Raw genomic sequence first — 136,401 nt, forward strand, 5'->3', positions numbered from 1 at the left:
TTCATGAGTTAATGGAGTATGCACGGCATGCAGAGAAACATGCAAAAACAAAGGGAGATGCACAAATCTTCTGGGCAGATTCCACCTCTGACCCAGAGGAAGTGTTTTCATTTCAAAGCACCCGACCCCCTCAAGGAAATAGAGGTGGTTTTCAAGGAAATAGAGGTGGCCCTCGGTCTAGGGGGTTGTCTCAGTTAAGAAATAGAATACCACAAACAGAGGAGGGGTGTTGGATTTGTGGGTCACTAGATCACTGGTCAAAAGAATGTCCTAATCAGAGACAGGCGCCACACCAAAGGGGGAGGAGGAGAGGTCGCAGGGGCAATTCACGACCTTATCAGGCGTGACTAGATGAATCAACTGTTAAAAACGAAGTTCAGACTCACGTTGTTAATGTGTATGGGACAATGGAACTATTAAATGCATTAAAAGAAAAGCCGTATATTGTTCTGACTGTCCATGGTCAGCCTGTGACTTTCTTATGTGACTCTGGAGCTTGTAAAACTTGCGTTAAAGACAGTGTAGGACTCAAATCCTCCAATACTCCTATATTTGTAAAATCAGCAAATGGTCAAACTTCACAGGAGTGGATGTCACGCTGTATTGACATCTGTGATCCTCAGACAGGAAAAAGGCTGCACGCCCCTGTTGTAATTTCACCTAGCTGCCCAATTAATCTCTTAGGGCGCGATTTGATGGGAAAATTAGGCATTGCAATTTTCCCTACAAAGGGAGGAATGAAAGCTGTAAGAGTTGAAAACGTTATGGCCACAGTAACTGAAAAACCAATGTATTATGCTCTGCAGCTGCCATTTCTTAAACAGATAAGTGAAAAAAGTGAACTCTTAATCAAAGCAAAAGAGTCTCTGTCTGTCCCTGTTGATGAAACACCGTTAGCAGAACTAGAAGTTATCATGAATGTGTGTTTAACAACAGATGACAGATATGCAAAAAAATTCTTAAAGCAGGAACCAATGTTGGTGACTACTCAGTATTTATATACTGACGGAAACTCATTTGCAGCAGCTTCTGTGCTTCTGCCCACACAACAGCTATCTCTTTATTGCCTACCAGGGGTCCCACATCTGTCTTTGTTTAAAGCTGATGACACACAAAGCAGAGACACAGGTCCCCGTTTAAAAGCAGCAGAAATGGCATCTGATTTTCTGCCTTGTTCTCAAAAATTAGGCTGGACGTACAGTCCGAGTACACAGCTTTGGAGAATGTCGTACAGAGTTCTCTTCGATACAGAACCAAAAGTTACAGATTCTCCTTGACTTAATCTAGATTCTACAGTCCTACTATCGCAGTCTGATGAGGATGACCTACAGACTTTGCCTGCTTCATTATGGTCCACAGGTCCAACAGATGTAGGATTAATTACTATAGTGGAACCAGTCACTATTACTCCAAAATCACAGTGTAGGCCCAGAATAAAACAATACCCGTTAAAACCGGATGCACAGGAAGGAATAAAACCTGTTGTACAGGACCTTTTGGATGCTGGAATAATTAGACCATGTTTTGATTCACCATGTAACACTCCAATTTTTCCAGTACAAAAGGCTGATGGAAAAAATTGGCGGATGATCCAAGATCTCCGAGCTGTAAATGCAGCAGTCCAAACTCGAGCCCCAAACGTTCCAGATCCACACACGTTGCTTAATTCCCTAGACCCAGAAAGCAAATTTTTCACCGTGATCGATTTAAGTAATGCTTTTTTCTCAATACCAGTACATCCTGACTCACAATACTGGTTTGCTTTCACTTTTGAAGGAAAAAAGTATACTTATACGCGTTTGCCACAGGGTTTTGCTGATAGTCCAACTATTTTCACACAAGCAGTTATGACTTGTCTGGAAAGTTTTACTCCGCAAAATGGTAGTCAAATCCTGGTATATGTAGATGATCTTCTCATAGCATCTAAAAGTAAAGCAGCATGTAAAGCAGATTCTCTGCAACTTTTACATCACCTTGCATCTACTGGAAATAAAGTTAGCAAATCAAAATTACAGTGGGTTCAACAACAAGTTCGCTATTTGGGACATCAGATTTCTGAAAATGGGAAGGAAATACATGATGAGCGTAAATCTGCAATAGCGAATGCTCCAAAACCTGTAACAAAAAAACAGATGATGGCTTTTCTAGGCCTCTGTAATTATTGCAGAGCCTGGATCCCACAGTTTGCAGAAAAAACACAACTGCTACTTAATCTCATTTATGAGACTCCTATGGCCATGTCTGAGGTGATAACATGGACACCTGAAGCTGAAAAACAGTTCACAGATTTGAAAACAGAGCTTATCTCATCCACAGTTCTTGCGCTACCTGATTACAGGAAGCCATTCGTTCAAACTGTTGATTGTAAAAATGGGTTTATGTGTTCAGTCCTGTTACAGTCTCATGGAGGAAAATTAAAACCTATCGCATATTATTCCAAACGGCTAGACTCAGTCGCATCTGCACTTCCTTTATGTCTACAAGCTGTATGCTCAGCTGCTCTAGCGGTAGAAAGTTCAGCAGAAGTGGTCTTATATCACCCACTAAATTTATTAGTTCCTCATGCTGTAGATGTGCTGTTGTTGCAGGCAAAAATGTCTTTTCTGTCACCTGCTCGACAGCTCTCCTACACAGCACTTTTGCTTTCTCAGCCTCATTTAACAATTCAGAGATGTACTGTTCTTAATCCTGCTACTCTTGTTCCAACTGCTACAGATGGTGTTCCACATGACTGTGTGTTTGAAACTGAAAAATTACAATTACCTCGTCCAGATTTGTCTGATGTGCCATTAAAAACTGGCAATGTATGGTTTGTGGATGGATCTTGTTCCAAAAATTACAAAGGGGAGACTCAAACAGGTTACGCAGTGGTGACCTCTGCTGGTGAAGTAGTTGAAGCCAAACAGATCAAAGCACATCATTCAGCCCAGGCTGCTGAACTAGTTGCTTTGACCAGGGCTTGCGAGTTGGCTAAAGGTCAAGATGTCACTATTTATACTGATAGTCAATATGCATTTTCTACAGTTTTCTTTTTTGCTAAACAATGGGAACGCAGGGGTATGACTACTAGTACTGGCAAATCTGTTACACATGCTAAGCTTCTGTTATCGCTGCTTCAGGCCATACTCTTACCATCTAAGTTGGCCCTTCTCAAATGTGTTGCTCACACTAAAGGGACTGATTTTGTGTCTACTGGTAATCGTTATGCAGATAACACGGCTAAGCTAGCTGCTACAGGCGCTTTTGGTGTGTCAGAAATATATCATGCGACATCACAGGAACTTCTTATTGATCTAGAAATTCTCCTGTCACACCAACAAGCTGCTCACCGTGCTGAACAACGCTCATGGTTCAGTAAGGGTGCTGTTAGGAACACAACAGGCCTTTATATGCTTAACAATAAACCTATTCTTCCTAAAAGTCTTTTTAATGCTGCAGCAATTCTGACTCATAGTTGTTGCCATGTGTCCACAGGTGGGATGGTTCACATAATTCAGCAGCATTTTTCAGTGTTTGGGTTTAATGTATATGCTAAAACTTTCTGTAGAGCATGTACAATCTGTGTAAGACATAATCCACAAGGAAATGTTCGACCAAAGAGGGGTCAATTTCCTAAGCCACAATACCCATTTGAGACTATGCATATGGATTTCATTGAACTTTCTCAAAGTGGTCCCTATAAATTTTGCTTAGTGATGATTGATGCTTTTTCTAAATGGGTTGAAATTGTCCCGGCAAAATATGCGGATGCACTAACTGTAGCTAAAGCAATATGCAGAACTATCATTCCAACTCATGGCATCCCACAGAAAATCTACAGTGACAATGGTCCACATTTTGTGAATCAAGTCATTCGGTTAATGGCAGACAGATTGCAGATAACATTAAAAAATCACTGTTCATACCATCCCCAAAGCGCTGGGTTAATTGAAAGAGCAAATTCTACTGTTAAATCCAGACTTAAAAAATGTATGGAAGAAACCAAAAGGCCATGGCCAGAGTGTCTGGATTTAGTGAAAATGTACATGAGAATTGTGCCCACTGGGAATGGTTTAACTCCTTTTGAAATAGTACACGGCAGAGCTTTTAAGCTTCCGTTATTTAAAGACACCACACCACCACCAGATGACAGTGAAAAAACTTTAGCTGATTACATGAAAGAAATGTTACAGTCTAAAGAAGTGTCAAATGCAAATTCACTGCCAGAAGAACCTTTGTCTTCACAGGACCTCCAGGTGGTGAAACCAGGCGATTGGGTTTTCATCAAGGCCATTAAGAGACAGAACTGGGCCTGCCCACGGTGGGAGGGACCGTTTCAAGTGCTTTTGACCACTCCCACTGCAGTAAAGATCGCTGAGAGACCATCCTGGATTCACCTCAGCCACTGTAAGTTGCAGAGAGTGTTGGAGACCTAGGTGGGGGCAGTGGGGAAGATCTGACTACAAAGGGGCGTGGCTATATAGGGTCACACATCTCAACGTCAGCAGAAGAACTCATCACATCCCTGTTCCATAGAGTCCTAGGTAAACTCTAACATCTCTGTAACTGAGCAAAGATGGGGTCCTCATGGAGATGGGGCCTCTTTTGTGCTGTGGCTGCTGTGTGCGTGTCCTGTTTTTTCAGTCCAACCTCACTAATCCATCTGGGGAGAAGATTTGTCCATACCACTGCTATGAAGATCTGGCTAGGACACCTTCCAGACCATCACCATGACAACATATGGCAGACTTATGTGGAGATGTTGGCCAAAGAACGGAATATGACCAACTGCTACGTCTGCTCGGTGATGCCAAAGTCTACCAGAAAACCTACTCTGTATGTCAGTCCCATGAACAGGTCCCAAGCTGTCTGTTTTGCCTCTTGTGCTTTACGTTTCATGCCAGCGACTCCAGTCAACACTTCAGATGGTGACATCCTGATGAAAAGAGTGTGCACTGGCGTGACGCCCATCTTCACCTACAGTAATGTTACTGGATACCCATCACGGATGAAAGCTGTCACGATGTCAGGGACAAAACATCCGGTCTGTATCCATTCTCCACCAGGAAACTGGACTGTTCGGGTAGGCCACGTACCTGGATGCCAGCAAAATATCACTGATTTATTTCCTAGTTCCGTTTGTCCAAGTGCTGATGGGACTCTAATCCCATGTCCCATGTGGACACCTCGAGGAAATTATCCCACTGAGGGTGGTTGGTTTCTGTGTGGAGGAAGTAATATCTATGCATCGCTACCCATGAACTGGTCAGGTACTTGTGCTCCTGTGTTTGTCTCTGATCATACCATCATTGTATCTACTGCAGCAGTACACTCTCATCACCTGCGACGGCGGAGAAATTCAGAAATTGTTTTCCAGCCACATGATCCTATCTGGGGTTCAAATGTTCCCAAAGAACACAAACATTGGAGTACTGCTGGGAAATGGGGACTGTCAATTTTTCCATGGGTTGGAGTAGCAAAATCTATGCTGATGATTGAAACTTTGGATTACAGAATGAAGACCCTGGTAAATATTACCATGGACATTGAGAGAGGTCAGAATCAACAACTTAGTGAAATGCGACTGATGGTTCTCCAAAACAGGATGGTGTTAGACATACTTACAGCTAGTCAGGGTGGTGTGTGTGTAATGATAGGAACATCTTGTTGTACTTATATTTCTGATGCTAATGAAACTCATATTGCTGAAGCCATGTCTGCCTTAAAGAATCTGCAACAAGCCATGTTACAGGATGCTGTTCCCTCACAAGGAGATTTCCTTTCTTGGTTCATATCTGGACCATGGTGGCACCTGCTGTTGAAATTAATGATGCCTCTTCTTATTATTCTTTTCTTGTTTTGTATTTTTACTGCCTGCATAATCCCATGTCTAAAATCTCTGATAGCCAAAACTGTTGGACATGTTCTATATCAATATCAACTTGTTGCCTCTATCACTGAGGGGCACCCTGATGTCTAACGTTATGATGGATGCATTGAAAATGTGCCAGCAAGTGATGTATTCCTGATGTCTGTGTTAGACTTTTCATGCTTAATATGAAAAACAGGTGGGAAATGTTAGGAAAGTTATCCTCCTGTTCATTTACTCATGAGTTTATTTTACAAGTTATGTTTTCATATTATTCTTTTCATATTATTCTTTTATATTATTACTCTCATATTATTCTTCTTTTTATATTTACTTAACTTCTCTTTCTTTTGTAGTATGTTATTAACTTTGTTTAGGATGTTTGCTTAGAAGCTAAAAACGTTAAACATTCATGTGTTATTAGTTCCATCTGTAACTGATTAGTTGTGGTCAGCCACATGCCCTTATAAGGGCATGTCCATGAGAGGTTCCAGAATGTAAAGACGGTTGGTCAATTCTCTGTGTGACTGTGTGAAGAGAAGCCCAACCTCCTTTTTCTATACAATAAAGAGAAATGCAAAGAAAGAACTGGTAGAATTGAGTCCAGACAGTGTTTGACAGCGATTCGTCGCGTCTGTTCTCAATTCTCCTATTCTGCAGAAAAGAAATCAAAAGAAACCTAATCTCTGTCTCTGGCTGGTTCTTTGCAGGTTGTGACAAAATAAACCTATCACTCTCCCTCAGTCAGTGTCATGTCTCATTACTTCTGTCCTCCAGGCCGGATAGTCTGGCTTTATCTGGGATACATTTAAAATGTCAGGTAACCTGGCGCTCCAAGAACTCCAGGTTTAGAGCAGAGTGATATGTCTGCACTGTGCCTGAGAGGCTTTTATTCAGTAAGCGCACATGTAAACTTGCCCCAAAGCTGGCACTGATGGCCGATAAGCCCTCATTTGTTTAAGTGAAATGAATCCCGCCATCTCTGGGAGGAGGGCAAGGCTAGCACGTATTTGGTCTCTTATTCTGATTATCTTGTGACTAAATAGTTACATTTTTAGGTGAACAAATATGCACCCATATGCGTCTGATTGTGCATTTGTGAATAGAAAAGGAGATAATGAAGGCAAAGCAGGAAACTGTGGGAAGCAGAGCAGGCCTCAAAAAAGGGAACAGTTATTTTTTCCAACAGTAAACTACAGAGTTTTAATAAAATAAACAAAGACATCGAAATGTTGTGGGAGAGGCACCTGAAAATATCCATAGATTAGAAAGATAAAAAAGGTTTCATGTTTTCATAATTAAAACTTAATCCATTTTTGACATTTCTTGAGTGTTACCTGTTTTCTACGACAAGAAAAAAATTGAAAAATGTTCTGCAAAAACAGCTGGATATTAACTTCTTATATATAAAAAACATATTTAGCAAGGTATAAGAATAAGCTGGAAATTTGAGCTCCACATTACTTTGGTATTAAAATTACCAAAATTACGGTTAATAAAACATGAGCATTTTGTGTTTGATACATTTTATATTAAAAATAAACGTTTAAGGTTTTTTCTTTGTCCTTTTTGAAAGGGGATCGGAGTCGAAGCAAAGCCAGCGCTCATCATCAGTCATCGGAGACGTTGCCGTCTAAAGTTTTTAATAAAAAAACTTTAATTTTTAGAAATTGCTTTGTCTCCATTGATTGAATTTATTTTCGTAATTCCATTTTGCACAATTCTATGGTCAATTTTAAATGCAGCTACTGACACTGGAAATTAGCTAATAGACTATTCTTCCTTCAGATAAAGTTTCTACTCCAAAAGTTGTTTTCGTTTGTTCAACCTCCTAACACTTCAAGTGATGCATTCACGATCAGAGAGACTTTTTTTTGGTTTATGTTCAGCCAGCCACTGGGAAGGCCATTTCTCTGGTTCTCTTAGTGTTTCAAATAAAAATAACTCATAAAATTAGTTATTTTTATTTGAACTCATTTTTATGAGAACAAATTCTGACTTCACATTCTCAGATCTTCCTTTTTTTTTTCTTTAACTTTTATGATATTTGTGACATTTATTACAAATACACAGCTCAGTTGTGGCAACACAAAGACTCGGCTTGTTAACAAGCTGTTCACTTTGTAAGAAGAAGAGAAAAAAAAGCGGTTTTTGTGAACCAAGTAGCGTAACAACTCGTAAATCCTTCCAGTTAAGTGGCTGATGAACAGAAACCACAGACGTTAAGTGACATAGACGGCCTTTATTGTCTATTTTTGTATTAATGATGCCCCGGTGCGAAAACTTTCACCTCGTTTTGGCCCAAAGGTTCATAGAACAAATTCTTTCAATCAGTTTGGGTCACTGACTCTTTGTTTTCTCATCCGTCCAGTGAGCCACACAGAGGAGCCTGGGTCTCTACATTGCAAGTTGGCTGACCTCTCGCTCTCATCCTTCCCCTCCTTTTCTCTTAAAAAATAAATAAATAAAAAAGTACGCCCCCATCTCACCGCCTGCTCATCTCACCCTCCAGCTGGTTCCCTCCCCTCCCTCTGTCCAGAAGCTGCCAAGCTCCCCGAGCCTTAGTATGGCTAATCTAGGTGGTGGGAGGCCTCCCTCCTGCTAGCATACACAAGAGAGGGCAACCCTAATTGCTTATGTCACAAAGATCTCTGACCCAGATAAGCCTTCACTCCCCAAAGCTGCTGGGATAAACCCCACTTTACCTCACCAAACCTGCCTCTCCTGATCCACCGCCCCCTCCTAACATTTCTGCACCTTCTGCCACATTATTAGCCCCCCGAGCGGGGGCGGCGGGGACGAGACGAATGAACTACATTTACTGATAAAACCTGATCTCATACATGGAAGAGGTAAAAAAAAGAAAAGAAGTTACTGCTATACTTTTACACTTTCCAAGTAAAACGGCTTCTTGTATACTAGCTTCATTGAAATGTAAACTTAAGCTAGAGAACCGAAGGGAAATCTTCAGGCCCGTGAATACTCTCCCTTATTGTGTTGGGAACAGCATAGACTTCCCTTACAGACCGAGTAATAACCGATTTTAGAAGGCGAGGGTGAGATAAATTAATCAGAAGTTAAAACAACACAGGACTTTATAAGATTGACGATGATTAGATGTGCCCAGCAAAGCCGATCCAGAGCTGAGGCACAGCGTTGCGTGCTTGTGGCTCTCGTGTGCCCAGGCTCATTATCCAGCCCGGTAATGCAGGCTTAGCCACAAAACGCCACAGCGCCTCGGACGGTCGTTGTCAGGATCTGTGTTTTTCTGTGTTTATTTAGTTTTCTGTGTCCTTAGTCTCTTCGTTGTCCTGTCCTCCCCTTGATTGTTCCCAGGTGTGTCTCGTCTCTGTGATTACCCTCCCGTGTATTTAACTCCACCTGTGTTCTTTGTTCTTCGTCGGGTCCTCGTCAACGTCAACGTCAATGTTAGCTTCTGTTCGTCGTCGGTGTGTCTCTGTGCGAGCTGCCGTGTACTGGACTTATTTATTATTAAAACACCATAATTCATCTTACCTGGGTCCGCTGCGTCTGCCTCACCACCAACACCTCATGACAGAAGGACCCGACCAGACCGATGGTGAGACAGCAGCTCATGGCCCAGCACGACCCGGAGGTATGGTTCCAGCAGCAGTTGGAGTTGGCTCAGCGGGATCTCTACAGGGACGTTGAGATCCTGCCATCTCCGCTGCTGCTGGAAGAGATGGGACTGGTGTCGGACTACACCCTGGCGATTAGCCAACGCCAGATCCTACCAGTCCCCACCCCAAAGCCCTCCGGATTCGGCCCCCGCCGTTACTCACGCCGGGGGAGACAGCGACGTGAGCCGCCGGTGAACCCGGCCCCTCGTCGCTTTCCGGAGCCGCCACCTCCGCTGCCCGCTCGGAGACAGCGACGTGAGCCGCCGGCAGACCCGGCCCCTCGTCGCTTTCCGGAGCCGCCACCTCCACGGTCAGCCCGGAGACAGCGACGTGAGCCGCCGGTGGACCCGGCCCCTCGTCGCCTTCCGGAGCTGTCACCTCCGCAGCCGTTTCCAAGGCTTCGCTGCGGCTCGCCCCCGCGGCCGGTTCCAAGGCTTCGCTGCGGCTCGCCCCCGCGGCCGGTTCCAAGGCTTCGCTGCGGCTCGCCCCCGCGGCCGGTTCCAAGGCTTCGCTGCGGCTCGCCCCCGCGGCCGCTTCCAAGGCTTCGCTGCGGCTCGCCCCCGCGGCCGCTTCCAAGGCTTCGCTGCGGCTCGCCCCCGCGGCCGCTTCCAAGGCTTCGCTGCGGCTCGCCCCCGCAGCCGGCCCCGAGGCTCCGCTCCGGCTCACCTCCAGCCGGCGCATCCGAGGCCGAATCAGCCGGCGTTCCAGCCGGCGCACCTTCCGAGACTCCCAGTGTTCCTTCCGAGACTCCCAGTGTTCCTTCCGAGACTCCCAGTGTTCCTTCCGAGACCGAGACTCCCAGCGTTCCTTCCGAGACTCAGACTCCCAGTGTTCCTTCCGAGACCCCCTGCGTTCCTCCTGAGACCCTGACCTTCTGCGTTCCTCCTGAGACCCTGACCTCCTGCGTTCCTCCTGAGACCCTGACCTCCTGCGTTCCTCCTGAGACCCTGACCTCCTGCGTTCCTCCTGAGACCCTGACCTCCTGCGTTCCTCCTGAGACCCTGACCTCCTGCGTTCCTCCTGAGACCCTGACCTCCTGCATTCCACCCGAGACCGAGACTCCCTGCGTTCCACCCGAGACCGAGACTCCCTGCGTTCCACCCGAGACCGAGACTCCCTGCGTTCCACCCGAGACCGAGACTCCCTGCGTTCCACCCGAGACCGAGACTCCCTGCGTTCCACCCGAGACCGAGACTCCCTGCGTTCCACCCGAGACCGAGACTCCCTGCGTTCCACCCGAGACCGAGACCCCCTGTGCTCCACCAGAGACCCTGCCTCGGGGGGCTCGTCGTCGCCGTCTGTGGGCGGCCCCCGGGACTCATCGCCACCTCCAGCGCCGTGGACGGCCGCCGGACCGCCTCCGTGGTTCCCGCCTCCAGCGCCGCGGACGGCCGCCGGACCGCCTCCGTGGTTCCCGCCTCCGTGGTTCCCGCCTCCAGCGCCGCGGACGGCCGCCGGACCGCCTCCGTGGTTCCCGCCTCCAGCGCCGCGGACGGCCGCCGGACCGCCTCCGTGGTTCCCGCCTCCAGCGCCGCGGACGGCCGCCGGACCGCCTCCGTGGTTCCCGCCTCCGGCGCCGCGGACGTCCGCCGGACCGCCTCCGTGGTTCCCGCCGCCGCGGACGACCGCCAGACCACTTCCGTGGTTCCCGCCTCCTTTGCCTCCGCCCACCCTGTGGGTAGTTTTTTGTTTGTTTATGGACTCTTGGCCCTCCCTGTGTTTCCGCCCACAACGGTGGGTTGTTTTTTGTTTTTTTCTGAACTCTGGCCCCCCGTCCAGCGCCCCTCCGCCCACCCTTGTTGTGTTTTTGTTTTTTGGGCGTCTGGTAGCCGCCCTTGAGGGGGGGGTACTGTCAGGATCTGTGTTTTTCTGTGTTTATTTAGTTTTCTGTGTCCTTAGTCTCTTCGTTGTCCTGTCCTCCCCTTGATTGTTCCCAGGTGTGTCTCGTCTCTGTGATTACCCTCCCGTGTATTTAACTCCACCTGTGTTCTTTGTTCTTCGTCGGGTCCTCGTCAACGTCAACGTCAATGTTAGCTTCTGTTCGTCGTCGGTGTGTCTCTGTGCGAGCTGCCGTGTACTGGACTTATTTATTATTAAAACACCATAATTCATCTTACCTGGGTCCGCTGCGTCTGCCTCACCACCAACACCTCATGACAGTCGTCAAGTGCCGAATGTCACACGTGCTCTACTTTACCAGCAGATGGCCCCGTCGCCGCTAGAGCCGCGGCACTCCATCGGGTCTTATTTGGTCACTGGAGGAGTGGAAACTTCAACTGCGTCTCCAGAAATAATTCAGTCCCTATCAAAGCCGGCCTTTACTGAGAACTTACTGGACTCTGCTTTAAAACAGATCTTAATCACTAAGTAGGGCCTTTTAATTGGATGCTGGCCCTGCTTACCATGTAATCGTCCATCACCTGATGCAGAGATGCCTTTAAACTTCAGCTCTAAGTCTAGTTACAGCACAGCATCAATGAATAGTAGCACCAGTTATCCTTGGGTGCGGTAACACTGGAAAGATCTCGTTCTTGTGTAACCCGTGGTACCGTTTGAGTCTAAAAGCTGCATTATGTTTCTCTGAGTTAAAGTGTTCCTTATCCTCGCCTTAGGTTCTTGCCCTCCTATTTAAGTGATACTTCCAGAAACACCCTTGGCATTACTTGCCAATACAAATCCCTCTGGTGAAGTTAATTGATTGGATTTGTCCATTTCCAAGCGCTCGCAGGGCTTTCCGATGAGCGGACCTGTCACGACCAACTCTTCCTTGCATAACAGCTAAAACGAGAATGAATCAAACTCGTAGGAGTCAAGTTAACAAACGTTGTCCAAGAGGGATTTAATAGCAAGTTCAACACAAATCAGGCATTTTATCTGATAAAGAAAAGCAAGGAGAAAAAAAATACAGCATCATTTTTTTAAATAAGTGAACAAATGAGAAAAATACCTAGATAATACATAACCACAGTAGATAATGATTTCATATAAATTTCCCCATCTGTAAATATCTGATAAATTAATTTTTAGAGATGAAAAAAAAAATCTAAGTCTAACGCAAATTCATGCTACAGTGTTCTTGCTTTGGGTTTTAAAAAAAGGTTCAAACAATTTTTATATTAGGAAAAGATCACAATAAATATACCAAACTGCACTACAAGTAAGAAGGGGGGGAAAACAATCCCTTCAAAAATAAGTATTACAGAACATATTCAACATTATCAGTAATCAAACAGCACCTTTATTTATCCACACACTAAAAATAAAGGTGTGTTTAATACCGTAGATCATAACAACACAATGATTAAGCCTGGTTTACACCTTGATAATGCATTACACAATGCATTTTCAAGGGTTAAAGCGATAAATTAATAAATAAAACAAAGTAAAAAGTAAACATTTCGGTTTCTAATCCTTGGTGTTAGAATACAGCAGTTTTAAAGTTTTTGTACAACGTCAGTGTTGCGTATATTGTAAAGTTTTCAGTGCTTATTGTTAAAAGTCATTTCTATTTATAGTAGAGATTAAACTGTCACAAAGAGGTGTACACGGTCGAGGTGTGGAGTGAATCATCATGCTTCAGAGCATCAAACTTGTGCGTATATTTACCGCTCTCACTAAATAAAACAGCTTACAGTGGAGATGCAATGACTACTGCCCTCTAGTGGCCAGAGAACAAGTTGATGGCTTGATCTGTTGATTTTTAATCAGGCTTGTGTGGATATCCTACATAGATATTAAAGCCATGTACAAGCATTTCAGAAATTCTTATTTAAATAGGAAATATAGCTTTTCTTTCCTTGTTTTGGCCCACACCTTAGCCAAGACAAACCAAGTTAATAGTTTTCAGTTTCAGTCTATCAGTTTCAGTCTACCTTCACCAGCAGATTATATTAAAAAATATTATTAATAATAATAATAGCTTATTCAGTTTAGATGTAAGAATTTATTCTGTTTTTGCTCATTTGTCACATTTAAAAGTTTCAGAGTCTGAAACAAATTTTAATAAGAAAGAAAAAACCTGCTTTGGATTGTAATCCTGCTACTTTATATTGTCAGACAATTTCTATTTAGTAAAACTGAACCAAAAAAGTTTCATAATCACAGTTAATTCTCAATTTAAAATTGGTGCAGCTTTATTTTCACCTAGTAGGCTTGAATGGCTAACAAAATCATTATTTAAAACAATATTTTGTATTTAATCAGGTTGTTGTTACCTGATATTAAACCTTAATAATCATTTAAGTGTGACAAAATTCAAAAGCAGATAAAAGCTGTAAGGGACAAATGTCTTTTTATAGCATTGCGTTGCCAAGCAACAGTCTGTAATGGCTATAAAAATATAAAAAGTTAAAAAAGAAAAAAAAACGAAGGAAGGACTACAAATTTCCCGTCGTACCGTCTCTACTGTTTAAAATGCTTTTAAGAAGATACTAAAGAAACATTTTTGAATAATTACTCTATTGTAATCATAGAGTAGGCACAGTGCCACTTCTCTAACTGTTGCAGTGCACTGCATGTCAGCTGGCTGAAATTAGGTTACGACATAATTCTGCTCCTTACAAAAACAAAGTTGGCTTTTTCAAAACATTTTCGGTCATAAAAAAAGAGAAACCCCCCCAGAAAGTCAAGATATAGAAACTGACTCTCATTACGAAAACACTTTTCTAAAACTAAACTAAGCAAGCTAAGAGCAGTGTGTCTGCTGAGCAGCCGATGCAGACTCGACCCAACTAATAACCGTCTTGATGCTATAAAGAGAAGAACGTCAAGAAGTTTTAATATTCTGAAGACATTATGCACAATAAAAACTAAAACCAAATTTAGCATGTGCTTATTGTATTTTTTTTACTATGTTTAAGTCTATGTATGATTAAAAAATGAATAAATAAATGATACAAGTAACATTTTAAGGTAACACTTTATTTGATGGTTGTGAATAAGACCGTCATGACACCATCATAAATATAACACCTGTCATGAACATGAGTGAGTCTCCATGAATATTTATGACTGTTGTCATAAAGTGTCATTTGGTAAATTATGACACTTTTAATACAAAATTGACATTATTCAAAATGTCTTTGTTATGACAACTTGACATTAACAAAGAAATCATGATCTAAATTTGACCTAAAATTATGACTGATTAAACTTTAGCTTTATGTTATTAAAGCTAAAGTTTAATCAGTCATACTTTTATAACAAATTTATGTCAGATCATGATTTCTTGGTTCACAACCCGTCAAATAAAGTGTTACCCATTTCAAATATAAAAAACTGATATAAAGAGGGAATCGTTGTTGCTTTTCTGTTTTAGGGGAACGTAATGAGATCATGTTATGCTTCTTTTAATTTTGGTGTAAATACTGGGACTCTGTCACATTTTTATGACAGGTAATACTGCGAGAATTTCATACATGGCTGTTGCTTTTTGTGTTTAAACTCTTTGGGCCAAGGCTTCTAAAGTAGATATTTGACTAGAAATGTCCTTTCAATGTGATTTAAGGCAATTCTTTTCTACTTTTGTATCTGGATATCAACATAACGTATAAAGTAAGACCTCATATGTTTAGATTTTACCTAATAAAATTCAATCTGTAGTCGTGTTTGAACCAGAATGCAATAAACTGAAGGATTATTGACCCATTTTCTGAAATCCCATCATAAACCTTCTGTGCAGTCTATCTTTGAGATAGACTTTAAATATTATATATATGAAGTAAGAGAACCAGCTGAAACTCCTCTCCCATACATCTATGTTATAACTTTAAAAGTTGGCTTAGGTCAGTCATCTTTTTTTCCCCCCCTCAGCATCGTCGGGTAGAGGACGGGTATTTGGTTTTCAGGCCCTCTTTGAAGCTGCGAAACAAAACCCGGTTCTGTTTGTTCTCCTCCTCTTTCTTAGCGTGGAACTCCCCCTGGATCTTGAAGCCGCGGTGCACGACGAAGGCCGAGCTCAGCACAGAGAACCTGAATCCGGCCACATGCAGCTCGCACGCCTGGACAACAAAACAGAAACAGAAACACCAGAAGGCAGGTGTTGATGTGTGTTTCTGTCAAATCTACAGGTGCACCTTAAAAAAAATTAGACTATGATTCAAAATGTTTATTTATGTCAGTAATTCAGTTCAAAAAGTGAAACTCAAGAATTAAACTTACGGTAGTTTCTAGTTTATACCTGTAATGTTCACTGCATTGCATAAACATGTCGCTCGGCTTCTGAGGAGGCACCATAGCAACCTGGGCCTGCTTATCATGATTAGCTCCATGCTACACTGCATTCATGTAGTAATTCATGCAAAAGGAGGCCAAAACAGGTGTTGAGCACATTTACTGCACAATACATGGACATGCCTTTCAGTCTGTCCACATTTTTATAAGAAACATCCTTTTTATTGGCTTTGTGTTGTATTCTTACTTTCTGAAAAAGTACATTTGGGGGTTTTGTTAGCTTTAAAGTAATCGAAATGTACAGAAACACTCTAAATATGCCAGTAGTAATAATCATACACGAGTTTCCCTTTTTTAATTTATCAAAATAAATTAGCATTTTTATTATACTCCAAAATAGTAAGATGAACCTAAGGGTTTAAACCTAGAGTATACAATTTTTATTTTAAAAAATATTGTTTGTTACACATTTGTTAAAACTTTCATGTCCCAACAGTAATATGTGAAACAGATAATCTGTGAAAAAACAAACAAAAAATATAAATAAAATAAAAATAAAAATCCAGCTCCTCCACCAAATCCGTTCCCAGTCAGAAACCACCAACCGGAGCCAGGAGGAAGGTCTTAGTGCTGTCAATCAACCTCGTGTATGCTGCTCCATGGGCTCATGGTGGAGAAACAATTACCCATCTAGGAAAACTTTTCATCCGCCGTCATTGGTGGTTATGCTAACTAGGCTTAGCATTTATGGCAGGCTCTGCTAGCAGGGAGAAACTGTAGCATAGCAGAGAACAACGGGTAGAGCATGAACAGCACTTACACCAGAGTTATTGACAGCGCTAAGACCCTCCTCCTGGCTCTGACTGGTTGTTTCTGACCAAGCTGTGTGTTTCAGTAGTAAGCGCTGGAACCACTGGGAAAAGGCAGAGGAGCTTGATTTTTTTTATACATTAACTGTCTTGTACTACTCTGTCACAACATAGTGACAGTTTTAACAAACTTATTAAAACCTTTTTGTTTTAAATTAAGGAACATTTGAAGTTAAGATTCTACCAACCTGGCTGATTCGATTGAAGCCATACTGCTTGAAGTTCTCGTCATATAAGGGGACAGTTCGAGGCCCGATGTAGAAGGGCTCCCAGGGGTCCACCCAGTTGAGTGTGTAAGCAACTTCCAGGGTGCCCGTCTCTCTAACATGGCTGTTGACCCACTGGGAGTAGTTGGTGGGAGCCTGACAGCGTGGGCACAACTCCTCATAAAACGGCCGGACTTCTCCCACCTGGTAAAGCTGTACCAACTCTGCCTTCGTCGAGGGAATCTTCCTGGCATGACGGATCTCAAAAGCAGGGAGGACAAACACCTCGTCGGCCGCCGGTGGCCGTCTCAGCATCATGGCGAGGAACTGCTGGTGGAGGTCAGCGCTCGGCATCATGTCGATGTCAATGACCAGGATGTAGGAGGACTCTGTGCCACCACGGGCAACGTTACGGAGAAGGTTGTTTGGGTAGGAGATGTTTCCGCTCATGGCGTAGTTTTGGTATTTATCCCTGTGGGTTTCCAGTCTGGAGAACACTGAAGCGCAGTCTTCCAGGCCAGCAAAGTGTTCCCGGTCCTGTTCAGGGAAACTGGCCGTCTCTCCTGACAGGCAGACCAAGTGGAAGTCCACAAGGGCTTGGATTTGAGGGCAGAAGAAGCTGAGTGCATAAACCAAAGCTGTGGCAAATTTAACGTCTTCCCCATGTGCAAATATCGCCACGGAGAGAGGATTCTTCCATCTTTCCAGCAGAGATTCCAGGTGGTGCAGGTTGTTGATGGTAGTATGAGTGGCCAGAGTCAGGATGTCAGAGTTTGAGTGGGAACCTGGTTTCTGATTCGTAGTGAAATCACTCTTTATCAAGTTTTTGTATACTCTGTACTGGCCGCTGTTGTCAAAGATCCCACCACTGGACAGAGAGTACCTCAGCCGCTCCTTCCGCGTGTTTTTCTCGGGATGCGCATTCTTCTTGGCCGCGGAGCCTCCAAACAGCTCCGAGTAGCGGTAGCGCTGCTGCTTCCCGTGGAACCTGGACAGGAAGGACAGGTAAATGAGCTGCAGCAGCGCCACGATCAGAAGGGCACTCAGCACCACTTTGAACACGGAACATTTCTTGGAGAGATGCATTCCAGAGAAAGCTGGATCCGGCCAATCGCTGTTAACAAAGCAGGTCCGAAAACACAGGAGCTGGTTCCGTCCAGTCGCTCCAGCTAGCGTTGACTACATCCCAGCCGCAGAGCCAACACCACAGCCTAAAGGGGCTGTGTCGGGATGAACACTTGACCGGATGTTGTATTGCGTTAAAGGAGCACCAAACAGGACTTTAATATGATTTAAAACAGCACAGAAAATCGGCGAAAAGCTGCCAAGCTGCGGTGATCCATTAAATCACAACACCGCACTGGTTGGCTGAGCGGCGGCTGCGACAGCGGCGCATGTCGATGTGTAACTGCCGTAAAGTCTGGAGGAAAGGCGCCGCTGGGTTTAGTGTTACAGTTAAGCAGTGCAGTCTGCGCTTTGACAAATAACGAAAGGGTTCTTAATGATAATATATGGGTAATACTATAAAAATAACAATTACATTGTAAGCATTTCGTCATACAAGGCATCGGTAAATTTTACTGCGTAAGTGAAATATAGGCATCCTGACGAGGTGGCCGAGTGGTTAAGGCGATGGACTGCTAATCCATTGTGCTCTGCACGCGTGGGTTCGAATCCCATCCTCGTCGAAATTTATGTTTTGTTTTATTTTCCCCGACCGTTCCGGACTCACTAAACATATGCAACAAAAACACATCAGATGTGACTACAATTAAAGACAGGGTGGCTAACTCTCTAAGTCTTTAAGGCGCCATGTCATTAAGTGTCAACTGTGGGTGTTACCTGGTTTTCCTTTTTGCTGCTTTCCTACGGTGGCCCTGAGGTGCAAACCACTTCAGCAAATTGAAAGCACAATTACAAATTACGAATGCACTACAACATTAACGAAACGGAAAAGGTATGTCACAGTGGGAGTAGACCTAAGAAATCTCTGATTGGACAACAGCTCGTTTTAATTTTGAGCCGGAAGTTACTCTGGTGTGCTTCGTTTTAATGAGAATACGGTCACGTCGCCATGTATTGCCAAAACTGTGGAAAAGAGCTGGTTGAGCCGTCACCAAACTTTTGTAGCAGTTGTGGCAAGAGGCTTTGGATAACCGAGAACATTCATGTTTTTAAAAAAAACACGTTAAAGCCAGAATAACTTCCGGTTCAAAAGTAAAAACGAGCTGTGGTCCAATCAGCGATTTCTTAGGTCTCCCACTGGGACATACCTCTTCCGTTTCGTTAATGTTGTAGTGCTTTCCTTAATGTTGTAGTGCTTTTGTTAATGTTGTAGTGCTTTTGTAATTTGTAATTGTATTTTCAATTTGCTGAAGTGGTTTGCACCGCAGGGCCACCGTAGGCTTTCTTTGGAAAACCAACTAAATTTACTCTGCTAAGCTCCCATGAATAGTCTTAACAAATATAAGGTATTATTTAAAATTATACATGTCAAGTTTGTAAAAGCTGAAGAAAGAAAACAAGGTTTCCTGATTTCTGTGGCTTCGTTCAAAGGAATAAATTGTTCTGCAACAATGCAAAAATGGTTTAGGAATAGTTCAACATAGATATAGATGAGGTAGAAAAACTACCTGTAGCAATAGGTTTGCCAGGAACAATATGCCTGAAGTATTTGGGGGAAATTACTTCCATTTGAAAATGGAAGTAATTTTCCATTTAAAAATGGAAGTAATTTATAGTGTGACTTGTCAGAATAATTTTAAACCAACAAATCAGATTTTTTTATTTCATGCACCAAAAACAATCTGTTGGCACTACTACTGTACATACACCTTGGTACCAGTATACATCAGGCTCTAGTAAGTAATTTTACATTTAAACCTTAAATGAGGCAGTAACTGAGTCTCTGGGGAAATCATGTGTCGTTACTTCTCAACAGATTGAAAAAGGTCTTAGTAATACTAAAACCTACAGCTACACAAAGCCTCTGCAGTAGGTTTCGAAATAGTGAAACAGAAATAAAAATCGGAAGCCACATTAGACAGATTTGTTTTATTAATGATTCTGAAGCCACTTTGCTAGTTTCTGCTCAATACATGGCGTCAAATTGCCTGACGGGGGGGGGGGGGGCGCTTCCTTCATTGCACAACTGACACTTTGTACAACTGAAAAACTACTGTAGACTCCCACACATTCAACTCTTCTCCATCTGTTTAAGGTAATAGTGCAAAAGTTGAAGTGTTGGAAATACCAACGTATACAAATATCAATGGCAAAAGACACTTAGATGTTCAAGGTATTTTGGGTTATTTTCAACTCCGCACTACAGAACTCTTAACATTTAAGTGTTTTTCCTAATCCTAAAAAAGAAAATTATGTCAAACTGCCTGTGAGAAAATTAAAATAAAAAAGGGTATGCATTTAATTGGTAGTTGCTTAAGAAAGTATTTCAGGGGGGGAAAAAAAAGATACATTTAAGACAAATATTACTTATATCCAAACATACGGACTCGGAATACAGTTGCTTGAATCGGATGTGAAAAACTAAGTGTATTACATTTTTGTAGAAATTACAGTAAATCCCCCGGTCCAAACGTTTTCTGTGAAGAGTTCAGATTTTTTTTTTTCTTTCGTCAAGGTTTAAATTTTCTTTGTTTGATGATGCAGTAATCAGAAGGCCCTTCCGTCACTGTCTATCCTCACAAGCTACGACACTAAAACTCCAGCTCCGCTTTTAGATCCGCCTCCCTCGCTGTTGCCGGACGGTGCCGCAGACTGGCCCTGGCCCTCTCCTTCGCCCTCTCCGACCAGACGGATGTTGTATCGTTCTCTGTACTCCGTTAGCTCCCGACCTTTCGCTTGCATCTGCGTGTTGATGGTCTCGATTACTTTAGAAATCTGAAAAGAGAAAAATTGAATTAGTCATTTACCATATCTAAAATTTTGAGTGATAGAAAAAAAAAAAAAAAATCCTTTTTGGGAATTTAAAGGAAACAAAAGTGTCCTTTTAACCATTAAATTACATTTTCTGTTCTGTATCCTTAAAACTATCAAGAATGGAATTATATAAACAAGATTACCTGTTCTTTGTTGTTTTCCAGTGCAGGTAGAACTTCTTTCACTGTTCTCTCCACCAACACTCCTCCAACCAGACGAAAGCATTTCCTCGAAGAGTCCACTTCCTTTAGAGTGTCAATTACTAAACTGAACAGAAAAGAAGGAAGTCAAACACGAGTTAAACCGATACCACTGAAATTAAGCTCTGAAAAAGGAACTATAACTAATATTCTGGAATTCTTCACAGAAAATCTTCATGCAAAAATCTATTACTGCCCAAGTCAACTGTTGCTATATAGACTATTATAACATGAGAAAGCAGAAAATGCTGCAGAGGAGGAGACCTCGGTGACAAACCTGTGCTCATTGATGTCCATCTCCAGCTCTGCAGCTTTAGACGCCATGTTGCGCTGTTCCTGGCGCATTCTCTGAAATGTTGCCACCACCTGTAAAAAAGATAAATTCATCAGAACTAAACAAATAAATGAATAATCTTCTGTATTACATCACTTTTATTAGTCTAGCATTCACAGTTATAAGGAAATACATATTTTAGGAGTCATTTTTATTATTTAACTACAGCTCTCCCAGTCAATTTGAAATCTTAGTAAAATGTTAACAGGTTAGTTTTTTTTAATAAGGCAAACAAAAAAAAGTGTTTCGTTTTTCTTACTGGGTTTAGCTGAAAATTATATTTGAGATTGCAGTGTTGGATAAAAATGAGGATGTTATTGTAAAATTCTTTAAATTTTTTTGACTATATGCTTCATCTTATCTAGATGCATATTAGAGGCATAAAAAATAATTTAACAAATAATTTCATTGTGTGTGAAGAAGAGAGCAATAGAATTTCATTTTAAAAAATTCCAATATCTGTTCACTTTTTATACATTTTTAAGGTTTTATTTTCAGTTTTCTGTGCTTTCGCCACTAAACCCATTTTAGTTACATTTCAACCAAAATGAAAAAGTCCTGTAACACCAAGTTCTAAACTTTTATGACGAGAGTGTCATCGCGCAGCATATTAATGATAACTGAAGCTCGTTAAAGATTGGAGACACTGCAAAAATCTCACATTTGGGTTTAAAAATAGACTTTCGCCTCGTCATACCAAACAGCACCGGCAGCTTAAAGTTATGTTAAAGTTTAAAGAAAATAACCAGAACAATAAGCCCGAGGTGAACTGGTTTAAAAGATTGAATACACCAACTTCTCTGAGAAAATCGCTATTGAGAGGTTTTATGAAGCAGACTGATGCTCAGATGATGGCGATAGAGAGGGAAGCTAACGCTAGCTTAAGCTAACTGGCCGTCCAATTGACGGCTTTTACTCCGCCAGGCTCAGATGGGCAACAACAGTGTCTACACCGACAAAATGCAATCTGCGGGCAGGTGAGAGTACCTGTTCAGCCGACGGGCCGGACTGTTTTCCTCCGCCGCCACTGCTGCTGGTCTTGCTACCCGTGTTGCTACTGTTGGCTGCCATCTTGGAAGGGTGTTCCCGAGTAGGACCCCCAGCTAGATGTTCAAAGGGGGCTCATGAGGTTGCCTGTGCGCAAAATGCAGTTGAGAACAGAAAACCTTTAACGTTTTAAAACTACTGTAGACTCAAAAAAAGTAATGTAAGAATGTAATGTAATGTAATCTTAGCTGCTCCTTGAAGATACAACTTTTTTTTATTACCATTTCAAATAAGACCATAAACAAACGTACGCTCTTATTAACTCGGAAAGCCTTGTATAATTTTACAACATTGATATTTACTATTTGTATTTTAATCTGAGTTGTTATGATCTGCAAAGCCTTATTCGTTTCCTTCTGGAGTAGTGTTAATTACATTTTTTATAGTAGCAAAGAGTCCCCACTAGATGGCGACAGAACGCACCGCGCTTGATGAATAGCAGAGAAGAAGATTAAACCACCTTTTCACAGCAGAGGACTGAGGTGAAACTAAACGTTAATAAAACACCAAGATAATGTAAACAGCGGAGGTTAACCTGTGTTGGGTCAATGTTCAGGTGCAACTTAGGATCATCTGTGAAGTACGTGGCCTTTCTATCAGCTCTGGGACGCCATCACATCCTGCAAAACAGGTGTGTTTATTATTATCGTTAAGATGTGTACTCTCAACTCGCGAGTTGGACAAAAATTAGAACTTTTTTGTTGTTTCCAAATAAAAGCACTGGTATGGAAATTTGAGCATTACGGCGGTTGTTTTAATGCTTCATTAATGTAAATTAAAACACAATTTACTTTTACAAGGCTATCCAATTTAAAAGTTTCTGTTTCCCAGCTGTACTTGCCATGAAAGTGAAGCTGTACAGAGTTAAACAATAAGTGTGCAATAGAAAAAAAAAAGCCCAGTAAGTTGCACAGTTAATCATCAACCATTGTTGACTTGACATGTTTTCTGACCCTCCTCCTTATAGTCGTTCCTTTTTGTGCAGGATGTCCACTTCGCCGAACCCAGTAGCTGCAGTCTGTCAAGTTACGGCAACCCCAGACAAGGAGGCCAACTTCTCTGCCTGTAAACAGCTGCTGGAGGAAGCCAGGCAGCGAGGGGCCTGCATGGTGTTCCTGCCAGAGGGATTTGACTACATTGGATCCAGCAGAGAGGAGACACTGTCAATGTCAGAGCCTCTGGGAGGGGACATAATCTCCCGATACACTCAACTTGCCAGGTGGGGCAACACAACTTCCAGTCTGTTGAGTAATTATGATATGGCATTAAAATATGTTTATATGTTTGTCCACAGCAGCAAAGATATAAATATTTTCTCGCTACATATTAGGAGTATCTTAAATATATTAACCTTAATATTTTATTTTTATATTATTGTTATTTTAAACTCTTTGTTTCAGGAAGTTGGATGTGTGGCTGTCTCTAGGAGGATTTCATGAACGAGGACACGACTGGGAGAACGACAGACGTATTTATAACAGCCATGTTATCATTAATAACAAAGGTGCAGTGCATCTAATAACACAAACGCACACCTTACTCCGAGATTCAGACCAAACCAGTCAATCGTGCAACATTTACACTTGTGAATTGTCATTAAATCAACAGGTGACATCCTGTCAGTCTACAGAAAGTCCCATTTGTTTGATGTGGAGCTGCCGGAAAAAGGTGTGTCACTCAAAGAGAGTGCCTTCACCATACCCGGAGCCTCCCTGGTTCCTCCAGTCCAGACTCCAATTGGCAAGGTGGGCATTTTATTGAAACAGTAGCCATCTCATCGTAACCCTACAGAAGCACTATAAGTCCTTGCGTTAACAGGTTAGGTTTGTAAGCCAGAAACGATGAGAGTTTTCAGGATTGAATGAGACAAAGCGCTGACAGGTTATACTTTTAGTGTATCTTGGCATCGTTTTTGTTTGTGTGCCGTAGGTCGGACTCGGCGTCTGCTATGATTTGAGGTTCCCTGAGTTATCGCTTGCTTTGCAAAGACACGGTGCAGATATCCTTACGTATCCATCTGCTTTCACGGTAGTAACAGGAGCTGCTCACTGGGAGGTAGGATCACAATGCAATGACTGCTTATCGGTAACAAGGCTTCCATCATACTGTTCCTCTCATTTGAAGTACTTCGATTAGACGCTAGAGGAATGAAATGGGAAACCTACTTTATTTGTTTTATATCATATTTTACCATTACATTTTAAATCTTTGTGTGAAAACCATGAAAATGTGATATTTTAAGCTGTAGGAATAACTTACCTGTCCATGCAAAAACCAATATCTAAACACAATTTCAGAGTAATAAGTAAAGTTTGACTGATCGTTCTGTGATGTGTTACTAGGTGTTACTCCGTGCCCGGGCAATAGAAACGCAGTGCTTTGTCCTGGCAGCTGCGCAGGTTGGCCGGCACCATGAGACGCGTTCGTCCTACGGCCACGCCTTGGCCGTCGACCCCTGGGGGGAAGTGGTGGGTGACTGTGGAGGGGAGAAGCCAGGCATGGTGCTGGTGGAGGTCAACCTGGACAAAGTCAATAGGACCAGGAAGAACATGCCTGTCCAACAGCACCGCAGGGACACTGCTTTTTACCACACTTTGAGTCAAACCTGTTTGTGATTAAAAATGGGAAGATAAAATTGTCTATTTCAGCAGGAGTGAATGTCAGAATTTCACTGATAAATAAATAAGAATAAAAGCTGTTCCACTTCCTACATTGTGTTGAAAAGTTAGGTTAAATAATTGTTGTAAATTCATAGGAAATATTTGTATTTATATGATGATTTATAAACCTGATGTTATATGTTTGAATTTGGAGTCCCACTGTAATTATTTTTAATTTTTCTTGTATTTCTAGACTTTATTCTTTGACGAAGTGAATCAGATCACTTATCTCCCATCTGTAAATAATGTTACACATAATGACCACTAGATGGCACTTTTGGACAACAAGATCTAGTTCTAAAAAGGTAACGAGAGACTGAAACCAGGGAAAACAAGTCATCGTTCTTTTATCAAAGATTGCAAATGCAGTTTTTATTCCAATTAAAAATGGTTGAATTTAACCACGAAAACCATATTTTCCACAGTGTTTTTAACAAAAACTATGTTACTTCTTTAAATGAAACAGTGTGGTTCACAACTTCATTCACAGACGCCATTATTATGTATTGAAAGTTTTGGTCCCAACTCTCAGCCTTGATGAACTCCGCAATTGATTGCTCGGAGAACCTTTAATTATACAAACTGGTTTCTGTTTGTCAAATGATTACACAAGAATACATAAAATCGTATGTTTTGGAAATACATTATGACTTTTTATCAGCTATCTTTTTGTTTGAAACTTTATTTATGTGCTGATTTTTTGCTTTGTAGACAAATCTTTTTGTCGTTGTTCTCTCCCTTGTGTAAGGTGCTCCACATCTTCATAGTTCCTCTTTGACTATAACACCAGTTTGCAATTGATGTTTTCATTTCATTTCAACATGGCAGAGGTGTGTATGAGTAGCTATCTCGCTGCTCATCTTAGACCCGCCCTTCCTGAGACTGAAAACCTCAAAGGACCTTGTTTTCCTTCTTCCTGGGTGAATTATTGATCAGAAGTCCTCCTTCCAGCCGCCGCTGCTGGGATGATCGCTGGAATGGGAACAGGAAGTTAACGTCACGGACAGAGAAATGAGACTCACGAAAGAAAACACCACCATGATGATGATGTTGAGGGAGAGAATGTCAAGCCCGTTAGTTTAGAAAAGGAAAAAGAAGAGAAATCCTGCCTGCCTAGCTTAATCTGAGGAAAAAGATGAGTTGCTATGTCGGGGCTGGAACTGCGGCATCAGGAAGGTACGCTGTTTGTTGCTTGTTTTAGTCTGTCGCAGCTGTAGAGGTGAAGGTTCGCTGACTGCCCTGAGGCTTTAACACCCGAGACCAGTCGTCCACCTTTCACCTTTAAGCTGCAAATGCTGTGAACTCTGATTTATTTCTTCCCCCCCTGTTTGCAGCCGAACAGGTGTTCGGTAGTTAGCCAACTAGCCGTGGAGGCTACCTCCGTTAGCATGAGCTCCTGGTTGCAGTTGATGTGAAACTGAGTGGAAATTCACCAGCTTGGGTGAACGTCTGGACTCATGTTGAGGATATTGTCATGGAAGAGGGCCTTCGGCTGCAGACAGAGCCCACTTTTAAGCTCTGTTGCAGGCGAATGGCTCCCTGTTGCTGTGTCTTTTGTCCTGCTCATTTCCATCTGGGGAATACAGATGTAACAGATGCTAACGACACTTAGCGGCTGAGTGCTAAAGGGACTGAGTAACTGACCTCGGTGTTGCAGACACCGTTTTTTTTTTTATAATTTACTCTGGAAAATCTGAAATGTACATTTACTATTTATATACGTCTCTCTCTCATATTACAACTTAAGCTCGCTGTATCCTATGGAAACCCACAATTTAACCATTGGGACTGGTTACCACGGTGGTATTTTGGGTTGAATCCGATTAGTTTGAAATTCAGTCAGTTCCTAATCTCAAATTACATGAACATTTAAGTGGGCGTCACTTTCCCCACACTTACTTGTATGTTCAATGACTGCTATGTAAATAAAACGCTTCTCAAGTTGATTCGAGTGTTCAGTGATATTTAATTAGCAGTCCGTCATCCCCTAGTTTCCCTTGGGGTATATGGAGGAGATGCAAGCTCATTTACTGGAGCTGCTCTTCAAAATGGGGAAAAATAAGTGAGAATCTTATTCAAGTAAGGCAGATGCGTGTTGATTGTTCATGAGTCAGGAAATAACTTTAAAAAAACAGTTGCTTCAGTCAATATATTAATTAAAAAATGCAACACTCTTGCTGTTACTAGCAAGACTTCACAAGCACCCCCACTTTATTTAATCACTACTACCGGTGCACCGATTGTAGTTTTCTGGCCGATCACTGAGCCTGCCGATTCCGATTTTGACCAATACTTGTGGGTTTTTTTGTTTTAACTATCAGTGTCAGGTGTCATAAAGTTAAATTATGCCTTTAATGAATCTTACTGTATTTTAAAACATGGAACTATACACGTGAAACAATAAGTTTGCATCCTTGTGTAACTCATGAGGGGGTGTTCTCAAATATAAATGAAAAGTGTAGAGCATTGCTGTCCAAACTAAATTAATCTAAAAAAAAATCTGCCCCTTTAGTTTTCCATTTTTCACATTTTTAAAACAAACAAAACTTGCACAACAGGATAGACTACAATAGGCTCAAGTCTTTTGAGCCTCTTACCAAAGTGAAAGTGCACATCAGTATTTTGCTTTTCACAAAATCACAAGGCTTGCGTGGCTTGAGGTCAGTTGAGAACAGAATAACAAAGAAACTTAAAAACCACCAATAAGGTGTCTTGAGTTCTAGTTTTGTTTCGAATATTGATTGAGGAGAAGTTCCACGAGATCGCCAACACACCTTTAATCTGCTGCTCCACTGAAAACCTGCCCAGTGTAAACAGAGCCGTAGGTTTCCTTTAATGTAAAAAGAAAGTAACCAATTGCTCCTGTATGTATCTGCCAATTACCGTTAACCCAAAATTAAGTCAATCAGAAGCGATCGATCGGTACACCCCCATGTATTACCCGCACGCAGTGGCAAGATGAGTCTTTTCCCATCTGATCGTTTTAATTTACCGCCAGTGGGCCAAGAAAAGCAGTTTTGTTCTCCATTGCTTTGTTTTCTGATGTCGCTTGTGCGTCAGATTTACAAACGTACCACAAACACAACACAAAGGTTCCAGGCTTGGAACTTTATGTTACAAGAAATAATAATAAGAAAACAAGAAATGCAATTAATTGAGATAAAATTGATGTAATTATTTGAAATTGACAAGTTAAATTCCCGGTCTTGGCATGTTTTTAACTTGGTGTTTAGCTGAGTAAATGTGTTTCTTTCAAATATGGCGTAAATGAAAAGGAAGTGTGGGGGTGAAAACAATCTTGATCAGTTTGTATTCATTTTTAAAGAAAATCTGCGCTAGATGAAGGTAGTGTTTATAGGTGAAAAATTTGATTTTTATAACTAAAAGAGCATTAAAAATGTAAATGACAAACAGCAGAAGATTAGAGGTCAAACAAGATCACATGACATGATTAAAATTACATAAATTACCAACTGAAGTGGTGAAAAAGTGTGTTTGTATCTTCCGAATAGCTTTTTTTTTTTTTTTACAAACTATATTTGTCTTGCTGTTTCTTTTTCTTTCTTTTTTTCAAATTATTTCAACTTTTAAAAAGGTATTATTAAATCTGTTGTGTCTCTTAGCCATTTATCATTGAGATTAGGAGCAGTGATGAATGGTAAGCATGAACTGAGGTTAATGTTTATTTGCCGGTGTGTGTGTGTGTGTGTGTGTGTTTGACTTTTACAGTTGGCTGGCGGTGTTGTTCTAAGTTTAACCTTTTCTACCCAGCAGTAACAGACGGGTCAAACCAAAGGTACCGCAGAGCTCCTCTTTTGATTTGCCTTTGCTGTTGAGTTAATCTGCCCTCCTGATTCTGTTTGGTCTGCTATCGGTGCTCTCCTTGTTTTTCTACAAACAAGGTTTCCTAGTTCAGTTCCATCTGCCGGCTTCAATTTATTATTTGATTGTTCATAACCCTTCTCATGTGCTATTCTGTTTATCAGGAAGAAAATCTAATTAAATTAGACAAACCAAATGGTTGCGAGCCGTTTCTATTAGGTTGAGATTCAGTCTAGTCAAGTTTCTTTTCTCTCTTTTTTTTTTTAGGAATGTCTTTCTTTTAATAACATTTGTGACATATCTTTTCTGTGAAAGATCAATATAATACTGTATTTATAGAACAACTTAATACGGAAGCTATACACAAATTTATAATGGTAATCCTTGAAAATCCATAGCTGGAAAAAAAAATCCACCTTCTCTGTGATCATTTGAAAAATAAATATTTTTTCTGTGTGTGTGTGTGTGTGTGTGTGTGTGTGTGTGTGTGTGTGTGTGTGCGCGCAAGGATTCCCCCAGAAAACTTGCTAAGCCCAGTGGTTGGGTGTTAGGGCAGTCATTCATCCAGCAGCCTGCTGGGTATTTGAGTAAAAAAAAATTCAAAGTTGACAGGAAATTTGAAAATATCACTCAATAATTATGTGTTATTGAAAGATTGGAAAATTAATACCTGAACACCAGCTGTATAGTCTTAAAAATACTTAAATAAATAAGCAATGATTAGCCTGGTGGGGGCTCAAGTAAAGCCTGGTGGCCCGCCAGGCTTATAATACCCTGAGGGAAACCCTTTGTGTGTATGTGTTTTTCATAAATAAGTTACATCAAGTGTTCAAACTTGATAAAACTATTAAATTGTTGAATATTTTTTACTTTTTTATTTGTAGAGACTTGGAAGTGAATATTTTTTTTGTCTTTTATAGATACTAATATGGTCGCAAAACCCATGGGTCAGTGATGGCATACAAAGTATTAAATGAAATTGTTAAAATCTTGGAAGGCTTGGAATGCGATTATATTACCCAGCCATAAAAAAAAAATCTGTAAAGAGAAAAAGAAGCTATTTCTACTGCTATTGATTATAACACTACAATATGGCTATTTTCTTATTGTGCAGAATTTCATTATTTTTAGGGGGGAAGTGCAGCAAACTTCTCTTAGCCAGCTTCCCAGCAGTGTGCAGCAACAGATGCTGGATCTTTCTTGTGGAGTAATGATAGAAGGGATGTTTACTACGAGTAAAAGCTCTTTTCTGCATGCGCTGGAGCTGATGTTGCTTATGTGTGCGTCGAAGTATCGACCCTGTGTGTGGAGGAGGCGTGAGGCTGTCGGTTGGAGTAAACGCTGAGTCACGTCTCGGCAACAATCGTCTGGGCAGCACCTCCATGGCGACCGGCTGGAGAGAGATAAGCTCGCTCACTGCTCAACCAGTCGTTCAGCGTTTGCTCCTTCGCTGCTGATTGTTGCGCCATTATCGACTGATTTATTTATTTGTTTCAAAAATGTTTCTCTCTTCTCACCCACGTTCCGAAATCCTGATTTGTAATCTATCCGCCCGAGTGCTTCTTTCTACGTTATCAACGCGCTGAAGTCCTTCTTTTAGTTACAAAATATCAGGCGAAGCAGCAGCCAGAAGCTTGTATAACTTTAACCATGAAAGGTCAAGCATTCATTAACAAACAAAGCAGCAATTTCATAATAAAGTTGTGTAGCTGAAAAGAAAATGTGCGCCTGTTTGTTTCCCACGGCTAATAATGTCGCATGAATCAACGCCCCTGGTGTGTTAAGTGTGTACCAGATTTAAATGTCAGCTCAATTGAGTTTCAGACAAAGAAGCTGTTTGTGCCGTGAAGCGGTCTGAGAAATGCAACCAATCACAACCATTAGCAACCCCACAAACACGTTATCAAAAGACAAACGGCACTGATCTTATTGTGAATTTGAGTAGAGTTTTCTATTTGGACAATAATTTTTATTAAATATTAGTCAAATGTTTTGGAGTAGGAATGGTTTTTCACTGAGCTGCGATCAGTGTTGGTGTAGTTGGTGCCACACTTCGGAGCAGAAAAAATATTTAAAACTACTTGCTGGGTTTAAAATCGGCAGAGAGAATGAGTTTTTCTCAACAGCAGCCTGACCTTTTCCCATTTAACGTGAGGTAATAAAACGGTGTCACATGGGCTAACCCAGAAGATCGGTGGCTTCAGGGTTGGCTCTCCGAAGGAGCTGAATTGAATTTCCTGGCCTCTCTGATTTGATAAAGCTCAGGCGGAGTTTCCGACTCATGGCGAATCGATTTGAATGTTGGCTCTGAAAAGGTTTTTCTTTCCCGTTTTTCTTGCATTATTCAGGTGATTCCCACCAATTTTTTCGGGCAGGAAGACATTTTTTGCCACTACTTGGCTTAAAAGAGGATGAAAAAAATATTTTTCAGGCTAGTTTGACCAATCATAGCCACTCAAAGGAAAATCAGGCGGTCCTGATCTCAGACACATTGATTGTGACGGTTGCTGGTAATTTAGCCTCTTCACTGTTTTGCACTTTGCTAATTTATATGTTTTTATGCTGAAAGAAAATATGGTAATGGAGCCATCTTCCATAGAATATTTTGGGCATGTATGCATCAGTTTGGAGATGTTTCATATATGCTTTGACAGTCGATGATTAGAAGTCATTACCTTATAGTATGTGGTAACCACATGGGTCATAAAGGCTTGATAATCTCTCCATTATATTAATAAGAGCTGCCTGGCCCGTAATTACGCTCATAATTACACATTTATGTAGATGAATGATTTAAAGAAGAAAAGGCATCTTAAAAGGAGAAGGTTTTCAGAGGAGCCTCTGAACTGGTTTAATTTAAAGACGGGAATATTAGCTGCTCGTCTTTGCAGAAGGTTTAAACAGTAGATATGTCTTGTATTGCGACATGTAAATGTAAAAAAATATGAATCCGAGCTGACTAAGGATGTCCTACATTTTCACAGACTTCCGTTTGCGATGGTCAGACCCACAGGAAACGGACACGTGATCTGAGAAAAGATCAGTTTGCTGTTTTAGCACTTTTTTCAGTTCTGGAGAAGTAAATTTCCCTATGAAACCAAGACTATATATGGGCACTTCTATATCTTCATCTGCCTTAAGCTTTGTCTTGATTTATTATTTTAAAGTCCAAAGCACACACACACACACAAAAAAAAAAACATACTCTTGGATAATGAATTTGTTTACATTTGCCTGTTGAACTCTCTCTCCTTTTCCATTATTGCTCTGACTCCATGTGTCTCCAAGCTAAAATTTCCTTTAATATCTTGAGCTTATCTCTGGTTCTCAGGTGACATTGGACTGGGACTTCACTGCAGGCAGAGGATCATTTTAGGTCACCTCTGTCTGAGTCTTGTAGTTCCCAGCTTGTCCATAGGGTGGAGATGTTTGAAAGGAAGTTAAACATCTGAGAAATTAATCTTTTTTAATACCTATATTTACCCAGGTGTGTAAAGTTGGTGTGTATTTTGATGTAGAAATTTAGCTTTTTATACATGAAGGTGAAATAATATCTCTAGGTCAACAAGGCAGAAGATGAGTGCTTAAAATGTAGAGGAAAGGTCAAATTCTTTGTCGCACGTAGGAAAAGGCCTCACACGGACCTTAGGTTAATCTTTTCTGCTACATGTACCATTTGCTTCATCCTGGAAGAAACTAAAGGGAGCTTTAGCTCGTCATTGAGAGCTAACTAGGGGTGCACCAGTTGGAGTTTTGTGGAAAATCACCAATATTTAAAAAGCCTGAGAATACCGTTTTAATGACTGACACTACAAGGTCATAATACGCCTTCAATATTCCAAACTTATTGTATTAAAATACATTTAAAAATACCCATTAAACAATACAAACTTGTTTCAGCTGCACATAAAGTATTGCTCGTAAATATATATGAAAAGTTTAGCGCATTATTGCCCAAACTACTAAATTAACCAAACTTTAAAAAAACCATTTCACCTTTTAAAAACAAACAAAACTTGCGAAACAAGCTATACTACAGATTATGAATTTTTGTTGTTTTTTTTAAAGGATTTTTTTGGCTTTACTGGAGAAGAAATGCGGTAAAGGTCAATGGGCCGAGACTTGAACCCATGACAGCCGCATAGAGGACTGAGGCCTCTGTACATGGGTCGCACGCTCACCAAAGTTGCATTTCAAATAATAATTATTCAGGTTAGATAGGGATCACAGGCAAAACTGGGAGGAAGTGCAAACTAACTACTTTGTATTTGGTGCTAAATGTTTGCAGCATTTCTCAAAATACTGGCTTTTCAACCATATTAATTGGTTTGACGACTGTTGTCCAAATGGAAATTATTGCGCTCTTTTTAATTTATCGTGCAATTAATTGATTTATTCCTTATTGTGACAGACTTTCTGAATCCCGCTTTAGGCTTCTGCACATCTCCTGACCAATCTGCTGGCTTCCTTGGTCTTCGTAATGCTGTTGGTTCACCAATGTTCACTAATAAACCTTTGAATTCTTCACAGAGCAGATAGATTTAGATACACTTGTTTTATTATTTTCCTAATTAGGAAAATTGTAAAGGTAATTAGTAGCACTGGATTTTATTCAGGGGTATCAGAGTTATTGGGGCTGAAATTAAAAGCGCATAACTCTTTTCAGATGTTTATTTGTAAGAAAATGTTGAAAGCCATATACATGGCCAAATCAATGAATACCCAGTATTTCGATGCAACTTTACAAAATGCGATAAGTTTTATTAATACTTTTGTAAGTCACTCTACATACCTGTCGGTGTGTAGCAGCTTAGACCCACCCCACCTCCGTAGACTCTGCGATGTAGACTCCTCGCAGCACAGCCTGTCTGTATCTTCACCACTCCCCTCCTCACTCCCTCCTGTATCATTCAGGGTAACGGCGTGTTGCTAAATGGAGTCGGAGCAGCTCTACCACAGAGGCTACTGCAGGAACAGCTACAACAGCATCGCCAGCGCCAGCAGTGACGAGGAGCTGCTGGATGGAGCCGGCATCATCATGGACTTCCACACCACCGAGGATGACAACCTGCTCGATGGGGACGCTGCCTCCCCAGGTAGGGAAGATATCCCCAAGCTCCTCCCCCAAAGTATTTGATAAATAAGCTTCCCCCTGTCACAATTCAACCTTGACGAATCATGTTTTGATCAAACTTTGAGCGATCAATGGCATTCTGTTTTTGCCTTCTTGTGAGAGTGTAACCAAAATGGACGTCTTCAGTTCATTCTTCTGGTTGTGAATCGCCTCATTGCTGAAGTCGAGATGTTACACGACATCCGTATGTGTGTGTTCACCTGTCTTGTGTCTTTTTCATCCAGATCCTTAGAAAGCCTTCTGCCCATTCTTCCAAACTGCATCACAATCCTTCTGTCATTATCATGTAGAAACCCTTGCAAATGGTTGTACTTTCGTTGAGGTCAATCTTGAACTGGAGACGAGTCCAAGGCTGCCGATCCACAGTCCCTGGTGCTGGGTTTTGGTTGTTTTTTACTCTGGAAGTTTAGCTTTGCTTTCTTTGCAACATTAGTCAAGTCTCGCTCTAGCTGGTTAATGTTTGATAGGTGTGTCATCATTGACGGTGTGTTCCTCAATATGTGGGTGTGGATATGATGAAGAATGGGAGTCCACAGGAGGTTTGGTCAATGTTCCGATGATGTTGTTTTGCGTGTGTAAGCTTGGATGACCAGTCTCTCCGGAATCTCTTGGTGTATTTCTTTGTTGATGGCTGTCATGTCCAGATGACACTGATGCGCTCTTCAACAAGTACCGGCATTGCTAATCCAATGATATAAATCCATGGGCCAATCTATGAATGCAGTCATATGCCAATCAAACCGCTTGATTAGCCAGTTTTTACCACTCCTAAGGTGGCCCCAGAAATGGGCAAGAAGTGTGCAGGATCTGAAAATGGAGACAAATCTGACTGGGGAAGAACTGGTTAAAGACACGCGGGTGAAGAAGGGGCTTTTGCTGTCCGCTAATATTTGGACCAGAAAAGTTGGTGGATAGAGTAACAATCTAAGATTTGTGATTGGTGAAATCTTGATATTTGGTAAACAGAAACAGGCTGATAATAAAGCGGTTTTGGCATCTTTACCACCTTAGGTAGGGCCCATGTTAAACAGGACGTTATATAAAATACAGGGTCTTTTTTTTTTTTTTTGCATAAGAGGGTTTTATTAAAGTTTTATTTTTTTACTATGTCTTCACCCTATTGATATCCTACTTAAAGACTACACTTGTGAAACTTTGAAACAGTTTGTAAAATTTGAAAATAAAGTTGTTTTTTAAAATGTATTGTATTGACGACATTTTAACAAAGTCTTCAAGTCATTCACATTTCAAATTAAATATGGCTTTGGCAAATCATGAACTGTTTTGCAGAACCGGTCATTGGTGTAAAGTAGGTAAAACAGGTTTGACCAGTTTAGGTAGTATTACAATCTAAATCTGATTTGGTAATTGTAAATTCATTAGACTTGGAGGCTAGAGCAGATTAGAAATAGCCCAGCGTCGTTAATAGCAGTAAAAAAAATCCCTTTAAGTCATGGGTAGAACAGATTCAGGGTTTTTTACGCTACTTCTATGTCACATGCAAAGGATTCATAACCTTTTGTTAGATAAAACTATTGCTGAGTAATTTTAACACTTACTGTAAGACTTTTACCAACTTTTTCCCTTCATAAATTCCACATCACTAGTGTTCAAATAAGATCTGCTCCCCTCTCTCTCTCCATCTCCTGTTCAGATGAAGCAGTTCTATAGCTGAATGTGAATCTGGACACGAAAGGATGATTCTAACGCATCTTATGTAATTATCAATGTTTTAAACTGTCGTTTAAAACATTGTATAGCTTTATATAGGCGGAAACATGGCAACAGTGTAATTGTTTGTGTTGGCTTATACAACACCTTACATTGACAACATTATTTAGGTAGGATGATCTAGGTTGATGTCAGGATCGAATTGGAGTGTGAAAGAAGTCAATCATCTATTTTTGTGGAATTAAATATTTCAGTTCTTTTGTAGTTCTGTTTGTTTGGATCCGGATCTTCTGCTCTGACTTTAGCGCTTTAGAGTCCCAGTTTCGTGCAGTCTGCACGGTGACGTCACAACTGGTCTTACCTGTTTAAGTTGTTTTAATATTGCTTACATAAACTGAATTCCTAGTGCTGGACGTAAACCGGTTCATACCTCCGCCTGCCTTCATGTTTCAGAATTTTCTATTCATCTCCGTTTTATTTTTTGTTTTAGTCACGTGTTTTTATTCAACAACTCAATGACCCTGACAGACTTATTAGTTACTTCCACACGCAGGCTGGTGGATCCTGTTCCTCTTCCTTCCCTGAGTCTGCCTCCCTCACATTTCCTCACGCATGAAGCTGATCAAGCAGAAAACACACTCGCTTATTACAGCCCCACAGGAGCTCGATTTGGTGCGGCAAATACAAAATGTGTGCTTTATATTTGAACATCTTTACAACTTCAATTGGCTTCTCTTTAAACCAAACAGATTTTTTTTAAAACAAGATTCCTAAAAAGTAAAAATCACAGTAACAAAATGAGCTAATGAATCCTGGTCCTGGAGAGTGAATATAAAAGTAGATTTCATCACCAGGATGTTTTATGGGGATTATACTTTGCTCTATGTAGTTGTTTAGTCATCTTTGTGAAACAGAGAAAAGACTAAAGCTCAGTCGTCTCCCCGCCCAGCCTTGAGGTCATGCCTTTTTTTATTAATGTTAAGGTTGGCTACTTCTTGACGTCAGCTTCTAATACGCTGCAGTTCTAAAAATAAATACAATGTATTTACTTACAATCTTACTTTATTTATGGAAACTGTATTGATCCTCGACTCACCGATCTGAACCTGTTGGCTTTTACAGTATGATCTGATTGTTCCACCATGACCCAAAAACTCATAAATCAAGCTATGCTCGTTACGTGAAACCAAAATCCAATCACAAAGTGTAGCTGTGAGCATTTGTTACTAAAATTAGTTGCCCAAACTAATATTGATGAAGAAAGTCCGTCTTACCTCACTAACTTGAACGATATTACTCCCAGTGTGCCAGAAAACGGGTTTGGCAGGAATTTAATTTTGACATTCTCACCATCAATTACACTTCTTTTTTTTTCTTTCTTTGTTTCAAGTCAAGCTTAGAGTCCAACACAGTAAAACTATCTCCCTATGTTGCTTTGCTGTATTTGTTGGTTCTTCTAGATATGTTAGAAGAACCAACAAATGAAGTTGAGTCATTGCATCTTAAGGCTAAAATACTTTAAACACCGGATGAGCAAGTTTGGGCCGACGCAAAACAATGCAGCAATAAATGACAGAGTTGCTCCTTTGTCTGTAGTGGCGTCAGAAAGCATGTCTTCTATGGTGAAGCTGGATGCCAACATTTTTGGCGCGTCATTCTGCAAGGTTGCACTCATAGCATGAAATACTTTTGTGTGGTTTTCATATTAACGTGTTTGCAACATTTAAGCATTTTAAAATCTTAACATTAACACTAAGCAGTGTCAGTTTTGTCGAGTCATGTTATAGCATGGTGTTAAACTTTTTACGTCTTTATTACATTATATTTAACATCTTTGCATCAAGTTTTGCATGTTGGCATCTTTGTGGAGAGTTTAAGATTGTGGTAGTCCCACATTACCTTTTTGTAGCATCCATTAACTTATATTAATTTCTTAGTGCTGGATTCGGCCTTTTAATATTTTTGTATCACATTTTCTAGCATTTGACGGCCTGTTTCAACATATCGTGTTGCATCGCGTTAACCTCTTAAATATATTAGTATTGTTCATCTTTTTAGCCTCTGAATGGAGTTACTGCAGCATTGTGTAAAGGCTTTAAACATTGTTGTGTTAAGGCTCTGAATATCACAGTTGGTTCACAAAGTATATCCACACTAAATAGTAAAAAAAATAAATTAACATCTTTCTTTAATGTGAACTTTCATGCTGTTAACAACGCTGAACTCCTTAAGGAATATTAATGTTGTTCAGGTCAATAAGCATTATAAACGTAAAGACAGAAGCTTGGCTTCTTTATTGATCTTCTTTATAATTTGCTATACAGAAATATGCACTAATGTACGTTAATTAGTGGCCTGGGGTGGATCCACGTGTCTGGCTAGTCAGGATCTCAATGACAGATGAGTAACTTCATTCCTTTGAACCTGTTTGACAGCCAGCCGGTGCAAGCGTGTCTGTCAGTCTGGATTAAAGTGCTTCTTTTGCGTTAGTTTGCAGCCTATTCTCTACCTCCTCGTGGTATTCGCGAGGGGCGTGTTCACAGAAAACTTTGCGAAGTCCTCCTCAGGTCCAGCGCTGCCAGGCGCTCCGTCATCCATCACATGGAGTTCAGCACCGAAGGGCTTCGTTGGCTCAGCAAGAAGCAAGAGAACAAAAAAGAAGATCAAACGTTCTCATCGAGCTGAAGCTGGTTTTATGGGAGACATTGTAGGTTTTATTTGATGATCTCACTAATATTCCTTGAGGAAGGAGAGGAAAAGCTGTGGCTGAAATCACCTGATTTAGCGGCCACCAACAATGCGGTACCTGAAGGTAAGAACCATGGAGGTCTAAAGCATGACAAGCTGATATTTATTGTCTAGTTTTACCTATTAGTAAGCTAAGATCACACTTTAAGTCTAGGGAATTGCAGAGGATTATTTTGTTTTATGTAGTAACGTGCTATTAAATTGAGTTGCCTCAACGCCTCTGAAATGTAGTGGTTGGGAACTACGTTGGATTTTAAATCTTTTCAAGCTTCTGTGTGGTAGGATAAGTTTACAACGTGTAGCAACAAACCAAATTTTAAAGAACCTAAGGCAGAAAACAGCAGACTCTAATAATAATAGTAATTTACATGCGGTTTTATTGTTGTCATTCTGACTTGGAGAACGCCTACAAAAGCATTTGTAGATCTCTTCTGTGGTTTCGTTAAGCGTTTATTTGACTGTAAGCAGTTTGCAGGTATTCCAAGTCAAATTGTTGCAACAGCACATTAATGTTTGTTTCATAATAGTTTGGTGCAGGTGAGAAAAGGACCACGCTAACTGTGTTTTGCACCCCATTATCCCAAGGTTTTTGTTTGTTCATGATTATGCTGATGCCAACGTGAAAATCTGCATTCAGCTCATTAGAGTCAATAACTTATTATTTATAGTAAATAACTGTAAGACTGCACTGACGGTTCAATTCAGGCTCCCATTTCATACCTGTGAAACCATTTATCAGTTGCATAGCTATAAACAAACTTGTTTCATACCAATGTACAATAATGGCAAACGTCATATTAATATCTTTCTATATGTTGTGTAGATATTCATAAAATTCACCAAATCCCATATTTAATTGCCTTTTATGTTCCATTGCATTTTTATTAGAACCATCTTGTTTAGGTGAGTCGACTCAGAAATGGATCATGATCCGTGATCACACCAAAGCACACTTTATTTTCTAAATGATTGGGACACCAATTCAAATGATGAAATTCAGGTGTTCCTAAGCCTTTCATGGCCTCAAGTGTAAACAGCTCAGCACCGAGGCATGCAGGCTGCTACTGCAAACATCTGTCAAAGAGTGGGTCGCTCTCAGGGGCTCAGTGTGGTACCATGATCAGATGCCATCTGTGCAGCAAGGTTTGATGTGAAATGTCCTTGTGGTTAATGGCACGTCCACTGTGATAGAACACAGTGGACGTGCCATTAACCAGATTGCAACTTAATCAGAGGTCACCAGTTGTCTGTATAGTCCAGGGGTGCCCAAAGTCGGTCCTCGAGGGCCGGCGTCCTGGTTTAACGCACCTGTATCAAATTATGTCACGTTAGAAGGCATGACTGATTTGGATAAAGTCTCTTTAATCAATGTCTCCAGCCCTGAATCCAACAATGTCATTCAGCTGGATTTTTAAAATGTATTTTTTCTGAGAAAAGCTAAAACAAAAAAGGCAGAGCAGCCCATTTCCTCCAGCAAAAACTGAGGGGACAGACATTATTCATCTTCAAAAAAGAAAAAAAAAATCTGAGTCTGTTATTTTAAACCTGCAGCTTTAGGAGTCTATAAATGACCTATTTTAGTCATGAAGTATGTGCTAATCTTACAGGGATTCCTCTACATGTAACTGATCATGGCACACCATGACACCAAACTAAAAGTAACCACAACTTCAGAATTATGTTTTTTTTTATTAATATGTGATAAAACGATGTGAAATATGTGCATTTATACTAACCAGAATTACCATGAAACGTTAAAATTTACTGACTGCTGCCTGACCGGCTGCAAAAGAGGGAACTGTGCCCTGCGTTGTTCTCAGGAGTGAAGCAAAACTGAAGGCTAACGTTAAGGTACCTAAGTTGAATGCATTTTTAGTTCAAGCTTGTGAAAACGACTAATCTTAACGTGTGTCGCATTCGAACAACAGTAACATAGTTAATGGATATAGTTTGACCTTCATGCCTAATGTCTCGGATACGTTTTGAACAGCATCTCGTAGCTTAATGTCAGGTAATTTTTTTTTGTTGACTCGTTTCTGGTTGCATTTTCAGATGAGCGTCTGAAAATATTTTCAGAATAGGATGAAGACGTAGAAGAGATGCTCAGGGTTCAGTATTGTGAGGCGGTTCTCTCAAGTGCTGATGAATATAGAAGTGATAGTAATCTGTACCGCGACGCTTATAATATTTAAATATTCCTGACGCCTCATCCCACCCTCCAACTACCACCATGGTTTTTAAAAAATCCTGCCTTTAAATACTTTTATTTATTTATTTTGAACATGATAGAAGTTTAAAATCACACACATGAACAAAGACTGCAAAAGACACATATTTTTTTTACCACAGTAATCTTGAAAAGGAGTAATAAGAAGTAAGAAACTTATGAACTCCTACCCCATAAACTCATACAATACTTTCAGATGGACCCTCACTAATAAATCAGATCTAAAAAATTAACATAGTTTAATTAATTTTCCATTTTATCTGGGTTTACATATGTCTAATGTACATCCATACCCACACACTCATATGCGTTAGCCTCAATTTACATACACACATTAGTGCTAACTCTCACACATATTTATATATCTTGTGAAAATTACCTCCTTATATTTCCTTTTAAATTAGTATTACATTTTTTAACTCCTCATTTGACTTCCTTTAACTAACTTTAATTTTACACCATGAATTGGGACACAATTGGTGGTGTACTGATTTGAAATATAACTTGTTTAAGCAAATTTTTTAACAAGAAGTAATGTCAAAATACTGTATATATCATTTTATATAAAAAGTAAGATCAAGATATTCTTCTGTAATATGGTAAACTAGTTTTTGTTACCAATCTACTTTTTTCCCTTCACTCAGTACTTTATTTTTTTACTAGCAGGAGGTTAATTATTATTATTATAATAATTTTAATTTTCAGATCATTTAATGAGGATAAACTGTCATGTGGCTCAGCGCTGAGAATGAGCCGGTCCATTTTAAATGCCGTCAGCGTATCTAAACCCCCCTGTGACCCGACACCTTGGTCTCTCCCGTTCAGCCTCAGGACTCTCAGATCTCCCATAGCAACCAAAGCAGGCAGGGCTGACCGGCTCTGCGTGATCGGCTTTCTGCGCGCGTGTGTGTGTGTGTGTGAGGGAGATGACATCATCAGCCCTCACAGTCAGCTGCTGCAGTGGAGAGCGAGATAGAAAGAAAAGGGAGGGGAGGGAAAGACAGGACCGTGCGTCGTCACACACATTTCTCTCCCCTCTCTATCGCTCACACACACACATGCGCTCTCGGCGTCACACAGCCCTGCTTGTCTTTCCCTTGGTAAACATGGCAGCAGCAGCAGCGAGAGGAGTCCCAGTGAAGCCCAGCTCGGTTTTAGCCTAGCTTCTTTCTGAGTGTCATTATGGAGGAGGAGGACGCGGCGGCCGACCCCTATCTGCCGTACGACGGGGGAGGGGACACCATTCCCCTGCAGGAGATCCCTAGAAGAGGTACGCCACGTCTTCTCCGATTCCCTCGTTTCCTCACGCCTCTGCCACAACAGAGGCCGACATCCTCCGCCTTCCTCTCAGGGAATGCGTGGATCCGTACGGGAGGCGGACGCAGGGCAGGATCAGCGGCCGCAAACGTTAGGGCGTAAAAACCGAACGTTGTTTTTATGAATACAGCTCCTGTCAACGTCCAGGACTCTGTTGATCATTGACCGACGGTGTGTGTGTGCGCAAAAGATGACAAGTTAATGGAGGAGCTGATTTCGCATGAGAGCTTCAGCCTGCTAGCAGAACACCTTACAGACATTTATCTTCCAAACCGAAGGAAGGACATGTTGAACCTCAATATGTTGATTTAATGTTGGCATATGAAAACATGCAGTACGTAGGGAACACCTGTTGGCTGGTTTCTGTGTGTTACCGCGTGGAACTGGTTCTGCTGGATCAGGTTGTCGGTTTTTTAATTGGTATTGTGACATTTTCAGTCCTGGAGCCTTATCTTGGTCTTCATACGTGGCCTTCAGGGAGATTTTGTTCCTGTGAGCCCTGGTAGATTATCACAGTGAGCGAGCAAAGACAAAACACTCCTAGAGTTAAGGACACAATAACATATCTCTGTGTTATTTCTCTATTAACTTAGATAAATTGTCTATTTCCTACTGCCCTTTTCGTGAAATCACCAGAGACTACAGTGCAAGTAAATCAATTTCAGCACTGGTTTTGCCAAACAGAACTGTAGTAATTTTGTCATTCTGGGGTTGTTGGCCTCTAAGTTTTTGGCCTTTTCTTGATTTGTGGACAGTACATCATTGGTAAACACCAAATGTAGTTCCTCGAATTCATGCTCAGTAATATTTCTTGATTATAAAAAAACCCTCTCAGATCTGTTTCACCCCGTCTCCATGTGGTAAATCCACAGGAAAAGACGGTTAAGGATGGATATGTACCAATCAATCGGCCAAAGATCAAAATCAGTGTTTCCTTTACCATCTCCAATCAGTGAGCAGCAGGTCAAATACTCAAAATCTTATAACTTTTTTGTTCCCAGTCACTAATTGCATCAAACTTGCTGGCTTAAATCATTTATCTTGTATTGATTTAAAAATCCCTATGTTGGTTAGGGATATTTGTTTAGACCATCAGTTTGGACTGAACCAGCTGGTGATTTATTTGCACTGACAAGAGGCAGGATGGCTTTCTGACTCCTGGTAGATTTCAGTTGGTTTCTTGGCTTTCCATGCCTTTTTCCCACCTCCCTTTCCGCTTGTGTTCAGTACTTTTCCCCGTCGTTTCACATTATTACACATAACTTAATTTCTGAATTTATTTGATTTGGGGTTTTTTTCTCTGCTGCTACCAAAACCTGGTTGAAACTTTCATGTCAATTGCGCCTTTAGAAATATGGTTACCATGAAAAATTGTGATGTATTCGATACTTATTTTGCCTGTTACAATCTGATTTGATAGGTTTGAAAGCAAACTGGTAATATCCGTCAGTCAGAAAAGCCTGATTATTAAATATCTGGTTAAAGATAAAGTAGAATTTAGTACCTTTGAGGAGATGGAGGCAGAACCTCCAGCGACTTTCCCGGCCTCCTCTGTAGAGCCGGCGCCGGTCAGCAGCGGGGGCTCAGAGTCGGGTTGTCGGGGTCAGTCCGTGATCGCATGACGGCTGAGCAGGCCAGCTCTGCTTCAGTCCTGCTGATACAGAGCGTCTTAACCAGCTGCCTGCAAAACCTCCCTGAGCTGATTTACTCCACGACGGTGGAGTAAACAAGACGAGGAGCGGCCTCCACAATTTAGCTACAGAAACGTTATGAGCGATTATTAAACGTTAGTGATCCAGTTAGCATTCAACATTCACTTAGTCATTTCGAGACATGGCTTTAACAGTCGGCGAACCTCTGCGTTCACTGACGCGGCGTATTAGTCGTTAGGCAGAATCTGCAGCGTCACTCTGCTGCTGCACACGGGGAAGAAACGGAAACCTTATTTTGTGTGTGTGAGTGTGACTTTTGTCTGGATGTTTGCTGGAGCGTATAAAGCATATGACATGCAAATGCGGTCCCCTTCAATCTCTGTTTTCCATGTCGTCACCACTACTTTCCTCGTTCGGCCTTACTTTGGTCCAGCGTCATCAGGAGCAGCTTGTCTGATTTATCTCAACACTTCGATGGCTTTTCTTTGACTAGAAAAGGTCATTTTTGCTTTAAAATGGTTTTTCAAATCGTAAAAGTGTTGTTTGCTCACGGTCATTAAACGTTAGTTTGTCGTGCCAAATTGTTATATTGAATCACAAACTGCTTGTATTTTTTGGTCATTTTTTATTGTTTAGATGGCTGTAATTTGCCATCCTGGTGCAGCCACAGTGAAGAAAAATATGGAGTTTTACACAGACATCATTTCAAGGCATCACAGTTACAATCTGATAATACAGAATCCAATGGAAATCAGTTCATTCTTGTCGTCTTTTTATTTAGTGATGCTCACATATTCCAGGATAAACAGAAATTTGTGAAGATCCAATAGAGTGGACATGAATATGAATTGTTATTGCAGCGGTTTCAACAGGATTGCTGACAAACACTGTAAGATGACTCCTGCTCAGTGCTATTTATTTTATTGTTTCTCATTGTTTTTACTTGTTGGAAATTTTACAAAACAGATTGACCTTTTATTAAAATCATAAAATATTCTGCTTAATCCTTATTCATATGTAATTTGTGGAAATCAGTGACACCCATCAGATCATTTTAACAAGTAAAACAACAACATAATGTTATATGAACAAACTTGGGAATATTCTCCTTATATACATAAACACTTATAGACTTCTGGAATACAACACAGATTATAATTTAGTTCTGTTATTAAGTCTGAGAGCTAATGTTGGGCAAGAGATAAGTGTTTTTGTTCAGATTAATAACTTTAAATTGCACTCGGCTCCAGAATAAGAACTCGATAGTGTCTGTTTTGTTTTTTTTTAAACTTGTGATATTTTGAGTCACTCCTGTAAACACTCTCCTGTACGTTGAATCTGATGATTCAAAGGAAATCTGATCATCACTGCGTAGTAGCACTAGCTTATATCTGCTGATGAACTGAGAATACCACACCACTTTCTTGCTTGTTTTGAGTACAGAAGGTTTGTTTACAGGTACAGGTTCCTAGAGAAAAGTCTAAACTCTAATGCTAATTATATGATGCTAATTGTCTCCGCTCTCCTTTCCTCTCCCACCTGTGTGTGGGAGAGGAAAGGAGTCAACGACCAAGTCCTAAGAAATAATACTCTTCCTTATCTGGTCCCAGTGTTTACTCCCACACCTTCCTCAAGAAATATTTTATAGAAAATAATACACAATCCAATTTTATGCTGATATTTTAAAGTTAAAATTCAGAAAATCCTAATTTCACTCTTGGTTTTCTCCTCCTTTTTTTAAACAGAAATGCAGCTCAGGACACTTCCATGCATTTTCTCCCCAATAAATGTTCATTTCTGGTCTCAGGATACAAATCAGGGATGATATTGTAGCGGAAGAATTTCCTGCCACTAGTCGAGCATTGTTGGTGGTGTGTCGATATCAGCCTATTACCATGAATCATGTTGCTCTGATGCTGCTTTATGGCCACGTTTATGACTCTTGTTCAAATCGCTTATGTTTGTTTTTAAGTTTAGTGCGAATTGGGGGGGATTAATAGCTATGAACAAACATATCTCTGATGGTAATTACCCTGATAAAACTGCAGGAATGTCTAATAAAAGGAATATCCCTTCCACTTTTTCGCCCTTTCTCACAATACAGCCACAATGACTAATGTTTTTTTTTAACTGGGGTTTGATGAGATAAAGCAGCACAAAGTAGAGCGTAGCTGTGAAGCAAAAAGACAGAGATACATGGTTTACACACTTGAAAAAAATCCGTGGCATGTTTTCCAGTTCAGTCGCCCAATGCCAAGTCTCATTGGGTTTTGCTGCACATCTAGAGATTCGTTTTCTTAAGAAAACGCTTCAAGCTCACTCAGATTTGGATGGAGACTGTCTCTGAACACAGCTGTGCAGCAGATTCTCAATAAGATTTAGGTCTGGACTTTGACTGGGCCACTCCAACACACAAATATGCTTTGATCTAAACTGTTTCACTGCAGTTTTTTCTATCAGCTTCTGTAGCAATGCTTAAGATTTGAGAAGTCGACTCGTAGTTGTCCTGTAGAAAGATCTTCATGTTTGTTCACTGATGTTCTCCTATAACTCTTTTAGGTGTTTATAGCACAGCTGCCTTTATGCTCAGATTAAATCACACACAGCTCAACTCAGTTTGCTAATTGAGTGACTTCTAAGGGTAATTGATTGCATTGGATTTTATTTTGAGTGAAGACGTTTTATTTGTAAAAAGAAATCATTAATTATATTCCTGGACTGATTTGTGTTTTATTAAAACATAATAAAATGTTGCATGAAAAAGAGACATTGAAACCACAGCAAGATGCTGTAGCTGCACCTGTGGAAAATCCAACGTCTTCACAGTTATAAAATCAGATTTTTGCATCAACAAGGAGATTCTCAAAGATCCTCTAGCCTTTAGATGTCTCACTCATCTTGCCGTCCAGTGGGTTTTAATAAACGGAGCAAGAGAAGAAGAAGCACGGCCTTCAGACATTTGCCTGAACATGAACTATCTCTGAGGTATTCCGACGGAAAGGACGGTTTTAGTAAATAAAGAAGAAACCTTGCATCTGTGTTTGGCCTAAAATCAACACATTTCATTCTAATTTTACAGTTTGAGAGATTCTAAACATATTGCAGTGAGTCTAGCAGTGTTTGTACTTTTATAAAAAAATACTAATGGCTTTTTTTATTTCACTACATGGTGAAATAAATTATTTTAAGCTTATTTGAAGCGTTCTTGCTCAGCTTTAGCTTTAGTGCAAAGGATTCTGCGCTGAACTTTGAGTTTATGCGACACACAGTGAGTTTTGTAGCAGCTGACAAACCCTCAGTAGCATCCTCTGCTTCCAGCTGGCGGCTCAGTGCAGGACGTTGAAAAAATGCAACAACAACCTTCACTCATGTAGGACACACCTGTCTGAATAAACCAGTGATTTATCACAACGGGTCACATTAAGAATATAGAACAAGAATCTCATTAAAGACACAGCTGCAACAGAAGGTTTTGAATGAATCGGTTCATTTCAGATTTATTGGCTCTCGCACCTCAAAGATCATGTTACTCCGTGTTCTTTATAGTCTCCTGTAAATTAGGGTTTCTGTAGGTTTCACCAACAACTCCGATTTAAGACTTTTAAAAACAATTATGAATGACATTTAAGACCTGTATCACAACAGAAATGTACAAAAGAAAATTAGTATTAGTAGTACCAAGCTTTTTTTTGTACATGATGAACCTAACCTTGGGTGGGTGAGTCAATGTCAACCAGCCAAAATGTAAATTGTAAATTTCTGGTACAAGTGTAAATTTACACTTGTACAAGATAGATGCAAAAAGCTTGCTTGCTAGCTAGCAAGGGTATGTTAACAACTAGTTAGCGGTAGCCTGAACCGTCTGAGTCACAGAACGCAGTGAAGATGTGTGCGGGTGACTCAGATATTTGCCTGATAGAAAAATCTCACCAGAAAATTTAAGTACATAGAATATATGAGATCAAATGGCCTCACCGCGTCAAAATTTAAGATATGATTGACTTATTTAAAGCCGCCTTACTTTTCTTTTCCTTCATAAATTTAAGGCCTTAATTTTAGATGCATGGATTTAAGACCTTTTAAGAATGGGCGAACATCCCGTAAATAGCACTGTTCATCTCAACGTGATTGAGCCAGTAGGTGTGTGCGTTTGTTTAGTGCGGCCCGGCTGTGAGTTCTGTTTTTAAAAGTCACGGATCAGAACTTGGACACCCATATTTATGCGAATCAGGCTGATATCGCTGAAAGCAGGAGAAACGAGTTGAATCCCTGCTACATGCCTCACTTTGTCTTTGTTTTCTCCCTTCAGTAAAACACACAACAATGTCTTTGTGTGGCTCATGAATACTTGGTGTCTTCAGAACTAGGCGGTCTTACAGTCTCAAATGCCACAAGAAGGCTTTTCAGTCAGGATTTATGAAAGTTATGTCTGATTCTCTGTGACGTAAAGACATAAAACTGAAATAATTTAATTCTGTAGGGGTGGACATTTAATGTAGGGTTTTTATCGTTGACGCAATAAATTACAGTTGTTCATTAAAAGCCTTAAAACTGTCTGTGTTTTTTGTGTGGTTTTTTGCCATTTTTTTCCACAGGTTTTTTTTCAATTAATGTGTTAATGTTTCCCACTGAACCGAACAGAAGCTGTCATGTGGATTAGTACAAACTCTTACTCCCCGTGTTTGTTTGTTTTTTTCTCCAGGCTCTAACTACGCCATGTCTAATGGCGGCGGGGCAGCCAGTAGTACCACCCATCTGTTGGACTTCCTGGAGGAGCCCATTCCAGGAGTGGGAACGTATGACGACTTCCACACCATCGACTGGGTTCGCGAGAAGTGCAAGGATCGCGAGAGACACAGGAAGGTGAGGACACCGAGAATAACTCGTAAAAAAAAAAAGACTTTTTCATAATGACAGAGAACATTCAAGAAGATCCAACCAGTTCTGTACAAAGCGAAAAACATGAGAGATGTTTTATTTCCACTTTACAAAGCCTGGATCAAAATGAGGACATAAAATTGTGGGTTAAAATGTCAAAGGAAGTTACTTTTTAAACAATACCAAACTGTTAAAAAAAAAATGGAAATACAACATCGTAAAACGTTTAAAATGTTTTGTGTAAAGGACAGGTGAGCTAAGACTGCAGCTTCATATTCAAAAAGATTTGATGCCGTAATTGCTGCCAACGTTTGTTTGTTTGTTTGTTTGTTTTTGAGGGGCTTCTATCTTCAATAAATTTGCAAACACTCCAAAAAAATTCCAAATGATCATAATGACATATTTGTCTGTAGAATAACAAAATGTGGAAAAAATGTAACGTACTGTATGTCATAATAAAAGTCTCAAATTCTACCAAAACTTGCAAACAAAAAAACAAACGCATTCGCTTCATTGTCTGGATTTTATGTGGGGATTTTTTTGTTATCTCTTTCATCCCAGTTTAAATCAACATATTTTACTCTAAACTCTCATGAACACACCGTTCTTCCCCCTGCCTCTTTGTTTCAACACCTTGCTCAAATATTGACTCATTGTCTTGGCAATCTTTCCACGCATGTTTCAGTGCAGGACGTTTGGATGCTGATAAGACTTTAAATGATATTTGAATACTTTGTTTTTATGACCCGGTCGTGCCTGGCGTACAGGAGGTGCTGTAGTAAACCGCTTCATTAAATCAACAGTGGAAATCAGGCCAGAAAACCTGCAGCAGATTACAGAGCTGCTTCTAACCGGAGTCGTTTCCCAACCTTTGACCTACTTTCATATCAGTCTGGGTTTTTTTTGTTGTTTTTTTGTTTTTTATGCCTTTTAATTAGTTTCAATTTGCCTCATCGTGTCTGCACAGATCAACAGCAAGAAGAAAGAGTCGGCATGGGAGTTCACCAAGAGCCTGTACGACGCCTGGTCCGGGTGGCTGGTCGTGACGCTCACCGGCTTGGCATCAGGTAACGAACTCGCCCAACGAAGAAACGGACGGCCCGTATCTCCTGTGCTGGTGACTCTCACGTGCTCCATCCGAGGCATCCTCTGCTGTTTCCCATCCTTATCTCCTGATCTCACTTTCTTACCAGCGCATCTTTCTGCAGAGCATCGCCAGACACAGTCCAGTCGTCACGGCTGTAAAAATCCAGCCACGTACTGTTTGCAAAAAATAGAGTGGGGCAACCTTCCCGCCAGTCTTTGCTTTAAAAAACAATCCAGCTGCTGAAAAAATAAAAATGTGTTGGTTTTATTTCTGTTTGTTTTTTTAAAACTCGGTGTTGGATAGCGTTTCATATTCAAAAATATAAATTACATTTTGTCACTGCAGGTTGTTTATTCCTCAAGATAGAATTTTAAAGACTGTAGAATAACTTAATTTTAAAGTCGAAAGAAAGGATTAGTGGTAGTATTCATCTTACATGAGGCTTTAACAGTTAAAACTATGGAACAGTTTCAGAAAATCACTGACTCTAATCCAACGTCATGTTAAACCAAAGACTGTCTGCTGTAAACGCCAGGAGGATTTTGAGTCGCCGATTGTTTTTGTAGCTTGTGTCTGGATTAAAAACAGGCAAACTAACTTTCACATCATTCCTCTTTTTATTTTTTTCCCCCTCTTCCCGCTTTCTGTCTCCTCCCTGCCTCCGTCTTCTCTCCCTACTTCCTCCTTCCTGTTTCTGTCCCTCCGTCAGGTGCTTTGGCTGGCCTGATTGACATTGCTGCTGATTGGATGAATGACCTGAAGGAAGGTGTTTGTCTGAGCGCCATGTGGTTCAACCACGAGCAGTGCTGCTGGACGTCCAATGAGACCACCTTCGCTGAGAGGGACAAATGTCCTCAGTGGAAGAGCTGGGCCGAACTAATATTGGGACAGGCCGAGGTAGACTGATTGACCAGTCTTCTTTTATACCTAAAATGTATAATTTATGTATCTTAAAGGGCATATATCGTGTAAATATCATTCCATTTTTACAAGTAGTGAATGGAAGCAGCTGAAAGTCTCATCATTTGCTTAGTGCAACTTTGCTTTCATAACAAGCCTTTCAAAATGTGAAGATGCATTGAAACTCCATCACAATGGAGTTTTAAAATTAATCACCTGCTTTAGATTTTTGGGATATTTAACTATTAAAAAGCTTCTCATGTTGACACTGACTACCAGTCGGTTCATGGTTTGAACCCAGCAGTGGAGATTATTTTTCTATATAATTGTGTGCATATGGTGAAAGAGTTTTCAGGTCATGACCCCTCTCTCTGCAGGGCCCCGGCTCTTACATCATGAACTACTTCATGTACATCTACTGGGCTCTGTCCTTCGCCTTCCTGGCCGTCTGTCTGGTCAAGGTTTTTGCTCCATATGCCTGCGGCTCAGGAATCCCAGAGGTGAGTAGAACAGTGTAAATCTCTTTACAAAAACACAGTTCAGACTTTCCCCTGCTGTATTTCAGTTACCTTTTTCTTTTTTTTTTTAAGTTGAAGCAAGTTGGGGAGGTTTTTATGAGCACATCTCTTAGTGTTTCCCACATTAGGTTATTTTGTGTGGATGCTAATTCAGGGTCCTTAAAAAGTCATAAATTTGGTGTCTAAAATAAGGCCTTAAAGCAATTTTAAAAAAAGTGAGTTGGCCTTAAATATCTAAATCACAAGTCTTAAGTTTGTCATGGCAGAATCTTTTACTAGGTTTCTTCTTTTTTCTTGAGGGATTTCTCTGTCAGGCAAAAGTTTGAGTCCCAGACAAACTTCTGTTCTGTTACTTGAGGTAGTTGCGGCTATCGGTAACTAGCTGCTAGTTTACCCTTGCTGGCTAGCTGGCTTTTTGTCGTATGTCATGGGTAACTGAAAATGTATCACCAGTTGGCTGGACGATGTTTGTGTTCGCCAACCCCATACAAGACTGGGTTCAAAAGAACTTTTAAGCTTGGAACCACGGGGCTCAAAGCTGTAGAGTGCTGTATGCAGTGTGAGAAGCACAAAGCAGCAAGGCCTCCCATCCATCCCTTATATTTATTGTCTTATGGGGTCTTAAATTTCATTGAAGATGGCATTAAAAAAGGTCTTACAGTCTTAAATTTGACTTACTGAAACCTGCAGAAAACCCTGAAATAACACAGTTTTCTTTTACTAGTTCATGTTTGTTTTTCTTTTGAGTTTGTATTTTAATTAAGGTTACCACAGTGGTAACAGAGAAATGTAAAACCAAAATGTTTAGCATGGTAAAGATCAGCTTCACCTCTTCCACTCTGCTCTTCTCTGCACACAGATCAAGACAATCCTGAGTGGGTTCATCATCCGGGGCTACTTGGGTAAGTGGACCCTGATGATTAAGACCATCACTCTGGTGCTGGCGGTGGCGTCGGGGCTCAGCCTGGGGAAGGAGGGGCCCCTGGTCCATGTGGCCTGCTGCTGCGGGAACATCTTCTCCTACCTCTTCCCAAAGTACAGCAAGAACGAGGCCAAGAAGCGAGAGGTGAGGGAGCAGACGTTTGGTGTTTGAGCTGTTGGGTGTTAAGTCTAGTTTGTTTCTATTACACATTCCAGCAACAAGCTCAAAGTGGTTTACAACATAAACATTATTAATTCAGCAACAAAGCAGAAGATTTTGTCAGTCAAGTGCCATCATCAAGCAAACATACATCAAATATGTTGAGCAATGTTTCATTTACTGCTGATCAAAGACAACTCCAAAATGGTGGCTTCGGTTTTAAGGAACTCAGTGTTTCAGCATCTTTGCAGTTTTCGGGTAGTTTGTTCCAGATTTGTGGTGCGTAGAAACTTAGAGTTTAACTCTCTCAGGTTCTGTCGGCCGCATCGGCTGCTGGGGTCTCTGTAGCTTTTGGAGCACCGATTGGAGGAGTTCTGTTCAGCTTGGAAGAGGTAGGTCCGGTCTTCAGTGTCATTTTTTTACTTTTGAATCACAATGTCAAACTTGAACCCTCCAAACTGGGCTCTCTTCCTGCAGGTGAGCTACTACTTCCCTCTGAAGACCCTGTGGCGCTCCTTCTTTGCCGCACTGGTGGCGGCCTTCGTGCTGCGCTCCATCAACCCCTTCGGTAACAGCCGCCTGGTGCTGTTCTACGTGGAGTACCACACTCCCTGGTACCTCTTTGAGCTCATCCCCTTCATCCTTCTGGGGGTGTTCGGAGGACTCTGGGGCGCCTTCTTTATCCGAGCCAACATCGCCTGGTGCCGGAGACGCAAGTCCACACGCTTTGGTAAGCATAGCTGGATTCTGGATACAAACACCAGTGTTTACATGATGTCTATGCATCCTTCAATAGTCTTAAGGCCATTTTTTTAAAATTAAGGCCTTAAAATGCCTTAAAGTTGTTAAAGAAAATGTAAGTTGGCCCTAAATACATTAATCAGGGGTCTTACGTTTTGTCATAGCAGGACTATTTAATCTATTCTATGTTGGTTTTTTTCACGTGGGACTTTTCTATCAGATAAACGTTTGAGTCAACGTCTTTGCTCACTGTGTTCTGTGACTCAAAGTAGTTAAGGCTACTGCTAATAAGCTGCTAATGCTTGGTAGCTAGCAAGAAAACAAGCAAGCAAACCATTAGTGGCTAGCATATGGCACTTCTATTCTGTGAGAAGAACAAAGCTGCTGCCACAACAAGCAGCTTGAAATTTCACGGTTTTGGTCCCCTGCATTTCTTTCGTACATCTCTGTTGAGTTATAGGTCTTACATTTTATTCATAGTGATCTTAATAGGTCTTAAATTTGAGATGGAGCCTGCATAAACTCTGGTTTTTATTAATGGGTCACCTCAAACCAGTTTTTCTCTGAACCCAGAAGGTTTAGGTCAGACTTCAGGCTATGTGAAGAGTTTTTATATATCTTCTACTCTGACGCTGTTGTCTCTCTCTCTAGGGAAGTACCCTGTGTTGGAGGTGATCCTGGTGGCTGCCATCACAGCGGTGGTCGCTTTCCCTAACCCCTACACCCGTCAGAACACCAGTGAGCTGATCAAAGAGCTGTTCACCGACTGCGGCCCACTGGAATCCTCCCAGCTGTGCCAGTACCGCAGCCAGATGAACGGCAGCACCGCTTACACGGACAACCCCAACCAGCCGGCGGAGCCGGGCCTCTACTCAGCCATGTGGCAGCTCTGCCTGGCGCTCATCTTTAAAATCATCATGACTATATTCACATTTGGACTGAAGGTGATCCGCTGCAGGATGTTTTCCCTGGAGGAGGTTGATGTTTTTCCTGCCTTTTCTGTAACGTCACCTGAAAACCCTCACTGCGTCTCGTCCTTTAGGTACCGTCAGGCTTGTTCATCCCCAGCATGGCCATTGGAGCAATCGCAGGGCGAATTGTCGGCATCGCCATGGAGCAGCTGGCGTATTACCACCACGACTGGTTCCTGTTCAAAGAGTGGTGCGAGGTCGGAGCCGACTGCATCACTCCGGGCCTCTACGCCATGGTGGGGGCCGCAGCGTGTTTGGGTGGGTAACCCAAGAGTAATGCGTTGTACGTCCGTGGATGCTGCCAGATTTAGACCGCCTTTTTTTAAAGTTAATGTTACTAAGGAAAGACTCCTGTAAGTTTTATGTATCAGAGATGGTTTAAGTTATCTAAGGCTACATTCACACAGCAGGTGAATGCAAATTGGATATTTTTGCCCATATGTGTCCCATATCCGACTCTGAAGTCTGAACGACCCAATTCCAATATTTTCAACCTCAAAGAAATCAGATATGTGCCACTTCCATAATTGGAACTAAATTGGATACATATCCAATTTTTTATAAAGTGTTTGCAGTAGGTACAGTCGTGTCCCATTTACTCTGACTTTTACGTCATTGATATGCATTATAATTTTGCGGCAGAAGAAGCCATACCAGACGTAAATAATGGCTGGGAAAAAAATCTGAATTATGAAATTATGAATGAAATGTGTTCCTATCATCATGAAATCACGGCTGGTTCTGACTTATGTTGGCACCCGTTGCTGAATAAACTTTAAAGTCGCCCAGCATCCGTTATCATAACGCTGTGGGACGTGGCTTTGGGGTCGAAAACTGTTCATACAGAAATCTAAAAGCTGTGACATGAGCCAGTAGTGTGAACAACTATGCAAACTCCACTCTTGTGCTGCTGTGCATAATTACATAGTGTTGAAAAAATATTAATAAAACTTGAACTTCTTTATATTTGCCACATTATAAACTCAATCTAAAAGCAGCAAAATGAGAGTTTAAGTCCTAGTCATAAAGTTATATTCTCTTCGTATGTAAAGGTCGTATTCCGATTAGATTTGACTGTTCTTCCTGCGTTTTAAATGTGTGTCCTCTGTGCCATAGGTGGCGTGACCCGTATGACTGTCTCACTGGTGGTCATCGTGTTCGAACTGACCGGCGGCCTGGAATACATCGTCCCCCTCATGGCCGCCGTCATGACCAGCAAATGGGTGGGCGACGCGTTCGGCCGCGAGGGAATCTACGAGGCTCATATCCGTCTGAACGGATACCCCTTCCTGGACGCCAAGGAGGAGTTCACGCACACCACGCTGGCCAGAGACGTGATGAGGCCCCGGAGCAGCGACCCGCCGCTGGCGGTGCTGACGCAGGACGACCTGACGGTCGAGGAGCTGCAGGGCATCATCAATGAAACCAGTTGTAATGGTTTCCCAGTGATCGTGTCCAAGGAGTCGCAGAGACTGGTGGGCTTCGCTCTGCGCAGGGACATCACTATTGCTATAGGTAAAACTGCTAAAGAAGATCATAAGTTAAAGAAAATGTTGTTAAAATATTAAAATAACAGGGTGTTTGTGCATCCTTAAAAAGTCTTAAATTGATGTATATAAATTAACGCATCAAAATGTCCTAAATTCTTTCTTTTTTTTTTTTAAATGTAAATTGGTCTTAAATACCTTACATCCAGGTCTTAAATTTTGTTGCAGCAGGACTATTTAAGGATTAAAGTTTTTTTGTCTCAAGACTTTTCTGTCAGGCAACAGATATCTTCATGACATTCTGTTCATGCTACCGCTAGCTAGCTGCTAATATAGTCATACTAGCTAGCCAGCTTGGGTCTATCATGGTTTAAGTCCAAATTGCCAGTTGGCCGGACGACATTTGTCTTTGCCATCAGCTCACTTGCTGACCCATACGTTGCTATGTGCATTCTCTGCAAGAAACAAAAGAAAGCTTGGCACAGAAAATGGTTGGTGATGCTTCTGCTGGCATTGATCTAAGAGCAGCATTTGGTGCGACAAAAACTCTGAAGTTGGAGGATTAGTGGATCTTAAACACAGTGGGTAAGCACCAGACTTGCCTATTGAAGATTTCTTTTTAACAAAGTTGAAATACTATTTGTTGTTACCTTTGAGGGAAATACAGCTGAGAATACATACAAGTACTGAAATATGAGATTTTCTTTTATACTTTTCTGTCGTGTCCAGGTCTTTAAATTAAATTCAAAAAGGTCTTTAAAAGTCTTAAATTTAACTAGACTTGCAGAAACCCTGAATAACCAAATTGGGACAAAACGTGAAGCTCTAAATGTATACATTTTTTTCATCCCAACAGAAAACGCTCGCCGCAAGCAGGAGGGCATCATGTTGAACTCGAGGGTGTACTTCACCCAGCATGCACCCACCCTGCCAGCCGACAGCCCCCGGCCCCTCAAGCTGCGCTCCATCCTGGACATGAGCCCCTTCACCGTCACCGACCACACCCCGATGGAGATCGTGGTGGACATTTTCAGAAAGCTGGGGCTCAGGCAGTGTCTGGTCACTCACAACGGGTAAGTAGGACACCGCTGGCAAAGAGCAGTGGGGTGTCTCCCTACCCCGCGCTCCCTCCCACTTCCTGGAGGATTGCTTAACCAGTCAGGGTTTGGCGCTGTGTACCATGAAGCACATGTACCCACTGCCTGGTGCTGCATGGCCTCTCAGGTTCTGCATGGCTCGGCCTAACTGCTGTGCTGCACTCTCTTAATCCCCTCACTGAGCAGTAACAGGCAGAATCCTCGAGCTGCTGACTAAAAACTAATTACACAAACACAACAGGTGACGTTTTGGGACAAAAGAGTTGGTGAAACTTGTTGCTGTGTGACATGAATAAAAGAAACAAAAAAACAACGTGGTCGAGATGTAAGAATGTTCTGGCTGTTCTTTCAACACCTGGAACCACCAGCGTTTTATTTATTATCGTCCACGCTTTTAAGGAGTTGGTTTTGCAGAGCGCTCTCTGCTGGTGGGAAGGGGAAGTTGTGCTTGATTATAGTTAATTTATCAGATGAGTTCTCAGGAACAGAGTAGCAGTGTTTTTTTCTGTTCATATTCTTTTTATTTCAGTTTTCAATCACAAGTTGGTGATATTTTGTACTTTTATTGTCAATAAAACTTTAGAAAAAGACCAAAACAAACATGTCTTTCAATACTTACAATGACAAAGTATTCATACCCTTTTGTGAAATTGTAATATCAAAGTTCAAAGGGTTTTAATTTGATAAATCAAAACAAAGTAGTGCAGTTAGGTCAGAGTTAATGTGTGGATTTTATGTTTTATGAATAAAAATGTAAAAAATGTATGAAATGCATTTTTGCTGAGCCTTGTTACGCTATTCATTTTAGGTAGATAAAAGAAGCAAAACTGAATTGCATGTAAATAGAAATGAATTGGCTCCGTTTACCATTATCTCAAATTACAAGGAGGCCTTTGGTTTGTTTATTTAATTCTTTTAAGAGGAAAAGATTCAAATAAATCAAGATAGTTCAAAAGAAAACAGCACACTTGCTGTTTTACAGCAGGCTTCTGTTGTGAACTGGTACAATAAATAGTAGAAATTATCCTTATTGTCCATTCATTGGTTTACATCAGTCTGCTGATTTTGGTCTTCTTATTGGTTTTATTGACAGAAAAATCTAAAATATCACCGTGATTCATCATGATTTATTTATACTTCATTATCACAAATGAAAAGTCACTTTTTTGTGGTTCATTGTTTAAATTCAGCTGTGTAATTTTCAGTTTGCATTTTACTTTTAACCTCAGATTGTCCATTTTGTTTCTGTTGTTACATTTGTTGTGTATGATTTGTGCTGCTGCCGTTTGTTCTCTCTGTGTCTCTGCTGTTTTCTTTTTGTTTATTTGTTGTTGTGGGCAGTGTACCGAGTAACAGGTGTGTGTTTCAGGAATGTGTTGGGCATCATCACAAAGAAGAATATATTAGAGCATCTGGAGGAGCTCAAGCAGCAGACGCAGCCCCTGGTGACTAGCCCCGCCCCTTTACCTCCCCCCCACACTGTCACACCTGTCTCTTGGGCCACGACTGTTAGAAGGAGATGCATGGAAAGTGCTGTGGAAAACTGTTGACAGTTCCCGACTTAACATTAACGTCTCTTTCCTCTTGATTTCACACACTCTGTTGTTGGTGGGTTGGTTTGTTGTGGATTTCAAGCTCATGAAGAAACATCTCCCAGTAGTGGGCCTCTGGCTTCCATCTTCATTGCTTGTAGCTGTTTCCGTTTTGGAGCCCATCAGGCGTTAAAGCCTCTGTGGAGTTTTGTTGGTCCTGTAATGGCGGACCTGAGTGGGAACTGTCGCCGTCATCACACAGGAGCCCCTTTCAGACATGAGCTCAGTAACTTCCTGTAGGTGTGCCGCCACCTATTCAGCCCCCTCTCACGTTTGTTCGAACCGCGCTGCTTACTTTGTCAGAAATTAAACACAAACTTTTATGGCTGCAACGGATTATTTTAGTAATTGATTATTCTGCCCATTTATCTTTTGTGATTTATCGATTAATCGTACAAGAAAAATTAGCACATTCGGCAGATTTTTCTTTTAACTACTTCAGCTTGTTTTATACAATATTAGAAATCCGTAAAAAATAAGAATCTTATGTTTTAAGTTAAGAAAAACCAACATTTTATTGCCTTAAATAGCAACAGCATGGCATCCCTTTTGTGAATGCTAAATTTGTAGAAAAAGATGCATCTCCAGCTAAAAATACTTCCTACATTTTAACTTAATTTTTTATTAAATAGAAAAACCGCAATGGCAAAATTGTGTTGGCAGGATACAGATAAACATTTCCGCACATTTGTAATGGAAGCGCAGCTACTGTCTTCAGTATACTCTTTTTTTTTTTTTTTTTTTTACAATGTTTTCTTGACAGTGCTAGGCTAATGTTAGCGTGTTTTCTCTCTGTGTTGATAATTTATCTTGCATCATATTTCTGTGCCGTTTCAGTTGGTTGTATGAGGAGAAAACTCTTTTGGTTTCTGCCTCACAAGCTTATCAGTGCTTTGATTGTTTTAAAACTTAATGACTGCCGTTTCAGCTGCTCTCAGCGTCTTGTTGTAGCCAATCAGTCTCTCTCTTTCACTAGGGACACCAGGGTAAAAGATGAAAAGTGTTCTGGAAAAATCCAGACTTTTCACATGTTCAGCACATAATATAGTTTTGTTTGCTGCGCACAACCTTGATTTTACAATATTTGAATCCTACTTAATATGCAATCATGAGCTTAGCTTTGACGAAGAGACAACAAATGTAGGTCTTGAATACATTGTTCTGCTGAAATCAGAGATCTAGAACCTTAACACTGAACTTTTTAAAGATATTTGAGGTCTTAAATGAAGGCACTACCACAGAGGTTCGCATGTCTGAAAGGGGTTCTGTTAAGTCCCATAGTGCAGCTCATCCCATTAAACTGCATTTGCACCAGCTGTAGTTCTGCTTAGTGCTCTCTCAACCGCTTCATGCCAGCACCTCAACAAATCCTTCATCATTCTGCATTTTCTCAGACATTCAGTCATTTTGTCCAAAATTATTCACACTAAAACTGGAGTGGATTTTTATTTGGCAAACTGGTTTTATCTGGCTGGTGCCAAACAAGTGACAAAAACCAGTAAAACGGGGGTAACGTGTTGTTCTTATAGAAAAAGAACATGTTAATGAAGAATATGTTCAAAATAACACATCTTTTGCAATCAATGACAGATTTTTGATTTAATTCTGCTTTGCTATTGTCACCAGCCTTTGGAAGCCAAAATAAAGCCATCGGCAAACTAAACATTCACCTTATATTTAAAAGTAAAAAGCTGTCTGTGGGTGTGGATATTTTTGGGCCAAATTGCCGAAATCATTTAGTGCCTTTAGGATTCTGACCAATCAGAGACGACCCTCCTCTGTATGTTTGCAGTCATGATGCCTGTTGTGTCTCACATCTTCTCATCGCAGCAGTAGTCACTCATTTCATTCTGAAGCTCACTCACCAACAGATTTCTCTCTCCATTAACGGCTGCTTTTTTTCCCCTCTTTTTTCTGTTGTTATTTATGGTGTTGACTCCTCCGTTTTACCCCCGGCTCCCCCAGTGTGACGGCATCTGACCCGCGGCCCAAACGACGACTTGGCGAGTAGTTAGCCGCCCTGGGAAAGCGGACCACCGTTATTTTCCTTATCACTTTAAGTTAGAATTTTGTAATTCCAGGAGGAAATCAACCTGTAGAGATGTGATCCCACATTCCCCTCAGCTCGTAGTGCGTGTGGTGGAGTGGTGCCAGTAGCTGTAGCTTAGCTAGTCAGTGTGTGGTGACAACATGGGATAAAAACCGCTCCCAAGCTTTAACCTGCCAGTGTTTCCATTAGCCAGCAGAGTCCTGCCTTTTTTTCAACAGATTTATAAAGTCAGAGCCCAAAAATAAAGCACAAGGTGTCCAATCTGTGCACTTAAAACTAGAGATGCACCGTGGCTAATGTCCGATTTTTATGCAGTGCAAGCTAGCTAATACCCAAGTGAACTTTTAGGAAAAAAAATAATACAGGAAGATTTAAAAACTGCATTCAGAATGTTTCCCCAGCTTCCCTCCAATTAGCGGCAGTTCCTTATATACATTCGGACACACTGTTGAAAAGAAATTGACTGTTTTAAAACTAAATTATTACTGTTAACATTATAAGGTGACATTAATATTCTATTAGCAATTAGCATTACAAAGAATGGCACTTTGTGTGTGTATTCCTTAGAGAATAGTCTTTTTTTTCCCTTAATCTTGGGATTAAGGAAAAAAGGAAAACTTAACATTTCCATATGCAGTTGGAGTTTCAAGACTCAAAAGCATAAAACTTTGCTGTACTGTTTCCAGTCTTCCCATTATCTGCTTAAATGCTGGCTCTCTTTTCTCAGACTTGTCATAAAATAGTTCTTTTAAATGGCTTAATATCACGTATCCTATTACTGGACAATAAATCAATATATATTGCGTCTGCTAGAATTTTCAGTCATTTCACTGAACTCCGATCCAGAACCGCACAGCATTCTGGGGGATGTAGGCAGATGAAAGGCTTTCTCTGCTCAACCTTTCACAGCCAGCTAAGCAAGGTTGGTTACCTAGCAACAACCTGCTGAGTAACCTGCGCAGCAGCAATTTAAGATTTCGCCCTCATGCCTCATAGTGGACAGTGAAAACTGTGGATGGAACAGGAAAGGTCGTGTCACCAGTTTGACATCATTTCAGATATTTTAGACAAAAAAAAACCCTGATCAATAATTATCAATATCAACTGATAGGAAACGCTTATATCGCAATACAATTTTCATCTGTATCGTTCAATAATTATTGATCGACTGATATTAAACACTTATGATACGTTTTTTAGCCATATCGTCCAGCCCTAGCTGATCCTAAAAATAGCTACCTCTGAATCCTTAGTAACAGCTTCCACACTGAAGAGTGTGGAACGGTACGTTAACTAATCGGAAAAAGAACAGATCTTTTGAGTTTAACCAATCCGGGCCGATCACGCTGAAAGGTGTCCGGTCGCCAGCTGAGTTCTCGGTGCATCTCCAGTTGAAATTGTGGCACACTGGATTCACATGAATAACAAACAGGTTAGCCTCCATTTCTTTACTTTTCCTCATTGGATTTAAATAGTACAACATGCCTGATGAGTGCTTCGCCCGAACTGTTGGGTGTATTAGCAGCCCTGGCTGTGGACGTGGCTCAGAGTCTTCCTCGTGTTAAATCCAGAACATTTCAACATGACAACAGAACATCAGGTTATTTCAACCATGGCTGGATACTGCTGGCGTTAGTGGGAACACTGTGTTCACCTCCCTTCACCTCACCTGGTGCTCTCTGACCATGACAGCAGCACTCGGTCTGATCCGTGTCAGGTGTTCAGTCAGTGTCTCTCTCTCTCTCTCTCTGTCCGTAGCACCCACACCAACCACAGGTCGTCCTTGCTCCTCTCACTCAGACCTGGGGTCACATTTTCACTTCTCCTCACCACCAATAAGCTCTACTTCCCTTCTAGGGTTTCAGACAAACTGTTCTCTGTAGCGTCGGCTCTGCAGCAGGCAGCTGGCTTCCTCTTCGCCTGACCTCAAATCAGAGCGCACGCTATAATCATCTCTGATGTTCAAGCTCACGACGGTTTTTAATCAGCTCGGCTGGGGCGCTCCAGTCAGCAGGAAATCTCTTCACTGCTAATGTAGCAGCGCGTTGCGTAGTAAACGTCTACAGATAAGAGGAGGAGGAGGGGGCCAGTCATGTTGCAGGAGTCTGAATTGGTTACAGATCTGCTAAAAACATTAATGAGTCGCACTAAAGTGATTGTTCCAGTTTATCCTAACTTTTATTTTCACGCCTTAACGATCCTGTTGAAAATATCACTAATGGACATTTCGGAGAACCGAAACTTGGGGAAAATATATGACGTCATGGTCTGTTTTGTTTTGAATTTGAACTGAAAAAGAAAAGACTGAAATAATGTAGCGTTTTCTTAAATCAACTTGGGAATGTTTCTGGCACCTTTACTCTTCGGTCATGTTGGAAATAATAAAAAAAAAAGAAATGTTAAGATGGTTAAAAAGATATTTTTGAAGAATGATTAAATACGCTCTGAATCATTTTACTCCTTTACTTTTGCCACCTGCTGACCAGGCTCACGCTGGTGCAAATAAAACGTAAATTAAAACAGAATTAAGGGATGGGTAAAATTTAAAAAAAAAGAAATCTCATAGATGTTCATATAATATTTTTGGAAAGAAAGTGAATATCCACTAATGCTGCAAAATACCCCCAAAATAGATTACATTTTTCCTTGATTACAGGCAGAATCAAACCACCATTTTTTCCTGATTGTTAGCGTCAGAAATGACCAGTTTCCCCGTAGCATGATGCTGCCACCACCATGTTTCACTTTGGGGGTGTATTTGCTGTATCCAAATAAAGCAAATACATTCATTTATTGTAACATACTATTTTTTTGAAAAAATTCAAGAGGTGTAAATAATTTAGCGAGGTTCTGTCTGTTGTCCGTTTCTTCATCTTTTGCTGTCGAACTAAAATACATATTACGGCAATAATTGTGTCGCCTCTTGGTGAAGAGTTTTTCCCACTTAAAGGAGAAATCCATGTTGCTGTGCTGGGATTGTTTCCATTTTAGAAACGGGAGTCGATGTAAGTTTAAAGTGGTCATAAACTGGAACATTTCTTTACGCAGTCGTCCGTTAAGTAGTTTACGTTAAATCGGAAACGCGTTTGGGATAAAGATGATCTTGATGTCTGATGCGGCTGAACTTGGAAAGCTGACAAATTTTAATAAAACTTGTCCTGGCAGGAAGGTCAGGAGAAGCCTGGCCTTCCTGCCAGGCTTCTCCCGGCTTCCTGCTTGTCCGAGCTCTAACTTCCGTCCAGTACTTCCGGTCTCCTCTCCGTAGGTTCCAGATCTTCTGAAATGACTCCTCGGTCTGAAGCGGGTTCTGCTTCTGACCCGCTCTTTTCCTGCAGTTACTCACCCTCCTGCTGACCCTTATCTCCTCTGGGACTCGTGTTTTTGTTGGCACCGATTCTAATTTCATATTCAAACAAACTAACAGCGACTCGGCTAAACGACAAAAAAGTATAAAAAAGTAAAAATCCCGCTCCTGTAAAAGCCAACAAAAACACGATGCTTTCGTCGTAGATGCAGATTTGAAGCACTTCCTCGCGTGTCTGTTAATCTGTTTCCGTTCCCTCCCTCTGTCTCCCCCTGCAGGCGCCTTCTTGGTATTATCACAAAAAAAGATATCCTTCGTCACATGGCTCAAATGGCAAACCAAGATCCAGAGTCCATCATGTTCAACTGATCCGCTCCTTCCAGGACGGCTGGGGGGGAGGAGGATGTAGCGAGGAGGAGGAGGAGGAGGAAGAGGAGGAGGAAGAGGTCTGCCTCCTGAACGGCTCCAATCTCTGACATCCGGACACTTTTTTTTTTTTGTGGTTTGTTTTATTTCCTTTAATGTTCAGCTTTGCAGGCCCCCGAGCCTCACTGAATGACTCGCTGTGGCCCCCCCAGAGACTTTCGGGCCACCAGGAGGAGAAAAGCGACAATAAAAACATTGATGTTGTCGTCTGGCTGCTGAGGACAGAAAACGGTCACGTGTTGAAGGCACTTTTTACACACACACACTTTTTCTTTTGCACTCAGACATTCGAAACATGCATGCTGTCTCCAAACACGCGCGCGCGCTGACCTGAAACGTTACACCTGTTTGCACTCTTGCTGCGCCTGCCCTCCTGTCCCATGGGGGTCAAAAGGTCAGAATGAACCGCAGACGAGGGATGCGATGATGCGACCTCGATACTTCCTGCGCACTCACCTCCCCTCCATAAAAACACACACGTACACACACCTCTGACCTGTCCGTCCTCCAGAAACAAAACAAAAAAAAAAGAAATGCGTTGTTTACCTGTGAAGTATGCGTGAGTCAGTGTGTCTGCAGCGCCTCCACATTCCAGCCAGGCCACTATGGGAACTGCACCCAGCTACATGAGTTGGCTTTAATATCCGTCTCCCTGTGTGCGTGGGTGGGTGTGTGTGTGGGTGTGTGTGAGCAAACCCAGGAAGAGATGCACTGAGATGGAGTCGGTACTTTATTTCAAGAACAAAAATGTTCCCGTCCAGAAGGAATGAAGAGAAGAAAGTGAAAAGTTGGGATGTTTTCATTTTTGAGCCACTAGTGTGCAAGTCTGTGTGTGTGAGTTCATTAATTATGAAGGCAGGTTGTGTGTCTGGGTGTGTGTGTGTGTGTCTGTGTGTAATTGAAGTACAAAATGAAAACTGTCAGATGAAAACCATGCTACGTCAATATGAGGGGTTTGTTTCAAACGAACATTTAAAAACACCTGATCTCATTGCAGCCAATCAGCTCGAAGCATCAGAATTGGTCTGTTTTGATTGGTTGAATTTGTTACAGTGAGAGTGACTCCGTTTGAACTTCTCTCTTTAAAACGGGCCACAAACTTCAAATGCAGGCGGGTCTCAACAGATTACAAAATCTCTGAAAAGATTGATTTATTTATTTCAGTAATTCCAAAAAATGTAAACATGTATGTGACGGAGCCTTTACACACGGTGTGATTTCAGGCATTTACTGGAGTTAATTTTGATAATTTATACTACACACCTTAAAAAAATAAAAAAAAATCAGATTTGGCGATAATTGTAACATTAAATCACATCAATAAAACATTTACTATAGAATTGCAGTAACACACAAAAGTATGTAAACTTTTGTGCACTCAAAACTTGGTTAGGGTTTTGAGAGACTTGCTTAATAATTGAAATATTTTCTTATCTGAAATGGAGCAAGACTTTTTCCTTCCGCTCAACTTTCCAGCAGTTGGATTCGGCCCTCTGTAAACATCCAGCTTCTTCAGCGAAAACATTTTGAGGCTTACCCTCAGTGACTGCAGGATCAACCCAGCAGTGTTCCCTATGTATGGACTAATATAATATTTAGTCTAAAACCAATCGTTTTATTGGACTTGCATGATATTCTAACTGTCTGAGAAAGTTGCGTTTGGGTTTTGGTTATCTGTAAGCCAAAATGAAACAATTAATACAATTAATAGAAGAAAAATGCTTGAAATCTACTACTGTGTACGTAATAAATTTGTATGAGAGCGAGTTCTTGCATTGCTGAAATAAATGTTTCCCACCTTGTAACCAGGCACATCTGAGCTGCTTTAGCTTTCAACTCAATCAAACCCTAGTTTTTTGTTTTTGCTTTGTTTAATTTTGGAAACATAACACGAATAATTAACAATTGTGTCGTTCTTCAAAACCAGGAGATCTAAATTGTGTAAAAACGACCAAATATACTTTTTCTGTTAAGTTTTGGCAAAACAGTAATAACTGATTTAAAGAGGAACAGTTCCCTAAAGTGTGATCTTACAGTTGAAAGCGGAGTAGCCGACTGACTGTCTTAAAACTGTCTAAACTGCAGCCTGACTTGCTGCCTTTGCTTTCAGCCCCTCTAACTCTGAACGGGTCTCTGCTGTCGCCCCCCGGCAGGCAGGCAGGCAGGCGTTCTTCGTGCTCCTCTGGTCTCGCCACGTCTCTGAAGTGCCTGATGGAAGATTGTCGGGCTTCGCTTCCTTTCGTTTCGTTCTTTGTCCTCGCACACCTGACATTTCAATCGGAAATTATGAAGGGAGGAGACTCGGGACGAGAAAGCGGACAAGCAGTAGCACATTACCTGTAGAGTGTGTGTGTGTGTGTGAGGGGTGTGATTGCGGACCTGTGTGCGTCTTTGCGTTGCGGTGACTGTCCTCCTGTGGTTCAGCGGGGAGCAGAGCATCATCTTTGTCAACCAGTGGTGTTGCCTAACATTGTATTTCATACTGAACCCGATGTTCTCCTTTATTTTATAATTTATGGGTAGTGTCGATACAGTTGTGAATTATTATTATAATAATTATTATTATTCTGAAGAATTTTATGTCTGATTACATTGTTTGATTGTACATTAAGAACAGAGGATATGTAAAGAAAATAAAACTTGTTTTAAATTAAAAGGAGAAAATATTGAAGTTGCACAGATGAGTCTCTGTGTGATGCTGTCGGCTGAACTTTAGCAAACTTCACATCCTGTCATTCACGCTGAGATTTAGCTGCAGCTTCAGTGAAGATTTCTGCAACAACTGAAGATAAATATATTTCAATCTTTCAAATCTTCTAAATATAGAAGTCTGAAATTATTTGATTAAGATTTCAGAGCTTAATGCAGTGCTTTGTAGTATTCCTAGCCCTTAAAATCATTAAATAATACGTTTTGTTGGGATCTTATGACAGAGCAGCACATTGTCTAGTAGTTATGAAGTGTAATGAAAATGATACACATTCAATATTTTTGCTTTTTGTTGGTCTGCTGCATGAAATGAGTTTTAAGGTGAAAACGTTTAGCTGTGAAAAGATTGGATTTATTTCCAATAAAGATCTCAATTTTTTAATATTTTTATCATCTGACTACAGAACCCTCACTTGGTTTAGTTCCATTCTCTAAATATTCCTTAATTCACAATTTCTGTTGCCATTTTGACTCAGTTTAATCATCTTTGTTTTAAAATCCATATAAATATTAATACTTGTCATCCAAAGCAATTATTCACTGATTGTGTTTAAAGACAGTCTGTATGAAAATGCATCTCTCAATTATTGTGTTGTAACTCAGATGTAGGATTGGTTTTTAGAGAAATAATTGTAAATGTTTTTGGATGCATTTCTTCACTGGTAATGTTGGTATTTAGGATTAATCTACGTTTTCTCTTTGGGTCAACTGATGCCTTTCCTTTTAAATATTTTTTATTTGACAGTAATTCTACAGGAAGGGGCAGAAACATGCGGCAACGAGAACAGAGGCATGCTGGGAAAGCCGCATGGGGTCTGTGGGCGCCCGCTGCCACGCGACGCCTCCCATTTCCTCTTTTTTGTTTCAAAAAGCATAAAGACAAACATTCCTGGTCCAACAGTGTAAACGGCAATATTTTAGATTCGGAAAACCTAAAATTCTCAAATAATGAAACCAAAAAAAAATACGTCGGTTTCCATAGTTTTTCAAATTGTCCGTCTTTTTCTTTGTATCTCTTAGCAGCGTTTCTGTAGGTTTCATTAACTCAAATTTAAACTTAGTACCACTAGGAATTAAATTGAAGACCTGCATCACGACGGAAACATTTTTGCATAGAATGAATTATTGCCCAAAAAACCACCTCAAAACGTTTTATCGCAAAATTTGTTTTTTTTTGTTTTGTTGGGGTTTTTTTAGAAATTGAAATTAAGTGAATTTATTTTCTAAATTCACTTAATTTAGAAAATAAATTAAGTCTCTCAATGGAGACACAGCTTCTGTGAGGCCCATTCCTACCAGACGATGTGACGCTTCTTTGTTAAAGACCCAAGTTTCACTTCAGGATGAAAAAGGAAGATAGATTAAAAACAAAATCTCTGCCGTTCGCAGTTAGAGAACTGCATCAACGAGAGGCATCTCCATAGTAACCATCATGCCTCATCTGTCTACCATCACAAACATAAACTTATGTTAAGCTCTGCTGGAATTTTAACTGGTTAAGTTTGGAAACGGGTCAGGGTTGCCAACCTTGAAGACTATTAATTCCACTTGTAAAATAATAATTAAAATGGTATATCAGAATATTTGAAGAAAAAAAAAATCACTAGGAATAGAAGTGCAGAAGGAGATATTTAAGTTTCTTAAGTTTTTTGGTCTCGTTAATCAGAAAAAAAAAAATCCTCTTCTCCTTTCTTCAGATTTAAAACGTCTGAACAAAGAATTAGACAAAGGGGAATATACACAAAAAGAAATAGTGAAAATCGAAATAATGAATAGTTTGTTCCACTTCACAGGGTAGGAAGGCTTCATTCAATCACAGGTTCGTTTTAGTGACATCTAGTGGCCACACAGGAGAAAGAAGAGCAACGTCTACCTCGTGACGCCTTCGTGACATCTTAATTATGTTGTGGGTTGACTATTTTGTGTTAAGAAAAATGTTCTGGGGAATGCCACCAGTGTTGTGATAGATCAGCACGCTTGTGCTGCGACTATGCAAATGTAATGGGGACTGAAACATTTCACTGATGACCATTCATCCTCTGTTTGGACCGGTTCCCTATGACCACAACTGCTCCGCTCATCCACTGGATTACTTCAGGTGCCATAAAGTGATCCTACACACCCAAATAATCGAGGCGGTTTTAGTGCGTCGACTTCCAGAGTAGCGCTTCAAATGATGCGTTCACATCAAACGCGTTTTAAGCGTCAGGCGCGTCTGGTTTACGTTCAAACAGCTTCGTAGTCGACTTGGATGTTGAGGTCCATCATGTCGACCCATGAAAGCTCGGATGGAAAATCTGTCGTTGCTTCATGTCGACATTTTGGCAAATTCTTGCTTCTCTGCAAGGCGTGCAATATCTGGAATCGATATCTCGCTCGTTTCTGAAGAGTGATCTGTCGCGATAGAAAAGCGGGACAGGTCAGAAAAAAAAACAGTCTGTGTGTGTTACATTCAAGGTTCCTTTGTCTCTTTGTGATGACATCACAGAGAGATGTCATCACTGTTGATGTCATACATTGGAGCTGAACGTTCTAATTTAATCTGCTGTTTGAAACTTGCCACATTTACAGATGTTTGCATCTTTTTATGGAGATATATCTACTAAGATAAGATAGATAAATAATAAGCATACATACAACTGGGCTCAAAAATAGTCATACCTCTGGAAAATTTATTAATTCTCTCCATAAACCCTTTTCCAGGTCAAAACTGGGACTATAGCTCTATTAGATTAAGTATAGGTTTTTATTTCCCATGTGTTTGCTACACATAAATAGAAGCCTCGTTCATTGTAGCTTAATTCTGTACACATAAAATTTCTTCGAACCAAAAAAGTCTATTATGGAGATTTTTTTTTTTTAGTTTTCAGAATTTGGGGGGCCTTTTTTTTGTAATTCAGTTATCAATTTGGATCAATGGACAGCAATACTTTATGTGTGCAGTCTAGAACTCCAACCTTCATGTTGCCATCTCGGTTTCTCAGTTCATAACCAGCCATCTGGTGAGAGCTGCTGTTTGGATGCTAATGTGCTATGGCTAACTTATTACATTTAGGGAGTGGCCCCATACATCTGCAATTTACCAATAACATTTCTTACAGTGTTGAACAATTTGGCTGTACAACATCATGTAAATAAACAAAAACAGTTTCACAATTTTTTTTAATTTTGTGATCAAAATGTTCCTAAGGAACTAATAAACATGTATTAACTTTCTAGTTTTCATATTGCTTGCAGATGTGTTGCCTATAGGGACATTAGAAGATTAGTTTAAATTAATTTCTACTTTATCTGATCTGACTTTGTAGCAACTTTGACTTTGTGCAAATTGTCACCATAACCCCCCAAAACAGGCATGTTTTTGTGGAGCAGGTGCTAAGTACTCCAGGGCCACGCAATTCAAAAATATTTTGGAGGGGGAAAAAAATCAACTGGCATTGGTCAGTTCTTGTAAATATCCAAACAGTTTAGATGTTTTGATTTAATTGACAAAACTTTCTAAAACTGTTTCTAATATTTTACAGATTGTACCTTAATTGGAGAAGCTGGTGGAGAGATTCACATATTTGCATTTCATATATCATGTTCGTTTTTGAGAAACTATTTTTTTAAAATTCAATATATAAATGACAATGTCCCAATATTAACTATTAACCCCGTTTTATAACTTCATGTGCCCACAAACGGCTTGAAATGAGCAGAAATTAAATGAGTTGTGATTCATTTAAATTAAATACTAATTCCCGATAAACACTAAAGTCTGTCCAAACAGAGCACCAATCATAGACAACCTGCAGATGTCTATGATTTTGGTTGACAGGTTTGGCGACAGAAGAGAGCCAGTGGCAAAGACGAACGTGGTCCAGCAAAAACGCGACAAATTTTCACTTACCCATAACAGACGCAAAAAGCTAGCTAACTAGCTAACTAGCAGCGAACTTTGCTAGCTAGAACAAAGTTCTGCTAGTTAGCGGTAGTTAGCGATAGTTAGCGATAGTTAGCGGTAGCCTCACCTGCCTCGAACCACGATGGAGGTGCCTGCACGCGACTCAAAAGTTTGCCAAACAAAAGTCCCATGAGAATATAAAAACAATCTACATAAAATATACAAGATTACATAGTCCTGCCACCACCAAATTTAAGACCTGAAATTAACATAAAGGCCAATTTACTTTTTGCTCTACATTTAAGTCTTGGATACATGAATACTTTTGAAGGTTGCGTGGACACCTTGCTAATTCCCTGCAGAGTTGTAGGGAGGTTGGTACCATTAAAATGTTAATAATAATAGCAGCAATAAACTATTGCTACTCTATAGTTGTAATTGGCTGCTGGTACCTGTCTCCTGTAGCCAATGAGGAGGAAGCACACAGCATGTATGGATGACGATGTAGTCATTGCATGATTCAGGAAAGTGTAACTGTCTATTAATAATAAGAGCAGAAAAAATTTCTTAAAACATAAATTTTCAACCCGATGGGTAGCACAAGCATCATTAATAAGAAAAGTCACCACTCACACAGCCTTGCTTTTTATTTTATCTTAAAGCACAGCACTCTTATTTTATTCCACTACAAAAGAAGAAGAAAAAAGAGGCATCTGTAGAGCACCGGTGAAAGCAGAACAGCGTGCAGCTCGTCTCGGCCACAGACTGGAGCTTCAGCCCAAGCGACGGAAGAAAACACAAGGAGTCCCAGAACAAGATGTCGGACATCTCAACTGTCCACTTTAACATGCAAGTTTACAGCAAAGCCTCTGCAGACGAAAGATAATGCTAAGATTAGACAGGGAGGTGGATTATAAACCAAAAACACTGAATGAGAGGAGAGTTCAAAGTCCAACCTGCCTAAACTAGACAGACTGGAGGAATCAAACCACAGCACAGTCAGGAATAATACTCTATAATTAAAATTATCTGAAAGAAAACAAACTCCACTCAGAGGTGTGTCTTTAATCAGGACTCCGTATATTCACAGGTCCACCTGGCCTTAAAGCATGTTCCAGTCAGGCTACCCTTTTAGCTTCATCAGACCAGCATGCAGATAAGCAGAGCGCCGTGGTAACGCCTGGAGGTGGGTGAGGAAAATTAAAAATTCAAACATTGTAAGAAACTACAAACTGAAGCAAATCCCCCCGTCTCCTCTTTAAATAAGACAGCTCCTCATACAATCCTCTGCTTATTACATTATTAATATTACTACCTCCTCTCACGTACATTCAAGCATGAAAATCCAGAGTGAAGAGTGCTTAAAAAGCCTCTGATTGGATGAAATGTGTCAGGAACTTCAGAGATAGAGATGAATAAACAGGTGATTGTTTCATACAGTGTGAGATGCATAGCAGGATGTCAGCGCGGCCCTCGTAGTCCAATCAAACATGGCTTTCGTAAAACACCTGGCAGGGGGGGGTCTCGCTGACTATCTGTTCGGCCGCTGCCTGGCTGCCGATCTCCTCTTCTTGCGCCACCTGTTGCTCCTCCAGAGGCAGAGGGGAGCACGGTGGGGACGGCGAGGGGCAGGGGGAGAGCGACGGCGACGGTGGCGACGCCTCGTACATGCAGCAGTCCCCGTCGTCGAGCGGAGGGTGCACGGATGCCTGGATGGCGATCTGCTGCGGTTGCTCGTGAACGGACGAGTTGTCCGAGTCGGCGGCCGGTGACTCGCTGCGCTCTCTGTCCCTCACCTGCAGGATGGTGAAGACGTCCCGCACGCCGATGGAGGGGATCCAGCCATGCGCGTCGCGCCGCCACTCGGGGGCGTGCCGGACGAAGGTGTGCCTCATCTCCTCCACCCCCACCACCTCCAGGATCTCCTCCATGAAGGTGCGGCAATTCATGATGAGCGGCGGCAGCGGGATGCTGCGGGCCAACTCCTCGATGTAGCGGGCGAACTCCATGGTCTTGAACTGGGTGACCTTGGCCAGCTCCAGCGTCTTGGCCGAGGTGATGATGGGGATCCGCTTGGCGATCTCGAAGGCCTTCTGCAGTTTCTCGGCGCCCTCGGTGCGGAAGAACTCGTTGATGGCCTTCTCCGTCTTCTTCAGGTGGCTGCTCATCATGCAGAGGCGTGTGACGTTCAGGATCATGATGATGGTGAAGGTGACCAGACACACCACCATGTAGTACACGCCCATGTCGCCATTGGTGAAGACCACGCGCAGGGTCACCGTGCCATTGGCGGTGCCATGGACGTTGGCGGCCATGCACGTATACTTGCCTCGGTCGGAGAACTCAATGCTGGTGATGTTGAGGACTCCGGTGTCCAGCAGCCACCACTTCCCTCCTGCAGACACACACACACACACACACACACACACGACCATGATGGCATTTTTCTGGGTTTCACTTCATGTTTCTGAGGCAGAATGCTGATGAAGTGACTAACTCTGCGGTCAAAGTTTAAATCCTCTTAATCCTTCTACTTCACTCTGTTCTGCTGTTGTCCTGTTATCATTAGGAACTTACAGCTTCTGCTCACATAAAAGTTTGTAAAAGTTCAAAGAAAAACTTATTTAACCTCTATGTGTTTATTAAAAACAATAACTGGAATGTAATCATTTGTTATCAGATAAAAGCCTTGATGTTTGGGATGGAAGGTATTGATTAATGAGTTAATCTACAGTCGACTCATCTTATCGATAGACTAACAATTAATTGATAAGTGGCTATTTTCTTTTGTATCAAGGGAGTAGATGGTCCTTCAATAACAAGAAAAGGCTAATTTTTTCATATGATGTTAAATTAAAAAGAAAAAAGAAAATTAAATTTCAGTCTTATTAAATGTGAGCTGTATTAAATACTGACTGAATAAACCGAACATTGCAGCAAATTTAAAATATAACAGAAAAGGTTCCTCTTAGGATGCTGAATAGAAAAGTAAAAGATGGAAAGAATAAAATATTAATGAAACACTCAATCCTCCATCAACAGAGAGATGTTCATACAGAAGTACTGTCTGTATTTTCACTAAAAAGAAAGTTAAAACATGACTCCATGTACTGCATTGACTCACAACTGCCCTCAAAATCATCCTTGCTTATTGGCATCATGTTTTTTGTTTTTTTTTTTACATTTTTTCCAGTCGTGTTACAATTGTTCTCCGTTTTTCAAACACATCCTGACCTTAGCAATTACTGAATTTCTCATTCAGTAATTTCTGAATGAGAGGCTGACGCTGTTTCACCTTTCAGCTAGGCTAAATGAGCGCTGTCAAGATGAAACTTAAGAAACTTATCGAGTGTTTATATTTCAAAACAGAACCGCTTAAAGTCCATTTTAAATCCCAAACAGGACTCTGTTTGGACCATTTCACTTTCCAATTCTGATATGGCCCCGTCATCTTTATTCTTGTATCAACTGGCTAAGCCTAAGGATGATCAACGGCGCCCTCTGCTGGATGGCAGATGAACTACAGCACTAAAAGAGGTCTAAGCGGACGTTATTCATTATTGGAACTAATTTTAATCTAATAAACAATTAATTGACAATTGATCGAAAGTTAATTAACTGTTTGCATCCTCACTAGGTACATTTAAGGTCTGAGAGCAGCATAGATGAGGAGAGGCCCGCCATGTTTCCAATATTTAAACACAGCAATACGTTTCATCCGGTAACACTGGGCACTATGCAATCCACATCAGACTATTCAGGGGAAACAGCGCTTTGCAAAAGTATTCACACCCACTATACTTTTTATACCTTTGTTGAAAATTACAACTGCAAACCTCACACAAAGTAAACCAGATGTTTTAAATGATTTGTGATGTTCAAAACAGTTTCACAATAAAATGCAAACTTGCACACTGCACCTTTCCTATTTTTGTCAAAGGAAAAAAAACTGAAACTACATGTTTAATTACATAAAATTAAAATACAATATGTTGAAGTGCGTGTTTATACATGTGACCTTTCTCTCATTTGGAGGAAAGGCCTGTGTTTAATGACACGTGGTTTTGTGAATGTGCATGCAGCAACAAGCTGCCAGCTGCAGTCACTCCACCAGACCAGTTGCTCAAACGAGTATTTGAAAAGACTGAACCATATTGGGCCCGCAGAGCGCTGCCTGTTTGCTTTAGTTCTGGATTGCAGCACGTCAAATCAATGAGCTGCTCGTTTTCACTGATGAGCAGAATGTGAACTGTTGAGCCGCTGAGCAGTTCAAAGGAAGAGCTCCAGATCAGTGTTTTCTACTGCAGAGGTGATCAATACCGCTCTGTTAGATGTTAAAGCTACAACCAAACAGTAATGTAGAAAGAAGCTCCCTTAACCAAACAGAACCCACTGTTCATTTCTTAAGCTGGTTTTTTTGAAGGAGATTTTAGTTTAATCCAATAGCTGCGCAAAGCAAATCATCTACTGCCCGGCACAACCCAGTCTCCTTCCAACTTCCACTCCTTCAATTTCATGTCCGCCATCTTAATACTACTCTGGCTTTGAATGAAAGCCGACTTTGTGGACAGATTTCATCCCACACGATACATTTTTAAGATTCTGCATCAACAAGTCCTCGTTCCCTCGCAAGCAGCGTGGGAATAGAGTTGGAGAAATATCACAGAGGACTTCTTTAAGACCCGTCCACAAACATCCTGAGCAGGCTTCTGTCCTCAGGAAGAGATGAATGAGTTTTCAGGAAAAGCAGCTGGATAACTCTGCTTTCCCACCCATCCGCCTTTTCAGACAAAAAAATAAAAAGCAGATTTCTAATTTTGTCCCGGCAGTCGACTCACATGAAACCACTGATGTTTTGCCAACTGCTTCTAGAATGATTGTAGGGGAAATAAAGCACGATTGCAGGAACGACCCAAGCAGCACTAATCAAGAGAATCTAATCCAGAAACAATCTGGGATAAGCGCAGGGGGAGTGAAGCCTTTTTTTTTTTTTTTTTGGAGGAAGTTCTGGGAGTACAGCTGCGGGGGTTTTGGGTTAAAATATTAATAATAACAATGACTCAGCCTCCTACTTCATGCCTCTGATGGCAGGTTACAACAGGTTAGCGCAGGAAAGGCACCAACATAAAAACACTCTTCCTCTGATGCTGAAAAAATAATCTCTCTCAAATAAAAGAAAATCTTTAATGAATGAATTAGGAACAGTTTCATCTGTTTCTGTCCAATAGATGAAAATGTGCCAAATGATGCAGAAAGTAAGAGTAAAATCCCTACTTTACATGAATTACTTCGTCCCAGTCAGCATATCTAGCGATGGCAGTCGGTTGGATATGCTGTCCCAGTCAGCATATCCAACCTATTTTCCCATAGGTGACCGAGCTACAGCATCTACGACCTCTGACCTTCTGAGTGTGTGTTGTTGTGTTTGGGCATAAATAAACAACCCTGATGCACCCGAAGCTGCCTGACAGGAAATTGATTATTTATTTATTTACCTCTAGACCTTCTAAAGAAAGTTTGCGTCTTCAAGCTGTAAATTTAAAAAAATAACTACACAGAAGTTTGCTCCAAATTTACCAACAGTAACACAGGAACGGTGTTTAAAATGTCTAATTTATATGCCAAAGAAAATACTGTAAATTCCTTTCAAATAGCTTTTTACATGTTCGTGCTTCCTTTAATTCCATGTTAAGAAGCTCACTGATGCTGAAAGCGCCCACTCTGGAAGAGTTTCAGCGAGGTTTCTTGACTGGGAAAGGTTGGATTTTTGAATTTCCGACCCACTGAAGGGCTGATTAAGCTGAAAAATCAACTAATCTCTTGGTGCAGCTCTAAATATAGCAACTTTCTATTAAAAACGTAAGATTTAGGTCTTGGCCATAAGTCAATTTTAGCCATAAATTTAATTTTCTACATTTGAAGACTTAGTTTGTGGAGGAAAATCTGGATTTTTTTTAACTAATGGATTTAAATAGTTCACAGTGATGTTAGCCCACCCAAGAACTACTACTTTGTTTGACAAGCGTGTTTTACAAATTCAGTTTACCTAACCTTTGAATTTATGTCAGCTCACAAAAGGAATGACTGAAATAAAAGCCAGTTTTTAAGATATTTTCTGTCACTTGTAAGTTCTTCCTAAAGGGGGAAAAATGTGATTAAAATCGAAAATCGGTTTTAACTGACAATATTCACCCAGCTTCTTATAAACTGTAATGAGCAATAAAGTCTTGAAATGTAAATATTGTATTTGTTTTTCCTCTCTATACTTGTAATGATCCCAGAGAACTAGAAAAACCAGCTTCCACGTTACTCAAACTGACATCAAGGATCTGAAATGCTGCTCTTACTTAACTGCACAATTTCCAGAGTTGAAATCTTATGTTTGATTGTAACTCCTGAACTCTTCCTCTTATTATGATATTGACTGCAGCATGTCTCAGACCATGCAGTAGATTTAAAAAAAAAAAAAAAAAAAAGCTGACCAAAGAACAAGTTTTGTAGAGAGAGAAGTCTTCCTCACCACTAGTCTGCGTGTCCAGGCGCTCTCCGTGGGAGTTGAACCACTCGACGCTGGGGAACGGGTCTCCGGTGACGTTGCAATCAATCAGCGCACAGCTCCCCTCCCTGGCAATTATCTGGCTCACTTTAGTGAACACAACTGGAACGAAGCCGCTGCCGTCTGTCACGTTGTTGTTCTCTGTACGGTTCCCATCCGTGTCCATCGATAACGCCCCGGCAGAGCGGGAGGCGATAAGACACGCCAGGACTACGAAGACGGATCCGCCGGTCCAGTGCATTTTTTTGGACTGTTGTGCGACACCCAACGGGGGAAGATATCGTGTCATTCCTCCTGGGGCTCCATCCTGCCGGCTGGCTATCTCTTGATAGAGGAAGGCAGTTTGGTATCCAGCCCTGTGATGTGAAACATCTCACTGTAAAGAAAAAAGTATTTGGTAGATATTAAACAGAGAGCATAAAATAACATACGGTAAAACTGATTATGCTTTTTGCACATCTTCAAACATGTTTCCACTTTAAGAAATGACTTAAGTCACTTAAAAACAAGCAACTCCTCATTACTGTCACCATAAAGGCAACATTAGTCACATTTTGTAAAACTATTCTGGTTTGTTCAACTGGCCCAAATAAAATTTAAAAATTCAAAGGATCAAATTTAATCAAGCATATACTTGTCACTATTGTTCTCCACTCTTCTTGGCACAAAACAAATGTTGACCAAATACACATTCTGTATGTATAAAGCTAAATTGGTGATGCGGCCCATCAAATAACATCTACCTATAATCCAAATAAAAACTCATTAATGTTTCAGGAATTTAAATTTTTGAATGTTACATTCAACTTTTCTTCCCCAGACTTTATTCAAACTTGACACATTATCAAATCAAATTCTGTGCTTTTCTAGACTAAGTAGGGATCCTGAATATGCATAAATACGTTTTGTTGAAAGTGAAAATAAGGTGCCATCTTAAGAGAAGTGGCATATGATCACTTTACTTACACATATGTTGTTTTTGCTGTTGAGATTACACAACAGCCAGAGGTTTTCAATTTCCCGTCCGTGTTCAGGCATAATTACGAGACGAGCTTTGCTTTAAACAGTCTCTGCCTTAATAAACCCCTGCTGCGCATCATTTTTTTACCAACAAATTACAAAATTATTAACAGTAAAATCAGAAGCATAGCAAAACACAGTTCCATAAGCCCGAAACTACCTTAATATAGAAAAAAATATACGTGAAGTATACATCTGTAGTTGTAATATAGTTCCTAAGAAATACCAGAAACGTGGCGTCTTCCTGTTGTGTACCAACATTAGCAATTGGCTTGCTTCGCATGAAAACAAAGCCACACGGCCACATAACGGAGCAGTGTGTGGGCGCCGTCTATTTTCCGGGTCGCTATGTTCAAACACATTCGTCGCTATCTTTGTGTGAGTGAGGAAACAACCAGGTCAGAAAGCAAATGTGTACATCTGGTAGATATAACATAGCCTAAAACATTTTTTTTTTTTAATTATCCAAATTCAGCGTTGCTACACAGAATAGCATCAGGGCGGTGGGATACGGCTATGTGCTGGGCAGCAGTTATATATCATGGCAGTGTGTCGGGGCGAGCTGGTGGTAGCGGCAGCTCCGGTCCTCGGCGAAAAGGTGCAGTGTGTGTTTTTATATATACATCGCAGAGATGGTAGTCGCTACTTAATCAAACGGGGATTTAAATACCAATATAGCGTCGTAACGTTACCCCGAACCGTCATCAGCAAACGGCCACCTCACCATCGACGGTCGCCGATAAAACACCCGAAAACAGCCGCAATTTCCGCACAGCCTTGTTTTTTTTTTTTTACTTACATCATGGTCTGAGTGCCATTTGTGCCCCAGTGTTTGGTTGAGAACCTCCCAGTAGACGGTACGAGAGGAGCTATTCCTGCTCCGGGATCTCCATCCTCCTTCCTCCCGATGCCTGCTGCTGTGGAACCGGAGCGGTGAGAGGGGGAGGGAGGGCGCAGAGCCCCGGCCGCCTGCTCGGGTTGCACTGATGGGAACTGCTGTCTGCTACCGGGTACTAACATTTATAATCACACTTAAAACAGGATGAAAATCATAAAGTAGAAGAAAAATAAACCGAAATACAGCTTGCCGCTACCCACTGCCCCAAATTCTTAGCCACTACGGCAGGATGGGAAAAACCTAAAAAAAAAAAAAAAATCCTTACAACACTGTTTATATCCACAATACAACGAATCACATCTTATCACAAATAAAAAACTCTCAATAACAATAAACTATCATAGGTAGACGCATCACCTGCTAAAGCTGCCTTTGGTGATGGCTTCTTGAGCCCAAACAGGGCTAGCTGTTGGGCTTTTTACCCAGACATCATTCTCTCTGGTAACTAAATATCTGCACTAAAAGCACAGATGCTGCATTGTTTTTTTTTTCTCTCCTAAAATTCCCTTAGTCAAACATGAAAGCTCATATGTAGATTTTAAAGGAAGAAATGCAATTTTTTTTTTGGTAGCTTAGAATTACTTTCATCATTTTATGGACTAGAAAATGCAGCTGATTCATCAACTAACTGGTTTATTTGTGGAGATCACGGCTATTTTATAGAGGAAATACCCCGTGGGGTTCAACAGAGACCTATACTTGGATATTGAACATATATTGAACACTAGAAATAACCTTTTAGTATCAGATTTTAAAGGCACAGTAACCACCACATTGTCTAGTTTGAAGTAATATATACATTTGGTATCAATATTACCTATAAAAACGGTCAAAATAGCAAATGTGTCAGTGGAAAGTGTTTTGGTTTCACCATCAGTGCCATGTCTAACAACATGATGGTTATCAACGCGATTTGTTTAACATAAACAAATTTTCTCCGTGTTATAACATGAGGAATTGTTTTTATGGGCACAGCCTGCGACTTCCATAAAGCAGCACCATTGAAGGGTAGATGAACAAATTTTCCAACAGTATATTTACTGGTTGTAGTGAGAAATAAACGTCAAGCTTTTTTGTAACTCGCTTGTTTTTAAGTATAATGTCAGGGTTTCCATCCAGGGCTTGTGGCCCGATCTTAGACTGGATGGATGCATATTATAGCCACTGCATGAATTAAGTGGAGTATGTGTATGGATTACCCAAGAAAATGTAGTACAAAGACAATAAACAGTATTGACACGAGGGCATTTAATCCTGTGGTGGAGAACTCACCCTGTTCTGCCTATGGCTGCATGTACATGACTTATTGCAACTGCAGCTGGCAAATGGACTGTGGTTAAAAGCCCTTCAAACGGAAAGGCTGCATGATGAACAGGCTCTGAAAGTGGATCGCTGTGTGTCTGGGTAGCAGAAATGACAGCAGGGAAATAAGGCACATTTTAAGTCAATATAATTCAGGCTGTTACCTTGTAGCCCAGACGTGGTAAGAGACAGCCTGGAAGCTGTGACAAGTCGAAAGACCGGCGTAGTATACCAAGGATCGAGTCGTAAGAGAGCGGTCAATAGCTAAGATAAAAATGCTCTGGTTATGAAGAGAAGCCAGTGTTAAAACCAGTTGTGTCTTTTCATGCATTTGGATCGAGTTTAGGGTTACTGAAGGTTGAATTTGTTCTTTCTCCTCTGCTCTGACCTTTTGTCGTCTCTACTTGGCTGTAAGATACCTGGAGGTACAATTACTCTGTCAGTCAGCAAACATCCACGCCATAAGAATCAAAGCTTTCCTTTGAATTTAACATAAACAAAAGTAATGTTGTCTTAAAGCTTCATACGACCTTTTCGGAAGACTTCCATCGATTTATACGACTGTACAGTACATCAAGCAGAACCTTTCGGTTCAGGACAAAAGGAGGCTTATTTTGTCCACACTCCTGCAGGTGTTGCAACAAGCGTATTTCGTCTCTACCTCCCTGACCCCATTATCTTTCACAGATGAAAGCTCCTGCTGTACTCAAACACTTCAGAGAGCTCAGTCACGCTGTAACACAAGGAGCTACAGCTGAGCACAGCGGGGAGGAAGTCTGTACAGAGGGAAGGAGAGCAGGCAACAGAGGGACCCTGTTGTTCTCGGCAGGGGCCGTTATGTGATCGTCAGGAAAAGATGGATGAATACGAAAAGTGACTCGTTCATTAAGACTCTACTTCAAGTACTGCTGCTGTCAGAAAAGTCTGCCCCAGAATCATAGACTACATCCACGAAACCTAATTAGCCACTGACTAGTGTTTCTACAGCTGCTGCCACACCGTTTCCCGTCTTACATGTAGGCTGGTGTTCTGAAAACTGAATGTTACGTGACTCTAAAAGCGTAGCATTCGATTTGCCACATGCTGTAGCTATGCGTGCCCTGTTTGATGCACATTTGTTTTAGAACACAGCACATGCATTGGGATCAGGGGTGTGGAATTCACAGTGTTGTGCCGCATCAGGATTGGGCATAATCTACAAAAGTAGATCTTGCAGTCAGTTTCAGCTTCCCGTTGAGGTAAGTGAAACCCCATCAGTGCAGACAGTGTGTGCACAGTGTTACTTGAGGTTAACAAATATTATTGCCGAGTCACATGTGCGCTATAAGACATGTCAGAGTCACTGCGCTCATGCTACGGCATTGTTGACATGTCTAAAAATGGTGGTTGATCTGGCGATCATATTTTTAACCTCTGGGCTTACGGTGAACAATATTTTCTGTCGTTGCAGTGTGTCTGCACAAGCCATTGAAAGTCTAGTCAGATACGCTGTGGTGCGGCAGAGGCATTAAGAAGAAATAATTCTGTTTTGGAGAACGTCACGGTGTTTTGGTTCCCAGTAGAGGTATGAATATAAAATTATTTAATGATCATTGTTATGGATGATGGCAGACCATGATCTTCGCTGCAAAAAAATCCAAAACTGCTAAGGAAAACACTGAATATGTAACCTGGTGGCTGTGACATTTTTCAGATTGACGTTTACTTAACATAGAGGAAATCTGACATTTTCTAAGTAGCTGTTAGAATAAATCCAATGACTGATTCATCACAGTGAAGGTGAGATATCAACTACCATTGAGTTACAATCTCGTCATAAAAACCCTATTAAATAATAATAACAAAAAGAAAAAGATTAACCCTCATAAATCATCCAAAACTGAGAGACACATTCAAGAAAGACACCGAGACTGATTTATATAGCAGCTTTCTCTTAAGATGTTCGTCCAACAGGATTTGTTGTAGTAGGATGAGTTTAATGAGTTTCTACTGGGCATGTCGGTCACATTCACCTGCTTCCACACGATGACCCAACACGCCAACACGTCACACGCTCAGCTCATGTGAACATGTGATGGATATATTATTCTACTTCTCACTAAAAACTTTGCACTTCTTTTTGTCTCTGACAAAAAAAAAAAACCAAATGAACCAAAGAAGAGAGAAAAAAAATCTGCAGATATTAAAGAAGTTGATAATTACCTGTATAAAGCTTATTCCCTGCCTTTCCTGCTAGTGAGGATTTTTTAAATTTAACTTTGGCTAAAATCCAACGTGAGGTAATTATTACTTTCACAATTGCACCAAACAATGAAAAAAAAATCCAACATCTGCCCCGAAAGATGGAAGCTCTGGTCACAAAGCCTCTTTGATGAGCAGAGAGAGTCTTCTGAAAGCCTGTGGACAGAAATGTGAACGATGACATTCAGGATTTTACCAGCATATGTGTGTGTTGTTTTTTTTTTCTCTTTCTTCGTCCGCGTACCTCATCAATCTGCTCTGGTGTGGAGAGGGAAAAGGCCGCTCTGACGTAGGGACACGGGTCGCTGCTGTTGATCATAAACACGCCTCCGGGAACCAGCAGCACCTTCAGGGACGTTTATGAGACCATCAGAACGGCCACAGACAAAACATGACCCTGAAATCTCATGAATGCTTGTTAAAGCTTTAAGTTCCCTTCATCCCCTGTCTGGAATGGTCTGCCTTGTCACGACTCCAACAAATTACGCAAAATGATGACGATGTGTTCTCAAAAACGATCATATATATCCAACACCATATTTCTAGTTTATTTTAACAATTATCTGCCCACCTTGACTTCAAAGTTGTTTTTCAGACTTACATTCACGTTGCAGAGTTAAATATTTGCTTGTTTATCACAAATCCAACTGTCTTCACCGCATTCACTAAGAATATATTAGGTCGTATGTTTTTCTGATAACGTTCAGCCCCAGTTACCTAAGAAACAGCAGTGTGTGAACGTCAACAACACGTGTTTCTCCATTAAAAGGATTTACAGAGGGAGCGCCACTAGGCTCAGTTTTAGTGCCTTTGTTTATAATATTGACCTCAATGAGCTACCGTCGTTGTGTAAAAATCTTAGCACAGCACTGCATCCTGGAGATCCTGTGTTGTATATTTTACAGGGAAACTGCATCAGTGTGGATGTCATAAAATTAGGGGAATACAAATTAAAGTTTTTTTTTTTTTTTTTAACTTTCAGCCACAACTTTTTAGTCAAAATGCACACAATTTTAAAGGCTTTGAGCGGAAAACTCTTGAGAAAGCTGAGAAAAAGGTTTACATTAAATCTTTCAAGCTTTACATTTTACAACTCTCTTATGTTTTTTTTTAGACGTTTTTGTCCTTTTTTCAACATTATTTGTTAAAAGGCTGTAAATAAGCGGAATACCCTTCAAACTGACTAATATTCTTATGAACAAACATCTGGCTTTTCTCACCCTAAAAAAACAAAATATTAAACCCCATCACAGCACTTGCAATCTGAAATTTTATTTACTGCTTTGACGGTAAAAACTGTCACTGCTTTAACGAGACAGATCATTTTGTACTTCATTATATATTAAGGCAGGGATCTGCCTCAAGATCCACAAATTATGCTCTTTGGAAAATTGTTTTTAATAATGTAATTAAAAGGAACGGTGTAACATGTGCACTGAATTTCCACAAAGAAGGACACAAAAAGTCCCAGTAATATGATTTTAAATCTGATTTTCTAGTAATTAGGTTGGAATATATGTGCTTTTTTTTCTTTTTAAAAAAAGAAAAACCATATCCATTGTCTTTTATGTTTATTTTTATTTCAAATCCTAAAAATCGGATTTTTTTTAATTTTTATTTTAAACTGACACAAAGTAGATATTTGTCTTAAAAAGTGATATTTTTTCTTTCTAAAAGTCATGTCACATTTGTGGCTCTAATGGAGTTTTATTTGTCTATCCTGAGAGCAAAACGGCTCTTTAGGTTATAAAAGCTGCAGGACGTTGTTCTAAAAACTCAGAGAGAAAAGCAGAAAGCTAGCGGCGACCTAATTAAATTTAAAATTTCAAGTATAAGGTTAATGTATTTATGGCGCATTGCTCCCGATTAAATAAACATACACCTAATTTAATTGCCCAATTACTTGCAGACATTGTGAGGGCTTCATATAGTCAGGATAATGAGTTGAAGGACTCGCTGTGCAGAGACCTTGGAAAAGCCTGACTGCGCCCACTCACGGTTACACAAAGCCGGTCGGCTGTTCGTCATGAGGGTTTTACACCCAGTGTGTGTGCGTGCGTGTGTGTGTGTGTGGGAGGAAACAATGTGCCGAGTGGCTGCTTCACATAAACCAACCTACTCTCCGCTGAGAGACAAAACCTACAACTGCCCTCGTGAAGCTCAGTCTGACATAGACAAATACCTTCAAGGTGCCTGCAGTGTGCATGTTAAGAGTGCAGCAGATTCCAATTAGGTGGAGTCAAATCAGGTGTGTGCTGACCTCTTTCTCCAACGCTTTCTCCATAATGAGCTGCTGGGTGTCAGCGACGCCCCTCAGCTTCATCCACAGGAACATGCCTGCTGACGGGGCGTGCCACTCGGCCGTGTCTGCAAACAAACAAACAAAAAAAAAAAGAGAGAGAGTGTGTGGCCTTCCTGATTTAGTGGGCTTTTTTGCTTTACTGCAACAAATCTGTGCAATAAACTGTAACTGAAATCAGGTTGTTTATCTCCCTGTCAACAGAGATTCGTCAAGATTTCCTCACTCTTGGCGAAGCACGGTGTTGGAAACAGGACGGCTGGTTGCGCTGAACCATCTGGGACGCAATTTGTGCCAAAAGTTGGGAAAAAGGCAGAAACTTTGTAAAAAAAAAAAAGAAAAAGTACTCCACAAATATTTCCTTTATGGAAGAGCTGCGTTTGAAGGAGCTCCACGTGAGCCATGATGGGGACAGAAGGTGATCTGGTCGCTTGAGACCAAACCTAAATATTTTGCATACATTCAAAGTTTTGTGAGAGGACGAAATGTAAGAGCAAAACATCACCCTGAACTCACCATCCCTACCATGAGACAAGACGTTGTTGGGATGCTGAGAGGTTCAGAGAGGAACATCAGAGGCCTCCCTGTGTCATCGTTAAGCAGTAAATGTCATTTACGTCCCATTTTATACCTTAAATCTTAGCATCAACATCCACAACGACTCTTTGAAGATGAGTTACATCGACACAGCATTTCATTTCCCTTTGGGATAAACAGGAATTTGCTGGCAAAGCAAAATGATCATTTTGGGCTTAACTGTATTGCTTTCGTTTGTCAGCAAGGAGATTATTATTAAAGAACAAAACAGAACCTGCTAATCCACAATAAAGATATGTCCATGACTAATGATTGTGTAAAATTATGCTTCAAACACTTAAGTCGACTCAATGCTGAGTGTCCTTTTCAAGGCAGAGTCCGCTAACCTTTGAGCCACTTGTCAGCCGAGTTTATCATAGCATCGCGCTGCGTCCTGTAGAACTCAATCACCCTGCAAGAGCAGAAGAAACCGCAGTGATTGTCATATTATTAACTTTGTGCAGCATAACAGGATGTAGCTGTGTCCCAGACGGGTCGGACCGGTAATGCGGGAGAAGATGGTACCTGTCTATGTGCTGGAGGAAGCCATCTTGTCCCCAGCTGTGCAGCAACTGAGACACCATGAGCTGAGAATGGAGGAAAAACATCCGGCTCAAACGACGGGATCGCCGCAATATGAACCGCGAGATCATTTGTCCTATTCCAAGACCGTAATTAGGAACAACGTAATGATGCAATCATATTGCAAGCCTTTCTTACAGGCTTGTTTCAGCTTATTGGTGTTTATGGGTTTGAGGTGAACAGGACCACTTACAGGCTAAAGCAAGGAAAACAGGCTTCCCCACATTGCTTTTCAGACAACTAGGAAACAAAATCAACATGCAACTTTTTTATTTATTGCTTGGAAATTTAATTAAATTATTTTTGTTGTTGTTGTTGTCTGTGTTTAACTGTGCAATTTTTGTAGCGGCCAGAACAGACCAGTAATTTTTCAGGAGGATACAGTTAAAGGGGGGGAAAAAAGAAAAAAGGAATAATTTAACTTCACCTATCTCATAAATATATACATATACGTATAAATAAATACATTCATAAATATAAATTATAAATGTATTTATTGGGTTTTACAATGTATGCCTCTCTATGACCTTAACATGCTTCTCTGGAGGGGCCAGTGAGGTAGCCAACATTTTTTACGAAGGGACCATGGCACCGCTTGGCCCCCACTTAGGAGCGCCAGTGGTTGTTGAACATCTTAGCCAGGTCCCCCTTAAAAAAGAGGTTTTTAATCTTATTGGTTACAAAAAATGATTTTTTTTTTAAAAGTTGGAGATGAATGTGCTCTAAAATATATTTCAATTCAGTGTGACTAAGTTAACCCTCCACCATTTTTATTTTGCTCTTTGAGGTTGAGAAAACTGTTGCAATGTTGATGTTGACAATAAATCAGACCCTTCTCTCTTTGTGGATTGATTTCAGAAGTGTTGTATTAAAAAAATAAAAATAAAACAAAAAGTTTTAAAGCTTCCCTCACTTGTGTGAAGGTGCTGGTGTGCATGGTGGAGGCCTGGATGTGCAGCACGATCCGGTCGACCAGCGGTTTGGGACCCGTGACGAAACCGATCCTCAGGCTGGAAACAAACAAAACGGACAGAGAAAAAGCAATGAAACGCGGCGACATGACGCAGAGGTGGAGCTCTGCTTATGACTTGTAGTGAAAGATTAACTCTGTTAAATCTAACAAGCTTCTCAACCTGAATTCACTTGGCTTGCACAAATTGTGTTTCACCTGGGAGATTTCCAAAAGCTGAGGGTAAATGAATAGTGAAGACATGGCACTGTTTGTTCCGGACAATGGTTACTAAAAAGATTCAGAACATTTATAAAATCCTAAAACTGAGAAGAGGGTCCTTGAATAGTGAAACAAAACAATGACAAAAATGACTTCCAGTGTGCTAAAGGGCTATTTCACTGTTTTGTGGCACCTGGACTAACTTAGATTATTTCTTTTTTCAAATTGTATAACGCCTGGACTTGTTAGATGACCAATGGCGTTTTTACTAAGCTCAATACAGATTTTCTATATGTGAGCTTCAGTTTTTAAATTCCTAAAAATGATGGGTTTAGGGCTTTGTTTGACATTTTAGACCCACACGTTCAATTAAAACGTCTAGAAACCAAACAGATATACAAAATGGCCTTTTATTAATTTCTGAACATGCATTTATCAATAGACCAGACACCACAACACTAATGTGTGAAATGCTATATAATCATGTAATTTTGCATATTAAAAATACAGGATGTTAAAATAGTATTACTCAATGTGAAAATCAGTGCATGTATTGAGCATTGTTAGATCTTTGTCCTTTGAAAAATGTAAGACGTACATAAAAGTTTAGAAAATCAAACATTTTCAATACTTAGACTTTTCAGACTGTGTAGGAACTTTCCCTCCTAAAAATAAAAACAACAGACTTGCAGGAAAATCTTGCAGGTAAGGTCCAGACTTTGTTCAGTCAAATCACAACCTGAATTTGTGATTCAGGTTGTGAAGAGATGCAACAAAGAATCAGATGCTCACCCTGATGACAGGATCTTAGAGAAGGAGTCGGTCCGGATGATCCTCCCGTCCACATCCATGGACAGAAAGGTGGGAGCCCACGGCTGCCGCAGGAAGACACACGAGGCGAGTTGGCTTCATTCAGGGATTTGCGACTCATTTTCAGGCAAAAGAAAAAGAACAAAAACCACACGCACAAACAAGCTAACCTTTTCAAACTGAAGGAAGTAGTATGGGTCGTCCTCGATGATGAGCATGTCATAGAGCTGAGCCAGCTGTCACAAAACAGCAACAGAAGCATCACTGACTGCTTTCATAAAACTGAGAACGAGATCAAGATGACCGCCGACACACACCGGAGTCTTTGTGTCTGCGGACAAACCTTGTAGACGTCCCTCTTCCTCTCCGCTGTCATGGAGGCGCCGGTGGGGTTCCCTCCGTTTGGGATGGTGTAGAGGATTTTGGGAGCCGTGCTGCCGGGCTCGTGCACCTCTGATGGGTCCCAGCGAGACAGGACCTCCTTCAGGGCTTCCGGGATCATGCCGTGTTGATCGCTGGGAACGTTGATGATGTTACAGCCAAGAGGATGGAGCTACAGAGACAAAGGTCATAAGGTTGGAGTTGCTGTATGTTTCCCGACCCGATGAAGAATAAGGATCTCACTAGGCCTGTCACAACAACAAATTCTACTGGACGATAAATTGTCCCAGAAGTCACAGCGATAAACGATACTATAATAATACTGTTGTTTTGAGACCGTTTTCATGGTGATGGCACAATAATGCAATGATACATTCTCAAAGATCAACAAACTTTAAATTCGAATGAAGATGTGACACTGGAAGACATTTTAGATATTAAAATTAAATAAGCAAAACAACAGAAACAACAAATAAAATGAATTATGACATCTGTAAACAAAATTGTCCTTCACAAAAAAATGGCTAGTTGAGACTGAAGACTTTTGTCAGTTTTAGGTAGAAAAAGAGAGAAAGGAGAAAAAAGATAAATCATGCAAAGGGAAATTATTTAGATTGTTTGAACTTATCATGCCTTCCTTACTGTGACAGGATTAGACCCTGTTTCCAAAATTGCATTTCAAAAAATAATAACCATTCAGTTTCGACAAGAAAAAAAACATAAGTGGCAGGCAGTGCAAACTGCCTTCAACAATATTAAATATTAATTTTGCTTGTTTTTAAGGATATTTTTGGCTCTAGGGCCCTTTATTTGATAGCAGGTTTTGAGAGGTGAGGGAAGACATGCAGCAAAGGTCAAAAGGGGCCGGGACTCAAATCCGACGGCTGCATCAAAAACTGAGGCCTCCATAGATGGGTCATGCACTTTACCACTGCGCCACCGCTGCACACCAGGACGATTGTTGTCAAATTGAAACTACTGCGCTCATTTTAATTTATCATGTGATCAACTGAGTTATCGCTTAATGTGACAGGCTTAGGACTCACTGCTGCAAGCGTGCCAGAATATGTGGGTGCATCCAGGAGAACGTTGTCTCCGGGGTTAACCAGCATCTCAAATATCTAAGAAAAGGAAAAACACAAATAAGTCAAACATCAGATCAAAAACATTAAAATGTTTGACTTGGATGCTTTGTGCTGCCAAAGCAACAGAATTTCAGGTATTGTCAGAGCTTCTAAACATGTCGCACAACTAAAGACAAGCAAGCAAGCAGGAGACTAAACATAAACCTCAACGTCCCTGAAATATTTCATGTCAAAACTTTTTCACAATCAAATTTCCAGAGTTCTCAATTCGTAGGATGGATAGATGGAACATTTAGAAGACTGAATGCAGAATAAATGCTGGAAATACTGTACAACAAAAATTTCCCAACATCTAGTCTATCTTCCCACATTTATCAACAGCAAGAAGACCAAAAACATCAAATTCCACTCTTTTCATGACTGCGGGATGCAACGTTACCTTGCAGAGTCCCTCCTGGCTTCCTGTGGTGACACACATGTCCATCTGCCCGTTCTCCTGGCTGTAGTCGATGGTTGGCGGGTTGTGTAGGTCCTTCTGCAGGTTCTTCATCCATGTCAGCAACTCTGGGATTCTAACACAGGTGGAAACGTAACTATAGTCATCTGACTGCGCTGCTCAACAGAGAACGATGTAGGAGGCTGAAGCTCAGTAAAACACCATGTACGAGTGGAAAATGTGAGACGGAAGAGTGTGGTTCACCCGTTAGAGGCGGAGTACTGCAGGGCCCTCTTCATCGCGGTCTCGTCAAAGGTGACCGTCGGGCCGTTTTTGACCTGGATGGACGCCGATTGGAAGGGGAAGGTGTTGGGGTTTGGCGCGCCACCGGCCAGAGAGATGAGGGATGGAGGCGACCGCTGCTGCAGCTCAGCTTCATGAGGGAGACAAACAGAGAAGACACTGAAGCTTCAACTCGTACTGCAAGATCTTGGTACTGACGCTGTGCTCTGGTAAGTATTCATTCGTCTGTCATACCACGTATGCATAATTTAGAACCAAATAACTTTAGATTGGTGATTGGATGTACGTAATCAATCCTTGACCCAATCAAACAGCAGCACAGTCAGGTTTTAGTACATTAAAGCCTCCTCTAACATGGATCCTTCCCTGTGAGAGTAGCTGGTGTTTGGACAGGTGGTTGTGATGGAGAAGAAACTCACTCAGCAGCCTGATCGGGGAGGGTTTCCTGGCTCCACTGACTGCTGTCAGAAAGCGAGCGTAATTCATGACTCCTGTGAAATTACACAAGCATGACAAAAATAAGAGACTTTTCCTCTGCAGATGAGAAGTTCAGATCCAGGTTCCACGATAAACGTAGAGAACAGTCTGCTTTGTTTTCGTGAGTTATTGTGTATTTTGCATTCTCAGAGAGAAGAACTTTATTTAACATGCTCTGTTTTCAGCATGCTTTCAACTCTGTACACTTGGAGAAAACCAGCTCGCATTGAAGGAACGTATCAAGGAAATAAATCGTGTTGGGTTAAAAACGAGAAACTTGGCTACACGTTGGTTTACGAGAGATATAGATAGCATACGAAGTTGTTATTACAGCCACGCTCATCTACACATAACTGACCTTAGAGCGTGTCCCGGTGGATTCTGGTTAATGTATTTCTTTAACGTGCATACCTGCAGTGATCAGCGGCTGTGTACCTGAGCTATATTATCCGGGCTGGAAAACAAACACCAACGACAGATTTATGACCCACACTTCCGCTTGAACAACTACAGCCTTATTCTGTAAAGATGGCTGTTAAGCCTCACCTGGTTGGAAACAATGTTGTGCTTCGGGCGTCGTGTCTGTCAGCTTTTCTTGTTTCGTCCATTAGGGGGCAGCAGCGTACCGTTTTCATTGACAGGAAACGGAAATGACCAGAAATACGTCCGTGTTGATAGCTTAGCCCATTTTAGCATAACGTTGCTAATCTGCTACAGTAGATGCTAATATATATATTTTTAGTTCAGAACATCCCTGTTAAACTATTTTTTTTCCGAAAATAGAGGAAAACAGTTTTCTTTAACCTGAGCAGCTAATTTGTGTGTCGTGTCAGAGCCTAATAATCCTAAACGACAACAAATGTGGTGCTGAACAGCCGCTGGTGTCGGTTAGGCTTAACAATGATCGCAGGTATTCTGTCGCGGTAAGGAACCGATCGCTCCGAAAGAGTTTTATAGAGTTTTACGTGCAACAGTGAAACCTGCGTTGACATGTAGAGCCGCACACGTTGGTTTCCGTAGTTCCAATGGGAAAAAGGAAAGACATGATTCATCCCAGGTTTCTTGGTAAGTTGCGAATTATTTATTCATGAAAACTTGAACTCAGTCATATTGCGTTATATTGTGGTTGGTACGCCATCAAAGGAGGATCGAGCCCTGCATGTTCTCATGAGATGGTAGATTAAAAACAAGAATAAAATAGAAAAAAATAAACAGCTGTTTTATTCGATTTATTTGTCAATATGATAGGTTTAATTGAAATCCAAAATAATAGAAATATAAAATGAGAGGCATCCCGTTTTCTGATGCCAACATCCAATCCTCAACTTGTGCTCCAGTGACGTCACTGACACGTATGGTAGGATGGACTGTTTTCAACATTCGCGATACGATAAATACATGCAATAAAAAGCTTCTGTTATACATATTTTCAATCAAACGTATCAACAATTAGCCGCAGATTTAGATGCCCGTCTTTCTTATTTCTGTTTTATCACTATTTGTTTTTATTTTAAACCTGAGAAAAAAATGAAACCAAAGTTCTTAGTTGAACGTAAATATTAAATCACCGCTTGTTGTTTGTTTTATTTGTTTCCTTATGTAAACATATAATTACAACAACATCTGTGACGATAACTAATTTTGCTGGACGATGAATTGTCCCAGAAGTCATTGCGATACCGGCTAATATTGTTGTTTTGATATCATTTTCAAGTACTATAATGGCAAAAGGCGTAATAATGCAATTCTGAAAGATCAAGAAACTTTAAATTATAGTGAACATTTAACACTGGAGCTGGAATACATTTAAAATATCCAAAATAAATAAACAAAACAACAAATAAAATGAAGTCTTTGTAAACAAAGAGTAGTTGAAACCAATACACCAGACTGAAGACTTTTCTTGTCAAGTTTTTTTGTAGAGAGAGAGAAAAGAGAAATTCATACAAATGGAAATGATTGAGCTTGTTTAAATTTATCATGCGATTAATTAATTCACTGCTTATTGCGACAGGCCTATGATTCAATTCAGTAATATTACAAACGTTTCAGTATGTTTTTTGGACTTTGTGTCTGTTTCCTGTTCCCTGCAGGCGAAGGCAGCTCCAGTCTGCACAGCATCCACAAGCGGAAGCACAAAAAACACAAGAAGCACAAGAAGAAACACCACAGCTTTGTCGAGGCCCCGGAGCCCCAGCCCATCCCGGTCCCCGTCCCCCGGCCGCCGTCTCAGTTCAGACTGAAGATCAAACTGGGGGGCCAGACTCTGGGCACCAAGAGGTTTGCTAGCTTCACGTCCCTACTGCTAACATCTCTGTTTATTCATCTGGATACACGATCACTTACTGGGATTGCGTCCCGTTCCAGTGTTCCCACCTTCACCGTCCACCCTGGCGTGGCTCGCCCTCCCTCACCGCTGATGATCCTCGATAACGACGTGGACGATGAAGACGAAGACGATGATGACGATGAGCCCTCCGTACCTTTGGAGCAGTACAGAGCCTGGTTGGGTAGGTTACATTAAATGCCTAATGCATGAATTAATGGGCCAAAGTCCATTTTGCTATTTTGAGGAAGAAACCATTAGCTGAGGAAATAAACAAGTTTTACATCTCAGAAAAGTAGCTTGCAAACACACTGATGTTACCTAAGACAGTTAGGTAGTAATGATGGCTGCCTTCTCTCTCTGAATCTTTTTCGTTGGATGTCAGATGAAGACAGTAATATGGCTGCGTCCCCTCTGCCAGACATGGACTCCGACTCCATGCTGGGCAGGCCCGTGGACGAGGAGGAGCGGTGGCTGGATGCTCTGGAGAAGGGCGAGCTCGATGACAACGGAGAGTTGAAGAAAGAGATTGACGAGTCCCTGCTCACCGCCAGACAGGTGAGGTGGAGAGGAGGGACGATTGAAAACAAAACGTGTTATTTATGTATGTATATGTGTATTTTATTTTACAGTTGGGGCCATTAAGGTTGGATGAAAGTGGGTGGAACAAATTACAACTTTCCTTTTAACATTTTCCCTTTAAATCGTGATAAGATACACTACTACAGTTTATTTGTGCATTTCAGCAACAAGACAGTTCAAAGTGCTTCACACTATAAAAACATTACAGCAAATAATCATAAAAAAATTGCATTTTAACAATATGCTATGATAATCTTATTACTTGTTATGTAAGATTATGTAAGATTACTTGTTTGTGCTAGAAGTAGCATGTCAATATTAAATAGGAAGTATAGAGAACTATACCATGCATATAGTTTGTGTTTTAAAAAGGTTGTAGGATTCTGGATATTTTTGTAAATCACCATAAACCCATCCTGATTCATGAAATCAGCCTTTTCTTTATGACCCATTTCTTGGCGTTCCTCTTCAGAAAGCCCTCCTGCACAAGCAGCAGAGCCAGCCTCTGCTGGAGCTGCCCATGGGTTACAAGGAGAAGGAGATGACGGCCGAGATGATGCAGAAACGGGAGGAGAGAGCCCGGAAGAGGCGTCTGCAGGCGGCCAAGAAGGCCGAGGAGAACAAGAACCAGACGATCGAGAGACTGACAAAAACCAGCAAGGCCAAGATCAAAAGCCTCAAAGAGAGGAAGTCCAAGCAGAACCAGTGTCCCACGGTTCGCTACAGCGACTCGGCGCGGGGAATCGCCATCTCCTTCCCCGCGGGCGTTCCCACGCCGGTGCCGGCTCCTCCTCCGCCTCCGCCGGCGGCTCCGGTGAACTGTGGCGTGACTGGGTGCACCAACTTCAAAAAGTACTCTTGTTCTAAGACCGGGGTTCCTCTCTGCAGCCTGGAGTGCTACAGGAAGAACCTGCAGCTTGCGCAGAGCGCGGCTTGAACCATTATGTTTGTTCTTCACATCGGACACCCTGATGTGAATGGTATATTTTTGAACTTGATGTCTTTTTGAGAAATGAATTCATTTTCAGTGTGGCGTGACTTCTCAACATGGTCTTTTTGTCTCTGTTACTGCGTTTGTTTGTTTTTTAAACCATCATACTTCAGTGCTGCAAATGTTTGTACCAAAATGTAACCAAATATTTATGATTTCTATCATCATGACTACAGAGAGGAGGAGGAGGGATTTTTTTTTCTCCAGGTTCTGCCAAATGTTGACAACATTTTGGTTATTGTTAAACATATTTTACACTCTGAATTATGTTTCAAAACTCAACGGAATCAAGTAAATTTATCTTGAAACAATCAAAGGTTGTGGCATTTTATTGTCAAATAGTGTTTTATTATGTAACAATTTCCCATACAAAACTGTACAAAAAATTTAAATTAACAACACGTTTACTGCTTTGTATACAAAAAAAAAAAAAATCATCAGTCTAGCTTTACTGGATGGAGATTCATGCAGCAGCGTTTTTCTTTTTCACTGGTTTAGGGTTGTAAAGTTCACAGCACAAAACCGACAGGTCAGCTGGTCAAAGTGGAAAGGAGGTATTCGTTCGTCGGGAAGCTCACTGTGCGTTCATGGTGAGAAAAAAAAAAAAAAAAGGCACTGCAACGATCCGACCTGAAGTTGAAACGGCCTCAGTCATGCTCCACTGCTTATCTGCAGAAAAAACATGTGGAAAGCAAAGATGGAAAGAAAAAAAAAAAAAAACTCTACAGCACAGAAAAAGAGCAGCTGTTTGATTTTTCTTGAGATTGTGCAGGAAGTCTTCATGCCGTCGACGCATCATAAACCCAAACCGAAGGACAGTCTGAAGGCCATCTCCACGGGAACCTCCGGCACCGAGTCGTGGAAGCAGACGTAGAACTCTTGAGGAACCGGCTCCAGCAGCATCCTCCTGGGAACCAGAACAAAGCAAAGATGTTTATCCTTAAAAGAGGCTCGGAACCGAGGACGAGCGTCCTGATTTAAAACCCCCGTCAAAGAGGAAGTGTCTGCGTTAGCAGCTCCGTTTGAAGTGAAAGTTTTGTTTATTTTAAAGATCCTAGATTACGAGAAGACGTGTTCATATTATTCAAGAGCTTTAAATATCTGTGAACCTCCTGCCTGTTTCTCACACACAGTAAAGGTTCGGTATTTTGTGTGTTTGGACCCAGACGTACCCTATTACCCAGTAAGTCATGGTGGGGGCGGGTTTCCTCTGGTCGGTCCAGTTCTCCGGCTTGCACTGAAACAGAACCCCGTGTTCTTTAACCGGGCCCAGACCCCAGCCGGACCTCTGAGAACGGTCTGCTGCACGGCAACCCTGCACGACACGAAGCAACGCAGAGAGTCACGCGATGTCACCGAGCTGGCAGGAGACGCAAAGGATGCTGGGAAGAAAACGAGCTTCTCTATTTGATTGTAAGACACAAACATATGCAAAGTTTTCTCCTTCAAATGCAAAACAAACAAAACAGAGGCAAAAAAACCTCATTTTCCACATCTTGTCATGTTACAATTACAAACTAATGTACTTCATAGACTTGTCAAAGTAACAAATTTAGCCCATTTTCAAATAATTGAAGAACATTTAAAAGTGGAACAGGAAAACATTTTAAACGCCTAAAATAAACAAAAAAAATTATCAAGCAACAATAACTGAAATGGACTATGAAGTCTCGGTAAACTCATTTGCATTTTAAAAGTAATTATTAAGCTAAAGAAAAAGCAGGCAAAAGTAGCAGGTAGTGCAAATGAACTATTTAATACTGGGTGGCAAATATTTGCAGCGTTTCTCAAAATGCCGGCTTTTCAATTATATTAAACTCTTTAGCCATTGTTGTCCAACACTGCAAAAACAAAACATCTTACAAAGTATTTTAGTCTAGTTTCTAGTGCAAATATCTTCGTACACAAAACTAACTTGTAACATTTCAACAAGACAGGAGTTTTAAGTCAATAGCTTCTTAATTTTGATGAAAAAGTATTTGTTCAATGGTCAGATTATTTCACTTATAACAAGACATTTGGCTCATGTTATAAGTGAATTAATCTGCCAATGGAACCAGTACTTTTTTTTTTGTCAACATTAAGGAATTATTCACTTAAAACAAGCTCTGATTTCTCTCTGAAAAGTTGCTTGTAAGTCAGTTTTGTCTCATTTCATGTATTTTAAGATATTTTCACTAGAAACTAGACTAAAAATACTTTTTTAAGAGTTTGTGTTTTTGCAGTGAGATGGAAAATATCACGCTCATTTCAATTTATCATGCGATTAAGTGATTTATCGCTCATTGCAATGGGCTTAGTATTTCACTGGCATTTAATGTGGCAATTGGATGCAAATTAAAGCAGAATTAGAAAGACAATTTTAAAAAATGTCAAAATCTTGATAGAAGCCCAACTGATTTGGGAACGCGTTCCCTCACCCTGGCCGGCAGACTCTGCTGGAAGGCGGCGCGTATGGAGAGGCAGCAGTGGTGGAAGTTGCGTATGAGATGCGGGTGGATGGAGCCGCTGAGCTGAGCCACTTCTCTGTGAGTGGGAGCGATGAAGATCCCCTGCACCGTCTCCATCAGGACGTAGTGAAACAAGGTGTTCTCCGTACCCGAAGTCAGTCTGTCACAGATAACACAGTGATCTGTTTTGACACAAACGCGACTAAATACATAAAGTCACGCAGGAGGCGGTTTGTTCTGCATTACTTTATGGTGTTGTACGTTTCCTCCGTCTCCCTGACAGTCAGGGTTTTCTTCAGGGTCCCCAGGTAGAAAGGGTTTGGATGCTTCATCCTGGGCATCTGGGCAGTAATGGGAATTAAAAAATCTCCCTGAATCCAAGGTTTGTTTTACAAAAATCGCCAGATTTGATACCTGATCTTCCTGGAGATGGTTTGAAGATTCTAGAAATAAAACCTCACAGAAATAATTACTTTTTTAAAAAATGACTTGTAGCAGAAACTCAGTCTGTTTTCTTTTAATTTGCAAGATTGCAAAGAAAATCTTGCAAATTTTCTTTGTTATTTACTGTTTTTTAAACATTAAATAATCTTTAAAAAACAGTAAATTAGGAGTGTCAAAACTTTTTGTCACATGGGCCAAATTTGTGGCCCATGTCAAAAATACCAAGAAAGAAACAAAAATCAAGCACATAAAATATGTATTTTTTGTGTAGAAAGGGAATGTTATTAGTTGTAAATCCAAAACTTCAAAATAATTTTTTACATTACAAACACGTACTTTTCAAATTCTTCTAGGCTTATTTGAAATCACACAAACAGGATTTAGGTCACTTTCTTTCAAAAGTGACACATAGAGCCAATTTTAATAAATTGAGTAAAAGCTAAACTGGGCAGAGCAAAGCCGTCTTTTCATGTAGACATTGTGTTCATAGTCTCTCTTAACTTTAATTAGACGCCCGAGCCGGATGTAAACCTGGCGTCTCATAATTAAGACTTTACTGCTTCCTTTTTCAGGCCATAATTTGAGTCAGCAGATTCATCTTCTCCCATTTTTAGCTTTTGTTTAACATTTTCCAGCTCCGTTTTGTGGCTTGTTGTAACCGCAGGGTGAGTCAAGTGCAAATCAATTGGGATGTGTGACTGATAGGAGCGGAGATGTTTTGTGTTTAGGATGCAGTGAGCTGCGCTTGCTACGATCTAATAAACTTCTGCCAATTACCTTCTTTATTTCCTCAACAGGCTGAACGATCTACTAAATGAACACAACTTTATATTGTGCATATCGTGCTTATTAATTGTGCTGCAGAAGCCTGAGTGTGACTCGTCCAATAAAGCAAATAATTCTGAGTGGGGCTCTGACTCTTAACTCCACGTTGCAGTAAAGCTTCCTGCTAATTTTACCTTCATATCATCACCTTCCTAACAAGATGGCCATTTCTTGCCAGAAGTGTTTTTTTTGTTTTTTCAATATTACCACCTTGAGTCATTTTTTGACTTTTGGCAAAAAATGACTGTACCTTGAAGAGGCCTGCACTGCCTCCGCTCCCATCAGATCCCAGAGAGTCCCGTCTGCCACCGATCCGTCTCCCTGAGTCCGGGGTGGAGTGAGGGCTGAGACCCGGAGCCGCTGACGAACCGGACCCGGCGTCCATCGGACCCTCGCTCCCGCTGTCCGACAAGCTCCTCTGTGGGCTGGACTTGCGGGACTTCTCGCCGAACAGGCTGCGCCCTCTGTGCCCGGACGGAGACCCCCGAATGGCCCCGGCCAGCTTGCTGAGGACGGGGGACGAGGACGCCAGGCTGTCGAGGCGGTCCCGGGTCGTGGCGGCAGGCAGGAACCAGTCGGCGCAGGAGATGCAGGGAGCGGACGGGACGTTCAGCCGCTCCTCCATGGCCGCCTCCAACGCGTTCAGCTGCAAGAGGGTGGCTTTCACCTGACGACACAGCAGGACTTCAAGCGTCTTCATTTCAATATGGAGCCGATTAGCAGATCAGCTGCGACAAAACCCCCACCTGATCCACATAAACACAATCGGGTCCTGGAGAGCCCAAGGCCGGAGACGCACACCCGCCCGCCTCCAACAGGACGCACTGCATGAAGTGCCTCTGAGGTGCAGACAGACAGACAGACAGACGGAGAGATGAGTGTAGCTTCACAAAAGCAGTTTCTACCGTTTCAGAAACGAAAACACAGGTCAAAGGTTTCTCTCCTCACCAGCCCCACTATGAGGAGGAAGTGTCGTCCCTGAGGCTGGCTGAAGCCCGGCGCCGTCTCTCCGCTGGCTCTCTGCTGCGGGAACACTTCTCTCCAGATGACCAGCTGACCGACACGCTGCTCCGACGCCAGCGGCAGCAGGCAGAAGTGCTGGCAGTACAGACACACGTCCAGCAGGTTCTCCTTCGGGAGATGGTTGGCAATCAGGTAGGACTGAGGGCAGAGAGGCACAAAATGATGTAGTGGAAGGAAAAATCATACATGGCTTTAGAAAAATAAGTTAAAATCTGAAAAAGGGTGGCACACACACACATACATATATTCTTCCCCCTTTAACTTATATACGCCTAAATAAAATCCAGAGTAATACCTTCAAACATAAATATTTAACTTAGATCAAAGCCTATTCAGTTAAACTTCACCCATAATTCCAGCTGAGATTGATCTGAACGTGTAAAGCAGCGAAGAGACGGCATCACTTAACTGAAGCAAAAAGGCAAGTCTACAAAGACACTGACTCCAGGATGTTCAATAAAAACAATCCACTTTGCAATTACCTCAAGTTTGTCCATCGCAAAAAAATTCATTAGAAAAAGAAGCTTGTGGTTGTCACTTGACAAAATATTTTTAAAAATCCAAGCGGTGTGAATACATTCCCACTTTACAGTTAGAGCGTCTTGTGTAAACAGTCTCTATTTTATTTGTCTGGAGCATCTGCAGGTTGCTGTCCAGACTGTAGTTTGTGCCCGTTTCCACTTTGACCCTTACCTTGTAGAACAAACAGGAGCCAAGTATAACATAGAGACGCCGCAGGCCAAAGAAGTCCTCTGACTGCAAAAAAAATATATAAAAAATGTAAATAAATATGGAGAGGTCACTTGTAATGGAGAGTTTTGTAATTAGTTAATGCTGAAAAGGAATCAAATCTTATTAGGTAAAAAGAATCAGAGCATCAGTTGACATGAACATGCTTCCAGAAACAGGCTAACCTAACCAGGACACATTTCTAAGCTAGCATGTATTTGTTCCTGCAACACAAGTTTCACTCATGGACGAACAAAACAGTCAGTTTCTGTAATCTGGAATAATTCAACCAGTCTCACCATTTCTCCAAAGTCAGAGGACTCGAAATCAGAGAGAACTGTATCCACCTCCATCTGAGGAGAACACACACCAACGATAAATCGCCAACACACACCACAAAACAGCACTGATTGATTTTGTTTTAATTAAACACATGAACACAAGCTGCACGCCACAGCCGCACACACGTGGCATGAGAAGAAGCCAAACAAACCTTAATTTCAGGAGGCAAAGTGAGCCACCGGACCGCCGGCAGTCCGTCCAGAAAAAGGCTCCCAGAAACGTCGGGCGGCGGCGGGGAGCCTTTCCTCAGGCGCCACGGCTGGATGAGCTGCTGGAAGAACAAGCAGAAGAAATGGTCCAACCTGAGGGCGTGGTCCGCCTTACAGAACGCGCTGCAGAGGACACATTGAGGATGTCAAAGAAAAAAAATCGTGAAAGATCACGCCCCAAAATCCGAGAGAGAAGAGGTAGAGAACGACGAGAGACCGAATCCTAGAGAGACCGACCTGTTCAAAGAGCCGTACATCACCTTCAGCGTCCGCACCACGTCGCCAACCACCGTCTGCAGGGACAGCAGGGGGACCCTGCGAGAAGACAGGGATGAAGTTAAAGACACACCGGGCTGAACTCCAGCTTCAGCACAATTAGTGCTAACTCAGTGTTAGCACTATGTAGAGAAAAGGAACGAGCAGCTGGAAGCAGAACGTTTGTCTTATTCTGGTCATCAACCATTTCTGGATGTTTGACTTCAACGAGTTTGATCAACTTCACCATTTCTACATAATTCATAATCCTACATGGTTTGGAAAATTCTGGAAAAGTATTAGATTTGCTCGCTTTCCCGGTGTAGAAAACTAGGGGAACATTTTTGCTTCCATTCTTTATTTCTTGCTCTTTGAGACATTTTCTCTCACTGTCTGACAAAATCAGGCCAATTAATTGATTAATGTTGTTTATCAGTTAGGATTACCAAAAGTTATTTATCTTTGCTAAATGTCAAAATAATAAAAGGTTTACATACATTTATGTTTTTGGATGTCCTTCCATAAGCTTCTCACCATAGTTTACAGGAATGTTTCTGCTTCCACAGGTAACTGAGTCAGGTGACAAAGGCCTTCTTAGCTCTGTTCACATGTTTTCTAAGGGACAGAGATCAGGACTTTCTGACGTCCACTCCATAATACTGTCTTTGTTGTCCCTAAACTAATTTGTAGCTGATCTGGTAAAGGGTCATTGTCCATCAGGAATTCCTATATGAGCGTCAGCTTTGACTTCCTGGCTGATGTCTTGAAGTGGCGTTTCAACGTTCGTTACTCATGATGTCTTATGGAGTCCAAACAACATGACGATGCCAGCCTGTCCCTTCACACTGGGGATGGTGTCTTCAAGCATTCAAGCTTCCCTCAGTCTCCTCCAAATGTAACAACAGCCATAACGGCCAAACTCTTTATGGTCTTCGTCATGGGGGGCATTTACAAACTGGAATTTGCCTTTGTAACTTTTTTGGGGGGAGTAATAGCCTCTCTGTCGCTGGCTTTAACCAACACCAGTCCAGCACTCGTTTCAGCGTTGGTCATGTGTTTGCACTAAAGTAAAACTGCTTAAACAGATGAGTTTGGAGTGGTGAAGGTCCATCATGCGACTCCTGACATATTGATTAACTTCTTTTGATTATTCCATGATGTCACACCAGGAGTGTTTGAGGCGTAAAATACGCCCGCAGAAGGGATTCCCATTAACTCCAAGGTTGTAAATTTGAAAAAAATATGTACTAAAAATCAGATTTATGGCAAATGGAAGATATTTTAGCAATTATTACTGACAATAAACATGAAATATTTAGCTTGATTGGAAGCCAGACAGTAAGGGAAAAAAAAGTTTTTTCAGCTGTAGGCTCTCATGCATGAATGATCTTCTCCGGGGAAAAGCCCTGACGACTAACTTGACATACTATTGGCGATGGCTCCTTCCTTTAAGCAGGCATCCATCTTCCAAACAAAGAAGGTGTAGAGAAGCACATGTTTAAAACACATCTGAAGAAAGCAGATGGGTTTTTCCGGTTGCTCTCTTAAATCTTGTCTTCAACAAAAATAAATATTTTTAAATGATTCAGGCACCAGCGTTTGCTTCCGACTTCTTTTCTCCGTAATGACAACTGTGGCTAGTGTGATAGTAGCCTCTTGGGTCTGTGTGTGCGTGTCGCATGGGTGTGTTTGTGTGGTGCCGCCCGCCTCTACCTCTCAGCAGGAAGACCGACGACCAGCAGGTTATTGTGCTCCTTCCAGTAGCCAACGTGAACCAGATGTTTCCCGAGCAACAGAGACGAACTGAGCGAGGGAACAGATAATGCCAAAGGTCAACGACTGAACTCAGCAGGTCAAAGCATGCAGGCAAATAAGGTTTAATAAATAAATTTATTGGCATTTTTTTCCTCAACAACTGGCAGGAAGAATTATGAATTATCATTTGCCATTATAGACAAACGATCAAGAAATATTTCAAAGGTCTGTAGAGATTACATGCACTCATTATTGCCACAGCTCTCACTAATTTGGGGTCTTTAACACATTTTGAAGTTTTTTTTCTCCCACAGGGAGTTAGATTTATACAACAAACAGCTCCATGTAACATGTTACTGTGGTTTCCTCTGATCCAAACATCGTTGGCCTCAGATATATTCATACATCTCCTCTAACTTTTGAGTAACTCCTTTGGCAGGTTGCACCTCTTTCACAAGCTTTGGGTAGCCAACTTGTAGCTTTTTCCATTGGTCTTTTGGTAAAGCTGGACGTTAGTTTTCTGGCACTGACCTAACTTTTAGGTATACTTTATAGATTTTCAATGGAGTTCAGGTCTATTTAAAAAACAAAATCTCCTGGATCTAAAGATTAGCGTACTTTATTTGTCCTGAAGCAGGTTTGAGATCATTTTCCTGTGAGAAAAACACATTTAAGACCAAGTTTCAACTTTAGGAGCAAAACTGCTGCCTTCGGATGAAATGAAAGAGGTTGAGATGAACAAGAAGCAAAAGAATTGCCAAAACTAAAGCCTGCTATAACCTACAAACTGCTGAGACATGGTTTTTACTGACCATATCACAATAGATTAAGTGGATGTCAATTAAAAAACGAAAGGCATTACTTGTACACCTTTAAGAGTCACTAAAATCAGGAGTGGGCCAAATATCTTTCCTGGAGGATTGTTTTCCTCCAGAAAACAAAGATTGTGATAATTGACCACAGTGAGGAGAAAAGCTCTACGATTGGTCGAGCTGAGGGTGTCAAATCAATGAAAAAGTTACCGGCTGACATCACCAAAGTAGATGCAATAATGACTACATCTAAGCTCTTCTGCTCTAAGCGTTTCGATGTTGAAACTTGAACACAGTTGGGTTCTCTAGCAAGTCGGTGACTCCAAACAGACATCGAAACTGACGTTAGAAAGGAAAACAGCAAACGTTAAGTTTCTGGAATAGCTTTTGCAAAACCCCAAACTCAACATCAAATTTATGGACTACGTCTAAAAGACCAGTTAATGCTAAGATGTCAAAAAAAAAAAAAAAAAAAGAGTGGTCAAATGTCCTCCCACAACCCGTGGTATAAGCTGCCTAGGCTCTAGAGGACATTGCTGGAGAAAGACACCGCAACCCTCAAGCAGATATAAAAGACGTTTAGAAGTTTTAGATAGTAAGAGAATTAAAGGTTATGTAATGACAGAATCTCTAGACCATCTCTGCTTTGCTGGAGCGTAAACTGATTGTAACATCTTCCAGGCAAGTCGCTGTCCCAACCTGATGATGTGGCCTCCTGTGACGTTCTCCAGCATGTCACACAGAGTAAGGAAGATGCCTCTCACGCCTTTCAGCTGGCTGGATGCTTCAGACACTGGGTACTGGTACAGGATTTCTTCCTAAACAGATAAAGTCACTTAGTTCAGAAATCAGGGTTCCTGCAGATTTCGCAGACTCAAATTTAAGACTTTTTAAGACCATTGAGAATGAAATTTAATGCCTTAATACCAAAATGCATTGTACGGGTTGCCAACAGAAGTGAGCCAGTGACCAAGACGACAAACAAGCAAACTGGTGATAAATTTGCTAGCTAGAAGGGGTATATTAGCAGCTAGTTAGCGGTAGCCCAACCGCCTTGAGTCACAAAATGTAATGAAGATGTCTGTGCATGACTCAAATTGTAGCCTGACATAAAGTCCTGTAAGGAAAATAAACTACATAGAATATACAGTATGACATGAATTAGTCCTGCCGTGGCTAAATTTAAGGCCTGTGATTAATGTATTTAACACCAACTTATATTTTTTGAATGAATTCAAGTCATTTTAAGGCCTTAATTCTAGATACATAAATACAAGACTTTTTAAGTATGCGTGGACACCCTGGAAATACACTGTGTAAAATATGGCCTGCATCTTGAAAATGACATATCAGGCTCAGAGAGACATCGCTGGTTAGCCAAACAGCACAAAACAAAGAGTACATAAAAATGTGCGGTATCTAGTCTTGGAAGATCAGCAACCAAAACATCTGCTGGGTGTAGAAGAATAGATGGATGTTTACGCTACCTCAATAACGCTCGGCTGGGTTAAATCTAACCAATGCTTCTCTATGGAATGACGACAATGTGACTTTTAGGGAGGGAGAAACACAAATATTTGTATTTATTCACTATCAGAAGCTGGTTAGCACAGTTCAATTACTAATAGGCCTGTCACAATAAACAATAAATCAATTAATCGTATGATAAACTAAAAGAAACTCAATAGTTCTCATTTGATTGATTTATCATTTTCATCTTTCCTCTCTCTTTTTACCAAAAACTGAGTGATAAAAGTCTTCAGTCTGGTGCTTTCGTCTCAACTTTTATTTTTTGAAAGATAATTTTGTTTACACAAACTTCATAATTCATTGTATTTGTTGTTTCTGTTGTTTTCTTTATTTATTTTGGATATTTCAAATGTCTTCCAGTTCCAATGTTCCTTAGAATATAACGTTGATTGATCTTTGAGGAAGTGTCCTTGCATTTTTATGCCATTATTACTACTACATTACTTGAAAATGGCCTCAAAACATCAATATTATTGTTTATCGCATTAAGTTCTGGGACAATTTATCATCCAGCAAAATTTGTTATTGTGACAGGCCTATTTACTAACACTGACGAGAGTGCAATGAGACAAAATGTACTAATCGGAGCACTGCTGGTGTATTAGCAGTCCTTCCAGTAGTGGGAATTTAAGGACTGAATGGTGGGAGTGGGAACTGAAAACTCCTAAATGAACTACAGCCTTGGCAACCGGAGCAAAAGACCCACAAAAGATACTAACCATTAGGCCGCGAAAGCGCGCGTGAAAAGTGTGAGAGCTCATATCAACAACTCTGTGCAGATCCGAAACTCTAACCTGCAGCAGCTGCTGAACATCTCACGTTCCACCACCCTAAAATTATGAGACTAAAGAATCAAAGCCACGGTTTAGAGGGTGTGTCATTTAGAAAATCATCCGCTCGCTGATGTGGCTCTGGACAAGCCGTATTCCTCTGTGCCGCTGTAGTTTAGGTCCAGATAAATGCAAAAAAAATAAATAAATCGGACACGCAGATACACAGAGAAGGAGCAAGGGAACAGCAAAGCACGATTGCTGAGCTGAACACATGTAATTAGGCTGTCAGTCAGAAGTGCTTCTCACAGCAGCAGTGCACAACAGGGAAGCTGAGTCCACACATATAACCTGAATGGACCTACAAACTTGGTTCTGATTAAATTTTTTTTAAAAAGCGAGGGTTTTGGAGGAATAGCTCGTTGTTGTTACGCTCTGATCCAAAACAGATTTGATTAAGACTCCACAGAGTGCAGCTGACAGCGTTTAAATCGTAGGTCATTTGCCGTAAGAAGCCGAACTAATCACGGAGCTTTCTGACGTTTCTTTTCCTTTGTCCTGGAAGTCGTCCACAGCAGTAGTTTCCAGAAAACGTCCGGAGGGATTCACTTTTAATGCTGTGATTTCCTTCTCAACTTTTCTTCTTTGCACTCAATTACCCGGATCCGCTTTCAGGGAACCAACATAATTAAAATGGTCTGAGCAATGTCCTAGTGGCAGTTTGTAAGGGTTGCTAAGAGCCAAAGTAATGATTTAGTCTCCACAAGAATTTGCTTTCCAAAGGGATGGAAAAGTGTTTAGACATCCACGGTTTGAGCAGAAGCAGCCGTTTGTTCTGTGAATAAGGTTTGATTTGTAGTCGTCTCACATAATAAACCGGCCCAAGCTGTTTTTGTCCTCTCTCAGCACCCATTGCATGCTTGGCTTCAATCTTCTTAGCGTCTCCTCTAAAGGCTTGTGGCTTCCAATCAACAATTTCCAAGACTGCGGAAACACTGGAGTTTTATGTTTAATTCAACAGCGCTAGCATAACCCTAATTTAATGTTGGCCCTGTTCAATGATTTTATTTTCCTGGCAAACAGTTCTGATAGGGTGAAACTGGTCAAAGTCCTTCCACTGGCTCCACGGAGCTCAGAGAATAGACTTCTGTTAGTTTATAAATCAATGAATGGCTTGACACCAAAATACGTTGTAGTTGTCATTGTATCAACCCTCCAGATCACTGGTCTCCTCTGCATCCCCAGAACCAGTACCAGAACCAAACACGGAGAAGCAGCGTTCAGCTTTTATGCTCCACTAATCTGGGAGAAACTTCCAGAAAACTGCAAAGCTGCCAAAACACTGAATTCCTTTAAATCAAGGCTAAAAATCCACCTGTTTAGAGTTACCCTTGATTCATAATCAATAAAACAACGATTAGCATATTTGTCATATATTTGCTTCATGATTTTCACATAACTGGTTACTGTGAAGCACTTTGAACTGCCTTGTTGCTAAGCCTGTAATAAATTAACCGCATGATAAATTAAAATGAGCTTGATCATTTCCATTCTCATAATTAGTTGAAAGGAAATTTTGTTAACAAAGAAATCATCATTTCATTTATGGCTTCAGATGTGGGTAGTTTTTATTTAGGTCTTATCTATTTGTTTTTGGTTGTTGTGTTTCATTTTGGAAATTTAAAATATCTTCCCGTTACAAAGTTAAGAATTCTTTACTACATTAGAAGTTATTGGTCTTTTAGAGGGGAAACTTGCATTATTATATTACTTGAAACAGGCCTCAATCGTTCATCGTAATCATTACTGAGACAATTTATTGTCCAGCAAAATTTGTTTTTGTAACAGGCCTACTTGTTGCTAAAAATGATCCTGACGACGGATGAATAATGAAAAAGCCTAACTGATCGATGGGACATTTAGACAACAGAATAAGTAATAAAGACTGGATATAAAATTATCCTTCAGTCTTTGATGTTCTCACGCCATACTTATTCAAATATGGAAAAAACCTGAACAAAACCCCACACTTTTTCAGGCTGTGAACAAATTCTCTGCATTAAGATCAGAAAAGCAGGAGCCAAGACTCAGATCACACTCATTTTAGGTTTAATAGCTATATAAGGCATTTTATTTCCCACTTATTCTGAGACAAAGTCTACTTTCCTACTTGGAAACCTCATATATACTTTATTAAGCCAGCACTACACGTCCAGTAAAACGTCCAGATGTTTCATTGGCTCAAATAGTGACTAAAAACAACTCCGTAAACTCCAGAATGAACAGTATCCGGTGATTCTGATCAGGAAATAAACATCTAGTGGTTTGCTACAGGTTGCGTAGAGACCGACCTCTTCCTGCAGAGATGTAGAGTCCAGTTTGAGCGACAGGTACATGACGATGTGCGGGATGTGTTCGATGGCCATCTGGAGCTCCGCCGTGTCCTCCCCCCACAACAAGCGCACCAGTTGGCTGACTGGTGGAGAGGCCTTCGTCTTCTGGACCGGAGAGGAGTCACGGGGAGCAGCGCTGTCTGCTGGAGCCGCCGTCTCCAACGTCAGCGTCACCTGGCGGGCGGGCAGGAAGCAGATGTAGAGTCAGGTGAAGGAGAAGAGCTATGTCTAAAAGATGCTCTGGTCATAGACCAACGCAAAGTAGATAGGGAGATGTGTTAAATCTAAATGCATGCCACAATTTTCAGATTTTATTCTCTGCAAATAACGTTGACACCCGTGAGTCAATTTCCCTGTCACTTCACGATTACAAAATAAAATTTTAAAAAATGACAGGAAATGAAACATAAATAAATTTTGAATGTAGAAAACAAAAATAAAATAAAATGTTACAGTAAGTTAAAAAAAATTATACTAAATAAATACAGAGAAATTATAATTATTAAATTAAAAATACATATAAAAAAATCATTAAATAAAACAAAAGAAACTAATAAGATTGGAAACAAAATGGCACATTTAATAATAATTATCATGTTAAATTAATACTGTTGAAAATGATGTATTAACTGATATTACACTGTATTATTAAGTTGAGAATGTTCTTTTTATTTTTTATTTGTTAGATGCAATAGTTGGTGCATAAATTACTTTATCAAGCCATTTATTTATTTATTTATGTATATTGCCTATTAAGTCAGAATCCATCCTCCTATTTATCACATACAAACTCAACGATGTGCCTATGAATCTGAAAGTACAACAACAAAAAAAAAGATGTATGAACAAGCCCAGAAGTATAAAGACTTCAGTACTGAGATGATCACTGAGCAAATGGGAACAGGATGGCAGCTGAGAGAAGAAAAACACTCTTTCTTCTAGGAAGCAGGAAGAAGTCTGTGTGTTTCTGAGCATCTCTAATAAAATAAAAACCACGCTTCTGCCAAGCCATGAGTGAGTATAGAGTCAGCTTTGGACGTCTCCTAATTGGAAACAGACTGGAGTCGTTTCAACAAACACACGTCACGGGGACGTCAAAACACTCTGAGGAATAATAAAGGGTCTTGGCTTGCTGCGTTCCTATTGGTCAATGTTTTTCTTCATTGTTTTTAAAATGCAGAATCGTAGCATATCATCAAAACAGACCTACAAAAATGTGGTTTTTTTTGTCTTAAAGGAACAGAGTTCGTTTCTTGTTATTTTTTACGTTTCCTTTGAGAATTGCTTTTTCACAGCGTTCCTACACATTTTCATGTCTGAATTACAGTAACCTTTTTAAGACCATTATAAATGAAATTCAGGACGTGTATCACAACAGAGACGCACAAAACAAAAATGCATATTTTATAGCAGTACAGCCAAACTTTTTTGAACAAAACGAATGCAGCATCGAATGGGTTCGCAACAGAAGACGAACATCGTCCAGCAAACTTTCCAAAGACAGATGCAGGATGCTAGCTAGCAAGGTTAGGTAAGGTAATTTTATTACACATTTTCAGCAACAAGGCAATTCAAAGTGCTTTACATGATTTAGAAAGAAATACAAACAAAATAACAAACCAAAGCTAGCTAGCAGGGGTATGTTAGCAGTTAGCTAGCTAGAAGTAGCCTCGAATCAAAACATGTGATGAAGATGTTTGTGTTTGACTCAAACTTTTGCCTGGCAGAAAAGTCCCACGAGAAAAATAAACTACATAGCATATACGACATAAATTTAAGACCTGAGATTAACGTATTTAAGGCTAACTTGCATTTTTCTAATGAATTTAATACATTTTATGGCCTTAATTTAAGATACATGAATGTAAGACTTTTTAAGGACGGCTAGATCTTTGGGTCCCAAACAATGGGATAGCGAATAAAGGCTGGAAAACCAAATATTTTCCTAACTTCATTTTCTTTATCCATGCTTTTCCAAACCTCGAAAATACAGACAAGAAATTCCAGACTATCCCGTGAAATATAAGAACCCTATCAGGTTTAATATGAGCATTGTTTGGGTCGGCAGGAATAATATAATAGCTGTAAAGCCGTAAAGCCATCTAGGTCTGTATGTTACTCTGTCTTCCAGCTCTGCCCAAATATGACGCTAAAAAAAAGATCAAATTACCGTGCCAGAAAGGTAAAAGCTATATTTTTCTAATCCAACGGTCTGTGCAGAGCCTGTCAGCTCTAACCACAGGCCGCCGGCCCCTCCAGCAGGCCCCTACATCAAGGCTCCCAGCTATTTTAGCCCCTTTTACTGGAATACTGTCATTACGGAGCCAGAGGCCAATCCTGATTCATCGTGTGATGAACCTTTCCACTTATTACTCCGTCTCAATGCCCCGTCGTAGTGGCGAGGTCTGAACACAACCAGCAGGATTTAACTTGACCTTTGTTTTTAATTATTTCAGTAAATGATGCAAGTGAATGTGACCCGAACGCATTAAATGTAGACATGAGTAAAACAGTTCAGACCTCAGAGTCGGGAAAACGGAGAGAAAAAAGCCTGAATGGGCAAACTGCAGCACTTTCCTTCATGAATTATACGGCTGTGGTCAGGCATGAGTGTGCTTTCATTGAAATTCCAGCCTGTTGATGTCAGTCATTTACCAACCATCCATTGATGGGACACACACACACTGGAGACACTGCAGTTAGGGTTAGAAAATGGCACGGCGGACCTGACTTTAATGCTAATACGCATCCCATAATAAGCCGTGTCTGCTCCATGTGGGCCGGCGGCCACACAGAAAAACCACCCAACATCAAACTCACGCTTATATGGACAAAATAAACCCGTCTGTCAGCAACACGGCTCTATTTCAAGTCCGAAGCGAATTTCTGTGCCCAGAAAACCTTGCTATTTTTCCATAAAGCCTTCCCCTGCATGTAATTTGGTTTCCGACTACATCTTCTAATCAGCTGAGCCACAACAGCTTCCTGTGGCGCCAAAATTGTCACACGGCGATCCGGCTGAGCCAACATGTTTCGGCTTCGGCTCATGGCGCGCTCTGTCATTTGCAAATTCCTGCTTTTTGATGGGTTTTTTTGTGCTTTTTTAAAAGTTTTTTTGGGGAGTTAAAAATGAGGAGTTTTGTGTTTTGTTTTTTTTGGGTACAGTCAAAGGATTTTTTTTCTTTCTTTTGTTTTAAGTCCTGGGGGTTTTCTATGTCCGCCCACTCTGCTCTCTGCTTTATGTGCATATTTGTAACATTTTGAAGTCCTGAAGCAGGAAAGAAACCTATCAGACTATTAGCAGGTAAAAGGGTTTCAGAAAAACAAGTCATTAAAATATTAACTCGTTAAAGCTTGGAAGAAGGAACAATAACAACAATAAATCAGGTTTAAAACAATAGTAATCGGATTCTGCCTAAATTTGTCACAAGAACAAATTTTGCTGGATGATAAATTATTCCTGAAATTATTGTGATAAACGATATTATTGCCATTTTGAGACTATTTTCAACTAATATAATAATAATAACGACATGTTATTGCAAAAAAAACCCCTTTCATTTCTAGGGAAAATGTAACACTTGAACTGGAAAACAATTTAAATGTCCAAAATAAACAAACAAAACAATAATAATTTAAATGGATTATGAAGTCTTGGTAAGCAAAATTTTGTTTACAAAAAAATAATACTTATTCAGTTTAGACATGGAAAACAGGCAAAAGTGGCAGGTGGTGCAAACTGACTGCTTCGCACCGGGTGTCAAATATTTACAGCGTTTGTAAAAATTCCAGCTTTATTCAGCGGCATTAAAGGAGAGCTTCTCTGTAACGACTGTTGTCCGAACGGAAATCGTCACACTCATTTTAATATATTATGCGATTAATTGATTTATTGCTTGTTAAATCCTGCCTGAACTCCAGAGTGTTTAGGAACGGGAGCCTGACCTGCGTCGGTCCTGGGATGCAGGACAGAACCCTCTCGATGTTCTCAGAGCTCACGTCAACATCGTCCACTGCCAGCAGGACGTCACCTGAACAGAGAAAAAAATAATAATTTAATCTGCTAAGATGAGACAACTTTACTACATACAGTAGCCCTGATATGAACGCCACATGTTAGCTGACCCCACAAAGTAGATTCGTTCAAAAGATACCTGAAAGTACTTATTATTCGTTGGTTTTAGAAATGCAGAAAACCGAAGGCATTTGACGTCTGTTTTCTTTTTGTCAGCAGGAATCCAATAAAAGGCGGTTAAACAACTTCACATGCTTGTGATTAAAGATCACTGCTTTTAGCTGCTCTAATGGCTCAAACATGTTGCAGCAAGGAACAAAAAGTGACTGATTAGAGCAGATTCCTCATATAAAGCTGTGGAAAAACAGTCCAGTGATCATTTCTGCACACATCGTACACAAAAGAATGGATTTACAGCGTCTGCAAAGTATGCATACTCTGAAGGTTTTCCACATTTTTTTGTATTAAAACTACAAAACAAATCAAAGATGTGGAACTCGGCTGATGAGCTAAACTTCAATAAACTTCCATGGTTATTTCATCTCTGGTATGTATGCATAACTGCTGCTCAGTTAGAATAATTAGAGATGTTGTTAAATCAGATTTTGTAGAAAAAGATGAATAGAGCTTTTCTTAGAAAACAGTTTGAGTTCCTTGGATTAAAGGATAGCTGTGTTAGTTTTCATTAATAACTAATTCAGTAAAATTGATAAAAAATATATCTGAGCGTCAGAAACAGTGTGCTTGCTTTGGTGACTTCTTCTTAAATAATTCACACTATTTTCTGTGTAGCTCAAGGCTTTACATTGGGTCCTCTGAGTTTTAGTTTCAATATCTATGGACCTCATGTTAATTTTCAGATGTATGCACGTGACACTGTGGTATATTTAAATACAAAACAAAACGATGCAACTCAAAGCCGCATCTTGATGTTGATGTTAGAATGAGAAGATGGTTCTCATGGAGATGTAAATAGTGACTTAAGCCATGTGTTTTGGTGGCCGGGAGAAAACTGTTGCCAATCAAACATATTCAAAATTACATTGAATTTGAGTTTTGTTTGACACATAACTCATTGGCTTTGCTGATAGACACAATGTTATGATTCTGTCTTAAAGTAGACCACCACAGTTAAAAGAATCCACATGGACAAGCTTTAAAAATGAAACTATGATCTTTTTGGTAAAAATTAGATTTTCATGCTGGACTTTTTACCCCATTGTAGTACATACTGTATGTCCACAAACTGTGATGTAATTAGATAACTTGCTATGATGCCTAAAACCATTTAGGATGAAAACGGGACTAGAAATATGATGCTAGGCTATGCTAGCCTGATGCCTTATACAGGTAACTTTATGAATGAGGGTCTTACCGATCAGAATTTGACCACATTTTATAGCTGGACTGTTTGGTATTAATCCGTGAACGGTCAGTCTGCCATCCTGTAGGACGGCTCCTCTGTCTTTCTGACCTCCAGTCCAGGCAGGACGATGCACCAGGCCCAGCAGAGCTTCCAGCAGTCCTCCTCTTTCACACAGAGGCGTCGGCGAACTCGCCAACCGCTTGGGGTTCAGGTAGACACACACTTCCTTCAGCCGCCGCCGCTGAACGGTCACGCCCTGCTGCTGCCCCGGCTGCGTCTTCAGGATGGAAGCTGGAGGCGAGGAAGTCGCTTTGCCTCTGCTGCCGTCCTTGCCTCCTTTGCGCTGAGATGGACGGCGTTTCCTCCCCAGAATCCTGGCTAGCTTTTTGAGAGCGGGCTCGCCTTTCCTCCGCGAGCCGCGCCGCTGCGTGTTGGCCTGCTCCGTGATGACCTCTGCCTCCTTTTCACTGAAGCGGACGTGGTTAGTGGATAAGCACTGGCTCGCGGCGACCCGCGCCAACGTGGCCTCCTCCTCGCCCTCGCTTAGCTCCAGGTAGAACAGTTCCCCGTTCTTCTGGATGTCATCCAGCCATTCTGGCTCCAGGTCACTGAAACCAAAACAGAGCGTTTAGGAGACAGGATGAACCAAACCAAACCCCTGGCGGAACCACCGCTTTTGCTTTCTAAACTTACAAAGTGAAACCTTTTAAACACAAATGAGAAAGTAAAATAAAATTAGAGCTTTTTAAAATTTTCTTAAGATGGTGTTTGATTTATTGCAATTGTCTGGAGCCTTTTAAGTTACTTATTTATACGGTTGCTTTATAAATTCATTCAAGTTTCCATATCATTTTCTCTTTAAACTCTTTAAATGTTCTTTAATAAAAAAAAAAAGAACAAAACATGTGGAGCCTCACAGAACAACTGGATCTACTTTAGTATAAGACGACTTCTGAAGGCAAGCAGCTGCGCTAAACTTTATTTAAGGTGATCAGAGTAAAAGGGAATACAAATCCTTGCTACGCTAATAATGCACTATTCTGTGTTGGCATTTCCACAAAATGCCAACACAGAATATAGTTGGTATTTATGAGTTCGTGTTTGCAAAGTCACAAAATAATAGTAGGAATGCTTTCACAGCCACAGGAAATTATAAAAGGCTCTATTTATGTGCATGGTTTGCAATATTTAATACGAGAGCTACAAGTATTTTCTTCATTTATTCTGTCTTGCACAAGTAAAACGAAATGAAAAGCAAATTTATAGGAACATATTTAAAGTGGATTTAAAAAGCTTTACGTATTTAGATAAAAAAAAGAATCTACATCCAGCCTATGTTGTTATAGATCAAGTGGGAACATGCTGTACGAGGGCTTTCTGGAATAAACAAGGGCGTCCAAACCAGAAAACATCTTATTATCTTTCTTGACTTTTATAGGACATATTGCAGCCTGAAACCGGAGCTGGAACTATTTTTTTGTCTCTAACCCCAGACTGAAACAAGTCATCCTTACTAGTTGTAGTCGGAGCTGCTGAAACTCGATGATGTGGATTCAGTGTCCCCATCTTCTTCTGCTTTCTGAGCTGTCGAAAGTGCATTTTCAGAACAAAGTCCGGGGCTCACGGACGCCATCGTGTTGTAAAACCATCTCATTCAAGCGTAAAGTCCCGAACTGGACCAAAAGTTAATTTCAGTACTTTATTTCTGGGGAATAAGAAAGAAAAAAAAATGCTGTCGCCATGTTTGATTCAGCGCTGGCGACTGTGTACGGAGTGTCACGTGACACAAGAGCGTACGTTCTGATTGGTGGAGGTCACCGTTGCCCTTAACAACACACAAGCGTCGTCTTGGTAGCGGATTTGCAGACTGTTATGCCATTAAAAAATGACGATATTCCAGCGCCCATTTACGGGTGTTAACCTGTTTAGTCTTTGTTTAATCCACATAAACCTCCATTATGTAAAATAGAAGGACTGGTTTATATTTGTTATTTTCGTACCAACTAGCTTGAGAGAAGTTAGGTTAACTTTGCTAACTTGTCAAGTTGTATTTTAACCTGAAATGACAGATTCGCGACATTAACTCGGATTCCAACTCAGAAAATTAAAAAAGGTGTACGCCATAAACAGCTTATAAAATTTCAATATACAACACACGACCAAAAGTGAATATCCAGCTTCTACTCGTTGATTTATTAGCTCAGATACCTTCAGGTTTTTTTTTGTTTTTTTTTTTTGCTTTATTTTTAATCCCCTTTGGCATTCGGCGCAAGCCTGGCAAAGTTCCCCGGCTCGCAAACAGAAGCAGACGATCGGCGAAAGCGCTACCAAAACATAAAGTCATGAAATTTCCGAACAAGCGCCGACTGACCTGTAAAGAAGAACGCTGCGGATGGAGTCGAAGTCCTCCAAATTATTTGAGAAGAAATTTCCATCTATGAGGTTAAACATCCTCTGGGTTTCATGTTTTGAAACGATGTTCTCAGGGAACAATAAGGAAAAGGCAAATGTAATTCCTTGAAAATAAACCTGATCCAGAGTCACTTCTTTCCTTTAAAATAAGTTCTTTGACTATCAACGCCACGGCAACATTAAGCTTGAGCTGCCTGACGGATCCTCCCTCCAGCTTCCTACGTCAATCACTTTCTTTTCTTTTTTTTTTTTATTGGGCTTTTTTTCCTTTGGCTTTTTCAAACCTTGAGTGTTTCTCCAGGACAGCAGAGCGGAATGTAACCCAGCTATCTGCTTGGCGTTTTGAGAAAACTCTGGGCTACGACAGAAAGCTTAAGACTGTAATCACAACACAACTTAATATATGATGCATTAATCTCTTAACTCACATATTGTTTTCTTTGTTCATCCCAATGAGAAGAGTGGTGCTGTTTATTGACAGATCCTGACAGTGTCTTAGCTTTCCAATGACGTCAAACACATGGAAATAAAAACAGAAGGTGTTCTGTAAGTGTTACTATTTGTGTTTTAGAAGCATAATTAAAGAAAAATAGACTTGAGTTGCTTAAACAGAGACAAAAAAAAATCATTTTCTGCGCCATTAAATACAAAAATAATTACCAAAATTATACCAAAATTACCAAATTTCTATCGATTGCACTTATTAATTGTATTTAATTAATTGAATCATTAATTAAATACAAGAACAGTTCCGACAAACTGGAGCGATTCCTACCGCTAACTGTTCAAAGGAATCAAATCGCGACTGAACGACACATCAACAACGAGTTGTTTTCTTTACACCGGCATCTGCAGCTTTTCTTTCAAGTGACCCGGTTTTAAGCCAGTTCTCCACCATTTCGTCGCGGACCGCACTTTGAAAGCGACATTTTGTTAGAATAATTTGTTTATCTCATTTAACCATCAGCACAACCACTCTGATCATACTTCCACCCTCGCTGTTTCCAAGGAAACAGTGAACGGTCATCAAAAGTGAAGAGCCCATGAACTCAATCATCACTCTCCACCCGCTTCGCGCTCAGGCAGAAGTATCACCAACTCATCATCGTGGTTAGCGAGACCATACAGATTACAATCACATTTCTCAAGTCAAAAACTATAGAAATGATCCCTGAAAGTATAGTCTTAACTCCTCTCTGCTCCTCCCCACGCTTTAGTACTCACGTCCTGCCCTTCTCAGTGACGGTGCACACAACACGTTTAGCGCTCTACATGCCATTAAAGTACAACTAACACACATAGCAATATCAACTTCTAAACAGTTAAATATACATATTTGTAATTTGTAATGTTACAATTTTTACGTATCCTGTAGCACGTTGTAATGAGCGTTTAATAATATATATTTCACATCTCAATTTCCAAACGTTTTGTTACATATAACACACAACATTACTCAGAAATGACTGCTGTTTTAAAATTAAAACCCATTTATACATAAAAAAGACGTCTAAACTCTACTGTGTTACCCACAATGCACTGTGGTTTTGTATTCAGGCTGCGTCGATGCCACGTGCTAACAGGGACACAGCCGCTACATTTACAAAATAATATATGGTATAAAAATAATGTTAAAATCATTCGCTTGGATGAAAAGCTACAGTGGCCACTGACAAACTGGCGAGCGGTAGAAAGATTGTACAATAAAACATAAATTTAAGACTGAAACTCACGAGTGCGTCGATTTTAGTTACCGACTAAAAATGATGACAAGAGAAATAGTTCCTACCAGCACAAGAGTGACAGATCGGATTTAAAATCATATTTTGAACTGTATTAATTGTCTAAAATGATATTCCGAATTTAATCTATAAATTGTCTCCTTTGCAATTTACTCCACAAAGAGGTACGTTTGCCAATTCTGGTTGGGAGTAGAAAACAATTTTAACCTTTTTGGGCTTACTCTTGCTAATTTGACGTCATACATCAGGCTTGAATAAAAGGAAACATGTATCTAGCCTTAGCCCGCCATAAAACGTACACATTGTAAAATGCCTGTTCAGGTTTGGGTGTTTAGTCAATTTAATCTATCTCCAAATTCGAAAATGATGTAAAACGCTGTATAAAACAATTTAATAATTACTATTAATGATCATTTCAAACCTGAACAGGGTTAGCAATGCTAAAATGCTATAGCCGCTACGTCCAATTTAAAATTTCCTTTCAAGTTAGGTTTCCCGCTTTTAGCAGCTAGTTGAGCAATATTAACGTTTTTATAAAATAATTAATATAATTTAATTTAAATGTAAACGTATACTCACAAAATAATGTTTCTATGCAGATTCGCACTTTACAAGGAGGGCAGAACTGTACTGAGAAAAGTTACGTTCACGGACCTTCGAAATTTTGTGTGTCATTTTGGCAAGTTGTTCAACGGCTATTCTTTGGAAACGATTTAGCAACTTTATGCGTATGAGTTTAGCGAAGAGGGTGTAGTTAACTAAATACCAAAAATATTAATATAGCATCAGTATGGAGAAATATTTCTGCCATAATCCAAGACCAGGCATTTTCAGTCTGAAAGCAGGATTTCATGTGTGCTCTTGGTTTATGGCAGAAAAATTCCTCCATACAGCAACATTTAATTAATAGACAGAGCTAGAGTTTTACAATGTCAAACATCAATCAGCCTGTCTTAAAAATATAACTATGCATGAAATTTATTCCATTAAATTTTAATAGTCAATTATCATTTTCAACAACTCTGTGAATAAGTTTCGCCAATTAAAGTTAAACAGTGGTTTGACTGAAACAAATATTGCATTTAATTTTACCCCACTAATTTAATTTAATTTAATTTAATTTAATTTAATTTAATTTAATTTAATTTAATTTAATTTAATTTAATTTAATTTAATTTAATTTAATTTAATTTAAGCGCTCATTGCCCCCTTCTGGTGAATCAGCGCAAATGAAACGTTCCTGTTCAAAGGGACACAACTATATTTGTTTTTCTTTCTAACTTCACTACTTTGTACATAAAAAACACAAGTCATATAAGTTAATAAAGTAATCGGTACTTTATTCTTATTTTATCGACACTCTTCGTTTCTGTTTACTGTGACGTCACTCACCGGAAATCTCACGTGCTCGTAACCAGGAAGTAAGTCCCCTGAAAACAGGCACGGTGTCCCATGCAGTTCTAGTCTTTGCTTTCGTTGCTAACATTTGTTGTTGTGTCAACGTGTTACAGTTTGGGGGTTGACATAAGTACAAAATATTAACAATAACAGCGATCTCTTGTAATAAACTCCCGTCATGTGTGACGATAACAACACAAGTCAGACTTTCACTGCCAACCCAGACACTCGTCTTGATCATCTACTCCAACCCCAACGTGATATTTGCTGGGAAACAACAGATGTTTGGAGATTTCCCGATAAAAAATAAGGTATTCTTTTCTGCCAGAGATGTCTCTGGGACTGAGTGCGAAGCAACATGTTTCGTCAGAAACGTGTGAGACGGATCCGGATGGGGTTTCGGAGCTCATGGATCTGCTGCGCATGGATCTGGATCCTGATGGAGAGCAAAGACAAGCTGAGGGAGGCGAAGCACCGTGTTCTGTAAGTAGCACAGATGAAGAGCATCGTTCAAAAAATCCGCAAGTTGACATTTAGGTGAGGTTGTCTTTAAAATTCAGTCAGTTTTTGCGGTGATCTAAATGTGTTTGACAAACTTTGCACCCACTAATATCCTTGATAAGAGATTATTAAGCAGAATGATCAGACTCATTTAAATACACTGTAAGCAGTCTTATTAACTTAATAAAATAAGACGAATTTATGATTAAAAAACATATTTATGTTGCACAAAAAGATTAGCCGACTTCACTTTATTATTATGACAAACACATTATCTCCATTAACCCAGCAGTTTTTGTTTTGTTTTTAATATAACAATCTAAAACCAACCCTAACTCTGGAGATAATTACCTTAAATATACACATATTTCAGAATAACTGTATTTTTTATTATTATGTACATTTAAAACATTATCTTGACCTTAAACAGTGTAATTAATCCTGTTTGCTTTCCTGAAAAGCATTAAAGTATTAACACAATGTAAAGTTTCGTGGATATTTGATTTTTCGTTAATGGTTTTTTAACATTTTATTCTTTGATTAGCTTATTGAAAACTGGATTTTTTTCTCTTTATTTGATTAGAGCCCAGTTTCTGTTAATCACTGTGTCTTAAAAATTTAATATCTCCATAGAGTGCCATGTAAAAATCCTTGACATCCTTAATGTCTTTGGGATTTTATGAGATAAACTGACACAAAACAGCCAATGAATGTGAAGTGAAGTGTTTCTGGCTTATTTTTATGGTTTTTTTTTTTTCTGTTTTATGAGCAGAAGAACGTACTGAGGAAGCAGCGACACTGGGAGAGGCAGCTGGCTGCGAAGAAGAGCAAACGCAAAGAAGAGAAACAGAAGAGGAGGTTGAACCGCGCGCAGGCATCAGGTGAAGACCGAGGAGAATCGACAAACGCTGAGGATCATAACCCGATTCGTCGACTTCTTATGATCCTTTGTTCTGTTCATAAAGGTGGTGACAAGGAAGCCGCGCAGTTCACCAAGCGAGTCATGAAGGCGATCACCAACGAGCGTCTAGCAGAGGCTCGCTCCACCGGTCAGAAACTTTGCGTGGACCTCAGCATGACAGACTGCATGTCTGACAAGGTGATGATCTTCTGTCCGGAGTCAAATCCTGCAGAAGGAGAGTCGATTGCATTAACTGTTGTGAAAAAGTTTACTTTTAGGAGTATAAATATTAAATGATTGATAATTAGATCTGTTACTCAGTACTCGAGTAGACTTTTTACCAAATACTATTTTACTCTTACTTTAGTCATTTCTCTCTAACGTTTTACTTTTACTTGAGTGAAAGTACGTTGAAGTAGCGCTACTCTTACCTGTGCTTTGCCGTCCTCCGTGTCGAAGTGAACGTAAGAAAGAAAAGCGGACTTCCTTCTCGCTCAGGAGATAAGCCGGCTGGCGGGCCAGTTGAGGCGGCTGTACGGGTCGAACAAGAAGGCGACTCGGCCGTTTCATCTGTTCCTGACGGAGCTGAGAGAGGACAGCCGACTCTACCGGGAGTGTGTTCGAATGAACGACGGCTTCCTCGGCTACGCGGTGATTCGATCGGTCTCCGATTATCCTCTTATCAAAAAGAGTCAGAAAAGTCGCCTCGATCTCACTCACTTTTTCTTATGTCTGTTTAATGTAGATGGAAATAACAGAGGAAAGCTGTTTGGACCTGTTCCCTTCAGAATCTGTCGTTTATCTCACCCCAGATGCCCAAGAAGGTCTGGTCATTTTTATTTGTTTCTTTAATTCAATTAAAAAAGTGAAACTCATGTATTACGTATATTCATTACACGCAGATAACATAGAGTTCAATTGTCAAATGTCTATTGATTTAGCTAATTAGGACTTATCCCAGTTGTTTGTGCTACGTTCTCTACCACTTTTTTCTTCCACTTAACTTTCCATTAGTGTGCTTGAAACACCTAGCTTCTTCCACTGACTCTTGGGTCTCACCCTCCTTGTGAATTATGTCATATAACTATGTAGATCATAACATGGTCATCATAACACACCATCATTGCAAAAATAAAAAATGATCAGTCTTTACATTAGCTGTAAACTATAATCATCAAAATGAAGACAAATAAACAGATTATACCCCTCTATGAAAGAATAATGAATCTATATAAAATGTGAGCTTCATATTTGAATTGAATTACTAAAATAAACTTTTCAATTATATTCAAAACTGTAATTGCACCAGTATTGCTATTCTTCCATGTAAACATTACTAACTTTTTTTGAAGTTCAAGTCCTTGGACTTGTAGATTTTGTAAAGCATATTTTGTCCACTAGAGGGAGCAATTAGCCTGATTGTTTCTCACCTTTTGAAGACCTAAAGCACAGGTGTCAAAGTCCAGTCCTCAAGGGCCGGTGTCCTACAGTTTTTAGATGTGCCACAGGTACAAAACACTGGAATGAAATGGCTTAATTACCTCCTCCTTGTGTAGATCAGTTCTCCAGAGCCTTAATGACCTAATTATTCTATTCAGGTGTGGTGCAGCAGTGGCACATCTAAAAGTTGCAGGACACCGGCCCTTGAGGACTGGAGTTTGACACCCCTAACCTAAAGGGTCACAATTAAATATATAAACACGTTGTTAAATAGCTATTTAAACACATGTGATATTCTGGAAATTAATCTAATAAATTAAAGATAAATTCTAATTACTTAAATGTTTCCATTATTTATTACATTTTCAAATGACTAAATGGGAAAATGACTATTTAAAATTTTTGTTTGTTGCATTCTTAAAGAAAATATGATCATTTAAGTATTTATTCCTCATTTTATCATCAAATTTTCTTGTGTTTCAATACAAGATTGATTAACTTAATGTCACACTCCATATTGAAAGAACATAGGCTGGGATTCGAACCCAGAACCTTCTCGCTGCAACGCAACAGCGAATATTTCTAGCAATTTTATTTAAACTGTCTCACATACAAATGCTAAGTAAAAATAAATTAAATGTCAGTGTAATGATAGCGACATTAAATGTTGGAAGAAATACTGCTAATGCCCGCGATGTTTTGTCATTGCTCACAGCTTTGCAGACTGTGGACGCTGACAAAGTGTACGTCCTCGGTGGTCTGGTGGACGAAAGCATCCAGAAGGTAAAATCAGCACATTTAAAAATAGGAACCAGCTCAGAGTTTGATGCTTTCATGAGCCCAGCGCCTTCACTGTTCGCTCTGTCTGACAAATAAATAAATAACCGAGTTAGTTGTCTCCTTCGTGGGCTCTCTGCTGCAGAAGCTGAGTCTTTCCAGAGCCGCGGAGCTGAGCGTCCGCACCGCCAGGCTCCCTGTGGACGAGTACATGGCGAAGAAAAACAACGCAAAGAACTTCCACTCCAAGATCCTCGCCGTTAATCAAGGCAAGCCGCAGCGTCCGTCTGTGAGAGATTTTTTTAAAATTTTGCTTTTAAAACTCCTTTCTTTATTTTGAAAATTGTCTCCTTTGTCCACAGTGTTCGACATCTTGGTAATGTTCTCGGAGACCGGCAGCTGGACGCAGGCGCTGCAGACGTGGTTTCCTGCAGGAAAGGGTTACGTCATCTCACCGGAAAACTCAACATGTTTTCCTGTTGAGGAGCAATGAACAAATTAATGAGTTATTAGGGGTTTTTTTTATGGACAATAAGCTGCAAAGACTCCTAATATTGCCTGGTACACTACGGTGTATTTATGTTTTATGCTACGTGGCACCAAATGATTAAATCTGAAGCTTTGGAGACAAAACATGCAGAAAATCTGATTACAAACATAAAGTTGTTTGTTGTCGTACTAAAGTGTTCAGTCAATATTACAAGTAGGAAAAAGGATCAATTGAAGCAGTTTATTTTGTTCACATGCTTTTAAAAATGATTCATTTATCCATCCATCTTCTATTCCGCTTTATCCGCTTTAGCCGTGGGATTATTTATTACTACTGCCAAAATTTACAATGACCTCTTTGTGCCCTACGAAATGTTTTTGTTGGCATTGCCTCTCTCTGCACTTTGATTGTTTTCCTTGGAAAAATGTCAAATGAATTCTCAGTGTTATTCTGAGAGAGAGAGAGAAAAAAAAGAGTCTGATGGAAATGAGTCAAATGCCCAAACATGCTACCACAAAAAAAACCAACAAAAAAAACCATTTCATGCTTTGTTTTCTGCCTGTGAAAAGATAAACCGTTGAAAATGAGCGTGTGGGACAAGTGGGGGAAGGAAAATGTCAGAAACAATCCATGACGCCTTACCTGCAAGACAAGCTCAGGTCAGCTGAGGAACACGAATGCATCTCTGAGCAGCAGAGAAACTTCCTCAAATTCAGTTTTGTTTGTCTAAATGTCGGCTTAGAGCTTAAAGCGTCTCAAGTTTTTCTCTCCCAACTGATGGTGAAGAAAAAGCAGGAGACCCTGAAAGCGTCTTTTAACTTACAGATTTTATAATAGAAAAGAGACAATCAGGAATAACACACAGTTTTTTTTTTCTGGTACAGAAGGTAAGAACATAAGCATACTTGCTAATGTATTTATTTATTTTTGACTTTCTATGAATGAAAAAATAGTTATATTTTCAGTTTATTTGAAGCTTTCTGGGCGATTGGCAGGGGAGTCAGTTACATTCAGTATGAGTTTGATGCGTTAAATTCACATCATTTGTCAAAAATAAAACTGCTTTGAAGCAGAAACAAGTCTTGCTGCTCTCCACTGACGTTGTTTACATGAGCAACGCCAAATTCTCAGCGCCGCCTTTTTCTCTTTCTCTTTCTTTATCTGCTGTTCTGTCGCAACGAGCGTATTCCTAGGAACACGACCGGTTCCAGAAAGTCCCCACCGTCTGTCCATTTGTTACCGGAGCATAGTGGGAGGGACGCGGGTCATGAAATATGTCATTAAAATGCAAAGCCGCCAAGCAATAAATTATGTTTTTTTAGCAACCTTTCTGATTATGGTCCTGGCCCAAGAGTGGGAAAGTTACGAGATAAAATAACTGTGGCTGAGTTTCACTCAGTCAGAAAGAAAATACTTTTCCGCTGACATTCAGTTTCTAAGTCAGAGGTTTTTCATTATCTTTTATTATAAAAATCCAACATGGCTGCCTCAAGCGAAGATGTGCGATTGTTGCACAGATTTTCTTAAATTGATTTAAAAAACTCAAAAGTCTCACGTAAAGTAAACATGTTTAAGGGGCTCCTTAAACTAATTTGAGGATCTGAAACACAAGTTTGTGTATTATTGTTTATTAGCTTATTACTATAGAGCTACTGTAATTTTCAGTCATGATATGAAAGAAGTATATGTCTAAGAAAGACAAAAAATATTTCCCTGCGATCATAATGAAAACCCCCTACACCCAGGCTGTGTTCGAGCAAGTAAACGTTGAGTTAAAGTTCAAAGCATTCAAATGTGAGACCTTTAGCTCAGATTTGGATCAAAATGATTCTTAAATGTTCAGTGATGTTACGGTTTCATCATCCAATTCAATCAAGCCTATGAAACCCAACCTGAGCGCTAGAGCCGATGGCTGGAGCTCGAGAAATACGCCTAATAAACGTCCTGCTCCACGTTTTAACGATGTGCTAAACGGCGACATGATTTACAAAGAACGGCGCAACACTTAATACAAGAAGCAACACTTTATTAAAGCCTCACATCAAAAAAATCAATTCACAGCACAATTTCTCTCACCTAAGCTGCACTGATTTATTGCTACTGGGTGAGAGTCTCATGTTACAAAGCTACATATTTGCTACATACGGCGTTTGTGTACAAAACGTTATTTAAAAAAGTGAAATACGGAAACAAAACAGTGGAGATAAGAAAATGATGTAATGAAACAGGAATGTAGTATCATGGCTCAGGTATCAGATGAATCGCTTTGAGGTGTGCAGAATAATCCTCATGCCGTCTTCTTGGGAGCGGCTTTCTGCTTCTGGGTCTGTCTCTCCAGGACAAACTGGACCAGCTTCTTCACCCAGGCGGACTGAGGGTTGAGACACACCTTCTCCCCGCTCACCAGTCCGGCTCTGACCAACAGAATAAGAGCAGAGTTATCCTAATGTCAAATTCATGACGGAGGCAAATAAAATAAAAAACACAACAAAAAAACGCCAAATGAGTGGAGTGGCTGGAAAACATCTACGTGTGGAGAGATTTACATACACCTTATCTGCTCCACCTGTGTGGATTTTACGAGTGACTCAGCAGATGTCTCACATTTACGGTGTTTCCATAAAATATGAATTCCTTTCAACTGTTTGTGCATATCTTTATCAGGGGAGCCATTTGGCATTAAGCGTTACCGTCAAATAATCATATTAATGTCTCTTAATGTTGACCAAAAATACCATTTGAGTGGCATATTTACAGGCAAATAGTTAATAGATATGCAAACATAAGTAGAATGATCTTTTTGAGATCAATGGCTCTACTTTGTATTTTACTATGTTGTTTTTATTTTTTAATTTTGAACCAGTATGGAAGCTGAGAACAGCAATACTCTTATATTATTCTTATCATGATAATAATAATAATATTCCTTCACTTGGTAGAATCTGCCTGAATCAGATTTTTTTTAAAAAAGAAACATAACTGTGTTTTAAATAGAATATGTGCCTAACTGTATTTAAAACAAATCAAGTTGGATTTGTTTGTTTACATATAAAGACAAAGACTCTTTATATGCAAATCTAAACTTATGTAATGTTCATAAGATGAATTTAAAAATGATTTGTAACAACGATCTAGTTTAACACCTAAATTAAATCCATCTGAGCTGCAGCACTGACACGTAAAACCAAGCTTTTTTTTTTTTTATTCCCAATTCACTCACATGACTTCTGTTTCGGCGCAGTTGGGCCCCTCGGGGACCAGCTTGATGCTCTTCAGGTTCTCCGCAGGGATGATCCTGGACTCGACCTGCAGGCACCTGCAGTGTGGGTTGAGGTCCCTGTTTATGGGCGGCATTCCTGTCAGAAAACAGAAAACAGAGTTTCGGTAAAACACGCAGGCCTGCTGAGTCTTATTTTCATTAGTGTTCAACTAACTACGGGTCCTGGGAGAGATCATAAATCTCAACATCTTGTGAGTCAGATTGGATGGAAAGTGACAATTTCCAAGACTCGCTACAGCTTCTGCTTTGGATTTGCTTCTGTACTTTGACTGGGCCATTTTCATATATGAATACCCTTTGATCTAGACCAGAACATCTTCCTCTACATGTTTTCTTTTTTCCCCACAAATGGAGCCCTCCTTACTCCTCTTCCACAAACACCTAATCTACAGAGATGTTTCTGGTTGTAAAATGACAAAATGTGGAGATTTAGACGCTGAGAGTTTGTTTTTCCTTCTGCTGCACATCTAGCAGGACCTAAATAAACTCCCAATTCATAAATCAAATCTTGACAACTCCCGCTTTTACCAGCATGTTTCATCACACCCAGCTGCTTGTGAAATTAAACCGCCCTGCTTCCTCTTTTGGTCCTTCCGCTGCCTTCCTGATGTTTTACAACTCGAACATTAAAATGTACAATGCAAGAAACACAGTTCCACGTTCCCCATAAACGCAGGCGAGTTTTCCTCAGCAGTTTCACACACACACTCATGACGGGATGTGACTCAGAAGCACAAAGGTCATGTTTGCACGAAGGTGATCTGAAGGTTGGAATGGAGTTTTATTTGAAATTGTCTTTGTAATCGCAAAGACTTTATGTGAATTTTTTTTGTGCATAATTATTTTAAGGGCATAAAATTCTTAATTTAGTGTTCTTAAACTAATTTGTGCAGAATATACATTTCACAACCCAACAAACTAGAACTAAAATCGTCCTCTGCCACCTTCACTTAAAGAAAAAGGTTATATATGGACAATGATTTTAAACCATTAATAATGGCATAAGTCATTTTTTGCCAACAAAAAAACAGTAAAAAGGTGACATAAGGTTTCCGATTCCTTGTTAAACGCCCAAATATTTATCGCAAAAGCATCAGAGTGTTTCTATCTTGGATCCTAAAAAGCACAATATTTATGGAGGTAAATACCTCTTCTAGTAGACGTTCATCTTACAATAACAAAACACGTCCAGCTGCTCGCTTCCCCCTGAAAAATCGTCCCGTTTCTGGACGTTACGTCAGCGTTTCCGCGTCTCTTACCGTCAGCGAGCACCAGCAGGGCCGCCAGCACAATCACGATGCAGAGCTTCATCTTGTTCCACCAGCTGCTTGTTGAGATCTTTGCCAAAGAACAAAACACAAGAAAACACTTGTCTACTGAAACCCTGCCTTGGTACTCAATATTTATACACACGGGGGGTCATGTGCTCATCTCCAAATTCAAACAATACCCAGAGTGGTGCATATGTGCGGTTTCACTTTGGTGTGTTCACATGTGCAGCAGCAGGCAGTCATGGGACGGTGGGTTCAGGGAACGACCAAAGGGCCCCGCTGAGGTTAGGACACGACTCGCCTCTGTCCCGCAGCCACAGAAATGAGTCAGACAGATTTAGCGTGTCGTTGTGTGCGAACCCACAGCAGCTTCTTTTCCTCTTATCTGCTTGTTGTGGGTCTGCAGACGAATCCAGTCGACCGCCGACGTCTGTTTCCAGAAGGCGGCGTGATCATCAGATCCAGTTTTGTAAACAGTTTTTGTTTATCTGACAGATGAATGAAACTGAGGCGTGGTTGTTGGTATGTGTTTCTTCTCTGGGGGTTTCTTCCAATATTGCACAAATAGTGCAGGAAACTAAGTGACCTTATGGCTAGTGTTAGTTTCTTTTTGTTGTTGCTGAATGGTTTTGTTCCTTTCTTTTTTTTTTATTGCATCGCTTCTTTCTTCAAGGAATTTTAACAAAAGTAATTGACTTAAAATGAGCATTATTCTGTTTTTCCGAAGCATTTTTCAGCACCTGAATGAAGTTTCAGGCATCTTCAATCAAACTGAACTTGTACTGTCTTAAATTCAGTTAAAAATGTCTCACTCATTTACTGGTATTTTATTAACCTTTAAGTTAGGACAGCGGGATCTGAAGCAGAGGTGGACTTAGAATTTTATCTCAATATTTTGTGGTATTACTGTGATAACTACAATATTATTTTAAAAACTATTTATTACTTACTTTTAGAAAATAATTTGTTTTGCAGCATGGTGACTGCATGGCTCAGCAAATACAAATATTGGTTTTGAAACACATTCACGCCTGAATTAGGTTCCTCCAGGACTCAATTTAGTTGATAAAATGTGACTGATGCCACTAAACTGTTCATATTTAATAATATTTTAGAGTTTACTGGTGTTTATTGGTGCTCTTGCGAAACAAAACACAGACCATACTGTCAGTTTTCTTTATATTTAACACCAATAACTGACAAACTAACTAACTTAAACTTATTATGACAACAAATCAAAATTCTTATTTCTGATGAGAATTTTTTTCACGATAAATTATAGACCATACGATAAACGCCCACCCCTAAGTAGGCATCATGATCTAAAAGAGAAGATAAGAATGACAACGAGCGAAGATAAAGTGAAGTGCAAAAAGTTCTTCAAATTTTATAGGATTAGATTAAGAGATCTGAGCTTTTTATTATTATTCAGGTGCAAAATTTGTGAAAATGCTGCACTGTAAGGTGAAATAGACTGATATGTAATGGTAAAGTACGTGGATGAAAAATGCTTTGCTTGCAGGTACGAAACATAAGTAGGAAGGAAAGAAATGACGATGCATTGATAAACAGTTATATATAAATCAACAAAGGGGTGAACTGACCCAAAGTCTCTGCTAGACATTACAGACCAGCAGTAGATTATATTAAATAACTTTTAGGTTGTCCAAGTGCCCCCCTTATGTGGGCAGAAATTACTATTTCATTCCATAGAAGATCTAAAATTAAAAAATCCAAACTTAAAGAGAGAGAAATAGTAAAGAAATTGATTGCTGCGCCTTGTGTAACCCTCTGACTGTCCTCACAGAAAAGGCTCCATGGTTTCTCTCCTACAAGCAAAGCTCTATAATCATTTGTGAAAATAAATCTCAGAGGCCACCAAGGAGTCGGCATTCGCCAACATAGCAGTGGAGTTGTGGCTTTTATTTCAGTCTGTGGTGCTTTAGCTTTAACTTTAGCATTACTGTGACGATGGAGTGACAGGCTGGTTTTAGGACGACTAAACTGGTGAACTGTCTGCAGCTACGCTTCAAATGAAATACAGTTTCTGGAAATGTTTGGAAAAATATCACAAATCAGATTATTATTAAGCAGTTTCGGCTGATAAGATGAACAAGCCTCAGGTTCTCTGATTTTTTTCATTCTTTTTAAAGACTGTTAGATGCTGTTCATCTGCTGGAGATGAGTTTTTCAGCATGCAACATGTTGTCATCCACTTGTTTATTATCATGTTTTTTTTATTTTTTATTATCACTTGCAGACATGCTGCCATGGTCAGGTTTGAGAACTGGACTGAAAATCGCCCCCACGAGTTGAGCTGCACGATATTGGAAACAAAACTGACATTTAAATTTTTCTATCCTTGCGGGTTATATTGAGATATATTGCTACATGAAAACAAAACAGAGAAATTTTCACCGGAAAATTCCTCCTGCACTCCCGTCATCCTGTTGACAGTCACCCTGCACTCATCTTACATCATTTTGAGAATGTTACATATCGTTGCATATTATTGTAGCGTTGATAAATATTGCGATGAGAATACCAGTTACATATACGCCTATGTTTTTTCTTTCCTCTCTCTCTCATGTGTGCTTCCATGCCTCCGTGACCTCTAGCATTTTGGGCAACAAAGTTAAGAAGCCAGCGTAAACTCTTAACTTTGGGATTCTGTCCAACTGGCTAAGTGAAAAATGTAAGTTTATAACTCTTGGAATATATTAGCCAGCAGTTATTGGACTCCAAATGTTTTAATATTGTGCCCACTGATATTGCGACGGTGACTGTGCAGCCCTACCCTAAATATACAACCCCAGTGTGAAGCATGGTGGTGGCGGCATCATGCTGTGCTCTTCATCTGAAAACCTGTGGAACTGTGAGGGAAGTTTGAGTATAACATGTCTGCAATCATCATTTATATATATATAAATATAAGACACAGACATAGTTTTACTTTTATTTATTGAAAAAAATAACAATTCATCATCTCTTATTGACATTTAGTCAATATTTCTGATCCTAGTTCTCATTACTGATGAAGAATTTAGGCGTTACACATTTAACTGATGCCATACACGGACATTTTTATTATGAGGAGGACCCAGCCAAAGCAGACAGACAGAGGGATAAATCTTCAGACAGGGAAACCGCGTCCAGCCTCAGCGGTAAAGGCTGTTATGATCGCCGTGGTTTCACCTAAGCAGCGTCGCTCCCTCATGATTACGCACGTGTCCTTCAGCAGGACCAAAAGGAGGAACCAAAGTGGCTAAAAAAATTAAATAAATAAAAAAGATAATAATAATAATAAAAAACCCTCCTCAACACCACATGACTGCAAGGAAATAATGACTCAGCAAAATTACTCACCACCTACTGAGAAACAAAATAAGATTTGAATGTCCACTGGCTCAGATCGGTCATAAATCTGTGTAGAAACACAAGAATAATCGACAAACTGAACTAAACTGAACCGAAGTTAAACGTGGATGATGAAACCAAAGAAGCTGTCAGAGATTAAACGTAAGTCATCTCCTTTGGAAAAACTGAATCTTGAGTTAAAGATGTTGACACTTTCGGGCCTCAGGTCTCTGTGACGTCAGTCGGGATCTGGCAGCTGTTGGCAGGTGGAAGAGCCGGTTCTTCTGTGGTGGCAAAATCCGAGTGTTTCCATCCACTGCTCAGGTGAGGCTCTGATACTCTGACAGAGCCGAACCTACCTCCATGCTTTCATCATTTCCCACTTGATTGATTGCAATACTCCGTGGGCTTGTCTAAATGGAACGGTTCAGTTCGGAGAAACTCTGACAAGTCTTTACTGGTTTCCCCATTTTTAAAGGGGCAGCAGCGGCGTTTCCGTTGACTTCATAAAGGCACAAATATGAATAAAAATAATAATAAACTACTCAATAAAAATACGGTGATTTTGAAAAAAACCAACAAAAAAACTAAAGTTTTTGACGAAACGTATTTGCGCTATCATGTATCAAAATTAGTATAATTTGCAAAACTGCAGTGGAATGTTTTTTTTTTGTGCCACACGTGTCACGTGATCAACAACCGGATGTTACCGCCGGCGGAAAAGACAAAGAAGACGACAGGAAGTAGTAGAAGGTTGATGAAACACAGCATGTCTTTTATCGCCTGAACAAACTTATTCGCATGTGATTTTAATTGCGTTTCTTATTTAATGGAAACACCGCGATTGAGAATTTGCAGAACATTTGTAACGGAAACGCAGCTATTGTCGGCAGCGACGCCACCCTGGTGGAGAGACAAAACCAAGTTGGTGAGAATGAAGCATAAAGTGGAAACAATATGTCTACCAATAATTAAAGACATTGACAAAACAATTGTTGAAAATGTGTTAATTGGCCTTTTGTTGTGGCTACACCAAACCTTTGCACTCAGCTTAAGTCCTTTAAATCTCTAAAAACAGATTCTAATAAAGAGGCTCACATTTTCTCTAACATGTAACATTTACTAATTTCTCAGTTCATGTGAATTCAGATAAGTGTGCTTAATAGCTCAGCGATGTTGCAATGATAATGTGAGCGAGCTTTCACGGTATATCATTAGAAAACTGCTGCAGGGTGATAATTATAGTTATTCTGCTTGGCCTGTTTTTCTTTTGTTTTGTTTTAACCCACATGTCACAAAAACAGCTTTCTCTGCTCTATATTGTGTACAAGTTTTAATCACACTCTAATATTTTGTGCTTAGGTTGCTGATTCTTTTAAATGTTCAGTCTACTGCTCTGGTTTTAAATATTTCGACTTCCTTTAGTACAACGGTCCGGAAGACGTCTCAGATGAAGGGCCAGTTTGGGAAATACAAGACGATACTGTACTGCAGGAGTTTTCAAACTTTTCATGTCAAAGCAACCCAGGACGTCCAAAAACAAAATTCTTCAAATGTACAACGTGTAGTTTTTTAAAAATGATCATTATTTACTATATTTTGTAATTTTTTTCTTCATGTTAAATTTAAAGTACAGAGTAATAAACAGGAATGTGTCTTTTTCTGAAAAATAAAATAAAGCAGGTTGTTCCATCAGGCTCCAATTATTCACAAAATAGATTTAAAAACAAAAAGGAAAGACAGATAACCAGCCCATATTTTAGCGTTTGATGCACCTCTGCAACAAAAACTAAAATATGTCATAAAAGGATCTCAGAAATATATTTTCTAGACTGGCTTTGAATTGAACAATTAATTTTTTTCGACAAACATTTTTTTTTAGGTTCGTGTGTTCAGATTTAGAAGTCTCTGTTCATTTCTTACTCTTCACTACAACACCAGCACCAACGTATCCATTCTCAGTTTTCTCTGCTTTGCTTTTTTACGCTTTTGCTTTGCGTCTCCAAGCAATGTTTTTTCTGTTCGTCTGCAGAAAACCGGACAAATCCGACATCACATGGAGCCGGATGGGAACGGTTTACCGTTTTCAAAACTTCTGCTGTATTGAAGACGATTTGGCACGCCATCTATTCCCAGAGACACGGTGGCGTCTGTGAGAGCCGGTAGCTTTAGCTCTCTGCCAGCTTTCTTCTCACATTTTTTATTTTCTTGATTTATTCTAGGCACTGTTTGCCAAATAAATGTGTGTCATTTTGGGTGCGTGTTCAACGCTGCAGTTAAGGCAGCACTTGATCTTTTTTTAATTTGCTGCATTTCATCCAATGGTGTTTTATATACTGTCCACTGCGTCTACGTGCTCGTCCGGCGGGAGGAGAGATTTGTGCGGTCACCGACTCGACTGCAATTCAGTTGGGTTTCATTTGGCAGAAAACCTTTTAAACAAGTGTAATTCTCAGCCACGGTCGACTGCAACTTGCAGCTAACCGAAGTGTACGTGTTACGCTGTGAAACTGTGTACATGATTTGAGTGAACTGACTACATGTTTCTGTAGACAAACCGCATCTGGTGCCTGCAGGGCGGCGTTTGTTATGAATCAGTTGTAACGGCAGAGTGAGTCAAAGTGCAGATCTCCTGGGATGTGTGATTGGCAGGAGCAGTTTCTACAGTTTCATTAACTTCTCCACCTGTCTTTCTTTCTTTCTTTCTTTCTTTCTTTCTTTCTTTCTTTCTTTCTTTCTTTCTTTCTTTCTTTCTTTCTTTCTTTCTTTCTTTCTTTCTTTCTTTCTTTCTTTCTTTCTTTCTTTCTGTCTCTCCTCTCCACAGGTTGCCAGCTCCTCTTTTCAAAATAGAATAAATCTTCTGGGCTTCACTACAGTTTAGAGAAAATGAACTTTTATAAAATGGGTTGGAACTGGATCTGACATTTGTTGTCATTTAGCAACTCAGTTCTGAGGAACTGAACCGAGTTGCATTATAATGCGATCCAACCATTCACTTTCAGTTAGTATTGCACAGTAAAGTAATGCTTCTTAAAGATAGCTGATACGAACATACATACAATAAAAGGTCATTTTTTTTTGTGATATTTGAGGAAAATTATTTCATGTTAAGCGTTCAGATTCAGATTGTGATGTTTTGACCCAACTCTGTTCATGTACTCTGGGGTTTGCTCTTGTCTCTGCAGGTGAGTTTGTAATATTAAGGCTATGAATTAATGCAGCCTCAAACTCAAGACAAACCGCCAAGAAGACAATTTTTGTGTTTCTATCAACTGTTGTTTATTATAAAATATGTTTTCATTCGTGACATCATAGAGAAGTGAGTTTGAATAGATAAAAAAAACATACATATTTAAATACCTCAAATTATACAAATAAATGTTGACAATAATCAACCATAGTTCATAAATTACATCCATGAATTTAAATTATCGACTAATTAAATTATATCACATTAAAATACATCACACAAAGGAATTGACAGTTTTGAAAGTCAAGTTGTGCTAAAACTTTATGACAACTAAAACTTGTCTTTTCACTGTTTCAGGTCTTTGCTGAGTTGATAATCTGAATGTGGTGCATTTAAAACAAATTACAGAGATGTTGATGCTGCTGTTGCTGTTGATGTTGCTGCTACTGATGTGGTTGTTGCTGATGTTATGATTGTTGCAGTAGTTGTGGTTGCTGCAGTAGTTGTGGTTGCTGCAGTAGTTGTGGTTGCTGCAGAAGTTGCTTTTGTGTTGACGCTGCTCGTCTGCTCAGCCTTTGTCTGCCTGCGAAGTAAACAGATCAGAGTCAATCACTTTGAATTCATTCAAGTGTTTTTACAAAATATTAAACTGATTTAACAGATCAGAGATTTTACATTTAGTTAAAACTGCTGTTTATCTCAGATATGTCTGTTTGTGCACACTGATGTTTATGCCTGTCTAATGTTCAGAGCATCATAGAGGCGCTACATTTATATAAAAATAATCCCACTTACATTTCTTTTGCTTTCAGGATTCTGATGATGTCTTGAGCCTGACGTCCCGCTGGGTCAAGACAGAGCTGGGTTTTATTTTTCAGGATGACACTGCAAGAGATGGAAAAAACATTTAAATAAAACAAATTCAATCAACGCTCAGAGGTCATTCTAATCACTATTTGCTCTTGAAGATACTTACATCACTTCCTGTAGGCTGCAGGATGGACCAGGTTTATACACTGTCGCATCAGCGATGAAACGGGTCCTTACTGCAGAAATCGTTTTTATACACTTACACCTCATAATACCTGGAGAACAAATGACAGCATAAATTAAGATGTGGTTTTAATCAGGAATATTTTTAATCACAGGTTTCATGACTGTAGAATATTTTTGCACACTTACTGGCTGAGGAGCAGATGGTGATGCAGGCCAGAAGAACGATGCACCGGATCCCAGAGTTCATCCTTACTTCAGGTTGTGAAGATCAGTCGTTTCTCCTGCAGTGATTTTCTCCTCTTTAACGTGAAGCGTTCTTCACTCCTGAGTCTGTCTGACTGTGCAGCATCATCAGCTTCTCCTTTTATACGCTCACAGTGAGGTGAAAACCTGCCAGGTGAGTCTTCTTAGGAAGTGAACCCAAAAAAAACTTTCACTGCCCCCGTGTCGTTTTCCTCTGAATCCGGAGGAGCAGACTTCCAACACGTCACAAAACAATCCGGTCGTGTTGAAACTCGGCCGCCTTCGAGGCATTTTCTCTGTGGGTGTTGAAAGCCAACAGAGCCTCATCTGCAGGTTAGAGAAGACAGATAACTCTCTAAACCTTCATAGTGGTGGTCGGAAATATGTTTATTGGCACCGATTCAGTTGTAAAGAACATTAATCAACGGTTTCCTGTTTGTTTGAGAAAGTCGAGGCATTTTTCGAAAACTATCCTTAGCATGTATTTGACTAGGCAGATATAGGAAGAGGTGGAAACATAATTTGTCAATTGAAATTGTGTTAAGAATTGGAAAATTATGAACAAACAACATTGAATATTAGTTAAATATAATGGAGGTTGACCTTCCAGCCAGACAACAACCCTCAACATGCAGCCAGAGATACAATGGAAAGGTTTAGATTAACGTGTTAGAATGGTCCAGTCATTCTAACACAGTCATTCTAACACAGTCAAATTGATTGATTCAATTTAGACTCAATCAATCAAGTTTATTTATATAGCACATTTCAGCAACAAAGTATTGTATAAAACGCTTTAGATTATAAAAACACAAAGTCATAGAAAACACCACACAGCCAACAACTGAGAAAACCACTAAACGTTACATTATTGCATCATTCCACATCAACATGCTGGTCATGTTTCATTTATTATGGTTCTGAAGCAATTCTTTTAAAGACTTTCAATCAGGGGTCTCAAACTCCAGTCCTCGAGGGCCACAGTCCTGCAACTTATAGATGTGCCTCTGCTGCACCACCTGAATAGAATAATTAGGTCATTAGCAAGGCTGGGAAAACTGATCTACACAAGGAGGAGGTAATTAAAACATTTCATTCCAGTGTTTTGTACCTGTAGCATATCTAAATACTGCAGGTCTGTGGCCCTCGAGGACTGGAGTTTGAGACCCCTGCTTTAAATGGATGTTAATTGCAGCTCAGATGTGCTGGACACAAAAATACACAAACTGTCTCTGC

At 40.4% G+C, this 136,401-nt stretch overlaps 11 protein-coding genes and 2 non-coding genes across 25 annotated transcripts; 5 read left to right on the forward strand and 8 right to left on the reverse strand.

Annotated features, from left to right (window-relative positions):
- Positions 1 to 14,835: 14,835 nt before the first annotated feature.
- b4gat1 (beta-1,4-glucuronyltransferase 1) lies at positions 14,836 to 18,262 on the reverse strand. The gene is made up of 2 exons (XM_032582350.1): positions 16,718 to 18,262; positions 14,836 to 15,488 (listed from the first exon to the last, which is right to left on the reverse strand). Exons 1-2 carry the CDS (start codon positions 17,819 to 17,821, stop codon positions 15,297 to 15,299), a joined length of 1,296 nt encoding a protein of 431 aa, XP_032438241.1. The 5' UTR covers positions 17,822 to 18,262; the 3' UTR covers positions 14,836 to 15,296.
- Positions 18,263 to 18,341: 79 nt separating this feature from the next.
- trnas-gcu (transfer RNA serine (anticodon GCU)) lies at positions 18,342 to 18,423 on the forward strand. The gene has a single exon. It is a non-coding gene; the product is annotated as a tRNA-Ser (tRNA).
- A 1,347-nt stretch (positions 18,424 to 19,770) lies between these two features.
- On the reverse strand, positions 19,771 to 22,331 carry pfdn2 (prefoldin subunit 2). The gene is made up of 4 exons (XM_032582360.1): positions 22,196 to 22,331; positions 21,152 to 21,240; positions 20,818 to 20,941; positions 19,771 to 20,635 (listed from the first exon to the last, which is right to left on the reverse strand). The coding sequence occupies exons 1-4, from the start codon at positions 22,277 to 22,279 to the stop codon at positions 20,444 to 20,446; spliced, it is 489 nt and encodes a 162-aa protein (XP_032438251.1). The 5' UTR covers positions 22,280 to 22,331; the 3' UTR covers positions 19,771 to 20,443.
- Positions 22,332 to 22,683: 352 nt separating this feature from the next.
- Positions 22,684 to 25,559, forward strand: nit1 (nitrilase 1). Of its 2 annotated transcripts, XM_032582359.1 has the most exons (7): positions 22,691 to 22,886; positions 23,087 to 23,156; positions 23,241 to 23,474; positions 23,656 to 23,759; positions 23,864 to 24,000; positions 24,185 to 24,310; positions 24,598 to 25,559. In XM_032582359.1, the coding sequence occupies exons 3-7, from the start codon at positions 23,242 to 23,244 to the stop codon at positions 24,868 to 24,870; spliced, it is 873 nt and encodes a 290-aa protein (XP_032438250.1). In that variant the 5' UTR covers positions 22,691 to 22,886; positions 23,087 to 23,156; position 23,241; the 3' UTR covers positions 24,871 to 25,559. The 2 variants fall into 2 exon arrangements, with proteins under 2 accessions (XP_032438249.1, XP_032438250.1); XM_032582358.1 differs by lacking the exon at positions 23,087 to 23,156 and having other exon boundaries at positions 22,684 to 22,886.
- A 210-nt stretch (positions 25,560 to 25,769) lies between these two features.
- On the forward strand, positions 25,770 to 66,295 carry clcn3 (chloride channel 3). Of its 5 annotated transcripts, XM_032582348.1 has the most exons (16): positions 25,770 to 26,091; positions 33,652 to 33,833; positions 48,189 to 48,349; positions 49,332 to 49,431; positions 50,161 to 50,348; positions 50,729 to 50,851; positions 51,729 to 51,935; positions 52,262 to 52,342; positions 52,428 to 52,680; positions 53,343 to 53,635; positions 53,734 to 53,920; positions 54,779 to 55,177; positions 56,006 to 56,222; positions 57,616 to 57,691; positions 59,804 to 59,841; positions 63,471 to 63,611. In XM_032582348.1, exons 2-15 carry the CDS (start codon positions 33,671 to 33,673, stop codon positions 59,816 to 59,818), a joined length of 2,463 nt encoding a protein of 820 aa, XP_032438239.1. In that variant the 5' UTR covers positions 25,770 to 26,091; positions 33,652 to 33,670; the 3' UTR covers positions 59,819 to 59,841; positions 63,471 to 63,611. The 5 variants fall into 5 exon arrangements, with proteins under 5 accessions (XP_032438239.1, XP_032438236.1, XP_032438238.1 ...); XM_032582345.1 differs by lacking the exon at positions 59,804 to 59,841 and having other exon boundaries at positions 63,471 to 66,295; XM_032582347.1 differs by lacking the exons at positions 57,616 to 57,691; positions 59,804 to 59,841 and having other exon boundaries at positions 25,773 to 26,091; positions 63,471 to 66,295.
- Positions 66,296 to 70,842: 4,547 nt separating this feature from the next.
- On the reverse strand, positions 70,843 to 81,777 carry mfap3l (microfibril associated protein 3 like). 2 transcript variants are annotated; one of them, XM_032582354.1, is made up of 3 exons: positions 78,589 to 81,777; positions 76,734 to 77,145; positions 70,843 to 72,608 (listed from the first exon to the last, which is right to left on the reverse strand). In XM_032582354.1, the coding sequence occupies exons 2-3, from the start codon at positions 77,056 to 77,058 to the stop codon at positions 71,698 to 71,700; spliced, it is 1,236 nt and encodes a 411-aa protein (XP_032438245.1). In that variant the 5' UTR covers positions 77,059 to 77,145; positions 78,589 to 81,777; the 3' UTR covers positions 70,843 to 71,697. The 2 variants fall into 2 exon arrangements, with proteins under 2 accessions (XP_032438245.1, XP_032438246.1); XM_032582355.1 differs by having other exon boundaries at positions 78,514 to 81,777.
- Positions 81,778 to 81,903: 126 nt separating this feature from the next.
- aadat (aminoadipate aminotransferase) lies at positions 81,904 to 91,053 on the reverse strand. Of its 2 annotated transcripts, none has more exons than XM_032582352.1 (15): positions 90,897 to 91,053; positions 90,762 to 90,804; positions 90,293 to 90,364; positions 89,835 to 90,003; positions 89,574 to 89,706; positions 89,096 to 89,170; positions 88,012 to 88,221; positions 87,839 to 87,904; positions 87,651 to 87,733; positions 86,601 to 86,697; positions 85,631 to 85,692; positions 85,453 to 85,517; positions 84,491 to 84,597; positions 82,475 to 82,576; positions 81,904 to 82,386 (listed from the first exon to the last, which is right to left on the reverse strand). In XM_032582352.1, the coding sequence occupies exons 3-15, from the start codon at positions 90,357 to 90,359 to the stop codon at positions 82,345 to 82,347; spliced, it is 1,278 nt and encodes a 425-aa protein (XP_032438243.1). In that variant the 5' UTR covers positions 90,360 to 90,364; positions 90,762 to 90,804; positions 90,897 to 91,053; the 3' UTR covers positions 81,904 to 82,344. The 2 variants fall into 2 exon arrangements, with proteins under 2 accessions (XP_032438243.1, XP_032438242.1); XM_032582351.1 differs by having other exon boundaries at positions 90,709 to 90,804.
- Positions 91,054 to 91,246: 193 nt separating this feature from the next.
- ino80b (INO80 complex subunit B) lies at positions 91,247 to 94,565 on the forward strand. Of its 2 annotated transcripts, none has more exons than XM_032582356.1 (5): positions 91,247 to 91,415; positions 92,444 to 92,630; positions 92,718 to 92,860; positions 93,062 to 93,234; positions 93,731 to 94,565. In XM_032582356.1, the coding sequence occupies exons 1-5, from the start codon at positions 91,376 to 91,378 to the stop codon at positions 94,193 to 94,195; spliced, it is 1,008 nt and encodes a 335-aa protein (XP_032438247.1). In that variant the 5' UTR covers positions 91,247 to 91,375; the 3' UTR covers positions 94,196 to 94,565. The 2 variants fall into 2 exon arrangements, with proteins under 2 accessions (XP_032438247.1, XP_032438248.1); XM_032582357.1 differs by having other exon boundaries at positions 93,098 to 93,234.
- Positions 94,563 to 116,156, reverse strand: intu (inturned planar cell polarity protein). Of its 2 annotated transcripts, none has more exons than XM_032582344.1 (17): positions 115,539 to 116,156; positions 113,177 to 113,775; positions 111,732 to 111,817; positions 107,745 to 107,960; positions 103,793 to 103,911; positions 102,240 to 102,329; positions 100,509 to 100,586; positions 100,214 to 100,394; positions 100,020 to 100,073; positions 99,685 to 99,747; positions 98,917 to 99,129; positions 98,715 to 98,807; positions 98,219 to 98,635; positions 96,946 to 97,040; positions 96,670 to 96,859; positions 95,422 to 95,564; positions 94,563 to 95,156 (listed from the first exon to the last, which is right to left on the reverse strand). In XM_032582344.1, the coding sequence occupies exons 1-17, from the start codon at positions 115,616 to 115,618 to the stop codon at positions 95,045 to 95,047; spliced, it is 2,829 nt and encodes a 942-aa protein (XP_032438235.1). In that variant the 5' UTR covers positions 115,619 to 116,156; the 3' UTR covers positions 94,563 to 95,044. The 2 variants fall into 2 exon arrangements, with proteins under 2 accessions (XP_032438235.1, XP_032438233.1); XM_032582342.1 differs by lacking the exon at positions 115,539 to 116,156 and adding an exon at positions 114,682 to 115,500.
- A 394-nt stretch (positions 116,157 to 116,550) lies between these two features.
- On the reverse strand, positions 116,551 to 116,766 carry LOC116733520 (small nucleolar RNA U3). The gene has a single exon (XR_004342044.1). It is a non-coding gene; the product is annotated as a small nucleolar RNA U3 (small nucleolar RNA).
- Positions 116,767 to 118,727: 1,961 nt separating this feature from the next.
- Positions 118,728 to 124,149, forward strand: trmt10b (tRNA methyltransferase 10B). Its single transcript, XM_032584182.1, has 8 exons — positions 118,728 to 119,202; positions 119,993 to 120,101; positions 120,186 to 120,319; positions 120,620 to 120,772; positions 120,867 to 120,945; positions 122,277 to 122,344; positions 122,484 to 122,607; positions 122,701 to 124,149. Exons 1-8 carry the CDS (start codon positions 119,050 to 119,052, stop codon positions 122,829 to 122,831), a joined length of 951 nt encoding a protein of 316 aa, XP_032440073.1. The 5' UTR covers positions 118,728 to 119,049; the 3' UTR covers positions 122,832 to 124,149.
- A 684-nt stretch (positions 124,150 to 124,833) lies between these two features.
- Positions 124,834 to 127,517, reverse strand: cxcl19 (chemokine (C-X-C motif) ligand 19). Its single transcript, XM_032584183.1, has 3 exons — positions 127,368 to 127,517; positions 126,049 to 126,184; positions 124,834 to 125,242 (listed from the first exon to the last, which is right to left on the reverse strand). Exons 1-3 carry the CDS (start codon positions 127,417 to 127,419, stop codon positions 125,116 to 125,118), a joined length of 315 nt encoding a protein of 104 aa, XP_032440074.1. The 5' UTR covers positions 127,420 to 127,517; the 3' UTR covers positions 124,834 to 125,115.
- Positions 127,518 to 133,990: 6,473 nt separating this feature from the next.
- Positions 133,991 to 135,268, reverse strand: LOC116732171 (interleukin-8-like). 4 transcript variants are annotated; one of them, XM_032582163.1, is made up of 5 exons: positions 135,109 to 135,268; positions 134,903 to 135,011; positions 134,722 to 134,811; positions 134,469 to 134,509; positions 133,991 to 134,432 (listed from the first exon to the last, which is right to left on the reverse strand). In XM_032582163.1, exons 1-5 carry the CDS (start codon positions 135,167 to 135,169, stop codon positions 134,329 to 134,331), a joined length of 405 nt encoding a protein of 134 aa, XP_032438054.1. In that variant the 5' UTR covers positions 135,170 to 135,268; the 3' UTR covers positions 133,991 to 134,328. The 4 variants fall into 4 exon arrangements, 3 of the variants coding, with proteins under 3 accessions (XP_032438054.1, XP_032438053.1, XP_032438052.1); XM_032582162.1 differs by having other exon boundaries at positions 133,991 to 134,399; positions 134,436 to 134,509; XR_004341724.1 differs by having other exon boundaries at positions 133,991 to 134,509; positions 134,722 to 134,786; positions 135,109 to 135,266.
- Between the last annotated feature and the right edge of the window lie 1,133 nt (positions 135,269 to 136,401).

The sequence above is a fragment of the Xiphophorus hellerii genome, chromosome 14, assembly GCF_003331165.1.
Source record: "Xiphophorus hellerii strain 12219 chromosome 14, Xiphophorus_hellerii-4.1, whole genome shotgun sequence".
NCBI classification, from domain to species: domain Eukaryota; kingdom Metazoa; phylum Chordata; class Actinopteri; order Cyprinodontiformes; family Poeciliidae; genus Xiphophorus; species Xiphophorus hellerii.

Bases quoted from the DNA above. Each gene is read 5' to 3' on its own strand.
- b4gat1 (XM_032582350.1), bottom strand. From the start codon at position 17,821: ATGCATCTCTCCAAGAAATGTTCCGTGTTCAAAGTGGTGCTGAGTGCC. The intron at 15,489-16,717 runs GTTGGTAGAATC...TTTGTTGTCCAG, and splicing joins GCTTCAATCGAATCAGCCAG to GCGTGCGAGCTGCATGTGGC.
- pfdn2 (XM_032582360.1), bottom strand. From the start codon at position 22,279: ATGGCAGCCAACAGTAGCAACACGGGTAGCAAGACCAGCAGCAGTGGC. The intron at 21,241-22,195 runs GTACTCTCACCT...TCTTTTTTACAG, and splicing joins CCGGCCCGTCGGCTGAACAG to GTGGTGGCAACATTTCAGAG. The intron at 20,636-20,817 runs GTAATCTTGTTT...TTCTCTTTTCAG, and splicing joins TGGAAAACAACAAAGAACAG to ATTTCTAAAGTAATCGAGAC.
- nit1 (XM_032582358.1), top strand. From the start codon at position 22,804: ATGTTCAGGTGCAACTTAGGATCATCTGTGAAGTACGTGGCCTTTCTA. The intron at 22,887-23,240 runs GTGTGTTTATTA...CTTTTTGTGCAG, and splicing joins CATCACATCCTGCAAAACAG to GATGTCCACTTCGCCGAACC. The intron at 24,001-24,184 runs GTGGGCATTTTA...TGTGTGCCGTAG, and splicing joins TCCAGACTCCAATTGGCAAG to GTCGGACTCGGCGTCTGCTA.
- clcn3 (XM_032582345.1), top strand. From the start codon at position 33,671: ATGGAGTCGGAGCAGCTCTACCACAGAGGCTACTGCAGGAACAGCTAC. The intron at 50,349-50,728 runs GTAGACTGATTG...CTCTCTCTGCAG, and splicing joins TAATATTGGGACAGGCCGAG to GGCCCCGGCTCTTACATCAT. The intron at 53,921-54,778 runs GTGGGTAACCCA...TCTGTGCCATAG, and splicing joins GGGGGCCGCAGCGTGTTTGG to GTGGCGTGACCCGTATGACT.
- mfap3l (XM_032582354.1), bottom strand. From the start codon at position 77,058: ATGACACGATATCTTCCCCCGTTGGGTGTCGCACAACAGTCCAAAAAA. The intron at 72,609-76,733 runs GTGAGGAAGACT...GTGTGTCTGCAG, and splicing joins CCTGGACACGCAGACTAGTG to GAGGGAAGTGGTGGCTGCTG.
- aadat (XM_032582352.1), bottom strand. From the start codon at position 90,359: ATGAATTACGCTCGCTTTCTGACAGCAGTCAGTGGAGCCAGGAAACCC. The intron at 90,004-90,292 runs GTGAGTTTCTTC...TCCCTCATGAAG, and splicing joins CTCCCCGATCAGGCTGCTGA to CTGAGCTGCAGCAGCGGTCG. The intron at 87,905-88,011 runs GTTTGTCCGCAG...GTTTTGTGACAG, and splicing joins GGAAGAGGGACGTCTACAAG to CTGGCTCAGCTCTATGACAT.
- ino80b (XM_032582356.1), top strand. From the start codon at position 91,376: ATGGGAAAAAGGAAAGACATGATTCATCCCAGGTTTCTTG. The intron at 91,416-92,443 runs GTAAGTTGCGAA...TGTTCCCTGCAG, and splicing joins GATTCATCCCAGGTTTCTTG to GCGAAGGCAGCTCCAGTCTG. The intron at 92,631-92,717 runs GTTTGCTAGCTT...GTCCCGTTCCAG, and splicing joins CAGACTCTGGGCACCAAGAG to TGTTCCCACCTTCACCGTCC.
- intu (XM_032582342.1), bottom strand. From the start codon at position 114,821: ATGAGATGGTTTTACAACACGATGGCGTCCGTGAGCCCCGGACTTTGT. The intron at 111,818-113,176 runs GTAAGACCCTCA...TTCTCTGTTCAG, and splicing joins ATGTGGTCAAATTCTGATCG to GTGACGTCCTGCTGGCAGTG. The intron at 96,860-96,945 runs GTAATGCAGAAC...TATCTGTGACAG, and splicing joins GAAACGTACAACACCATAAA to ACTGACTTCGGGTACGGAGA.
- trmt10b (XM_032584182.1), top strand. From the start codon at position 119,050: ATGTCTCTGGGACTGAGTGCGAAGCAACATGTTTCGTCAGAAACGTGT. The intron at 120,320-120,619 runs GTGATGATCTTC...CTTCTCGCTCAG, and splicing joins CAGACTGCATGTCTGACAAG to GAGATAAGCCGGCTGGCGGG. The intron at 120,946-122,276 runs GTCTGGTCATTT...CATTGCTCACAG, and splicing joins CACCCCAGATGCCCAAGAAG to CTTTGCAGACTGTGGACGCT.
- cxcl19 (XM_032584183.1), bottom strand. From the start codon at position 127,419: ATGAAGCTCTGCATCGTGATTGTGCTGGCGGCCCTGCTGGTGCTCGCT. The intron at 126,185-127,367 runs GTAAGAGACGCG...GTTTTCTGACAG, and splicing joins CCTGCTGGTGCTCGCTGACG to GAATGCCGCCCATAAACAGG. The intron at 125,243-126,048 runs GTGAGTGAATTG...TCTGTTGGTCAG, and splicing joins TGCGCCGAAACAGAAGTCAT to AGCCGGACTGGTGAGCGGGG.
- LOC116732171 (XM_032582161.1), bottom strand. From the start codon at position 135,169: ATGAACTCTGGGATCCGGTGCATCGTTCTTCTGGCCTGCATCACCATC. The intron at 135,012-135,108 runs GTAAGTGTGCAA...TTTGTTCTCCAG, and splicing joins CACCATCTGCTCCTCAGCCA to GTATTATGAGGTGTAAGTGT. The intron at 134,510-134,721 runs GTAAGTGGGATT...TTTACTTCGCAG, and splicing joins ATCCTGAAAGCAAAAGAAAT to GCAGACAAAGGCTGAGCAGA.